The sequence below is a fragment of the Acomys russatus genome, chromosome 29, assembly GCF_903995435.1.
Source record: "Acomys russatus chromosome 29, mAcoRus1.1, whole genome shotgun sequence".
NCBI classification, from domain to species: domain Eukaryota; kingdom Metazoa; phylum Chordata; class Mammalia; order Rodentia; family Muridae; genus Acomys; species Acomys russatus.
The window spans coordinates 23542486-23657993 of NC_067165.1; the positions used below are offsets into that span (position 1 = coordinate 23542486).

Below are 115508 nucleotides of genomic sequence, written 5' to 3' on the forward strand. Positions count from 1 at the left end.
CTCTCCAGCCTCCTCTACATCCTAACCCATCTCTCAGAACCAAAAGAAAGCCAGACACAGTAGAGCCTTGGCCTTTCGATCCAAAGACAAGCCGGGCGTGGTGGCGCACACCTTTAACACCAGCACTTGGGAGGGAGGCAGAGGCAGGCGGATCGCTGTGAGTTCAAAGCCAGCCTGGTCTGCAAAGCAAGTTCAGACCACAGAGGAAAGACTAAAAAAGAAGAGAGAGAGAAAGAGAGAGAGAGAGAGATCCAAAGATAAAATCCAAGCCTGTCTCTTTTGTGTGTCTCCCTCAGAGCCTCCTCATCAGAAACAGAGGAGCCAGGAAGAGGCAGGCATGGGGCGCATGTCTGGAACACAGCACACAGGAGGCTTGGGCAGGAAGAGCTGCAGTTTTGAGACCAGTTCAGACTGTATGAGATGTCTCTGTTTGAAAGAAAGAAAGAAAGAAAGAAAGAAAGAAAGAAAGAAAGAAAGAAAGAAAGAAAAGAAAGAAAGAAAGAAAGAAAGAAAGAAAAGAAAAAAGAAAGAAAAAAAGAAAGAGGCGGGGTAGCACGGCAAAGTAAGGATGAAATGTCTGCTATTCCAGAGGCTGCTGGGAGAAGAAATGGGACAGACAGTGGTGGGCAGAGCAAGTTCCAGCCTTCCTAAGAGGTCCCTGTTTCACACTCCCATACTCCCCCACTGCCCTTCTGTCTCAGGTCCCGGCGTCTGTCTCTATTGCAAAGGGTTCTGCTTTTCTGTTTGTTTGTTTGAGACAGGGTTTCTCTGTGTAGCCCTGGCTGTCCTGGAACCCATTTCTGTAGGCCAGGCCGGCCTCAAACTCAGCCATCCACCTGCCTCCGTACTGTCATTAAAGGAGTGTGCTGTGCTCCCAATCGCTGCCCTGCTAGGGAGGGGTTCTGTTTCAGCATTCAAACTAGGAGGGAACAGAGATCTGTGGACCTGTTGAGCTTCAGACACTTGTGAGCAGCCCGCAGGGTGGTTACCCAAGTCTGGCCTCACTTAGTCACGTTTTCCCCCCCTCCGCTTAAGGGAACAGAGGCCGGGAGCAAGGCTGTGGTTAGGACAAGAGGTTCACATGAGATTGTGTCACTCCAGCACTGGGGACAGCTGCGCGCTGACGGTCGGTGGCGCCCATCCCCAGGTCTATAGTATCTCATCACGTGGTCCTCTTTTCTCTTGGGGACTACAGGCTAGGGGACCAGGGGCCGAGGAGCCCTTAGGAGCACAAGCTCCAGAGACAGAGAGAGGCCCGAGTTCAAATCCTAGTTGGGTCACTCCCCTCGTGACGGAGGTAGGCTGCCTTAACCTGTCTCAGCAAGAGTGGGGCTGGCAAGCAAGGCCCGTAGCTCAGAAGTCAAGAACACACTTAATATTCTAGAAACCCCAGCTCAGCTTCCAGGACTGCTTCACTTCCCTGCACCTCCTTCCAAAAGACTTCCTGACGCGCACCACCACCACCCCCCAAAAAAAGTCTATACACTCTTATAATCCCAGGACTTGGGAGCCTGAGGCAGGAGGATGGAGCCTTTGAGGCCAGTCAGGGCTCATCCAAAGTTATCTCTAAATAGACTAAAGCGGGCTGAAGAGATGGCGCAGTTGGGAAAAGCACCTGCTTGCATTTGATTCCCTAGGTCGAGCTGCTCACGACTGACTATAACCACAGCTTGGCGGGAGTGGAAGCCTTGGGGCCGGGTGGGGGGTGGGGACCTCTGGTCACCATGGGAACCTGCATTCATCACTCACATGCACATACTCACATGTGAACACACACGTACAAATAAAAAGGGTTTGGGTCCAGAGAGATAGTTCAGGGGTTAAGAGCACTAGTTGCTCTTCTGAAGGTCCTGAGTTCAATTCCTAGCAACGACATGGTGACTCACAGCCATCTACAGGAGCTGATGCCCCCTTCTGGTGTGCAGGTGTAAATGAAGACATAACACCCATGTATATAAAATATATAAACAAATCAATTTTTATTTTTATTTTTTGAGGACAGGGTTTCTCTGTGTAACCTTGGCTGTTCTGGACTTGCTTTGTAGACCAGGCTGGGCCTTGAACTCATACTGAACCACCTGCCTTTGCCTCCCAAGTGCTGAGGTTACAGGTGCGCACCACCACACCCGGCTCAAACAAATCAATTTTTTTCCCCAAGACAGGGTCTCTCTGTGTAGCCTTGGCTATCCTGGACTCGCTTTGTAGACCAAGCTGGTCTTGAATTCACAGTGATCTGCCTCACAAGTGCTGGGATTAAAAGAGATATATATATATATATCTTTTTTTAGATTGATTGATTGATTTTTTTGTATATGAGAGCTTTGCCTGCATGTACACTTGCATGCCAGAAGAGGGCATCAGATCACATTGTAGATGGTTGTGAGCCTCCCTGTGGTTGCTGGGAATTGAACTCAGGACCTCTGGAAGAGCAGCTAGTGCTCTTAACAGCTCAGCCATCTCTCCAGCCCAAATAAATATTTCTTAAAGGAGTAGAGTGAATGAATAGCTGGAAATAAAGACTCATAACTGTAGTTGTAGCGCTCTGCTGAGGCAGAAGTATTGTAAGTTAGAGACCTGAGAAAGATTCTTGGGCTGAAGCCAAACCTCAGTGGTGGAGTACTTGTCTACAGTGCCTCATGCCCTAGCTTCCATATCCAGCACATGCACGCACACGCGCGCGCGCGCGCGCACACACACACACACACACACATACCGTGGCCCAGTGGTCACAAACAGCCACCTCCACATGCTCCTACAGACTCCAGAGCATTCACACAGTCAGCCAGACACTCAGAAACTCACTCACCCACACACATGTCTGTCTGTCTGCTTGCTTGTTTGTTTACAGACATGTTCCATGGGCTGTCCTAGAACTCACTCTATGTAGATCAGGCTGGCCTTGAACTCACAGAGATCTGTCTGCCTGTGCCCTCTGAGTCCTGGGAGTAAAGGCCGTGTGCCGCCACTCCCGACCACACGCATTTTCATATTCAGCTCTGTCCACATAAAGGCATACATTGTCACATATTTACACTGTTCTATGCACCCAGACAAGAGAGGGCACACAGGCATATACACGCACATGTGAAAGAACACACACACACACACACACTGCTCCTCCTTTTTCTTGTAGCTTTGAGACTGGAATGCATATGTAGGTGAGGATGACCTTGAACTCCTGATGCTCTTGTGTGCTAGGGTTAAAAGCGTGCACAATCCGCGCACAGAGTAGACCAGGCTGGCCTGACACTTCCCCAGTCCTCCCTGTGTCCCCAGTGCTGGGCTCACAGGTGACATTCACATAGTCACACGCAGGCTTCATGCTTGAATCAGAGTGTAATGTATCCGGCCCCATCAAGACACACATGTATTTTGCACACAGTCCTGTACATCCTGGGACAGTCACAGCCACCCCTAAGAATACAGTGACTTGTTGGGTCATGGACACACACACACACCCACACACACACACCACACACACACACACACCTTCCTCACCCACGCCTGAGGCCATCTCTTCCATAGAGTTCCTGCCAACTACCAACTTGACTGGCTTTCTCCCCACCTATTTCCCACCATCCTCTGGGGCCTCCCCAGAGGAGGGGGAGGGGCGGACAGGGCAGGGTTAGCCCTGCTGATGTGGCAACCGCAGCTCACCTGCAGCCTAGGCCACACCCTCCGCTGGGAGAGTTTTTAAAGGAACAGTACTCTTTGCTCAGTCTGTAGCCTGCGTTTCTCAGACAGGGAAGGTGAGACCAGAAGGGAGCTTAGAGTGTTCATGGGCCTCGAACCCCAGTGCCTAGTGGGGGAGAAGAGATGGCTATACTAGAGCAGGAAGCTGGAGCCCAGGCTCACCTCTTGCCTGGGGTGGGTGTCTGCGCCGGCTCCTCCTCTGTTGCCTTCCCTAGCAGGCACTCCCACCTTCTGGCAGACCTTGTCTAGGGAGCCAGCACCATCTGGGCTCCCTGCCAGAACATGAGTGTCCCTCTCTACAGCTCTCCCCTGCAGAATCTGTCTGATCCTTTTTTTTTTTTTTTTTTTCAGAGCTGGGTGAGGTGTGCCTACACAGTGGGCAGCCCAGCTGGTTACTTCCCAGGCATGTGACAAGGCACTCCTCTTCTCAAGTCCCCCACGGCCTCATCTATAGGAAGGATTGGTGAGTTGAACACAGGTAGGCTACAGCAGGGCCAAGCCCAGGGGCTCGCTTGGCAAGGGAGCCTCAGAGTTGCAGGGACTTACTGAGAGGGTCCCTGGTGGTCCCGTTGGATCCTACCCTTCCACACACCACCTCCTAGTGGTCCCCTAGCTTCTCCCTCGAAAGGTTCCCATTGCTTTCAAAGTGGTGACAGCCCAGCCTGGCCTTGTCCCTGATGACGGCTGTGAGGTGGGCAGGTGGTAGAGCTAGAGACGGGGTCAAGGAGACCCAGCCATATCCGTGGAAGTCACCAGTCTGATGGAGAAGAGCCGGCCTGGTTGCCTCCTGGAGTACTTGGCCCCCTTTCACTCCACGCCCACCCCCACCCCGAGCTAAAGATGGAAGCCACTATCTAGAACCTGGTAGGCGAATGCTCTGCGTTGAACAGCACCTCGCCTATTCCAGGAAAGCCAGTTTGTCCCCTGGAGTTCCAGGACTAGTGAGCTAGAGAGATACGCTGTGTCCCAAGGGCCCCACTTCTGATGTGAGACGCAGGCAGATCCAAGTGTGGGGAGGCACACTTAGTCCCAAGGCCCCCAACGACTTGGGGACATGGAATTACTTCATCTTGAATTTCCTTAGGAGAAATTCACCCTCTCTCGGGGTTACCAGGCTGGAAAAAGAGACACAAATCATTTCTCAGGGATCTGAGTTTCATTTCCAGGCCCTGTATCAGTCAGCTGGCTCACAATCACCTGTAATTCCATCTTCAGGGAATTCAACATCCTCTTCTGGCCTCCACGGGACCACACACACAAATAAAAATTTAACATAAATAAAATTTAAAAATATTTATTTTTATAGCCGGGCGCGGTGGCGCACACCTTTAATCCCAGCACTCGGGAGGCAGAGGCAGGCGGATCGCTGTGAGTTCGAGGCCAGCCTGGTCTACAAAGTGAGTCCAGGACAGCCAAGGCTACACAGAGAACCCTGTCTCGAAAAAACCAAAAAAAAAAAAAAATTTTTTTTTATTTTTATGTATATGAGTATCCTATCTGCATGTGCACTTACAGGCCAGAAGAGGGCACCAGATCACATTACAGATGGTTTTGAGCCACCATGTGGTTGCTGGGAATTGAACTCAGGATCTCTGGAAGTGCAGACAGTGCTCTTAACCTCTGAGCCATCTCTCCAGCCCTTTTTTGTTTTTTAGAAAGGAATAGCATTTCAGGAGCCTAGGAAATTAGAAGGCTGTTGTACAACAGTCTCACACAACAATCTAGGCTGTACACAGTCCACGTTCCCAACACCCCCCCCCGGTGTCCCCCCCTCCCACTTTAGAGGCATTACAGGCTTATGCTCATTCCTGGGCTGGCCACAACTGTGTAACCAGAGGGAATTTATTTATGTTCAGGAAGGAATCTGGAGGCAGTCATGGCAGAGCGAGCAAGAGGATCAGGAGTTCAAGGTCACTCTTGAGTCCCCAATGCGCTCCAGGGTCTGTCTGAACTCATGGCTGGACAGATGGCACCTTGTTAGACTGCTGGTCTAGAGAACCTGGCTTTGATTCCTAGCACCCACGTGGTGGTGGAGGCTCACAGCCACCTGTAACTGCAGGCCCGAGGGCTTCAACAGATTCTGAGGACACTGCTTACATGAAGTGTACATGCTTACATCCTCAGACATAAATTTATCCTCATGCAGGTGAAACAGCCATACAAAATATTTTTTTTTTTTTTTGGTTTTTCGAGACAGGGTTTCTCTGTGTAGACTTGGCCATCCTGGACTCACTTTGTAGACCAGGCTGGCCTCGAACTCACGGCGATCTGCCTGCCTCTGCCTCCCGAGTGCTGGGATTAAAGGCGTGCGCCACCACGCCCAGCTACAAAATAATTTTTAAAAATTTAAAAACTAGGGCCTGGAGAGATGGCTCAGAGGTTAAGAGCACTATATGCTCTTCCAGAGGTCCTGAGTTCAATTCCCAGCAACCACATGGTGGCTCACAACCATCTATAATGTGATCTAATACCCTCTTCTGGCCTGCAGGTGTACATGTAGGCAGAGCACTCTATATGTAATAATAAAATAAATAAATCTTTATAAAAAAAAAAAGAGAGAGAAAAAATTTAAAAACTAGCCGGGCGGTGGTAGCACACACCTTTAATCCCAGCACTTGGAAGGCAGAGGCAGGTGGATCACTGTGAATTCGAGGCCAGCCTGGTCTACAAAGTGAGTCCAGGACAGTCAAGGCTACACAGAGAAACCCTGTCTCAAAAAAAACAAAAACAAAAACAGAAAACATGAGCCGGGCATGGTGGCACACGCCTTTAATCCCAGCACTTGGGAGGCAGAGGCAGGCGGATCGCTGTGAGTTCGAGGCCAGCCTGGTCTACAAAGCATGTCCAGGACAGCTAAGGCTACACAGAGAGACCCTGTCTTGAAAAACAAAACAAAACAGTCTAGAGGCTGTAGATGGGCACTGGCAGGGGTGGAGCGTCCTGTGGAAAGTGTGGTGGCTGGAGAGGGCTGGAGACGGTTACAGATCAAAGCTGCACCCGGGAACAGAGGCACAGTGTCTAAAGGAGCCTAAGAGCCTGGTGGGACACTCCAGAAAAGACAGAAGAAACTGCTGAGTTAGTGGTCTGCCTATGGCTCTACCATAGTAAGTAGCTGGGACTTCCACAGAGGCTGAGAGGAACCCCAGTGACGCTCACACGGAAAAGGATTTAATTGTAGTCTCCCACTCAGGGGCCAGGTAAGAGCTGCAGTGACTGCTGAACTGTTGTGCAGGAATTCCTTTATTCCTCCTGAGACCGGTAGTACAGTCTTTTCCGGTTTAAAGCGGAGGAAACACAGTCCCAAGAGTACAGAGAGACAGGAGGCTGAGGAGGCTGGGTTCGACTCCAGTCTTCTGAGTCTGATGTCTGGCTTGTCCCTTCCTGTCCACAGCCCATAGCTTTCCAAAGTTCCTTTTGGACTGTTGCAGCCGGCGCTGTTATTATATTGTTATTTGCTTGTTTGTGAAGCTGGGGATTGAACACTGGGTCTTGTGCATTCTAAGAACTATACACCTAACCCTTGCTGGTTTCTTTTTTTTTTTTTTTTTTGTTTTTCGAGACAGGGTTTCTCTGTGTAGCCTTGGCCATCCTGGACTCACTTTGTAGACCAGGCTGGCCTCGAACTCACAGTGATCCACCTGCCTCTGCCTCCCGAGTGCTGGGATTAAAGGCGTGCGCCACCACGCCCGGCTCCCCTTGCTGGTTTCTAAGCATTCCTATTTGGGTTGTTTGTTTGTTTTTTCTGAGACAGGGTTTCTCTGTATAGCCTTGACTGTCCTGGATTCACTTTGTAGACCAGGCTGGCATTGAACTCACAGCGATCTGCCTACCTCTGCCTCACGCGTGCTGGGATTTAAAGACATGCACCACAACGCCTGGCTAGCATTCCTATTTCTGTGTGTGTGCGCGCCTAACACAAGGTCTTACGTAACCTAAACTGGCCTCTAGCTCAGCCATGGTGCTGAGGATGACTTTGAACTTTTGATCTTCCTGCCTCAATTGAGTGCTGTTATTACTGGCATGCCTCACACCAGGTTTATGCATCTCTGAGGATTAAGCCTAGGGCTTCTCGCATGCCAAACATTCGGTCTACTGAATGACAGCCCCAGCCCTATTTATTACTAATTATTGCTTTGAGGACTGGGCTCACCTTGGGTTCTAGCCTCCAGGCTATTTGCACAGTAGGTACAGAAAAGGCAGGTCCGGTGCGCCCCCGCGCGGTCATTAAAGGAAACACACGTGCCGCTGTGCTGGGAGTCGGAGTGGGAAAGGTGGTGTTTGTGATGCCCCCTGTAGGCTGCGCTAGACATTGCAGGCAGGTTTAACCTGTGGATGACAGATCTTACTGAGTCTTATCGTCTTGTGTACTACGCAGAGCACAACCCACAGCCCCCACCCTCCCGTTCTTTTCTTTTTTTCGTTGTTTGGTTTGGTTTCGTTTTCCTTTCTTCCGGCCCACCCCCACCCCCCACAGACAGGGTTTCTCTGTATGACAGCCCTGGCTGTTCTACTGTTCTAGAGTTGCTTTGTAGACAACGCTGGCCTTGAACTCACAGAGATCCACCTGCCTCTGCTTCCCTAGTGCTGGGATTAAAGGGCTGTGCCACTACCCAGGGAAGGGCTTAAAGGTTTCTTGTTGTTTTGTTCTTCCAGACAGGGTTTCTCTGTGTTGCCTTGGCTGTCCTGGACTCACTTTGTAGACCAGGCTGGCTTCAAACTCATAGTGATCCACCTGCCTCTGCCTCCCAAGCGCTGGGATTAAAGGTGTGCACCACCACTCCCAGCAGAAGGAGGTTTTTTTTGTTGTTTGTTTGTTTTGTTTTTGTTTTTTTGTTTTTCGAGACAGGGTCTCTCTGTGTATCCTTGGCCATCCTGGACTCACTTTGTAGACTAGGCTGGCCTCGAACTCACAGCGATCCGCCTGCCTCTGCCTCCCGAGTGCTGGGATTAAAGGTGTGTGCCACCACACCCGGCTCAAAGGAGTTTTTAAATAGACAATGATAACTAAAATTCCTGGGCCCTAGTTGAAATACTTTTCAAGTTTATTCTCACACTAAAACTGTGATATAAGGCAGGTTGTCCAGATTTGCAGAGACCAGAGCCTGTGGGTGGAGTCACTTCCCCAGGGGCACCCAGTGAACACAGAGGTAGGTGTGAGGCTCCATGTAGCTCTGAAGCCTGGTTTCTTACCCCAGTTCTAGACAAGGTGAGCAGAGAGTCCTGCAGGGCATTTCCCTCCCACCTCTGGACAGTTTGAGGGTCCCCTCAGCACAAGGAAACCAAGCAGAATGACATCATTTGTGTTAAGTGATGGAGTTTTCCGAGCACCTTCGCCCCCACTAGCCCCTGACTCGGCCTCTCATCCTGTCACAACAGTCCCGTGAAGAGTGTGCTAGCTGGGCGGTGGTGGCGCACGCCTTTAATCCCAGCACTCGGGAGGCAGAGGCAGGCGAATCACTGTGAGTTTGAGGCCAGCCTGGTCTACAAAATTTGACAGCCAAGGTTACACAGAGAAAACTTGTCTCAAAGAACAAAAACCAAACCAACCAAACAAACAAACCTGGGATTTTGTTGAAGATCGGCTTTGACAGACACCACAGGGCAAACTGAGTCAGGGCGTAGCTCGACAGCTGGCTGGTCACCGAGCAGACTTTCTCAGAGGGTATCTTTCTGGGCTGAAATGGTTGTTACAGACAGTGGCTTCCACTGATAGGGTGAACTGAAGGGCCAGAATGGAATTGCTGGCGTCAGGCCAGTGCTGATAGCTTCCTGGCACGGGGCGGATATCTGAGCGTGGCCTAGAGTTGATGGCTATTAGCGTGGGCTTACACACACACACACACACACACACACACACACACACACACTTGATGGTAAAGTAAGACAGACTGCAGTAGGTAGGTTCCAACAAACTCCTTTTATGTCACTCATAGATACACATGCATACATGCATACCTACACATTACATACATACATACGTATACACACACACATTCACTCCAGAGAGCGAGTTCCAACCCAGCCTTACACACAGACATATATACACATACACACATCATTGCGGATGAAAAAGATTCTAACCTCTCCAGCTACTGTACATATAAACATATACACATGTATACATTTGATGGATGGAAGTCCAAAGACCAAATTCCAATAACTTTTTTCCCCCTCCATCCTCTCCTTTTTTCTTTTTGGTTTTGGTTTTATGGAGACAGGGTTTCTCTTGTAGCCCTGGCTATCCTGGATTTAAATTTGTAGAACAGGCTGGCCTCAAACTCACAGAGATCTACCTGCCTCTGCTGCCCAAGTGCTGAGATTACAGTGGCCTTGGCTGTCCTGCACTCACTTTGTGGATCAGGCTGGCCTCGAACTCACAGCAATCCACCTGCCTCTGCCTCCCAAGTGCTGGAATTAAAGGTGTGTGCCACCACTGCCCAACTTTTTTGTTCTGTTTTGTTTTTGTTTTTGTTTGTTTTTTTGAGACAGGTTTTTTCTGTGTAACAGCTCTAGCTGTCCTGGAACTCTCTCTGTAGACCAGGCTGGCCTCAAACTAACAGAGATCCTCCTGCCTCTGCCTCCCAAGTGCTGGGATTGGGGCTGGAAAGATGGCTCAGCGGTTAAGAGCACTGGCTGCTCTTCCAGAGGTCCTGAGTTCAATTCCTGGCACCCACGTGGCAGTTCATAACTGTCTGTTACTCCTGTCCAGGGGCTCCAACACACTCTCACACAGACATGCATGCAGTCAAAACACCAAAGTACTTTAAATAAATAAACTAATAAATTGATTAAAATTTTTTTAAAAATCCAAATGCTGGGATTAAAGGCATGCGCCACCATGCCCAGCTATAAACAGGCACCTTTGAGGCCTTTGCTAGAAGAGGGCGTATGGAAGGGCTATTCCCGGAGGAGTGTGCAGGAACAGGGCAGCAACAGGGAGCTCTGCGGGCCTGCAACAGACACTGCCCTGAACCAGAGGAGTCAGGGGAGGCAGCCTTGCCAGGAAACCTACTGAGAGCTGAATTCATAGGTGGGACACACACACAGTACTTGAAGCCAATCGGAGAGGGCTGTCCTGTCTGCCAACAAGGGAGCTCACTGAGGGAGAGAAGCTTGACAAATAGCCTTATCTCTTCTCTGGCTGTGGTTCAGCGCTGCAGTGCCACCTGGCCCATGTCAGGCCCTGGGTCCAGTCCCCAGAATAGCTGGGAAAGTGTGGGGACTATTCTGGTCACACTCTCCTCTTTCTTTCTTTTTTCCACTCTTCCTTTGTTTTTGGTTTTTCAAGACAGGGTCTCTCTGTGTAGCCTTGGCTATCCTAGAACTCACTGTGTAGACTAGGCTGGCCTCGAACTCACAGAGATCCACCTGCTTCTGCCTCCCAAGTGAGTGCTGGGATTAAAGGTGTGTGCCATCACTGCCCAGCTCTTTCCCCCTTCTTGTTCTGCCATGTCTCCTCCTGGCAATCTCAGCTGAGGGCAGACGGCCAGGGAGGAATGAGGCTGTGGCAGGAATCAGCTCCTGGGTAAGCAGGGCAGCAGAGAAGCAAGAGTGTGGACCAGGCAGAAAAGGGGCAGCCCCTTGCTGTTCTCCAATTCTTGGGCTCGGCTTTGTGGACACACTTGCTTTTGAAAGCATCCCTGTGTCTGGCTCAGAAAATCCTTTAGTTTTGTTTTTGTTTTTCAAGACAGGGTTTCTCTGTGTAGCCTTGAACTCACTTTATAGATCAGGCTAGGCTTGAACTCACAGAGATCTACCTGCCTGCCTCTGCTTCCTGAGTGCTGGGATTAAAGCTTTGCACCACCATACCCAGTTTGAAAATCCTTTTCTTATCCTCCCAGGCCCAGCTTACACTGTCCATGAGGCTGTCCCAGGAGGGACCTCTCCTACCCCTGGGCCCCTGGGTGCCCGTACCTATCAATAGATCACTTAGCCTAGTGATCAGGCACCACTCTCTATGCAAGCTTGCATTCCCAGGTGAAGGTTCTGGCATCTTCTGTACAGTGAGCTTCTTGGAGAGCTGGGCCAAGAAAGCCATTTGCTCTGAGACAGCCCCAGCATAGACCAAATGTTGGTGTGTGCCAAGGGACTGAGTCCTGTGACCTTGCCCACCAAATGCCACCTGGGTGGATGCAATCTGGACATGTGTGTGTGTGTGTGTGTCTGCCAGGGTACACTGGAACTCTTTAATGGAGCCAGTATAGAATGTTGCCTGAATTGGTCTAGATAGCATCATCCATCCTTCTTTTTCTTCTTCTTTTTTTTTTTTTTTTTTAAGACAGGGTTTCTCTGTGTCGCCTTGGCTGTCCTGGACTCACTCTGTAGACCAGGCTGGCCTCAAACTCACAGAGATGCGCCTGCCTCTGCTTCCCTAGTGCTGTGATTAAAGGCATGTGCCACCGTGCCTGACTTATTTGTTATTTTTTATTATCGTGTGTGTGTGTGTGTGTGTGTGTGTGTGTGTGTGTGTGTGTGCGTGTGCGTGTGCGCGCGTGCAAGTGCATGATATGTGAGCATAAGCATGGTAGTGTGTGTGCCACAGATCAACAAACAACTTATTTTCTTCCATCTTTACATGGGTTCTGAGATTAAATTCAGTAGCCGGGGTTGGTCAGCAACGTGTTCTTACCCACCAAGACCATCTAAAAAAATTTTCTATTGCACACAGAGCCCGGTGCTAGTTTCTAAGGGCACAGCACTGAGTTAGCCAAACAGTCCCTTCTCTCATGGGCCTTCCATCCTAGCAGAGGAAGCATAAAAGGGGGTAGTTACAAATGAACACTATGGGGCTGGAGAGATGGCTCAGAGGTTAAGAGCACTGAGGTCCTGAGTTCAATTCTTTAAAAAACAAAAACAAAACAAAGCAAAACAAGCCGGGCGTGGTGGCGCACGCCTTTAATCCCAGCACTCGGGAAGCAGAGGCAGGCGGATCGCTGTGAGTTCGAGACCAGCCCGCTCTACAAAGTGAGTCCAGGATGGCCAAGGCTACACAGAGAAACCCTGTCTCGAAAACCACCCCCCCCAAAAAAAAGCAAAACAAAACAACAACAACAAAACCAAATGAAGCCAGGCATTGGTGGCGCACACCTTTAATCCCAGCACTTGGGAGGCAGAGGGAGGCGGATTGCTGGGAGTTCGAGGTCTACAAAGCAAATCCATGATAGTCAAGACCACACAGAGAAACTCTGTCTCAAAAAAAAAAACAAAAACAAACAAACAAAAAAACCAAATGAACCCTATTGGGTTGTTTGGTTTTTTTTGAGATATCTACTTATTCTTTTTGAGATAGGGTTTCTCTATGTAGCCCTGGCTGTCCTGGAACTCACCCTGTAGACCGGGCTGCCTGCCTCTGCCCCCCCTAGTGCTGAGATTAAAGGCTATGCCACCACGCCTGGCTTGAGATTTATTTTATTTGATTATATGTCTGTATATCTATGTGTGAGTAACTACACATGCCTGAGGAGGCCTGAAGTGCGGGATCTCTCCGGAGCTGTAGTTAGAGGCTGTTGTGAGCTGCCTAAGGTGAGAGCAGGGAGGCCAGCTCCTGTAACCGCTGGACCATCGGCCCAGCCCCAAACAAACCCTAATGTTTTCCTACTGCGCTGCGTGCTGTGTAAGGGAAAAGGCGGCTATGGATACAGTGGATGTGTGGATCCTGTAGGGGGCGCTTCTCTAAGGAGATGACACACGAACTGAGCTCTGAGGGACGACCGCGCGTTCTAGACATAGGCATAGATGGGGCAAGGTCAAACGTACAAGCTCGAAGGAGATTCTGGGACTTAGTAGGGATTCAGTTTTTCACCCGAAGAAGCTTAGTGGGAACTGCTAGGAGTTAAGGATGCAGCCTTGGGGACATGCCTGCCAGCTCCCAGGCAAGAGGGCCGCAAAGGAAGAGGCAACCCCTGTGAACGCCACCCTTGCCGCCTGTTGCCTAGTACCTTGGGTAAACAGCAGGCTGGCAGGCCTTGCCCTTGCTCCCTTCCTTCTGTCTGACTGGCAACAGCTGTCCAGCAGGCAGCCAACGTCCTCCCCTGGAATATTTCAGGGGTAAAGTCAGAAAATGACGAAGCAGTCTCCAAAACTCTTTTTCTCCCATATACCTTACATGGGTATATTGGGTTGCTCTGGGCGTGGCACTTACTCCTCCTTGCATGCTACAAAAAGATACACAGCCACACAGGAGGGACCCCCAGACTGCGCACAGCCACAGTCACACACCTACCCCTCTATCCCTCAGCTGCCACTCCAGCACATGTCAGGCCAGCCAGGCTCACGGTCACACTCACACAAGGTGATACACCCACTCAGGACCCGAATCACACTTGGGGATACACCCCTACGTCCATCTCCTGCTCCTCATATCCTTCGCCAGATGTTCCCAGCTGTGGGCACATGGATCACAACGCACAAGCATCGTTTCTCCCTTCTCCATCCCCATCCAGGCTCTAGGCTCTAGGATCTGATGAACCGGAGTCGGTGTTGATGGTGTCCAGCCTTCTGGCCTGGGCCCGCTGGGTACATGGCATTCTTCTGCAATTGAATCAAAGCCCTCCTCCCTGACACGGGACTAAGTGGAAGAAAAAAAATCCGAGCATGAATGCCTGGGGCCCAGGTCTGGGAAGGGGCCCAGCAACTCTTGCGGGGGCGGGGCGGGGGGGGGCAGAGTTCCTTCAGTGTGGAAGTCTGACCCGGACACTGGAGGGCCGAGGATTTAGGGTGGAATTATGCCTTGGAACAGAAGTAGGAGCGACAAGTGGAATTCTCATAAGACCCCAAGAAACCTCCCAGGGAGAGGGGAGGAGCCCTGAGCTAAATAGACTCAACTTTCCAGGCCTTTCTGCAGTTTTTCCTCACTCTTCCTCTAATCCCAGCTGTGTCCCCCCCCCCGGCCCCCAGCTGTCCCCAGACGCATGGGGTGTGGCGAGTAACAACCCCCCCCCCTCCAGCAGGCTCCCTGCCCCACCCCTTCACGACAGCTGCGTGACACCAAGAGAATGGCGGGGTTCCAAGGCCTTGCGTGGCTGGGGATCAGGGATCGGTGCTAGGCGAGGACACGAGGGGCGCTGGGTCCCAGTGGGTACCCCACCACTAAACCTTCCTCTTGCCTCGATTGGACCCAGGAACTGCTTCCCTAGGACTGCACAGTCCACCTCCTCTCCTCAACATGCAACCCAGGCCAGAAGGAAAGGTTGAGAGAGATGGCAGGAAGGTTCGGGAAGTGCTGCTGGGCGGCCCCCTCATCCCACCCTACTCCCGCCCCCTCCCACCCTCTCCCCGCCCCCAGGGCTGCAGGGCCAGCGCCCTCCTCCCGCGGGCGGTTGTTCGGGCCAAGTGGGCGCGTCCCGCCGGGGCCGCCGGGATCTGGTGTCCGCTGCAGCTGGCAGTGCGGCGGGCGCGGGCACCGGCACAGCCGCCGGCGGGGCCGGCTATTAATAACGCCCCGGGGCGAGCCCGGGGTCGCGCAGCCATGGCCAGCTCGGAACCCCTGCGCGGCGGGGACGACGCCCGGGCCACGAGGTAGGATCCTCCAGGGCCCGAGTCGCCGCCGGGGTAGGACAGGGGGTGCTGGGTGGGTTCCCATGCGCCACCGGCCCCTGTCTCCTGGCTGTGAGTAGTGGTCCAGCCCGGGTGTGGCACGGGGCGGAACCACCAGGGCAAGGGAGATGGGAGGCCCAGGCTTGGGGACCTGACAGGTTCATCATCCGGTGATCTGTGTTACTCCTTCCACTGTGTGAGAATTAATCCTGTCAGGCTAGCAACCTGTCAAAATTTACTTGGCCCAATGGCCAAAGTTAGTATAAGTTTTTTTTTTTTTTTTTTAAAGTCTTATATTTCCCTTTATTTCTCTCTCATTCACTTGTTAGCTGGGCTAGGGAAAAACCATTTGAGAATTCAACTGCATTTGAGCCACTTGGGTGCAGAGTTGGGCACCTGCCAACTTGGAGTTGAGTCTGCTCTCCCTCAGCCTGCTCTCCCCAGTGTGGCTCCGGGTAGAGGCCTTGAGAGGGCCTGTTCTCCTAGTCCAGCGCTGGGCCATGACTGGGCCCAGCAGCTGTCCACAGTGTAACCTTGCTACTGGTAATTGTGGAGCTGTTCTGTCCCAAGTCACATTGTGGCCCAGGGATTTCCCTGTGTATCAAATTGTGGGAATGCTTCCTGGTACCCTGTGCTGTCCCCACACACATGCTTGAAGGCGGAGACGAACTCTTGTTTGCGTGATGTCACACACATGCCTAGTCATGTCTGATGGACAGTGTTAAGGAGTTGTCCAAGTCCTCTGGGGACAGGGACAGAGTGGCAGAAGTGCTGAGGTCAGGGGCCCCAGCTGAGCACTGTCGCTCTCTGTCTGATTTGGTGTAATCTATTTCTTTGCCAGCTCAGTAGAGTGGCAGCTAGCTCAGGACAACATCTGGTACCCAGGGTGGTGTGGCAGCCCGGAAGTCAGTAGACCTGGGTTCGACACCACAGACTTACTGCTTGACCTTGGGCAAATTTCCCCTTGGAGTTCAGTTGGTTTCTTCTTGCCTTCCAAGGGCCCCACACTCAGGTACAGACAAGTAGCCTTGTCCCCGGGATGTCCACTCTCACCCAATGGACACACCTTCTTTCATATTGCAAAGCCAGCACTCCTGAAGATGAGCAGAATTCAAAATGTCTTAAGGACACAAGGAGGTATTGTTTGGGATACGATCCAGAGTAGGTGGAATTGGCGGATGCTTAGACATTTGTTAAGTACACAGATTTTTCAGTTTTGTGTGTGTGTGTTTTGTTTTTTCAGGATGTGGTTTCTCTGTGTAGCCTTGGCTGTCCTGGAATTCACTTTGTAGATCAAGATGGCCTTGAACTCAGAGATCCATCTGCCTCTGCCGCCCAAGTGCTGGGATTAAAGATGTGCCCTACCACTGCTGGGCAACGGGTTTTTATTTTTATCTTTTGTGGCTGGGAAATGAACCCTAGTGTTTCTTGCATGCTAGGCAACTGCTCTGTCTTTCAGCCTTAACCCCGACCCTAGAAAGATGTTATGAGCCAGGTGTGGTGGCACATGCTTGTAATCCCAGCACTCAGGGAGGGAGATGCAGGTGGATGAGCTCAACAAAGTAAGTCCAGGACAGCCAAGGCTACACAGGGAAACTCTGTCTTGGAAAAGAAAGAAAAGGAAGGAAGGAAGGAAGGAAGGAAGGAAGAAAAGAGCCAGGCAGTGGTGGCACATGCCTTTAATCTCAGCACTTGGGAGGCAGAGGCAGGTGGATAGCTGTGAGTTTGAGGCCAGCCTGGTCTACAAAAGTAAGTCCAGGACAGCTAAGGCTACACATAGAAACCCTGTCTCGAAAAACAAAAAAACAAGTTAAACCAAACCAACCAACCAACCAACAACAACAACAAAAAAAAACCCAAAAAATATAAATAAAAGAAAGAGGGGGCTGGAGAGATGGCTCAGAGGTTAAGAGCACTGACTGCTCTTCCAAAGGTCATGAGTTCAATTCCCAGCAACCACATGTTGGCTCACAACCATCTATAATGAGATTTGTATACATAATAAATAAATAAATCTTTAAAAAAAAAAAGAAAGAAAGAAAGAAATAGAAAAGAAAGATGTTCTGACTATGATGTTCCAAAGAGTCTTTTAGGCCTATGCTAAAAGGGCGAGGTGTTGTGGTCTTCTCCAGGCTCCCTCCAGTTATAGCAGTGAGCTTTCCACTCTTTGCGCCTTGGCTTGCTAGTCTCTGCATTGAGAGTGACAGATGAGTGGCCTGCAAGTGAGTATTCATGTGAGTGCTTAGAATAGAGTCTTGAACATGGCTAAGTCGTTCCGAGGTGGAACATGATGCACAGGCCGTCAGCTGGGGGAGCGGGGACTCTGGCAGCACAGGAGAGGTGAGGCTGGCTGCTGGAGCAGGTGCTCCTTCCTGCAGCCAGGAATTTTACCTTCTCTGGTAGCTCAGGTTAGTGATTTTAGGCAGGATGGTATTCAGGGAGTTGCCATTTTCAGCTAGATCCTTCAGATATTGTGGGCTCAGAGTAGGAGGTGTGAAAAGTTACCACATGTTCTGGGTTGTCAGGCACTGGGTGGGTGGCAGGAGTAAAGATGGCTGAGGCTAAAAGCGGTGTGTTAGGGCCACATCTCTAAGCTGGGCATGGTGATATGTGACACATGCCTGGAATCTCTGCACTTGGGAGGCTGAGGCAAGAGGATTGTTAAGTGGTCCAGGCCTGAGACTAGAGAGATGGCTCAGCTGTTTTTTTAGCTTTTTGTTTTTGTTTTTGGGTTTTTTGAGACAGTTTCCTCTGTGTAGCCTTGGCTGTCCTAGACTCGCTTTGTAGACCAGGCTGGCCTTGAACTCACAGCGATCCAACTGCCTCTGCCTCCCGAGTGCTGGGATTAAAGGCATGCGCCACCACATCCAGCTAAGAGATGGCTCAGCTGTTAAGGGCACTTGTTGCTTTTGCAGAGGCCCTAGATTGAGTTTCCAGCACCCACATGGTGGTTCACAACCATTCATAACTCCAGTTCCAGGGGATCTGATGCCTCCTTTTAAAACCTCTGAGGGCACCAGGCATACATGTGGTGCGCATACACGCATGCAGGCAAAACATCTATGCATATAAAATAAATAAATATCTAAAAAGAGCGTTCAGGGCCAGCTTGGGCTACATAGTCAGTACCAGGCCACCCAGAGATTTATAGCAAGATCCCGTCATAAACACTTTGCAACTGTGGCATAGAGCAATCATGTTGTAGCCAGCTGTGTCTAGACTGATCTGCAGAGATGGGAGGAGGCTCATTAGAGCCTGGCGGTGGTTGTGTGGTGCATGCCTTTAATCCCAGAGTTTGGGAGGTAGAGGTAGGGGGACTCTCTGTGAGTTCAAGGCCAACCTCGTCTACAGATTGAGTTCCAGGACACCACGCCTGGTGCTTTTTTTTTTTTTTTTTTTTTTTTTTTTAAATATAAGGTCTCAACGTCTCACTAGGCTGGCTGTCCTGGCTAGCCTGGAACTTGCCGTGTAGATCAGTCTGGTTTCGAACCTACAGAGTGCGCGCTGCTTCTGCGTGGGATTTAAGGCGCACACCACAATGCCCCAGCCGTTCCTGTTTCCTCCGGAGAGGAAGTAGGTTTTGATTATCTTCACCTGGTATTTTTGGTGCCTCAAGCTCAGCTGCCTCCAAATTATAGTTCTCTTGAAGGTGCAGCTATAGCTCTGTCAACACAGTACTGGTTGGACGTGCTGGACCCTGTATAATTTCAGCCCTGGAGGGAGGGGTGGGAACTCCCCAGAGCAAGCTGGCTGGCAAGGTTAGCCATACCAGTGAGCTCTGGGTTTGATTGAGAGAGACTCTCCCCCCCCACACCCCCAATGAATACGGGAGAAAAGCTATTCTACAAGTTTCTCAACATTAGTGTTTGGAGTCTAGGGTCATATATGTGCATGTGTGCACATACATACATATATGAGTGCCCAGGCTGATTCTGAATTCTATGCTGCTGAGGATGACCTTGAACTTCTGAATCTTCTGAGTGCTGGGGTTACAGAAATAGAACTGTATTGCTGTGTTTGGTTTTATGTACTTGCATCAAGCCCAAGCATTCCACATGCTACATGAGCATGCTACCAAAGGAGCTACGCCCTCGGCTATTTCTTGGGTCTGTTCCTGTGACTGCACGCATATATGTGCATGTGTGTGGAGGGCAGATGTCAATTTTGGTTGTCCTCCTAAACTGTTCTTTTTTTTGTTTTGTTTTGTTTTTGTTTTTTTGAGACAGGGTCTCTCTGTGTAGCCTTGGCTGTCCTGGACTCACTATGTAGACCACGCTGGCCTCGAACTCACAGCGATCCGCCTGTCTCTGCCTCCCAAGTGCTGGGATTAAAGGCGTGCGCCACCACGCCCGGCCCTCTGTTCTTTTTTTTGTTTGTTTGTTTGTTTGGGTTTTTGTTGTTGTTGTTTTTTGTTTTTTGTTTTTGAGACAGGGTCTCTCTGTGTTAGCCTTGGCTGTCCTGGACTCGCTTTGTAGACCAGGCTGGCCTTGAACTCACAGCGATCTGAATTCCTTTGCCTCCTGAGTGCTGGGATTACAGATGTGTGCCACAATGCCCAGCCTTGTTTGTTTATTTGTTTTTTTTTGAGACAGGGTTTTTCCGTGTAGCCTTGGCTGTCCTGGATCAACTGTTCTTCACAGGGTCCCTCACTGAATCTGTAGCTCACCCATTAAGCTACCCCAAGTCTCTGCTTGGGGCTCTCAGGTCTCAGCTCACTCAGTGCTAGGCTTACCAGTATTACCACAGTGACTTTCACTTGGGTGCTCAGGACGCGGACTCAGGTACTCATCCTGGTGTGTGGCAAGCAGGCACTGTACTGACTGGTCCAGCATCTCAGCCCCTTCGTTTTGTTTGTTTTGCTTTAAAAAATATTATCCCAACCCTTGTATCCTCCCATTCCTCCCTCCCTCCCATTTCCCCCTTACTCCCCTCCCCCTATGACTGTGACTGAGGGGAACCTCCTCCCCCTCTATATGCTCATAGGGTATCAAGTCTCTTCTTGGTGTTTTGCTTTTATTTGGATTTAGATTTAATTTTTAAAATTTACTTTTGGCATGTATGTGGGGAGGGATCCATGGGACCAGAAGAGGGTATCATCTTGTGAACTGGAGTTGCATGTGGTTTTGAGGCATTATGCTGGTGCTGGGAACTGAACTTTGGTCCTTTGCAAGAGCAGCCGGTGCTCTTTACCACTGAGCCTTCTTTTACACACACACACACACACACACACACACACACACACACACACGTTGCTCACCTCTTGAATATTTACTTACTTATTCGGTGTGTGTCTGCACTCCTGGGACAACTTGTAGAAATCGGTTCTCTCGGTTTAGGTGTCAGGGATTGAACTCCGTTTATCAGACTTGGTAGCAAGTGCCTTTATGTGCTGAGCCATCTCAATGAAGCCCCCTTTTTGTGGGGGAGTGGCGAATTCTCATGAAACCAGGCTGGCCTCAGACTCACTAAGCAGCTGAGGCTGGCCTTGAATTCCTGATCCCCCCCACTACCTCCCAGGTGCTGGGATTACAGGCACGTGCCTTATTTTTCTGTGTAGAGTCCTAATTGCCCTTGAAGGTGGTGTGCAGAACCGTGGAACACCCAGCTGTGCCCCAGAGTCAGTTCCTGCCCTTGAAGTGACAAGTGACTTGGCGTGAGGAGAGACTAGTCAGTGATGCTGTGGTGTCCGGAAATGCAAACAGTGGGCTGTGTGTGGAAGAGGCAGATCAGTGAGGGGGAAGAGAACCTGGCTGCCACTAGCCCTGAGGCAGAGGACAAGTGGACACGCCAACCGGGTCCAGGCTGCTCTCTCACTGTCCATCCTCTCTCTTGCAGGGAAACACACACAGAGGCCAGTTTTTCTCTTCAGGACTCCGAATGCCCAAAGGAGGCCAAGACCCTGAACCCAGAGGCCACTCTGTCCTTGGAGGGGACTGTGAGCCTGGAAGACATCCTTTATCTGGGGGACTCAGGGGACTTTGAAGAGAGTCTCTATGAGGTGGAATCTGAGAAGCCAGAGGAGTCGCTATATATCGAAGAATCAAGGCAGCCAGAGGAGGAGGCCCTGGCCCTGGAAGAGCCTGTGAGGCCAGATGAAGTCCAATTTTCAAAGGAGCCTGTGGAGCCAGCTATGAGCCCAAGCCCAGAGCAGACTGCTTGTGAGGGAGAGACGGAGGCTGCGCAGGAAGAAAGCCCCCCGGCCCAACCGATTGCAGGGCCAGAGGAGAGCCTCAGCGCGGAGGACCTGGAGTTGCTGGAGAGCCGATTCCAGCAGTGTGTGCAAGCGGTGTCCCAGTTGGAGGAGGAGAGGGACCAGCTCGTCCACGAACTTGTGCTGCTCCGGGAACCGGCCCTGCAGGAGGTGCAGCAAGTCCACCGGGACATCCTGGCTGCCTACAAGCTGCACGCTCAGGCCGAGCTGGAGAGGGACGGGCTGAGGGAGGAGATCCGCTTGGTGAAGCAAAGGCTATTCAAGGTGACCAAGGAATGCGTGGCCTTCCAATACCAGCTGGAGTGCCGCCAGCAGGACGTGGCTCAGTTCGCCGATTGCAGGGAAGAACTGACCGCTCGGGCAGCCCAGCTCTCGGGAGAACTGACCCAGCTCCGAGATGCCTACCACAAGCAGAAGGAACAGTTGCAGCAACAGCTAGAAGCACCCCCGACCCAGAGCGACGGACACTTCCTCCAGGAGAGCCGGCGGCTGTCCACACAGTTTGAAAACCTCATGGCAGAAAGCCGGCAGGGCCTGGAGGAAGAGTATGAGCCTCAGCTGCTGAGACTCCTGGAGAGGAAAGAGGCCGGAAATAAAGCTCTGCAGGACACGCAGGCGGAGATCCAGGAAATGAAGGAGGCTCTGAGACCCCTGCAAGCAGAGGCCCGGCAGCTCCACCTTCAGAACAGGAACCTGGAGGACCAGATCACACTCGTGAGGCAAAAACGAGACGAAGAGGTTCAACAGTACAGGGTAGGCCCATTGACTGTGCAAGAAGAGGCAGAGTTTTTACTAGGTAGTTCAGGTTGGCCTGGAGACCTTCAGACCTTCCTGCCTCAGCCTTCTGAGTGCTGGGATTATAGGTGTGTGTCACCACACCGGGTGGAAGTGACATCTTTTAGCTGAAGGAAGTCTGATGTCTTTTTTTTTTTTCCCCCCTCTTTCAGAGATAGGGTTTCTCTGTGTGGCCTTGGCTGTCCTAGAACTTGCTCTATAAATGAGGCCAGCCTCAAATTCACAGATCCACCCACCTCTGCTGTGTGAGTGGTGGGATTAAGGGTGTGCACCACTATGCCCAGATAGGTCTAGTGTCTTTGGAGTTAGTGGTTACCATCCACTATGAGAGAAGAGCCTGTTCTTTAGGCCCACCCACTCATTCTTTTTATTATTATTTTATTTATTCTTCTCTCATGCAATATATCCCAACTGCAGCCTCCCCTCCGTTTCTCCCAGTCCCCCCCCCCCCAGATCTCCCCTCCCAACGCATTCATTTTTTTTATTTTTTATTTTTTCTTCTTTTTTGTTTTTTGAGACAGGGTTTCTCTGTGTAGCCTTGGCTATCCTGGACTCACTTTGTAGACCAGGCTGGCCTCGAACTCACAGTGATCCACCTACTTCCGCCTCCCGAGTGCTGGGATTACAGGTGTGCGCCACCACGCCTGGCTTCAGGGTTAGGATTTGACTGGTATTTTTACTCTTGGTTTACACAGTCATCTCTCTCTCTCTCTCTGCGCATGCATGTGGGTGTGTTAGGGATTGAAGCCAGGGTCTCACGCTAGTTAGGCAAGAACTGTACCACTGAACCATATCCCCAGCCATTTTCTTTTTTTTAAGATTTTAATTTTTTTTTCTCCAGACAGGGTTTCTCTGTGTAGCCTTGGCTGTCCTAGACCAGGCTGGAAGATTTTAATTTTATAGCAAGCCCAGGACAGCCAAGGCTACACAGAGAGACCCGTCTCGGAAAAAAAAAAAAAAAGATTTTAATTTTATTTTATGTGTATGGGTGTTTTGCCTGCACGTACACACAGTTCCCAAGGAAGTCAAAAGAGGGTGTTGGATCCAGGATCCCTTGGAACTGGGGTTACAGGTGATTGTGAGCTACCATGAGGGTGCTAGGAACTAAACTCTTGCAAGAACAGCAAGTGCTCTTAGCCCTGAGCCATCTCCCTAACCCCATACCCCAGACAGTAATTTTCACTCGTGGTTTATACAGGTGTGTGTGTGTGTGCGTGGTGGGGTGGCTGGGGGGTTCTGAGATCTGAACCCAGGGCTTCACACATGTTAGTCAAACTCTCTACCTAGTATTCACAGTCCTTTTGACTTGAGCCTGGGCCTCAGTGGTCTAGTCTTGAACTCACTCAGTAGCTCAGGCAGGCCTTGAACTTGGGATCTTCCTGCTTTGGCCTCCCATATAGCTGGGATTACAGGCCTGTGCTACCAGAGTGAAGTGGCTACCATTCCTGGCTTGGATTCTTATTTCTTTTTATTTTAAAATTTTATTTGTTTATTTTTTGTTTTTCGAGACAGGGCTTCTCTGTGTAGCCCTGGCTGTCCTGGATTCACTTTGTAGACCAGGCTGGCCTCGAACTCAGTAATCCACCTGCCTCTGCCTCCAGGGCGCTGGGACTAAAGGTGAGCGCCACCACCACACCTGTCGGCTTGGATTCTTATTTCTTATAGACATAGATCGAAAATGAGGTTCAGCAGAGTCGTTTGAACCTGGGCCTGGCCAGCCCTAAGTGTCTCAGCATTCCTTCCATGGAAGCCTTTCCTAATTCTAATGGAACAGTGAATCAGACTTGGCTACAGAGGCTGAGTGCCAGGAGCTGGCTCCCTCCTCTACCGGCCACACTCCCCCTTCGAGTACCACCGGTCCATCCAAATGCTACCTTGAAGCTGTGTTTGGATAGACTCTCTCTGCATTTCCCTTTTTTGTACATGTCACCATATCCCTTGTATTTGAGTCATTTCTGATTAAGTGTGAGCCAGTTCTGACCCCTTTTTAGAACCGAGTAGGATATAAATACCGAGTGAATAAACAATGACGTCTGCCGCTGCACAGACTGGCCGTGCAGAAGGTAGGGCCTATCTTTAATTATCTCTTTTTAGTCTCTGCCACGCAGCTTAGGGGACACATCAGGCAAATGATAAGTGTTGCTAAGCACACTGAGAAAACCTTCGTGTGGGGCCTTTTACAGCCGGGGTCTGTTTTATTGCAGACAGGGTCTCAAGCGGCCCAGACTGGCCTCAAACTTAAATGTGACCAGGAAGTCCGGATCCGGGCCTGCCTCCTGTGTGTGAGCCTTTAACTCACTGCTCTCTTGATGCAACCTCCCAAAGCCTGCGAGTATAGCCCTGCGCCATTATGTCTAACTTGGTGTTTTTGCTTCCCCCCCACCCCACCCCCCAGACAGGGTTGCTCTGTGTAGCCTTGGCTGTCCTGGACTTATTTTTAGACCAGGTTGGCCTTGAACTCACAGCGATCCGCCTGCCTCTGCCTCCCAAGTGCTGGGATTAAAGGCCTGTGCCACCACCGCCCGGCCTGGTGTTTTTGCTTTTTGAAACATGTATTTCCTTGGATGAACTTAACATTGAATGTCTTCCCTCAAGAGAACTCTTGAAAATGGTTGCTGGGCATCTTACTATGGCATTTATGATTTTTAAAAAAGGTTTTATTTTTCACATTTTTGTTTTTGTTTTTTTTTTTCGTTTTTCGAGACAGGGTTTCTCTGTGTCTTCTTGGCTGTCCTAGACTCTCTTTGTAGACCAGGCTGGCCTGAAACTCAGGTTGATCTGCCTGCCTCTGCCTCTGGAGTGCTGGGATTAAAGGCGTGCACCACCACCACCCGGCTTTTTTTATTTTTATTTTTTTGAGACAGGGTTTCTCTGTGTAGCCCTGGCTGTCCTGGAACTAGCTCTGTAGATCAGGCTGGCCTGGAACTCCCAGCAATCCACCTGCCTCTGCCTCCCAAGGGCTGGGATTAAAGGCATGTGCTAATATTTGGTTTTTAATTATGTGTACTGTTGGGTAAGTGCACATGAGTGCTCGCGCCCTCAGAGGCTAGAGGCATGGGTTCCCTGGGAGCTGAATTTACAGGCAGTTGAGATCTGCCTGATGTAGCTACTGGGAACGGGCTTCCGATCCTCTGCAGAAGCCATCTGTGTGGCCCTGTGTAAGCTGTTGTTGAGACAGGACCGTGCTGTAGAGTGCACGTTGGCTGGCCTCAAACACTTGATTCTTCTGTCTCTGCTTCCTGTGTGACTATGCCACCATGCCTGGCTCCAAATTCTCCTCGCTGAAAAGGCTCCTAAATGGTGTTTGAAAGCGACACTATTTCACTCTGGTTACTTTTCAAGGGTGCTCGAATTTCCTGGGTTGTACCAGCACTCTTAGAGTCAGTTTGTCGATCTTACCCCCTTTGCTATCCATCCATTCACGGTTTCTAAGTGTCTAGTAGGAATCAGGCTAAGGTGCTGGCAGAACAACAGGAAATAGTCGGGGCATGAGGTGTTGCTGTTCTCAGTTTGCAGTCTGGGCGAGATGCCAGACAAAACGTTTTCATAAAATCCAAACGTTACTGGTGTTAAAGACTCCAAGTTGAGGATGGAGCGCGGGGTAGAGTGCTTGCTCAGCATGCACAACGCCTTGGGTTTGACCTCCATCACTACACACACACACACACACACACACACACACAGGTCTGACTTGGGTTTGACCTCCATCACTACACATACACACACACACACACACACACACACACACACACACACACACACACAGGTCTGACTTGGGTTTGACCTCCAGCACTACACACACACACACACACACACACACACACACACAGGTCTGACTTGGGTTTGACCTCCAGCACTACACACACACACACACACACACACACACACACACACACACACAGTGGCGTACATCTTTAATACCACCATTGAGCGCGCAAAGGCAGGTGGATCTCTGAACTTAAAGTCAGCCTGGCCTATATAGTGAACCCCAAGCCAAAAAAAAAAAAAAGTTGCTTGTTTGAAATGGTTAAATGTAAAAGCCTTTGACTCAATGAAATAGTGACCATGTAAACCAGGCAATGGTGGTGCACGCCTTTAATCCCAGCACTAGGGAGGCAGAGGCAGGTGGATCTCTGTGAGTTCAAGGCCAGCCTGGTCTACAGAGAGAGTCCAGGACAGCCAAGGCTACACAGATAAACCCTGTCTTGAAAAACAAAACAAAATTTGTTTAAGTTTTTTAAAAAAAGATTTATTTATAATTATATATACAGTGCTCTGCCTGCATGACAGAAAAGTTCGTCAGATCACATTACAGATGCTTGTGAGCCACCATGTGGTTGCTGGGAATTGAATTCAGGACCTCTGGAAGAGCAGTCAGTGTAGTGCTCTTAACCTCTGAGCCATCTCTCCAGCCCGTGAGTTTTTTTTTAGGCAGGCCCTCTCCATAGCTGTCTGTCCTGGAGCATGCTAGTCTTGGGTTCAGAAATCTGCTGGGGTTAAAGGTCACCACACCAAGCTGTTTCTTTTTTTTCTTTTTTTTTTTTTGGTTTTTCGAGACAGGGTCTCTCTGTGTAGCCTTGGCCATCCTGGACTCACTTTGTAGACCAGGCTGGCCTCGAACTCACAGCGATCCGCCTGCCTCTGCCTCCCGAGTGCTGGGATTAAAGGCGTGCGCCACTACGCCCGGCTGCCAAGCTGTTTCTTAATTTTATTTTTTTAAAGATTTATTTATTTATTATTTATACATATTCTTCCTGCATGTGTGCCTGCCCACCAGATCTCATTGTAGATGGTTGTGACCCACCATGTGGTTGCTGGGAATTGAACTCAGGACCTTTGTAAAAACAGTGTTAACCTCTGAGCCATCTCTCTAGCCCTTAATTTTATTTTTTTGAGATTAGGGTCTCATAGACTTCAGGCAACCTCTTAACTCAACTGTGGCCAAGGATGACCTGAAGCCTGGGTAGTGTTCTGGGATTACAGGCAAGCAGCATCATGCTGTGTTCATGTACTGTGTGGTATACCCTGCCCACCCGGCTCCCCACTTACCAAAACTGGGGCAGTGAAGCCTCCCTTCAGGTGCCACCACGTGATTGCTGGGAATTGAACTCAGGACCTTTGGAAGAGCAGCCAGTGCTCTTAACCACTGAGCCATCTCTCCAGCTCCTGGGTGTCACATTCTTAGTACGACCACATCTCTTGTGGTCCTCCAGGCAGGGCTGGGCACTATAAAAGATTTTTTGACAATGTTGGTTAGAGGTGAGCTTCAGCGAGTGTCCAGCATCACAGACTGACGTGCCTCAGTACAGTATCAAAGCTGACTCAGATCAGAAAGGCCTCCAATAATAAATAGCACGGACCCGGAACAGAGGCTCAGTACTTCCCAGCTGCCCTTTACAGCCCACCTCCCCATACCAACACCCCATGCTGGTGTCCCCAGTGTCCCAACCCTTTTGAGACAAAGTCACATACAGCCCAGGCTGGCCTGGGACCTCTGATGTTGTTTATATCTCCAAATACATATGCTGCAGTTTATGGGGTGCTGGGGGGGGGTGTCAAACCCAGAGCTTTGCACATGAGCTCCATCCCCAGCTCTCCCACCCCATCCTCAATGATCCAAGCCAGATGTGCGAATGTCTCATTTTATTACCTGAAGACTCAAGGAAGTGCTCAGCTACCTCACTCAGCACCACACATCGGTTGCTACCCATTTTTTTTTTTTAAAGATTTATGTATGCAGTGCTCTACCTACATGTACACCTGCAGGCCAGAAGAGGGCACTAGATCTCATTATAGATGGTTGTGAGCCACCATGTGGTTGCTGGGCTTTTCTTTTTTAAGAGGGCATGGTAGTGCATGCCTTTAATCCCAGCACTTGGGAGGCAGAGGCAGGTGGATCACTGTGAGTTCGAGGCCAGCCTGGTCTACAAAATGAGTCCAGAACAGCCAGGGGTGCATAGAGAAACCTTGTTTCAAAAAACAAAAACAAAAAACAAACACACAAACAAAAGGTGGAGGCCACCACTGCCCGGCTAAGAGAAATCTTGTCTTAAAAAACATCTTTCCCTGGGCATGGTGGCACATGCCTTTAATCCCAGTACTTGGAAGGCAGAGGCAGGTGGATCACTGTGAGTTTAAGGCCAACCTCGTCTACAAAGTGAGTCCAGGACAGCCAAGGACATACAAAAAAACCTTGTCTCGAAAATACAATAAATAAATAAAATAATCTTTCAGCTTGTATAAAGCCAAGAATTCCATGCTATGCTCCTAAAAGAGAAAGTATTGAATTATGAGAAAGGGGAGCAACTGATACAAGTCTATGTTAATATCAGACTAAACCCTTGAATACATATTTTTATTTTAAAGAGTTAACTCATTGTGTGTGTCTTGCCTGCATGTATGTAAGGGCAGTACATGTGTAATTGGTACTCACAGAGGTTAAAGGGCACGAGATCACCCAGAACTGGAGCCTAGAACTAGTTACCAATGGTTGTGAATCATCATTTGGGAGCTGGGAATCGAACCCAGGTCCTCTGCAAGAGCAACAAGAGATGTTAACAGCTGAGGCATCTCTCTCTCTGGCTCACCTTTTCACTCTTCTCTAGATTTAAGTAATCAAATGATTGGTAATGAAGCTTCTTTAAAGTCATCCCCCCATGTCTTTGGGATAGCGCTTCTCTGTGTAGTATCTGCTGTCCTAGAAATCGGTCTGTTGACCAGGCTGGCCTCAAACTCAGAGATCTGCCTACCTCTGCCTCTCGAGTGCTGGGATTAAAAGTATGCACCACCACACCCAGCTGGAATTTGTTTCTTAACCTGTCCTATGAAGGTAATACCAGTCTCTATAGCAATATAAATATTCATTGATACAGGGCGGGCATAGTGGTGTATGTCTTTAATCCTAGATCTGAATTGGAGGCCAGCCTGGTCTACAGAGTGTTCCAGACCAGACAGATACATAGTGAGATCTTGTTTTAAAAAAAGAACAAAAACAAAAACAAAAAACAAACCAAGGCGCTGGAGAGATGGCTCAGGAGTTAAGAGCGCTACCTACTCTTCCAGAGGTCCTGAGTTCAAGTCCCAGCAACCACATGGTGGCTCATGGTGGTTCACTGCCATTTATAATGTGATCTGATGTCCTCTTCTGGCATGCAGGCATACATGCAGATAAGCGCTCGTAATAAATAAATAAATAAAACCAAACCAAGCTAGCACTTGGGGAGGCAGAGGCAGGCAGATCTCTGTGAGCTAGAGGCCAGCCTGGTCTACAAATCGAGTCCAGGACATTCAAGGCTACACAGATAAACCCTGTCTGGGGGTGAGGGGGAAACAAAATGAAACCAAGCAAGCAACCACCCAAAAACCCAAACAATAAGGAAACAATCAAAAACCCAATGTGCAAATGCTGTCTCTATGTAGCCGACGTCCAGGGCTCGTTGCCTGGCTCACCAGTGTCTGGCCACCCTGTGCAGGAGCAGCTGGAGGAGATGGAGGAGAGACAGAGGCAGCTACGAAGCGGGGTGCAAGTTCAGCAGCAGCAGAACAAGGAGATGGAGCGGCTGCGGGCAAGCCTTGCCGAAGAGCTTTCCACATACAAGTCAGTGTTCTCTGCTTCCCAAGTCTCCGCCCCCTCAGGCTGACTGAGCGGGTGGTGGGAGGGCTCAGGGGAACAAGTCATTCAAGGGGGAAATAACTTTCAAACTGTGTGTCCACCCATGAACACATGGAAAACAGCTCTCTTTCTTTAAAGGGCTATGCTACCCCAGAGTCTGGAACAGGCTGGTGCACCTGCTTCTCAGGCAGGTGGAGTGGAGGCCCAGTCCCCAGGTGATCTTTGTGGGGAGATGCCTGTGGTGTCTGCTCTTTACTGCCCTAACAACAGGATACTGCCTTACCCTGGAGGGTCTTCCTGTTACCCTTGCTTGTTATCCTCTCCCCTCAGCGGGCTTCTGTACTGCTTACTTACTACCCGGCCTCCTTAAATGTAGCTTCGCTGTGTGGCAGGGCTGGCTAGGAATTCACGGCAGAACTCCTGGCCTTAGCCTTCCAAGTGCTACCTCTAAATTTATCAAATAACAAATAACTTAAGGATACCTAAGATCAAGCAGAATTGATTTGGAAAGCTTTAATTTTTGCTTGTTTTGTTTTTCTAAGGCAGTTTCCCTGTGTAGTCCTGGCTGTCCTGGAACTCAAGAGATCCCCCTGCCTCTGCCTCCCAGAGTGCTGGGATTAAAGGCACCACCACAACCACCGTGCCTGGTTGAGAACCTTTATATTGCAGGCACACCATCTAGTGGCTGGAGATGACAGTGGCTAGGAACGCTTGCTGAGGACACAGGTGTGCTAGCCTCGAACTTCAGTTCCAGAGGATCTGATGCCTTCTTCTGGCACCCACCAGCCACACACACGATGCACATACATACATACATGCAGGCAAAACAGTCACTTACAGATAAAATAGTTAAAAAAAAACAAAAACAGAAAACCCAGGCTCTAGATACAGCCTTCCCCCAACACTGGCACTTGTTTCTCTCCTACAGCACAAAAGGCAACCCTATTATCAAATTGAGACCGACAAAAGAGGCCAACAGAGCCTGGCCTGGTGGCACAGGCCTATTAATTCCAGCCAGCACTAAGGGAGAGAGAGGCAGGTGGATCACTCGAGTTTGAGTCCAGGACAGCCAAGGCTACACAGAGAAATCCTGTCTCGAAAAAACGAGAGGCTGTAAAAGTAATTTTTATTCTCCTGGCTGAATTGTTGCCTAGGCTCACTTCCTCCTTCTGCTAACCAGGCCTAGTCCTGAAAGTTTCTAGCCTCTGTACAATCTAACCTAAGTCTAGAACATTTTCGGCTTCTGAGACTTACTGCTTAATAATATCGCCTTACTTGTTCTGAGCTCTGGGCTCGCTGGTTCATCTCAGCTCTTTTGGCTCAAACTCTTCTCCCAGCTGACTTACTTATTCTGGTGTTTCAGCCTGGAACTGCTCTGCTTGGCCTCAAACTAACTCAGCAATCTGCTCTAATCTTCTGGCTTCGCGTTTTCTGGCTCGTTTCGTCTTCACCTGAGTTCTCTCTCTGCAACCTATCTCTCTATTACTGTCCTGGTAAAACTGTCTCCTCTCAGTAAGTTTCCTTTTCAATAGCTTTCCTTTCCTCTCTCTCTCCTTGTTGAGAGTTGGGCATATCCTATTCTGTCAATTAGACATCACTTACAAACATGGAAGCTTCCTTCTACAAACTAACTTTACCTTTGGGATTAAAGGCATGTATCACCACACCTGGACCCAAGCTTTTCTTTACCTGAAACTTGCTCTATTCCAGGCTGGCCTTGAACTCAGATCTGTTGGCTCGTCTCCTGGATTATAGGCATGTTTGTATTCACACAGACCTAGATCTTTGAATGTGATCTCCTCCCAGAATAGCCATGTTCTGAAATAACAAGAGGCCAACAACAGGGCTAAATCACTCACTTAAAAACGACTTCCTGCCGGGTGTGGTGGTGGCGCATGCCTTTAATCCCAGCACTCTGGAGGCAGAGGCAGGTGGATTGCTGTGAGTTCGAGGTCAGCCTGGTCTACAAAGTGAGTCCAGGACAGCCAGGGATACAGAGAAAGCCTATCTCGAAAAGGCAAAAAAAAAAAAAAAAAACCCAAACCCCCACCAGAAACCAAGACAAAAAAACCCCCGACTTCCTTCTTAGTCAATGGGTAAAATAACCAACCAACGTGTCCCTTTCTGTGTCGGAGAGTTGGTCTGTGAGAGCAGAGTGGCCATGAGCTGCCCCATGTGGGTGCTGAGAACCAAACTCTGGAAAGCCCTCACCTTACATTATAAAAAACCACAAAGGCTGGGGACTCCTCTAGCAGTTGGCAAGGTTCGGAGCTTAGTATCTCTAAACCAGACTACAGGAAGCTGAAGGAGCATCCCACATTCAAGCCTGCCTGGTTACAAACTTGGATCCTCACTCCGAAAAAATCCAAAAAAACAAAAAACAGCTTAACTATAGGCTGCTTGCCTGGCTTCTAAGGGACCCTCCCTAGTACTGCAAACCACTCCCCATACTTGGATAGGGGTGTGACTCAGTAATTGAGTGTTCCTCCAGCATGCATATGGCAGCAAGTTCTATATCCAGGAAAAAAACCAATAGAAGCCAGTGGAAATCCTATACAACTCAGATGCCCATATACTTTTCTTTCCTAGTTAAATTTGGATATGAACTGGTAATTACTGATTCTTTAAGTTTTTTTTTTAGTTTATTTTAATGGTTGTGCTAATAGCTTGGGAGCTAATACCCTGCAACTGAGGACAGTGATCTGATGAGCACTTTTGTATGAACAGGAAAAAGATAATAGTTAATAGAAGAGGCTCTGAGGCTGGAGAGATGGCTCAGTGGTTTGGAAGACCTGCTCTTCCAAAAGTCCTGAGTTCAATTCCCAGCAACCACATGGTGGCTCACAACCATCTATAATGTAACCTGATGCCCTCTTCTGGTGTGCAGGTGTACAAGCAGACAACACTGTATACATAATAAATAAATCTTTAAAGAAAAAAAAAATAGAAGAGGCTCTGAGGCAAGGCTGCAGCTCAGTTGGAGTGCATGTGTAGCAGGAATGAAGGTCTGGATTCAAGCTCCAGCGCTGAATGTAACTGGGCTTGGTGCATGCCTGTAAGCCCAGTGCCCGTGAGATAGAGGCAGGAGCATCTCTGAGTTCAAGGCCATCCTTGGCCATCAAGTTCCAGGATACCTTGGGCTAAAGAAGACTGTTTCAGAAAAGACTAAAGCTAGATAGCTCAGCAGTTTGTATCACTTGTCCTTTCAGACCACCCAGGTCTGATCCCCAGAACTCACAGGGAAGCTCACAACTGTCCATGATTCTAGTTTTGGGGCATCTGACACCCTTTCAGGTCTCCTCTGGCATCATGCACACACACATACAGGCAAACCGCTCATACATATAAAATTAAAAAGACCATTTGGTGCTTTTGTTTTTTTAAGGTTTCTTGAAACAGGGTATCTCTGTGTAGCCTTGGCTGTCCTGGAGTCACTTTGTAGACCAGGCTGGCCTCGAACTCACAGCGATCCGTCTGCCTCTGTCTCCCGAGTGGTGCTTTTGTAAAGCAGCACACAGCTCGGTTCGGTTTCCATCACCCTCATCAGTTTACAACTCCTGTGACTCCAGTTCCAGAGGACGTGGTGTTTTTTTCTGGCTTCAAAAGACAGACACAGGTGCACACACATAATTTCCCCTACGTGCGTGTGTGTGCGGGCATGTGTGTGCGTGCATGTGTGTATTCCAGACTTTGGAAAGCACAAACTTAACTGTACTTCTTTCATTCTTACAGGAACTGTTTAGAAATGCATGGTCGGACCTGTAACCCAGAGACAACAGAACATTTATCAAAGGATCACTAAGGATGGACTTTTCCCCAAACAGATAAGAGTGCCAGCACCTGGCAAGCAAGTCACCCTGTGAAAATCACAAACATTGGCTAGCTTGCCTGAAAGACTTTAGGGTTGGCTGGAGGCAGACTCTCAGTCAGCTTCTCTGGATTCTTTTCTGCAGGCTGCCAGCACTGACCTCAGTACATGGTGGAGTGGGAAAAGCCTTTTATCTTCCAGCAGAGCCCTGAGGAACAGATGTATTGCCTTGCAGCATTGTGAAGAATGTTACTTATTGTTTTGTGCTGACTCAAACCAAGAACATTTAAGGGAAAATGTTGAGGTCAAAAGACAGCCAATTTTTGCTATAGGGACCCTAAATTCTTGGGTTTTTTGGCCAGGTGTGGTGATGCACACCTTTAATCCCAGCACTTGGGAGGCAGAGGCAGGTGATTTGCTGTGAGTTCAAGGTTAGCCTGATCTAATGTGAGTCTAGGACAGCCAAGGCCACCAAACTCCAAAACAAACCCAAACAACAACAAAATCAAAAACCAAACTTGTTTTTTGAAGACAAGGTTTCTCTGTGTAACCTTGGATGTCCTGGAACTGGAGGGATCCACCTGCCTCTGCCTCCTGAGTGCTGCGATTAAAGGTTTGTACCACCACCACCACCCAATGGGTATTAGCCTGCATGTACACCTGCAGGCCAGAAGAGGGCACCAGATCACATTATAGATGGTTGTGAGCCACCATGTGGTTGCTGGGAATTGAACTCAGGAGCTCTGGGGGAGCCCTTAACCTATGAGCCATCTCTCCAGCCCCAGGTGTTAAGATTTTTAAATGGCTCTATTCACAAAGCCATTTACCCCCTTCAAGTCTACACTAACATACTTTTTTTTTTTTTTTTTTTTTGGTCTGTCCTGGAACTCACTTTGTAGACCAGGCTGGCCTTCAACTCAAGAGATTCACCTGTCTCTGCCTCCCGGGTGCTGGGATTGAAGGCATGCACCACCATGCCTGGCCCATAATTCATTCATTCTCATTCTCTCTTCTCCCTCATCCTCTCTCTCCATAAGACCCCACTTATACGGTCCTGGGTGTCCTAGAACTCACTTTTTAGACAATGCTGGCCCTGAACTGAGATCTGCCTGCTCTTCTACCTCTGGAGTGCTGGAGTAAAGACATGCCTGGCTTACTTTCTGAGACAAGGTCTCAAGTATGCTAGGCTGGTTTCTAACTTATGTAGGTCATTATGATCTACCCCATAACTACTAGGACTACAGGTGTACTTCACCAAACGTGACCCAAGATACCCCCCACCCAGGGTATTACCATCTAACACCCTGGCTGTCCTGGAACTCACTCAAAGGCCTCCAACTCACTAAAATTCACCTGCCTCTGTCCAAGAGCTAGGATTAAAGGTGTACAGGACTATACCCAGCTTGCTAATTTTTACCACACACCAAAGCACCCAAACAGGAATCACTTCAGATGTGGCCAACAGTTCATTACTCACTTTCCCAAAGTCACAAATGTTTCTGGAGGTCAGAGCCAGTCCAATCAAACAGTCATTTCATCTAGTTTTCACATGTGGTAATGAAGGCGCTGACTCTCTGAAAAACAGTTCAAGTCTCTTTCAAATTTAACCTCTGCCTTAAGGTCTCTACCACACTGCCTTTGAGATTCTTGGAAACCTGTGTAGCTCTCTAGGGAAGGCTTAAAAAACATGTCATTTTACCAAGACTGCTTTATGTACAGTTTGGTAAGGTCTTCCCTTTCCCCGGCTGGAGTAAAGCTTTTCTCTTTTCTTTTTTTAAATGGTTCTGGGTCTATTATGTTTATTCTAATCTTGATAGTCAAACCATGGAAAAACCAGCTGTCCAAACTAACTCTTCTAGAAGCCAGAAACTGCTGTTTGATGGATGTTAAATAAAACCCACCAGCATGAGGCTATATAGAAAAGCAATTTATTCCATTATAAGCACTTACACAGTTAGTCATGGAGAGTAACAGGCCTGATGGTGAGACAGGTCAACCAAAATGGAGATGGCATCAAACTATAGTGGTCAAAGACTAACCCCTAAAAAAAGCAACTCTTATCAAGGATTAATTTAATTTTAAAAACAAATACAAACTATCAATTCAATCTTTCTCAACTTGACAGTTCACCAGTGGTACAACTGCCAGGTAAAAACATACATCTTTACAACTTGGTGGTCCCAAGTTAAAACAAAAACAAAAAACCCCCACACACAACAAAAACAAACTTCGTTCAGCTCTCTGACAGGTGCCCACCAACAAGGCTTTGTTGAATTAAGTCCTCAGGTTTTAAGATTTAGAAAATACCCATGGTTTGGGCTAATAGCACTGTTGGTGGCACTTACTGTAGCCAGAGAACTGAATAAAGTCTGTGTCTCAAACCAATGTTAAATCCATCTCAAGGCTTCAGAGGAAAACAAGGGGTCTAAAATCACAAGTGCAGACATGTCTAGGAGCCTTGTCCTTCTGGATCCACACTTCCTTCAGGGTCTTCATCATTATAAATGTTCTCTGCCTGCCAAAAAAAATAGAAGGGTATTTAGCATGAAGACAGGTTACTTCTTAAAGTCCAAGTTTCCATAATATATTATGCCAAGGTGCCTGATAATAACATTTCAAGCGGGGCCATACCTTTCTAACTAATCACCTGCTACTATTGAATAAAAACAGCAATAGACAATATACAAGCAGTAAGAATCATAAATGGGTACAGGGTGTGTTCAGTAAAAACAAGGAGTGGCCACAGTCCCTTGTACAGGGCATTTTCACCTAAGTATGGATGATCATCATTCCTGAACCCTTTGACCTGATAGATTCTTGGTAAATGCTAACATATAAATCATAGAGGTTTCTATGAGATACATAGAAATTAATGCTCATGAGCACAGAATTTCTTCTGGAGATGATAAAAATGCTTAATTATTTGTGATGTGTAACTCTTAAGTATGATAAAACTCAGTGAATAGCAATATTATTACACCAGATGTTGCAGAAAGTGGGACAACCTTATGCGATCTGACCAAAGAGACAATAAGGCTAAAGCCAAACTGGGTGTGGTGGCGCACACCTTTAATCCTAGCACTCAGGAGGCAGAGGCAGGTTGACCCCTGAGTTGGAGGCCAGCATGGTCTACAGAGTGAGTTCCAGGATGGCCAGGGCTACACAGAGAAACCAGGACTTGAAAAACAGAAACAAAGGAGAGGATGTAGCATGGCTGCTGGAAATTCCAATGGTTTACCAGTTCTAGTGGGGGGGGGGGGGGGGAGAAAAAGCCTAAGTCTGTACGACTTATTATATGGACATAACCCACAACAGAACTCTGGAAGGATATAGTTCATCCCCCTAAAACTTTTTCGTCTTTTTTTCCCCCTTTTTATTTTGGTCTGAGACAGGTTTTGGGTGGGTGGGTGGGTGTCTCTCTCTCTATGTCCCTGGCATCCCTGGGACTTAACTCTCTATAGACCAAGCTGGCCTCAAACCCAGAGAGAGATCCCTCTGCCTCCTAGGATTACAGGTGCACATCACCATTGCCCAGTTTTTGGAAACAAGGTCTCTACATAGTCCTGGAACTTAGTGTGTACAACACCAGGCTGGTTTTGAATCACAGAGATATGATTGTGTCTGCCTCCTGGGATTAAAGCTGTGCACCACCATGCCTGGACCCACATTTTCAGAACTACTATTTCATGTAATTTTAGATAGATGCATGACAAGAAATAAAATTGTTTTAAAATATAATGTATCAAGGTTGGAGAGATGGCTCAGTGGTTAAGAATGCTTGCTGCTCTTCCAAAGGACCAGAGTTCAGCTCCCAGCATTCATGTTATACAGCTCACAACTGCCTGTAACTCCAATTCCAAAGTACCAGAGATGCCGCCTTCTGGCCTCGTGTGACACCAACACACTTATAGCAGACACACTACACATAAACACAAATAACACCCCAGGGCTTTCAAAGTTCTTACCAAAACCAACAAAGATCATCTAAAAACCAAGCTGTTATCCCAGAGCTCTGGAGGCAGATTGCTGTGAGTTCAAGGCCAACCTGGTCTACAAAGTCAGTCCAGGACAGCCAAGGCTACACAAAGAAACCCTGTCAGTTAAAACCAAAACCAACCAACCAACCAAACAAACAAACAAAAACAAACAAACAGAAAAAACAAAGAAACAAACAAAAAAACCCCAAGCTGCTGACACGTGCTCAGCCTATTACAAAATCAATAGTTTAGCCATGTGTCTTTGACAAACCATGCCAAGTACAGATCTTCAGGTAAAGACTGCTTACTGTTATGAAAAAATAAGTGATAAAACATTATAAAAATTAAAAAACAAAACAAAAACAAACTATATATGTGCCTTTATACTATTCACACGGCACTAAGGCGTATAAACAAGCACAGAGATTAAAGTTGCTAAATGAGCCCAAACTTCCTTTGGGTTCACAGCATTAACAGTTTTAGAACACAAAAAGCCCCAGGTTCAAGTGCTGTTAAAAAAAAAAGCAGAAGCATGGGCAAGCTCATCCCTGTGAGTTCAAAGTCAGCCTGGTCTACAAAGCGAGTCCAGGACAGCCAAGGCTACACAAAGAAACCCTGTTTCAAAGAACAAAACAATAACAACAAAAAACCCCAACCAACCAGCCCTACCCCCCCACATCAAAATAAAACTTAATACAGTCAGTAACAAGCCCCCTATATTCAGCGGTGTAAAACCTAGTAAAATAAAACCCAGGAAGCACAGCCACTGAGCTTCTCTCTCCAGAGCACCAATAGGCCAGCTTGTCCTTTAGCCCTTTAACACCAGCACTTGGAAAACTGGCACAGGTAGGTTGCCATGAATTAAAGGCCAGTCTGTTATACACAAAACATAGTAACACAACCTTTTACTGGGGCTCTGTAGTAGAGAGTACTAATTATTTTTGCAAAGAACTCTGGTTCATTTAGTACCCACATGGTATCTCACTACCTCCAGTGTCCCCAGTCCCAGGGGATCTGACACCTCTTCTGGCCTCCAGGGGTACTGCATGCACATGATGCTCATAGATAAATGCAGGCAAACATACACATATATGTAAAACAAAACCTTTAAGCCCTCATAGCCTCAAGATTATAATCTACTATTGGATTCCTTCTTTAAACTTTTTGTATTTCACCACATTCTCAGCAGAACACATATATAAGACTTAAATAGCTCAAGCAGTCACAGCCCTACAAGCAAGCTACACAAGGATAGCTCTCCTGAAACAAGCATGGCCAGGCTCTCCTGGCTCTTGTTCTCTCAGGGGTACCATGTTGATATAATCACATTATTCTTGTTAAACATCCCCCACCCCCAACATACAGGGTTTCTATGTGTAGTCCTGGAACTCACTACATAGTCTAGCCTTGAGCTCAAGAGATTTCCCTCTCTGTCGTCGTCTTTTAAAAAAAAAAAAAAGATTTATTTATTAATTATTATGTATACAGTGCTCTGCCTGCATGTACATTTGCAGGCCAGAGGAGGGCACCAGATCATCGCTGAGCCATCTCTCCAGCCCCCTCTGTCTGTCTTCTGAGTGCTAGAATTAAAGCTATGCGTACCCATGCCCTGCCTAAATCTTATAAAATGAATGTTGTCTATACTATGACAACTTCAAAATAAACACGATACAAGAACCCCAATCAACTCTTTAATACTTATTGTAAGAGACTATGATTCAACATAGAATGAAATTATAGAAATCTAATCATCCTTCAGCTCCAATTTCTGGGAACACAGCTTTCAAAAAGGGTTTGGAGCAGTTAAGGACATACACAGCATCAGGGTCAACATATAAGCTGGGTGTGTGGTGTGCTCCTTGACTCTCAGCAGTCAGGAGGCAGAGAGCCAGGTAGACCTCTCTGAGCTTGAGGCCAGAAACTGTCTCAACCAAAGCAAAGGTGGGTACGGTGGTGCACACCTGTAATCCCAGCAGTCAGGGAGGTAGAGGTAGGTGGAATGCTGTGAGTTCGAAGCCAGCATGGTCCAAGACTGCCAAGGTACACAGAAAAACCCTCTCAAAAAACCAACCAAACCAAACACACACACACACACACACACACACACACACAAGCAAGCCAAAAAACCCAAAGAGGGGCAATTGACATAAAGCGGAAATAGAAGGGCCATGAGTTTGATCCCAATAGGGCTACATCAGACACTGCGTCAAAACAAATAAACAACGAAAAAGGAAAAGACATGTAAGTAAGTCACATCTGAAGAAAACAGAACACAGAGGCAGCTGCATCTACAAAGTGTGGGTATATATATCTCTTATCTTCCTTCATGCAAGAGGCTGAGGCAGTAAGGCAGTTGTGAGTATACGGCCAGTTTGGGGTACATACTAAAACCCTGTCTTGGGCCCTAGAAGAAAAACATTTGAGTCAGGGACACAAAAGTGAAAGTGGGTCATTTACATAATAACTCTCTACCAGAGATTCTGGGATTTTTCTTATATGTACTCTTGTTTTGTTATATGGAGAGTGTAGAGGGCTCCAACTGGCTGCTTTTATACAGTTCTTGTTTGTTTTTTGTTTGGGTTTTTGAGACAGGGTTTCTCTGTGTAGCGCTGGCTGTCGTGGCACTGGCTTTGTTGACCATGCTGGCCTCAAACTCAAGAGAGATCTACCTGCCTCTCTGTCATCGAGTGCTACGATTCAAGGAACATACCACCATACACTTAAAAAAAAAAGACAGGATTTCTCTGTGTGTATCCCTGGCTGGCCTTGAACTCACAGGGATCCACATGCCTCTGCCTGTCGAGTGCTGGGATTAAAGGCATGTGCCATGTCTAGCTTAAACATTTATTTATTCATTATGTATATATTGCTCTGCCTACATATTCACCCACAGGCCAGAAGAGGGCATCGATCACATTACAGATGGCTGTGAGGCAGTGTGTTGTTACTGGGAATTGAACTCAGGACCTCTGGAAGAGCAGTCAGTGCTCTTAACTACTGAGCCATCTCTCCAGCCCCCTTATATGTTGATCTTGATGCTTCTTTTTCTATATACTTTGCTGCTCCAAATCCTACTTGAAAGCTGTGTTCCCAGAAATTATATCTTGCAGCTGAAGGATGATTAGATTTCTATAATTTCATTCTGTGTTAATGAGGGCGATAGTCTCAGTATACATATATGTATGTATGAATGAAATGTCTCATTTAGCTTCCCCTAAACAAATGGCTGAACACTTACCATCTGCCACACTTGCATGATATTGTCTTCTGATACAGAACAAATCACCCAAGGTTCATTGGGATTCCAAGAGAAATCAGATATCTTGGCAGTGTGGCCACCATGAATAAACTAAAAGAGAGACCAAAACAAAGACATTAAATCTAGACATTAAACCAGCTCACTATTTAAAACACACCCACACACCCAGGCATAGTGGTGCAAGCCTGTAATCCCACCATTCAGGGAGGCAGAGGTAGGCAGATCTCTGTGAGTTCGAGGCCAGCCTGGTCTACAAATAAGTCTAGGACAGCCAGGACTACAAGAGAAACCCTGTCTTGAAAAACCAAAATAAAATACAGAAGACAGGGGTTGGAGATATGGCTTAGTGGTTAGGAGCATTGTTTCTTCTTCCACAGATCATGAGTTCAATTCCCAGCAACCATATGGTGGCTTACAACCATGTATAATGGGATCTGATGCCCTCTTCTTGAATGCAGATGTACAAGCAGATAGAGCACTCACACATACAAAATACTAAAAACAAACAAAAACCTTGATTTATAAATAAGTAAATAAAGTAAAATAAAATACAGAAGACCCCAAAGTGTCTGAAAGGTTTGTAACATACCAACAACTCTGGTGGGCCATCTTCTGCATCTTCTGGGGACTGTTCTTCTCCAATTTTACTAATAAAAAAGAATTTTAAGTCAGAAAACATTACCCTGAGTACCTATTTTTGAAAAGTGTTAAGACAGTAACTCTGCCAAGCTTTGTGGGACTTGGGAGGCAGAGGCAGACAAATCTCTAAGTTTGGAGCCAGCATGGTCTATAGAGGAAGTTCCAGGACAGCCAGGTCTACACAGGGAAACCCTGTCTCAAAAACACCCCGGACCCAAGTAACTCCATGGATAAAACTCACCTTAGGTCCCAGACATTCAGCCTACGATCAGTACCACTGGAAGCTAAAATAGTCTCATTGTGAGGTGACCACTGAACCTATTATCCAAGAGTGAAGAAAAATACAAATTAGAAAACAGAAGCAAAACATCTCAAATTATATCCTACAAAAGCTAGTAAATAAAAAGGGCAGAGAACCCTGTTAAAACTGACAGATACTTCTTATATGAAAGTAACTCATTATGAGAGAGAGAATATTAGCTTCTGTTGCATTTTACACTCCGTCCCACTGTCCCTCTCAATAGGGCCTCAGAGAATAGAGTTCAAATTGGCTTTACTTTCCTGTGAGGGATCCTCCTGCCTCAGCTCCACCCCTACCCTGACACTGAAGCATAAGTCATCACACATTAGCTTCAACTTACTCGTTTGAAAATCTTATTTTACTTTTCTTCCTGGCAAATTATTCATGCCTAATTCTGGCTTTTAGTCAAAGTTCGATTCTGACACAGAAACTAAAATATTGACAGGTGGCACAAATCTCTATTTTCTCAACTGTTGATTATGTGCCACACAATACACAATAAGCCTGGAGTTCCAGGCACTTCTACCTTTCTCCCCAAAGACTCCTTACAATGATGTTAGGTAAAAGACACACACATCACAAACCCTGCTGCTGTTTATTAAGGAAGTGCTAGTTAATGGCACAAGGAGGGCATTATTGGCCAATGAGTTAGGAAAGAATTTATATACTCTTTCAAGCAAAGCTACCATCATAAACAAATCAAAATGAGCCAAGACAACAAAATATGCTCAATATTTCGGCTATTGAGAGGACGATCTTTTGTTGGGATTAGAGGCATATAACATCACGCCAGGCTTCACCATAAGATTTAGGCTTGAGAGAAAATGCTGTAAAGCAGTCCTCACAATGTCTTAGACCACATGTCTTAAAATAGCAGGCAATCATTTCTTGTTTGAGTCAGAAAGATGTACCTGTTTTTTAAAGAAGTGGCATGTAGGACTCTAAATAGCAATGGTTAGAGGATCTCCACAAGTATCTGGACTGACAGGGCTACAACAGTAAGACTATCTTTAAAAGGCTGGTTGGAGAGCCGGGTGTGGTGGCGCACACCTTTAATCCCAGCACTCGGGAGGCAGAGGCAGGCGGATCGCTGTGAGTTCGAGGCCAGCCTGGTCTACAAAGTGAGTCCAGGACAGCCAAGGCTACATAGAGAAACCCTGTCTTGAAAAGCAAACAAAAAAAAAAAAGGCTGGTTGGAGACATGCTCAGTGGTTAAGAGTACTGGTTCTAGTGGTGCACGCCTTTAATCCCAGCACTTGGGATGCAGAGGCAGATGGATCTCTGTGAGTCTGAGGACAGCCAGAGCTGTTACACTGAGAAACTGTTTTAAAAAACAAAACAAAAAAAACAACAGCAACAACCAAACCAAACAAACAAACCCAAACCTCAGTGCCACCACACCAAAACAAAAGAAAAAGTACCGGTTTTAGAAGAGTATGGCTCAATTCCTAGCATGCACATAGCTCAAAAAGCACCTGTAACTCTAGCCCTAGGGGATCTAATGACCCCAGCTCTGGTCTCTGAGGTGCAAGCAAAACACCTACACACACAAAATAATTTTCCCAAGACAAGAGTTTCTCTGTGTAATAGCCCTGGCTGTTATCACAGAGATCCAGCTGCATCGGCCTCCCTAACTGTTGGGATTAAAGGTATATCCCACCATGCCCAGCACAAATTTAAAAAAAAAAAAAAATTTGTGCATGAGTGCTCTATCTGCATGTGCACCTGCACACTAAAAGAGAGCTCTAGATTCCAGTATAGATGGTTGTGAGCCACCATGTGGTTGCTGGGAATTGAACTCAGGACCTCTGGGAGAACACACAATGCTCTTATCCACTGAGCCATCTCTCTCCAGCCCCCATAAAAGAGCCAGGTTGCGGTGGCAGACTCTTTTAATCCCAGCATTTAGGAGGAAGAGGTAGGTGGACCTCAGATTTTGAGATTAGCCTGTTCTACAACACCAGTTCAAGACATCCAGAGCCACACAGGAACAACCCTGTCTCTAAAAATTAAGCCAGAAAAACAAAGTTTAATGACTAACCCGGAGGCAGAACACATAGATACACACACCTTCTTCCCATAATCTTAAGACTAGGACTCATTTCCCATTTTGGTTGAAGCTGGCCTTGAACTGACTGTATGACATGCATGACCTTGACCCGTTGTTTCCCAGTGCTGGGATTAAAGGTATGTTCTACTATGCTGGTTTATGAGACATTAGGGACGGAATTTAGGGCTTCCTACATGCTAGGCAAGCCAGGCCCTTCCTGATTTATGAGAGGATCTCTCTACCTGGCCACCACATTCCACTGTAGCTTCCCAAGTGCTGGGATTATAAGGTTTGCACCCAGTAATTCAGCACCACTTTCTTAATATCCCAAGAAGCCAACAGAGATATAAAATATTTTCTTCTCTTTTAAAAGCTTTATTTAATGATTATGTATAGTGTTTTTGCCTGCATGTACACCTGCACACCAGAAGAGGGCATCAGACCATATTATAGATGGTTATGAACCACCATGTGGTTGCTGGGACTTGAACTCAGGACCTCTGGAAGAAAAGCCAGTGCTCTTAACCTGAGCCATCTCTCCAGTCCCAAAATTTTCTTATTTAGAACTCTATTCAAAGTATCAAACTTGAGCAGATTTTCTATAGATAAAGGGAGAAGAAAGAAAGGGAAGGGAGGGAAGGGAGAAAGAGGGAGATGGAAGCATTGGTTTCTCTTACTTGGAATATTTCATCCTTATGTGATTCAAAGGAATGCAACTTGAGTTTCAGATTTCTCAGATCCCACAAGGCAACAGTCTATGTACAAAAAGAAATCAATATCAACTTATCAAATAAGAAAACCCTAGAGCCAACAAAATGGTTCAGTGGACAAGGTGATTGCTGTCAAGACTGATAACATGAGTTTGATCCCAGAACCCACAGAGTGGAAGAAGATAACAAACTCTGGCAAGCTGTTCTTTGACCTCCACACAAGTGTCATGGCATATGTGTGTTAAGCAAATAAATAAAGTGTAATTTAAAATTTTTAATTAATTATTAAAATTACTTTACAATTCGATATATCTTACATCCCAATTGTAGATTCCGGCACCCTACATTTTATCTGTTCAGTGTGTGTATGTACATACACATGTACCATCACAACCGTGCAGAAATCAGAGGCCAACTAACAGGAGTGGAGTTGGTAATCTTTAGTCATTTGGGTCTGAACTCAGATCTTCAGGCTTGGCAATCAGTGCCTTTACTCAATGAGCCATCCTGTCAGGCTAATAGGCTCTTAAATTTTTTTTTAAGCAAGGTCAGGCTTAGTGGTGCATGCCTTTAATCCCAGTGCTTGGGAGGTAGAGGCAGGTGGATGAGTTCAAGTCAGCCTGGTCTACAAAGAGAGTTCCAGGGCTGGTACTCAGAGAAACCCTCTCTTGAATCCCACCTCCCCAAATTTGGAAGATAAGACAAAAACCTTTAACGAAAACATTAACCCAGCACCCACCTGGTGGCTCACACACGTTTGTAAATCCTATTCCAGAAGAGCTGGTATTAATGGGCGTTAAATGCACACCATGATGAAGACATGACATAGCTGAACATATCCGTGCCCCTAAGAATTTAAACCTCAACAAACCAACAACAACAACAAAAAATCGAAACATGGGCTGGAGAGATAGATCAGAGGTTAAGAACATTGGCTGCTCTCCCAAAGGTCCTGAGTTCAATTCCCAGCAACCACATCATGGCTCACAACCATCTGGTGTCCTCTTCTGGCACGCAGAAGTACATTTGGGCAAAAAACACTGTGTACATAACAAACAAAAGTTCCTTTTGAGGGGAGGCATTCAAGGCAGGGTTTCTCTGTGTAGCCTTGGCTGTCCTGGATTCACTTTGTAGACCAGGCCGGCCTCAAACTCACAGCGATCCATCTACCTCTGTCTCCTGAGTGCTAGCACTAAAGGTGTGCACCACCATGCTCAGCTATAATAAATAAATCTTTAAAACAAAACAAAAATACCCAAACAAGGCAACTCTACCTTGTCAGCCGATCCTGTGGCCAGAATGAATTCACTGTAAGGATTGAAAGAAAGGCAGTTCACTTCAGCAGTGTGAGCATCAACTGAGTGGCTTGGCTTGGAAGTATTGTTTGAACGAGTATCCCAACTTAATTGAAAAAGAGAACAGGAAAAGAAGCTTGAAATGGTGACTGATACAAAACTCTGAAAATATGTGGTAAAAAATAAACAATTGGTTCCACTCACATCATAAGTTTTTGATCATCAGCAACTGACCCAAACAGAGACTCATGGAGAAGATGCCAGGAAACGTCCTCCACTACCGCCGTGTGCCCTGTGAAGATGGTCTTCGCATCCACCACTTTCCCTTCTTTTGGAACTGCACTGATGTCCCATAGGCAGATGGTCTTGAATGTAAAATGAACCATTATATAAAAGATTCTCACTTCCCCACATATCCCCTCCCCCCCCAAAACCCAATTGGTAACAATCCCAGATTTGCTTCAAAACTGCAAGGATACACACATGGTCATCTGAGGCACTAAGCAAGTGCCCGCTGAGATTCGGATTCCAAGAAAGTCCATAACCTTCCTTCTGATGTCCACGGAGACGTAAGTCTGGGTTGCACTCTCCAGAAGGGTCTGCAAAATAACAGATTATATCAGGAGTATTCAGCCCACTGTGCCTCTGGGTTTATTAAGCAAGACGATGCCATAACCATCCATTGTACAAAATACAGACCCATTATTATCAGATATATAATGCTGAAGTTGTACAGTCATGATTTTCTTCTACGTAAAAGGACTACATCCCTTGAGAAGAATTCCACACATATCAATACAAATCATCAGATGTTAAGTCATAAAACCACAAGGAATTGGAACTGTATTTCTGAGTATATGGAATTTGTTGTATCTGATTAAGAGGGAGGTACCTGGTTTAGAAGGATGCTTTGTATAGTCAAAAACAAGGACATCACTGGAGGGAGTCTTTGTTGCAATGATGCAAGGGTTCTGGGGCATGTACCGAGCCCTGTTGACTTCTCCTTCATGGTTGATCTTGATTTCTATTTCAATTTTCCCACTGACAGAACCAAAACCTCCAAATTCTGTATAGAAACATAAAGTACTTAATCACCAGATTATATACTTGTATTCCTAAAGTGTTCCTAACTGAAGGAAAAAAAATATTTTCAGAGTGCAAAGGTTTACATGAGTTAACACCGTTGGACTATTAGGTAAATGTCAACCTCAAAATAATTCTTACTACATTCATTTATTTTGAGACAGGGTCTCACTGTAGCCCTGGCTAGCCTAAAACATACAGTGACCTAAGCACCTACACCTCTGCCTCTCAAGTACTAGGATTGAAGACCTGAGCCACCATCTTTATTTTGCATGTCATGCACACACCGTGCAATACATCTTCAATTCTAGCTCTAGAGTGGCAGTGACAGAGTTCTGGACTAGCCAACTAGCCAGGGGTACACAGCGACACCTTGTCTTTGGAAAAAAAGGCTCAAAGCTAGGCATGGTGGCGCATACCTTTAATCCTAGCAGACGCCAGCCTGGTCTACAAAGTGAGTCCAGGACACCCAGGGCTACACAGAGAAACCCTGTCTCAGGGTGGGGTGGAGTGTACACTAAACCTTCGCATACACCTCCAACTCTACAACATACAAAAGATGTAACACAGGGTTAGGAAAGAAGGCTCTCGGGCCAGCCTGGAGCATTCACTGCAGCTACACAACAGCCAAGACCCTGCCTCAACAAGGTAGAGGGCAAAGCTGCCCTTTGACCCCCATACACAAACCCCACACACATCCAGGCACACATAATAAATAGCAGAGAAGATGAAGCATGGTAAGTGATAAGCACATGGTGGTAAGCACACAACGCCCACAACTCCGGCCTTCCAAAAAGTTTAACTATCAAAGTAGCAAAATAAAGGTGAAAAGCCAACACTTGGCAGAACCCATAGAAAAAGGGGCAATCAATCATATAACGCATGATTTCAGTTTGGGACAAACACTTAAAATATAGCAGTAGAAACTCACCTTGGAGAATTCAAACATTATTTTGTTTAGAAGACAGGGTCTGTCCATGTCTTAATAGCCCAGCTTATTTCAAACTCAAGATCATCCTGCCTTCCAAGTAGAGACCACAAAGCATGTACTACCCATATGCAGCTCTCAAACCAAGCTTAACACAGGATAGGATGTGTCTCTCTCTATTTTTGCAGACTGAACCGAAGGCCACACATATGCACATTACCACCTCACTACACCTGCTTTAAATTAGATTGCCACTATAGATACACAAAAGGACCATTAAAAATGGGAAAGGTCTGATATATTAACAAAGAAAACTCAGTGTAAGTAAAAAATTCTTCCTAAGTTCGTTTTTTCTAACACACACTCAAAGGCAAAACACCGTTATAACCAACCCAAAGCACAACACAGCAGAACAGAAATGAGCAGATCTCCATGAAGGTTTCCATGTAGACCAGAGTGAAAACATTCTCCTGAGCTGGTGACTGAGCACTGGCTGCTTCCCGAGAGGACCCAGGGTGACTCTCAGCACTCACAAGGTGGCCCCATATCCAACTGTAACTGCAGTCCTAAGGGTCTGACACCCTCTCCTGGCCTCCATAGGCACCCGGAGCACTGACAAGAACGCTGGGAAAACAGCCATGTACATGAAAATAGTAGCACCATTAAAAGCAACCTTCTGTAAACAAGGCTAAGTTAAGAGGATCACTACGAGTTGATGACTACTTAAGGAGTTTCAGGCCAGCCCAGAATACAATGAGATTCTGTCTTTAAAAAAAACTGCAAAGCGCCCTCCCTAAAATCAACCAACCAACCAAAACCAACAAACTCCCAGAGTATTTCCAGCACCCCAGAGGGAACATGCACATTCTTCCTAACCAATACAATCAGCACACAAAGCTCTGTCACTCTGATTTCTAAGAAGAGTCATTGTTCTAGGCCATAAGTCTTGTGGAATCTCAAAGAATATATTTTAACAGCACAAGCCAAATAACTAAATTATTTTACCAGATCAATGATTTATTATATCTCACAAAGAAATTTCTAGAATGTAGCTTATTTTAGGTAGGAAGTGGCTTGCCTTGTGTTTGTGGGGCTGGGTGTGGAGCCCAAGTTCTTGCAAATGCTAGACTGGTAAACTATCACTGAGATACAACCCAGCACCCACAGACAGACATTAACTTAGACACAACTGTACCCATCACTGATGAGATCGACTCAAGTCATGACTCTCCTACATCTCTAAGGACCAAGCCCACCCACGATCTGTAAAGTTATTGGAGAAGGGGCAAAGCACTGGAGAACTGTGATAATTTAAAAATCCGTAGCTGTTAATCACACCACTGCTTTTGTCACTACTTTTGATGGAGCGAAGCCCTTTTGAGACAGTTCAGTCAGGGTCTCAAGTATGCAGCTCATTACGGGCTTGAGTGTGTAATAATCCTCCCCATCTGCTACTGTGGTAATTTTCACGCCCAAGTGGAACTAGGGCTTCAGATATGCTAAAGTATTCCACCACTGAATTACAACCCCAGCACCCAAATACAATTTAAAAAAAATTATTTCATTTAGATCTGAGGATGTAGCTCAGTAAATAAGAGCCATTGGCCTTAAACACACAAACATTAGGTTCAATTGCCCAGGAACTCATTAAAACAAACAAAAAAGACAATTCATTTAACAGATAGGAACTGGACTCAGGGCAAATGTACACAAAACCCACACAGCTGGACAGTGGAAAACAGGATTTCCGCCACCCTCACACTCTTAAAGCCAGTGTTTTCCTCCTACAACCAACCATATATGGTCACCTAGAGAATAACTTTTGAAAAAATTATTCACTTGGGCAAACTACACAGAATCATAATTGACCATTACCCTAACCTAGTTTGCACTCTGTATCACAGATTAAACATAGAATAACCAGAACACAGCACAGCTGCAATCCTGGCTAACAGCTGGATCCCAAACAAACCTACACATAATGAAAGGTTCTTTCTGTTAATCACAATAGACAGTAAGTATTGATTCTCTGGAGCATAACTGTAAATAAGATAGTCCATTATCTACTTTCTGAGTCAGGGTTTATTCAAGGCAACTTCTCTTACTGACTCTGCCCTTTTGATATTTTGGTTTGAGGGCCATAAAAGTGTAGTGGAGCACACCTTTGATTCCTGCACTCAGAAGGCAGAGGGAGGCAGATCACTGAATTGGAGGCCAGCCTGGTCTACAAAGTAAGTCTAGGATAGCCAAGACTACACAGAGAAACTGCCTTGAAAAAAACAAAACAAAACAACAAACAAACAAACAAAACAACAACAAAAGGGCCAAAAACAAGAATCCCAGAACTTGGGTGGCAGAGGCAGGCAGTTCGCTGAGTTTGAGACCAGCTTGGTTTACAGAGTGAGTTCCAGGACAGCCAGGGCTAAACAGAGAAACCCTGTCTCTAAAAATAAAAATAAATCTGGTGTTTTTCACCCCCTCCCCACTCCTCTAAGACGTTTTTTATTAAGACTTTATGGCCTAGGGCTGGAGAGCTGGCTCAGAGGTTAAGAGCACTGGCTGCTCTTCCAGAGCCCGAGTTCAATTCCCAGCAACCACATGGTGGCTCACAACCATCTATAGTGAGATCTGAGTTCCTCTTTTGGTGTGCATGAAGACAGAGCACTCATATACATAAAATAAATTAATCTTTAAAAAAAAAAAGAGGCTACAGCCCCACACCCCCATGAAACTAGTAGCAGAGTCACTGCATGTTTCGGGTACTGTGTAAACCATGCTTTCTATTTTGAGATGGAGAATCACTAGCTCCAAACTAGCTTGCAATTTGTCATCCTCCTACCACCTATGCTTTAAACAGTTAGTTTAAGATGTGGGGCTGGCCGGGCATGGTGGTGCACGCCTTTAATCCTAGCACTCGGGAGGCAGGGCCAGGCCGATCTCTGTGAGTTCAAGGCTAGCCTGGTCTACAAAGTGAGTACAGGACAGCCAAGGCTACACAGGGAAACCCTGTCTCAAAACAAAACAAAACAAAAAAAGAAAAAGATGTGGGGCTAGAGAGATGGCTCAGCAATTAAGAGCACTGGCTGCTCTGCATAGGACCCAGTTTCAATTCCTAGTGGCTCACAAAGGCCAATAACCCCACTTCCAGGGGATCTGACACCTTTCTCTGGCCCTTCATAGGCACCAGGCACACAAACGGTACACAGACATACATGGAAGCAAAACACTCCTTCACTTAAAAAAAGTGTCAAACCAAACCTATGAACTAATAATTTCTGTCTTTGGATCAATTCTTTAGCTGCGGTAAACCCACCGTGACCAATTTAGTGCAGGGCAGTTTACAGCAAATATACAGAACCAAATTATGTATTGATTACTTCTTAGCTGCAAACTAGCTTTTGCTGTTGTTGATGTTTTTGTTTTTTCAAGACAAGAGTTTCTCTGTTTTAGCCTTGGCTGTCCTGGAACTCACTCTGTAGACCAGACCGACCTTGAACTCAGACCTTTAACTTTTGGATTGCAAACTAGTTTTATCCATAACTTAGGTGGTTATCTGACCAAACTGTGTACCTCCTTAAAGATGATATAACCCATGCAACTTGACTTCTTCCATCCTGAAGAGTCCCTCCTACCTCCTTTTTCACTGTCGTAGTGTGATGCATCAAACTGAGCATCATCGTTAGGGAGCTGCACACTGGCTATCACCAGGTGGTTTTGTTCATCCGATGTGTGTGTTCCCAGGACAAGCCGATGAATGCTGAAATCTTTTCCTTCAGGCCTGTAACAGCAAATTATCACTATTCAGGAAATCCTAGTAGTGCACATATGACAAAACAGCAAGAACAAGAACAATAAAAATCCCCAACCAATTCATTTTCTTCCTTAAACAACAAAAAAACCTATGCCCAAGCACATATGCACGAGAAGACCAAAGGACAATTAGGTGTCACTCTTAACATGCTTGTCTTTGAAGACAATGCTTGCTTTATTGGTCTGGAGCTCACCAATTAGGTTAGCCTGGCTGGTGAGCCTCCTGTTTCCTGCTTTCCTAAATCAAGACTTAAAGCACACACCACCCAACATTGGTGCTGGGGACTAACCTCACATCCCTGACGCTTTAAGGCAAGCATTTTACTGAGCCATCACCAAAGCCACTATATTTCCTACTTTTAAAAGAGTGGCAGCACTCAAGAGGCAGCAGCAGGTGGATCACTGTGAGTTCGAGGCCAGCCTGGTCTACAAAGTGAGTTCCAGGACAGCCAGGGCTACACAGAGAAACCCTGTCTGTGTTTGCAGAACTCGACAATGGTCCTCTTCCGCCATCGTTTTCCTCCAGGTAGACTGAAAACAGAATCTCTCTCCTGAACCAAGCTCACTACTTCTGCTGGTCTAGCTAGTTGAATTCCAGGGATCCTATCTGCCTCCTGGAATTACAGGTGTGCTGCTATTTATGCCAGTGCTGGGATTTGACCTGTGATCCTCCTCACATTTCTGTAACAGTCGTCTATCTACTGGGCCACATCCCCAAACTAGTGCTTTATACATTCAGGTAAGCTTTCTACCACTGAGCGACACACACTCCCCTACCTGAAAATACTGAGACCATTACACACAACTCCCTGGGGCTAGAGAGCTGGCTGAGCAGTTAAGAACACTTGCTGCTCTTCCAGAGAACTCTGGTTCAATTCCTAATACCCACATGGAGACACACAACTCTCTGTAATCCAGACCCAGGGGAAATAAATGCCATCTTCTGGCCTCCGTAATTCCGTATACACAAACAGCCAAAATATGCATACGCATAAACTCAAAATAAAAACAAGGCAGACGCTCCTTAAAGAGCTATGCGCAGGAGCTGTTGAGAGGACACTTGCTATTCTTGCAGAGGGCCTGGGTTCAGTTTCCAGCACCCACACGCTGGCTCACAACCATGCCGAACTCCAGCTCCAGCAGATCTGACCCTATTCTCTTCTGGCCTCTCCAGGCACCAGGTACATTAAGTGGTGTACAGACCACACAGACAAAAAAGCAAAACACAAAACCTGTGCTGGTTAGTCAACCAACTCAACAGTCACCTTGCTTGAGTCAACTCGGAAAAGAGAATACCAACTGAAAAATTATCTCCACCAGACTGGCTTGTAGGCAACCCTTGGATTAATGATTTATGTAGGACCTAGCCCACCATGAGCAGTGTCATCCCTGGGCAGGTCAATCTGAGTTATATAAGAAAGCAAACTGAAGCCAGGAAGCAGTGTCCCTCCATGATGGATCATAAACTGTAAACTGGAATAAACTCTTTTCTGCCCAAGCTACTTTTGTTCATGGTGTTGTATCACAGCATAGAAAGCAAACTAAGACAACAACCATAAAAAAAAAATTTTTTTTTTTTTTTTTCCAAGACAAGGTTTCTCTATGTAGCCTTGGCTGTCCTGGACTCTTTGTAGACCAGGCTGGCCTCAAACTTGCAGAGATCCACCTGCCTCTGCCTCCCGAGTGGGGGGATTAAAGGCATGCAACACCACACCTCGCCAAGAATTAGCCCAATCTGAAGTGAAAATATTTGAAATTTGGGGAAATTAAGCAATGTGGCTCAGATCACACAGCTACTAAGTAACAGAACCTGAGACCAAAGTCCAACTCTAGTTTTGAAAGTGGAAAAGCCAAATGAAAAATCTAGAAAGATGATTAAAATCACTGTTCAACTTCTTGACTGTCAGCTTAAGGCAGTCTGGATTTTAGACTGTAGGGAACAAGGAATATTAAGTTTCAAAGAAGAGACACCACTCAGTACCGTCTGTGTTCATCTAGGCTGTAAAGCAGAGCTGGGCCAACAGTACAGTGACATTAGACACCAGTGAGGAATGCAGCCTCTCGGTTCTACAGAATCAGAAGCCCTGGAGGGCAGGAGACACAGCACGACCCACACCACCTCCGGCTGACTGTGCTGTACATTACAACCTGAAACCCTTTGTCTAGATGAGAAAGATGCTACACAAATAGGACTGAATGAAGGCTTAAGAACTGCTTGAGGGGATTAAGTTAAATACCTAGGGTATGCCAAAGAGCCAACTACTTAAAATGTGTCAAAGAAGAGAAGCAGTAAGGCACCCTAGAAAAGATACTGTTAAGGGCCAAACAGGAAGATCCAATTTGTGTCTCAAGATACCAACAGTAATTCCTGTTCAAATTTGACAAAGATGCAAACAGGCCTTTGCTCTGCCCCTCCTCCCCCAATTTAAAAGACTGTGTGGGGGCTGGAGAAACGGCTCAGATGTTAAGAGCACTGGCTGCTCTTGCAGGGGACCCAGGTTCAATTCCTAGCACCCACACAGCAGCTCACAACTGTCTGTAACTCCAGTTCCAGAGGCTCCAACACCCTCACATAGACCTATATGCAGGCAAAACACTAACACACATGAAATTAAAATAAAGATTGTGTGTAGAGGAGTCCCCTCTTAATTATGTACAAGGTATGTAATGGCTAAAATTTGGGACTCTTGTTCTGACAAATACATTTTGGAGAGGGCAAAGTTTTACTATGTAATCCAGGCTAGCCTCAACCTGGTGAGTACTGAATTATAGGCCTGTACCACCATGCAGGTTTCTTCCCCCTTAGACTGTCACAGGCTAGCGCTGAACTCCTGATCTTTCTGCTCTGCCCCGTAAGTGCTGGGATTACAGGTGTGTAGCACCACACATTCCTCTTAACAAGCCCTGAAGAAGAAATGACTCTACTAAGCTTGAGCTCTCAACATTTTGGGCCTGGTTATAATGAAGTCCCAATTCCACAGGCTGGAGAGAGGCTCAGCAGTTAAAAGAGCACTGGCTACTCTTTCGGAGGACCAGGGATTGATTCCCAACACTTTTATGGCAGCTCAACAGCTCCAAGGAGTTCCAGCCGTCTTCTGACCTCTGCAGGAACTGCACACATGATACATACATATGTGCAGGTAAAAGACATTTAAAAAAAGTCCCACCTCCAAACTTCGAGGTGTCTGGCATGGATTTGCTCAGCACTCTTCAGATAAAGGTCTCCATTTCCCTCAACACTGCTTGAAAGGTAGCAACCTCATTCTTTTTTTTTTTTTTTTTTAAAAGATTTATTTATTGTATATGAGTGCTTTATCTGCAGAAGAGGGCATCAGATAACATTACAGATGGTTATGAGCCACCATGTGGTTGCTGGGACTTGAACCCAGGACCTCTGGAAGAGCAGGTGGTGCCCTTAACCACTGAGCCATTTCTTCAGCCCTCATTCTTTTTTTTTTGGTTTTTCGAGACAGGGTTTCTCTGTGTAGCCTTGGCCATCCTGAACTCACTTTGTAGACCAGGCTGGCCTCGAACTCACAGCGATCCGCCTGCCTCTGCCTCCTGAGTGCTGGGATTAAAGGCGTGCGGCACTGCTCCCAATTTCCACTACTTGTTGAACCCAATCACTCTCATAACCAAATTTTGTACATATCTTAACGCTGAGTTTCAAAGGAATTTAGTAGTTTTGCCAAATTTACAACAATAATCTACATTTGCCTTTATCTCTGTGTGGCCACTTCCTTCTGCAAGTTAGTCCTGGTACTTCAAGCTGACAGACAACATTTTGTGTATGTAATTTCATTCTCCATCCCCCAGGGTCCCCCCAACCCCATCCAACCTTTTGTGCTGAGGCTCAAAGTCCCTGCCAGTCTGTGCTCAAGCCCCTAGCCCTGTTCAGGTGTTACCTAACTACTTAGCTAAAGCTGAATACCTGCCCCTCTAACCAGGCAATGTATTTGTTGAAGGCAAGTCCCAGATTTATCTTATTAACCTTGCTATCGTAAAAGACTTAAGAATTTAAGTGTTTCCTTGTGAAAACTGGACACAATACATTCTGGAAACCGTCAAATTTTATATTACATGCATGACCAACTGCAGTTATAAGTAATATTCGACTCAGTGTTGAAGGGGGAAAAAAAACCACGTATTCTCTTGCAAGGTAAATTACAAAATGATCTCTTTTCTACCTTACTTTTTGGTGGAAGGGAAAAAAGCAATACTCATAAGGCTCTGATTATATGCCTTCTTTCAGGGACTGGAGAGAAAAACACGGAAAACCAATGAAAGGAGATGAGCTGGTGAAGTCATATTCAAGAGATTGGCGTCACCTGGTTACATCTGGAAGCCACTGGGCAGTTAAGCTGGGCCACTCCAGGGCATGGGTCATCACCAAGTCATAAAGAAAAGGGGTGTTCTTTTTCCATATTTTGTACTCCTCGTTAATCACACGTTCCTCCACCGCGTCGTCAAAGGCTGCTACAATGTTCAAAACAAAACAAAACAAATCAAGTTAGAGAACACAAACGGAAGGCGAGTAAACCTCTCCAAAGCCACCGGCGCGGCTCCCAGGTTGTGACACCGAAATGGAGATTTCATCTTCATCTCCCCGGGCGCAGGCAACCATCGCGGCTCTCCGCCGCGGCGGGCCCGGAAGTCCTCGGGCCACCCCGAGCCAGCCGCTCCGTTACTCCTCGGAGGCGATGCTGGCCTGGCTCCGAGCACACCGGCGCGCGCGCCAAGTCCACACAACCCCGGAGGGGAAGCCTGCGCATCGGGCCTGGGGGAGGAAAGCGGCGTCCCAAGTCCCGCCAGGCAGAGGGACCGACGCGAGCTTCACTCTCGCCCAGGCCCGAGAGCTGGCGTCGCCCCGCTTCCGCTCCTGAGGAGCCGGGGCGCCGTTAGCCCGCCCCGAGGGGGGGGAGCTCCCTCCCCGCGCCGGAGTTGCTTGGGACTTAGGCTCGCCACCGTCGGGCCTGCTCTCCGCCTTAGGCCGCGTAACAGGCCACGACACAGCCCCGACACCCAGCGTCCTCCCGGGAGGGCCTCGCCACACTCACCTTCCTTGTCAGCCATGGCGGCAGGCGAGCCGGGAGGGGTTGGAGGGGGGGGATATCCCGGGGTCGTGCGTTGCAGGAGGGGCGGGGAGGCGACGGGGCGCTCGCTCCGCGCGCGGCCTCTATTGTTTCCTGCGGCCCGTGCGTAGGGGGCCGGCTCGCGCGCCTTCGCGCCAACCTTGGCCAATGGGGAAGCGCGGTTCCGAGGGGTGGGCGGAGCATCCGCGCCCCACGGCCAATGCAGTCGCACACAGTCGCTTTTCGCGGGGCCGAGGCGCGCGCCCCGCCCCTCCCTCCCCGCCCCCCCTCCCCCGTCGGGAGCTCGATTCCACGGATTGCGCGCGCGCCCCGCCCGCTGGGACTGTTCCCTGCGGGTCACGTGACACGCCCCCCCCCATCTCCCAACACGCTCGTGTGCAGCCATTTTCCTAAGAGTGCCGTTATGATAACGACTCCCTCAGCGTAGCGAAAGAAATTTCCGGATCTAGTTTAGCAACTCCGAGGACCAGACGAGGGGGGAAAAAAAAATGCATCACCGTTTAGACTTACAGGTGCCTAATGCAAGGTGCCTTTTAACTTACTCCTTTAATTTTTAGAAAGATCCAGTAGTAGTAAGTGCAGAAAATAGGGCACTTGGTCTAGAAAAACATGGCTATGAAAGCGGCAGGACCTAGGCTGGAAGTCGCAAGCGATGATATCCTTCCGCGAGCTCCAAGAATGGAGTCCTGGTCCTTTTAGGCTGGCTGTCAAGGGGGTGGGGTGTAGGGCGGAAGTCATGGCGCAGGGCCGAAGTTTAGCTGATGAAGGGCGGAAGTAGAGTCCTCAAGTCTGCGATCATGGCTCAAGAAGAGGAAGATGTTAGAGATTACAATTTGACGGAGGAACAGAAAGCGATCAAGGACAAGTATCCTCCAGTCAATCGGAAGTATGAATGTGAGTAGGTGGCTCAAGGTCTCTTGCACACCGGCAACCTCGGCTGCTTACCTGCAGCTTCCTGCCTCGCCCATTTCTGTGCCCCACAGGTGCTCCTGGCATAATCTCAGTGTGCCCCGTATTGTACCTCATTTAGGAGGAAAGTGAAGAAAACGATCACCTTATTCGAGGATAAAGAAGCTTGAGGCTCGGCGCCCACCCTCAACCCCTCGTTCTCCTAAACGCCCACGTGTGCCTGAATCACGTTTATCTTTCTTTGGGTTAATAGTTCAGTAGTATAGCGCTTTGCCTACATTTATCTTTTTAAGCTATAGTTGTGTGCTAGTTGTATTTGCAAGCGTTTTCTTGGTTGTCGACCTCGAGTTTCTCCTAGTAATGGAATAGTATGACCACTTTAGAGGACTGAAAAATTAATTGAGAAATATCTTGGGTGCGTGCGTGTATATGTGGGTGTGTGGTGTGTGGGTGTGTCCACAGCCCAAGGTTGGATTTTATTATGTACTAAAACTTAATGAATATATTGCATCACGCTAAAAATTTTTTAAATTAAAAAACTAAGGTTTTGACTATAGTTTTTTTTTATAGAACTATAACTTGTTAATTGAATTAGTTGTTTTTTTCTTTTTTTTAATTTTATTGAGTTAATTTATTCAGATTACATCTCAATTGCTGAGTTATTGTTATTTTTTATTTTATTTATGTATTTATTTATTTTGGTTTTTTGAGACAGTGTTTCTCTGTGTAACAGCTCTGGCTGTCCTGGAACTCTCTGTGTAGACCAGCCTGGCCTTGAACTCACAGAGATCCACCTAACTCTACCTCCCAAGTGCTGGGATTAAAGGCATGCGCCCCAACCCTAACCCTGTGCCACCACCACCCGGAAAGTTATTGTTATTTTTAAATGAGTGTTTTGAGGTTGTTTTTGGTTTGTTTGTTTTTTTTTAAGCTCTTGCGTCAGCCTCCACACCTTTGATCCATCACCCAAGTGGTAGAGGCAGTAGGATCTCTGAGTTTGAGGCCAGCCTGGTCTACAGAGTGAGTTCCAGGGGACAGCCAGGGCTACAGAGTAAGATCCTGTCTTAGAAATAGAAAACTCCTGTGTCTTTAGCATGCTAGATCAGTGGAGGGTTCCTGAGGTGAAATACTTTGAGAACCACCCTGTATAGCAATGTATCATCTTTTATTTTTATTTTTATTTTTTACAGTCCAGGTCCTTTATTTCTTTTGCACATTGGGCCATGAATTTGTACAGAACGGGCTCCAGCAGCGCAGGCTCCCTCCTGTTAGTCCTCACGAAGTGCGTTGCTCTCTGGGTGGCGCAGGCTGGCGCTTCAGCTGACCCAGGTGCCCTCCTCCTTGGCTTCCTTCTTTTTCTGGTCCTTCTCCTTCACACGCGTCAGGAAGCCATGCCTGCTCGCAGAGCGCTCGATGTGCTCGATGCGCACGTCGATGCTCTTGGCGAGAATCTTGCCCTTAACCTGCTTGTTCACAGTGATGCCCACAGCGTGCTGGGTGACACTGTAGACTCTCCCGGTTTTGCCGTGGTAACACGTATGGGGCATTCCTCTTTGAACAGCGCCCATTCCCTGATGTCTACAATATCACCCTTCTTGTAGATTCGCATGTATGTGGCCAAATGAACAACTCCATACTTCCTAAAAGGCCTGGAGAACACACAGCAGGCGCCCCTGCTCTTTCCCTTCCTGTTCCTCATTTTGGCCAGTTACTGCAAGATGGCTGCTGCGGCCAAAAGCATGTCATCTTTTTAAAAAAATTTTTCCCCCGAGACAGGGTTTCTCTGTGTATGTAGCCTTAGCTGTCCTGGACTCAACTTTGTTGACCAGGCTGGCCTCGAACTCACAATGCTCCACCTGCCTCTGCCTCCCGAGTGCAGGGATTACAGGCCTGCGCGCCACCATGCCGGGCCTTTAAATTTTTAAAAAAAGAATTGAGTGTAATTTACATATACTGGAGTAAAATGTTAAGTACTTTTCTTTTTTGTTCCTCTCTGACCCCCACTGGCCTGCAACTCACCAGGTGGACTGAACTTAGACCCATCCTCCCTGGTGCTGCAATCACGGACTTGAGCCACCACAGCTGCCCAGTTATTATGCCTACTAACCAGATGTGCTGTGCAAACAGCCCTAGTTCCTGGCGCCTAGGAAGCTCCCTCAGCTCCTTTCCAGCCTGTCACCCCGGAAGCCAGCGGTGCTCTATTCTGTATTTCTGGAGCATGGTTTTTGGGTTAGAGGTTCACGGGAATGGCCTGGTGCTCTGGGTCCTTCACTTCTGGCTCCATCACCCCATCAAAGATAACGCAGGCAGACTCAGCTGAGTGAGCACAGAACTACTGATGCTGAAAGAGCTGAGAGTCAAGCTGGGCAGCGGTGGCGCATGCCTTTAATCCCAGCACTCAGACGGAGATCATCGAGGCAGGAGGATGAGACCCGCAGGTGGATCTCTGTGAGTCTGAGGCCAGCCAGGTCTACAAAGAGAGTTCCAGGACAAACCAGGGCTAAAACAGAAACTATGTCTCAGGGAAGAAGAAGAAAAAAAAAAAGCTGAGATCCATTCCAGTTCACACAGAGATTGAGGAGTTTTTTGTTTTTTAACAAGGAGAAGTGACAAAGTACAAAGGATTAGTCACTGTGATTGCTGTAGCTGCAGCAAGGCCAAGGGCCCCCAGTAGTTTTGGAAGCCGGGTCCTAGCCTCCCACAGACCAGAGACAAGAGGCCCTGGGCTGTGGGCGTGATAACATTTCAAAGAACTAGGGCCTTGAAGATTCTTCAGAGTTGGAGAGGATACATATTTACAATTTTAAAACTTTTTGCTACTTGCTGTAAAATAGGGAGATTAAGAGCCTCCTGGGGCTGGAGAGATGGCTCAGTGGTTAAGAGCACTGCCTGCTCTTCCAAAGGACCCGGGTTCAATTCCCAGTGCCCACATGGCAGCTCACAACTGTCTGTAACTCCAAGATCTGATACCCTTACATCAACACATATAAATTAAAAATAAATAAATAAATAAAAGCAAAATCTTAAAAAAAAAAAAAAAAAAAAAAAAGAGCCTCCTCTAAGTATTGGCTAGAACAAAGAGGGAATTCTATAACCGTTACCAGGCTTTTCTCAGGCTAGCATTTTAACTAAGACTTCTGCTCTATCCTAGGGATGTGGCCTTATGCTATTGGAACCCGTGCTAGAGCTTGTTCAGATGCAGGTGCTCTGAGAAAGCTGTTACATCCTAAAAGTTTTGCAGTTCCCAGCATTATTTTGAGATTTGTGTTAATGCGTATAATAGTTATGATTATTTATTTATTTAATTTGTTGTAGCAGGAATTGAATTCACGGTAAGCACTCCACCACTGACCTCCATTCCCAGCCCCAACTCCTTTTAAAATGAGTTTCATTGGGGTCCATGTTGTTTGGAAACATGGGGTTCTATATACCTCGGTATTTGAGCTCAGTACATATACCAGACTGGCCTCAAACTGGCGATCCTCCTGCCTAAGTCTCGAAAAAGTGTTTAAGTACCTCTCTACTTCTTTTTGTTTGTTGTTTTTTATTTTATTTATTTATTTTTTAAATTTTTTCGAGACAGAGTCTCTGTGTGTGTGACCCTGGCTGTCCTGGACTCCCTTTGTAGACCAGGCTGGCCTCAAACTCACAGCGATCCACCTGCCTCTGCCTCCAGAGCGCTGGGATTAAAGGCGTGCGCCACCACGCCCGGCCGTACCTCTCTACTTCTAAACAATGCTGTAGTCTAAAAATAGCCACACGTTCTCTGTGCACTTCAGGTTTCTCTCCGCTTCTTCATCCTTTCCTTCTCGTTGCTTTGCTTTCTGTTTCCTGCTCAGTATAACATATCAGACAAGTACCCTGCCTGGGCCACACCGCCAGCCCTCAGGTTTTTTCTTGAAAGTCAAGGGATTTCACATTAAGTGACCTCTGAGGATCCCTGCTAGTGGGAAGAACTGCTGGTTGCTGTGGTACGCATCCTTACCCTCACACTCAGGAGACAGAGGCCAGAGGATCTGTCACCTGGTCTACATAGTGAACTGCAAAGGACAGACTGGAAAGGAGGTGATGGCAGTCGTGGTGAGGCATGCAGGAGAGCTGCTGGCGTCTGGTCCTTCCTGTGGGAACAGCAGGGAACACTCATTGTACGTCTTGGAATTGGCCTTCCAAAATAGTTTATTTTGTATTCAGAATTGGACTAGCTAGTCAGGCAAAGCAGCTGCTGTCAGGAAATATTTGCTGAGAGACTAATATATCAGAAGATATCTGATGCACATGCGCTTTGCGGTGTCACACAGTGTAGCCTTGAACTGGGCTCGGGTGATCCTCAAGATTCAAATTCAGAGTAGCTAGGACTGCAGGAACGAACCCATTGCTGCACACCACTTAGATGTTTTTAGGGCGCCTAGAAGAAGCTTGTCCTGGTGGCGCGTGCTTGTAATCCCAGCACTCCAGATAGAGGTTGAGGCAGAAGGATTAGACCAGCCTAAAGTGCACAGGGAGACCATGTCTCTAAAACCAAAGGAAAGTGACTTAAATTATTGTTCATTTAAACATGAGTCTAGCCGCAGCAGTGGCGCATGCCTTTGATCCCAACACTCGGCGGGGGGGGGGGGGGGGGGGGGGGGGCGGGGCAGAGGCAGGCGGATCGCTGTGAGTTCGAGGCCAGCCTGGTCTACAAAGTGAGTGTAGGACAGCCAAGGCTACACAGAGAAACCCTGTCTCGAAACCACCCCCCCAAAAAGTCTAAAGAATAGGTTGTTTTGTTTTTAAAATAATACTAGGAAAGAGTTAACTTTATGGAGTAACAACATAGCAAAACTCTGACTCAGGTTTTCTTATTTTTAAAGGATTTTTTTCTGATTCTAAAGATTTGTTTATTTTTTGTGTGTTTTAGTGTTTTGAGGGATATATACATGTGCACCGGGTGCATGCCTAGTGCCCGTCAGCTCCCCTAGAACTGCAGTTTCAAGTGATTGTGCGCTACTGTTTGGTGCTGGAAACCAAGTCCCTATCCTCTGCAAGAGCAGCAAGTGTCCCTAAGCAGAGAACCATCTCTCCAGCATCATCTTTTTTTGTTTGCTTTAACTTTCTTTCATATGTGTGATGTGTCAGTGTGTATATGCATGCTCATGAGTGTGAGGGCACACGTGCATACAAGTCAGGAGAGCCTTGGATGTCAGTCCTTACTTCTCTGCCTTTTTTTTTAAAGATATTTATTATTTATACATGTACACCTGCAAACCAGAAGAGGGCACCAGATCTCAGTATAGATCGTTGTGAACCACCATGTGGTTGCTGGGAATTGAACTCAGGACCTTTGGAAGAGCAGACGGTGCTCTTAACCTCTTGAGCCAGCTCTCCAGCCCTTCTCTGCCTTCTTTGAGACAAGGGGTTGTGGCCATTGGTAAGACAGGCTAGCTGACCCAGGAACAGCTAGAGCAGGTTCCCGACCTTCCGAGTGCTGTGACACTTTAATACGCTTCCTCATGTTGTGGTGACCCCCAACCATAAAGTTATTTCATAACTGTAATTTTGCCACTGTTATAAGTCATAACGTAAATATCTGTGGTTTCCTATGGTTGTAGGCGACTCACAGGCTGAGAACCTCTAAAAATTCTTGTTTTCTCCTATTTCCTGTAAGCATGTTAGGATAATAGACGCTTGTGCTGCTGTGTCCGACTTTGACATGGTTTCTGACATAGATCAGAACTCTTGTCATATTGCCTTACACAGCATGCACTTTTATCTACTGAGTGTGTGTGTGTGTGTGTGTGTGTGTGTGTGTGTGTGTGTGTGTAAGAAGTGGAGCACTTGCTGCAGAAGCTGTTCCTCTGCGCATGCTCAGTTCAGGACCCAGCTCTGGCCTTGAATCCCAGCATTTCCCTTAGTGCTTTTCCTATCACGGGCACTGCAGAGCTACAGTTAGGGCTGTGCGTGGTGAGCACGCCCTGCCTCTGTCCTTGTACAGTTGCACTCCTCCTTCACGGGAGTTACCTTCCGATGGATGAATCAGACAGAAGTCTTATCGTTTGGTACGACTCTCAGCCTAGAGGCCTAGGAAGGCATGCGGTCTGCATACAGCAGACCTTCCCAGAAAGGACTGGGAAAGAGCCTTGGTTTTTATACCCCAACCTCATATGGAAATCAGTACTCATTGAATTTTATACATGACCATAATGAATGAGCTTCTTGGGGGGGAAATACTCACACCAACTTTACCAAATGATTTACTTTGATCCTTATAAGGAGAAATAAATGAGAACACACACACACACACACACACACACACACACACACACACGCATAAAGAAGCGGGAGGAGGACGCATATGTATGCTGCCACAGTGTAAGTATGGACGCCAAAGGACAGTTTTCTCCTTCCACTATGTGGTCCAGGACAACAAGTGCTTTTAGCCCCTGAGTCATCCCCTTGCCATTCTTTTTCTTTCTTTCTTAAAGATGGAGTGTTGTTGCCAGGCAGTGGTGGCACACCCCTTTAATCCCAGCACTCGGGAGGCAGAGGCAGGTGGATCTCTGTGAGTTCGGGGCCAGCCTGGTTTACTGAGTGAGTTCCAGGCCAGCCAAGGCTACACAGAAAAACCCTGTCTCAAAAATGAATGGGTGGATGGATGGGTTTGAGGTATTGCTGTGTGCCTGGTGACCGGGGCTGGAAGCTGTGATCCCCCGGCCTTAGCCTCTTAGGTACTAAGTTAGAGGTGTGAGCCTGATGTCCAGCTGGGATGAGGCTCTCAGTGAGTAGCACTGGAGTCGTTTCCTGCTGTTTTTGCCTACTGCCTGGCTGTGATTTGAGAATCAAGTCCACTGACTTACACATAATTTTCCCCTTTCTCCCTCAGATTTGGATCATACGGCTGACGTCCAGTGAGTACAAAGAGTGCTGTTCCTTGAAACTATGTCTTTAAATTTTTTAATAAAAAATTTAGCTACATTTGTGTTTTTAACATTGTTCATATTATCTTACGCGTATGGATACTTTGCCTGCATGTATGTGGGTACACCATGTGTGTGCCGGAGCCTGAGGTCAGAAGAGGTTGTCATATGGGACTGGAGTTATAGATGGGTGTGAGTCGCCGTGTGGGTGCTGGGACTAGAACCTGGGTCCTCTGCAAGAACGACAAGTGCACTTAACCACTGAGCCATCTCTCCAGCCTTTACCTTTTTTTTTTTTTTGAGACAGGGTCTCACTGTGTAACCCTTGTTGGCCTGCAATTTATTATATAGACCAGGCTGGCCTCAAACTCATACAGGTCCACCTTCCTCTGCCTCCTCAGTGTTGGGATGGCCCTATTATATAATTACATTTTATTTTGTATGTGAGGGTGTGTGTGTGTGTGTGTGTGTGTGTGTGTAGAAGACCTTTGTGCCACAATGTATGTGTGGAGGTCAGAAGACAAATTGGGGGAGTCGCCTCTTTCCTGTGACCAGTGTCAAGCTTGGTGGCAAGAATCTTTACCCACTGACCCAACTTGCTGGCCCAAGGGTATTTCTCCTCTTATTTAGTTATGTTTTAAATGCAAAATGATGGTTTAAATGCATCCAATTTGGGTGCCTTTAAGTTAGACATTTAGTTTTATATTTATCAAATAGTTTTCTTTTGACTTTGCTGTGGAATTTCTCGTAGTGGCTTATATTGTGAGCACACTATTTTCCCTTGTACTTTTATTTGTTTCAACTTTAACTTTAACATTTAGGTTACATGCATGGGGGGATACCCTGGAGGAAGCCTTTGAGCAGTGTGCCATGGCCATGTTTGGTTACATGACAGACACTGGCACCGTGGAACCCCTCCAAACGGTAGAAGTAGAAACCCAAGGTAACTGATTTATTGGCACAGAGAAATCACTGAATGGGGAGACATTGTTCTGCATGCCCTGGGTACCCAGAACAACAGTGAGCCGAAGAACTTGACTGTACTGCAGCCTTTAGAGCCAGCTGCTAACCACTCGCCGTGCCCTTTGACCCTGTGCAGGAGACGACTTGCAGTCTCTGCTGTTTCACTTTTTGGACGAGTGGCTTTACAAGTTCAGTGCTGACGAGTACTTCATACCGCGGGTAAGCACAGGGCTTTCTCTCTTCTTTTTTCTAAGAAGTAGGCTCTTGGTTCTTACTTTGAAATTGAACAAATAATTAAAGATAAGGTATATGATCCAAAAAGCAGTCCATATAGCTATGAGGTAATATTGATTTGTATAAATTACAGGGTTTTTAAATAAAATGTTTTATTTTTAACGTATGTATGTATGTATGTTTATATTGCCTGCATGCATATCTGTGTACTATGTGCATGCAGTGCCAATGGAGGCCAGAAGGGGGCACCATAGCCCCTGGTACTGTAGTCGCAAACAATTGTGAGCTATCATTGGTGCTTGGAATCAAACCTGGGTCCTTGGCAAGAGCAGCCAGTGCTCTTAACTGCTGAGCGATTTCTCCAGCTCCCTGTAAGTCCTTATTGATTAACCTATTTTGTTAGGTGTATGTTGTTGTTTTTTAACTTAGATCTCCAACTAGTATTTGGTGTCAGAATTGTATAAGAGCATCTTCTAAGGGCTGAAGAAACCTCCCTAGGCCAACACAATGGAACTTACCCTGTCCATCCCAGCGCTGAGGAGGCGGAGCCATGAGGGACCCTGTGAGCTAGGCCAGCCTAGTCTACATGGCCAGTGTTAGGTCAGGCAAGGTTAAGGCTAACATGAGTTATGTAAGACATTGTCTCAAAAAATGTTTAAATAACATCTTTTTCCTCTTTAGGAAGTGAAAGTCCTTAATATTGATCAAAAAAATTTCAAGCTACGATCAATTGGGTAAGTTTTGAAACTAGTTAAGTAGCCAGTCATGAAAGATGATAGAATGTGTTCTTCACTGAACTCAGTGAGCGTTGTGCGGGGCTAGGCTTTGCAGGCCGAGCAGCCAGTGCTCTTAACCCTGAACCATCTCTCCAGCCCTCAATTATTTTTATGATGAAAAAAACTTATATTTACCCCAGCACTCGGGAGGCAGAAGCAGGCGGATTGCTGTGAGTTCAAGGCCAGACTGGTCTACAGTGTGAGTGCAGGACAGCCAAGGCTACACAGAGAGACCCTGTCTTGAAAAGGGAAATTATATTTACAATTAGTATCTGAGCTCAGTTTAGATGATTCCAGTTGTGTTTTTGGGTTTTTCAAGGTTGGGTTTCTCTGTGTAGCACTGGTTCTCATGCAACTTGCTCTGTAGACCAGGCTGGCCTCGAACTCAGGGATCCACCTGCCTCTGCCTCCCAGTGCTGGGACTAAATGTGCTCAGCTTCATGCCAGTCTCCCTAGCAACAATAATTGGAGCCTGTGCCATTTATTCCGGCTCCTGCCATCTCTCTCTCATCCTCCACTTGGAGATGGCATTTAACATGTGAAGAATAAAATAAAAGTAGAAAATTATAGAAATAATAATTATGCTCTTACTTTCCTTCTCAAGGTGGGGAGAAGAATTTTCATTGTCCAAGCACCCTCAGGTATGTTCAAATGTCTAGCCATTGAGAGCATTTTGTCCCTTCTTACGTCACATGTCTGTGTGTGAAAATAAGCTTTAGGTTTTTGGTTGTTTGGGTTTTTGGGGGCGTTGTTTTGTTTTGTTTTGACTTAGGTGGTGACAGCAGAGACGGCCATCATTCATCTGCTGCAGCATCTGGTCTGCGTACAGTAGAGCTAGCAGGTGCCCAGTTCCTATTCCCTGGACGTGGTGTGGCACTCAGAATTATTATAGATTCATGTTAGTTGGAAAGAACTTGAGAGGACATGTAATCCTTTTGTTCTAAACTGGGACAGGGTGTGGGGATATCAGGTGTCAGAATCCTGGGAGAGCACTGACCTGGGAAACCGTGTGCCGATCTCCAGCCAGACCTGCAAAGACAACCCCAAAGAGAAAAGGCTGAGGGCCAGGGCCAAGGTCACGTGATAAAGGAGTAGGCGGGGACGACAGGGGCCTGGGCCAGCCTGGGAAACTTGCGTTCTTTGATCTGACTCACTTTATAACTGAGAAACAACCCCAGCAACTGGGGCCCGCGCCTGCCTTAGCGCCGCCTCCTCCACGGTCTGTGCTCCCTCCGTGTGCTGCGCTCTCACCAGCACATTCTACTGACTGACTTATAACCACCAGTTTCTTGTTCTGTAATTGTTTGACTTTCTGCCAGTTCCCGCTAGAGGTAGAGATTGTAATTGCAGTTTCTTTCTTTTTTCTTTTAACTCCAATTTTAGGGAACAGAGGTGAAAGCAATCACATACTCAGCAATGCAGGTCTATAATGAAGAGAAGCCAGAGGTTTTTGTGATCATCGACATTTAAGGCACCAGAAAAAGAAAAACTCTTATGAAGAACTGATTTGTTTTCTTCCTTCTGAGAAGATGCAATGATTAATTTTCTATGGTGTCTTTGCTAAATGGAAACACAGAACTGAGAATTTAAAGTGTGACTTTCAGAAGTTGAAAACCAGTGTGTGGCCTTGCTTTGTGATAATGAGTTCTTCGATTTCTGAGGAACAGTCTTGGTCATTTGTGGCAGTAGCACCAGGTGCCTCGAACCTTCCCATGGAATGCAAGTGCTCCGTGTGGTCTCAGAAGGGAATACCCACTGCTGTAAGCAGCTGCTGGGACGGAATCCAACTGAAAACAAAACCATTTGAGCTGGTTGTGATACAGCAGTATATGTCAGTGACCCCAACACTCAGGAACCTGAGTGTGACGCAGCTTTGGGTGTAGAGTGAGTTCAAAGCTGGCCTGGACAACTGACCATGGCCCCGTCTCTCTTCTAAAGCAGCAATGATACTTCGTATTTTCTTAGAAGAAATATCTGACACTGTGCCTTACATATAGACCCTTCCATAATATAATTTTATTTATTACTTATTTTCACAATGTTGGGGATTATGCCCCGTCATGGTAGCCAAGTGCTCTACCACTGAAATTATAGTTCTAGCCTGTAGAGTGATATTTTATTTCTTTTTTAGGACTTTTGAGGGGGGTGCCTTGAGTTTTTTCAAGACAAATGTATATAATATACAAAGGTATATAATATATATACAAGGGTATATAATATATATATTGAGACAGAGACAGACAACTCAACAATGGCGAGCAGTGAATGGAAAGTCCAAGAATCTAGTAGTCGCTCAGTGCCATGAGGCTGGGTGTTTCAGTTGGTCTTCTGTATAAATTGGAATCCCAAAGAAGTAGGTGTGGCCCAGATTAAAGGTGTGCCTCAAGATCTGGATTAAAGGCGTGTGTCTTGGTTGGAGAGATGGCTCAGAGGTTAAGAGTTCAGCCTAGTCTTCCATAATTCCATTTCCAACATGGTGGCTCACAACCATCTATAATGAGATCTGGTGCCCTCTTCTGCCCTGCAGGTGTACATGCAAGCAGAAGACTGTATACATAATAATAAATAAATCTTAAACAAACAAACAAAAACATGTGGAGTTCAAGGCCAGCCTGGTCTACAAAGTGAGTCCAGGACAGCCAAGGATACACAGAGAAACCCTGTCTGGCTCCGGGGTGGGGGGTGGGGTGAAACGTGCCATCCCACATCAAGATCCGGGCCAAAGGCTTGTCTTCCTGCCTCAAGATCCAGGTTCCAAGCCAGGCGTGGTGGCACACGCCTTTAATCCCAACACTCAGGAGGCAGAGACTGGTGGATTGCTGTGAGTTTGAGGCCAGCCTGGTCTACAAAGCGAGTCCAGAACAGTCAAGGTTACACAGAGAAACCCTTTCTCGAACCCTCCCCCACACCCCAAAAGATCCAGGTCCAGGTGTGCCCTCCATTTCTGGATTGTGGTTCATTCCAGATCTAGTCAAATTGACAATGAAGAATAACCATCACAACAGAGTCTCTCTGTGTCGCCTTGGCTGGCCTGACTCGCTCTGTAGACCATATTAGCCTCAAACTCAGAGATCCATCTGCTTCTTCCTCCCGTGTGCTGCAATCAAAGGCGTGCATCACCACCACACCCAGCCTGAAATTGTATTTTTTTTTTTTTGAGACAAAGTCTCCCTTGTCTGACCAGGTTGGCTTTGAACTCATAGTCCTTGCCTCTGCCTTCTGAGCACTGAAATTTTATTAAAGCCAGTCTATACATCCAGTTAGAGAATAAAGAAAAAAAAATTTAACCTACTTAGTGGTTAAAGAAATGGTTTAGTGATTAATAGCTCTTGCTGAGGGAGAGCAGGCTCTGCTGCTCAAATCAGCAGGACAGCAGAGCTGACCCCACAGGAGCTGCTGGACTTGCAACTTGTCTGCCCTGTGGCCTTGTGGGCATGGGAGAGATGCACTCCTCATCCCTTGTCATCTATGACAGGTGGGAGGGCTGGCCCTAGGGTCATGAAAATGGGAGAGCTAGCCTTGATGCTGCATCTCCCCTGGGCAGCAGGGTAGAGCTGGCTCAGGTTTGGGTGGTGGGGATGTTGCTGGTGAGCCAGCCTGAGGGTGTGAGAGGAGAGCGGACAGGCTGACTACCTCAGACACCTCTCAAGCCCAGATCCAGGGCTTTGAGTTGGCCCACCTCAACACCCACTCCATCAATGAACTGCTGGAGTGTGCGAAGGGGCCCGTCCAAATTACAGGAGCTCCATGATGCAGGGCATCACCAGGGTATCCAGTGAGGATCCAGTATTGATAGAGGCCAGGGCCCTATTGCCAGACCAACAAGTCATTACAATGAACATTTGCAAGCAAAGAAATGTAGACAAAAGGGTGTAATGTGGGACACACACTACAGTTCCCACAATGAGATTTTTTTCCCCCTCTGTTAGAGGGTGAGGTCCCAGGGGAGGGGGAGATAAGTGGGATAGGGTGCATGATGTGAAATTCACAACCAATACTATGTTTTTTAAAAAATTTTTAAAAAGGAGGGTTTTGGGGTAAACAGGATCAAAATACAGTATATACAGGGATGAATTAAAAAAAAAAAAAAAAAAAAAGCAGGCCTGATAAGGCGGCGCACGCCTTTAATCCCAGCACTTGGGGAGGCAGAGGCAGCCAGATCGCTGTGAGTTCCAGGACAGCCTGGTCTACAAAGTGAGTCCAAGACAACCAGGCCTGTCTCAAAAAACAAAGAAGAAAACGAGTGTCCTGTGCATAGGTAACTCCAGCTCTGAGACAAGGGGAGACAGAAGGATCCTGGGGCGTCGTGCTTTCTAGCTTACTTGAGGGTCAGGGAGAGACCCTGCTTCAAGGTGGAGAGTGATCTGGGGCACTTGACACCACCTTCTGGCTTCCATGTCTGAATAGCACCCATGTGTGAATTCACTCACCAGCTTTAAATGAATAAGTAAACAAATACATCTTTTAAACTATTTAAGTTAAATTTTCTTTAAGGGAACTGGAGCAGAAAAACAACTTAGAAATATCTGGACTGTTGTTCCCACTACACTACTGGAGATTTGTCATGCATGCTAGGCAAACAGTATCACTAAGTTGTATCCCAGCCCATTTTTTACTTTGATTTTGAGACAGGTTCTTACTAAGTTGCCTAGGCAGGCCTTGAACTTTGGATTCTCCTGCCTCAGCTTCCTCAGTAGTTGGGATTTCAGGCCCTGCATCACCATCTCACCTGAGTATATAAAGTAGATTACTTTTTCTTCTGTGAAATACTTCATATGGCTGGTCATGGTGGTGCATGCCTTGAATAAGCCCTGGGAGGCAGAGGTAGGCACATCTCTGAGTTCGAGACCAGCCTGGTCTACAAAGTGAGTTACTGGTCAGCCAGGGCTACTAAGAGAAACCCTGGCTCTAAAAACGAGCAAAACAAACAAACAAATGGGCTGGAGAGAGATGGCTCAGAGGTTAAGAGCACTGACTCCTCTTCCAGAGGTCCTGAGTTTCATTCTGAGCAACCACATGGTGGCTCAGAACCATCTAGAATGTGATCTGATGCCCTCTTCTGGCATGAAGGTGTACATGCAGGGAGAACACTGCATACATAATAAAAAATCTTAAACAAACAACCAAAAATAGAAAATAATACTGGATATTCAAAGTAGATAAGGTTTTTTGGGGCGGGGGTTGAGACAGGGTTTCTCTTTGTAGCCTTGGCTGTCCTGGACTCGCACTGTAGACCAGGCTGGCCTCGAACTCACAGAGATCCACCTGCCTCTGCTTCCCGAATGCTGGGATTAAAGGCATGTGCCACTACTGCCTGGTGATTAAAACTTTTTTTTTTTTTTTTTTTTTCCGGTTTTTCGAGACAGGGTTTCTCTGTGTAGCCTTGGCCATCCTGGACTCACTTTGTAGACCAGGCTGGCCTTGAACTCACAGCGATCCGCCTGCCTCTGCCTCCCAAGTGCTGGGATTAAAGGCGTGCGCCACCACGCCTGGCAGATTAAAGCTTTTTTTCACGGCCCAGGTATTCTATTACAGCACATGTCTTTAATCCCAGCAGAGGCAAATAGATATCTGGGAATTCAAGGACAGCCTGCTCTACATAGTGAGTTCTAGAACAGTCGGTGCTATAGAGAGACCCTGTCTCAAAAAAAAAAAAAAAAAAAAAAAAAAAGCTTTGGGCCTAATTTGCAACAGCTTGAATTAATTTCTTTCTTTCTTTCTTTTTATTTTTCCTGAGACAGGGTTTCTCCATATGACAGTCCAGCCCTGAGAGTCCTGCACTCACTTTGTAGACCAGTCTGGCCTTGAACTCACAGAGATCCACCTGCCACTGGCCCCTGGATGCTAGGATTTAAGGCATGCGCCTCCATGTTCAGCTAGCAGCTTGAATTTCTATTGAGAGGTTCTCTCTGAGAAAATCAAAGCTAGATATATTCACAAGACTGTCAGGGTGCCCCTGGGCGGTGCCAGATTTCAGCACAGACTCTGAAGGCTGCACTGTTCTCAGGGTACTACTTATCAGAAAGTAGTATTAATGACGATGAACCCAAGAGCTTAGGTCTGAAAGCAGCTCCTAAGAAGACTATCACAGGTAGGGCGGTTCCTCCCAGCACTCAGGAGGCAAAGGCAGGTGGATCGCTGTGAGTTTGAGGCCAGCCTGGTCTACAAAGGGACTCTAGGACAGCCAAGGTTACACAGAGAAACCCTGTCTCAAGAAGAAGAAGAAGAAGAAGAAGAAGAAGAAGAAGAAGAAGAAGAAGAAGAAGAAGAAGAAGAAGAAGAAGAAGAAGAAGAAGTCTATCCCAGCAGAGATGACTGAGGGCTTTGCTTCCTTACTCAGGCACATTTGGTCAAGTTCAGGTGCAGATCTCCTGGCACAAATATGCAGAGGAGCCGGAGGGGTTGCTCCGTGGTTAAGAGCGCATGCTGTTCTTCCACAGCACCCGAGTTCTGTTCCCGGTACACAAGAGCCTGAAAAGCCAGCTCCTAGAGAGCCAACACACTCTCTTGTTTTGGTTTGGTTTTTTTAAGACAGATTTTCTCTGTGTAGCCTTGGCTTAGCTATCCTGGACTCGCTTTGTAGACCAGGCTGGTCTCGAACTCACAGCGTGCGCCACCACCGCCCTGGGCCCCAACACACTCTTCTGGTCTCCACAGCATCCACATGCTAGAGTAATAATTTAAAATAAAAGCAAAAAGAAAAACCTCAACAGCATGCAGAAGAACTAGTTACCCTTTACTGCAGCAGACTGGCAAGCTATTTTTTGTAAGGTGTGGACTTTTACTAAACTGGTCTGAGTGTACAGGCAAGCCCTGGCTGCCTCAGGCCTTTGTTTTTGTCCCTCTTTAATGGAACCCTTTGCTTAACAGGAGCTAATTGGGATTTGATTGTGGAAATAAATAATCAATGGAATACCGTGAAAACAGAACCAGATATAGAGGTTGTTTTAAAACCATGTTGGAAGCTGGGCGTGGTGGCACATACCTTTACTCCCAGCACTCAGGAGGCAGAGACAGGCAGATTGATGTGAGTTCTAGGACAGCTTGGTCTACAAAGTGAGTCCAGGACAGCCAAGGCTACACAGAGAAACCCTGTCTCAAAGGGGGGAAAAACATGTTGGGGGCTGGAGAGATGGCTCAAAGGTTCAGGCACTGTCTGCTCTTCCAGAGGTCCTGGATTTAATTCCCAGCAGCCACATGGTGGCTCAAAACCATCTATAATGTGATCTGGTGCCCTCTTCTGTCAGGCAGGCATACAAGCAGGCAGAACGTTGTATAAAAACAAACTAACAGACAACAACAAAAAAACAAACAAAAAAACAGTGGCACATGTCCGTAATCCCAGCACGAGGGAGGTGGAGACAGGAGGATCTCTATGAGTTCAAGGACAGCCTGGTCTACAAAGTGAGTCCAGGACAGCCAAGGCTACACAGAGAAATCCTGTTGAAAACAAACAAACAAAAAACCCAAAACAAAAGGCATGCTGGGCTAATGAGATGGTTCGCTGTGTGGAGGCACCAGGCACTAAGCCTGACTAATTAAGAGTTCAATTTTTGGAATATGTGTTGGAAGAAGAGAACAGGCTCCTGTAGATTGTTCCTTGACTTTCACATGTGTGCCTCCAAACCCCCAAGCAACGGTGGCTGCGGCGGCGGCGGCAGTTTTGGAGTGAGGAAAGGCATAGGAAAGTAAAGTTTGGAACAGAAGGCAAATTGTTCCAGTTAGTGTGACCGGTAGAAGGAGTTCAATAGAAAGGATCTGGGTATGGTGGCGCACGCCTTTAATCGCAGCACTCGGGAGGCAGAGGCAGGCGGGTCTCTGTGAGTTCGAGGCCAGCCTGGTCTACAGAGCGAGTCCAGGACAGCCAGGGCTACACAGAGAGACCCTATCTCGAAAAACCAAAAAGAAAAGAAAAAGGAAAAAAAAGTATTTTGTTTGTTTGAGATGCGGTCTCCATAAGTTCCTGGCCTCACAGAGTGAGTTCCAGAACAGCCACGGCTTACACTGCCATGAAGTACCAAAACCAAAAACCACCACCAACAAAAAACCCAAAACAAACAAACAAAAACAACTGAGGTCACACGTTTGATTCTAATTCTGTTCTCATGAGCTTGGACTTACTTCCCTAAGTATGTATTGTGGGCATTAGTGTGAGCTAGTAGTAATTTATTTTATTCATTCACCTGTAGTCCCAGCACTCGGGAGGCAGAGGCAGGCGGATCGCGGTGAGTTTGAGGCCAGCCTGGTCTACAAAGCCAGTCCAGGACAGCCGGGGTTGTTACAGAGAAACCTTGTCTCAAAAACCCAAAAACCGGGAGCTAGAGAGATGGCTCAGAGATTAAGAGCACTGACTGCTCTTCCAGAGGTCCTGAGTTCAATTCCCAGCAACCACATGGTGGCTCACAACCATCTAGAATGTGATCTGATGCATTCTTTTGACATGCAGGTATGCATGCAGGCACAGCACTGTATACATAATAAACAAATTTTTATTTAAAAAAAAAAAAAGAAAACCCCAAAACCAAACACACAAAAGATTGTCTTAAAGTTTTGTGATAGATTTATTTAAAATATTTTACTCAAAAAAGTTTGCTAAATAGATTTTTCCCATATTTAAAGAAAATGGTATCCCTGTAATAACAGAAAGGGTAAGTGATCATCCTTCATGGCAACGCAAGCAAGGTGTTCCCAGTGCAGCAACCAAGTGCAGAACGGACGGACGCAGTGGCCTCTTCAGAAAGCATGCACGTTACGTCAGGCCGCGTCTACGTCAGCAGGAGAAACCCATGAACCAGGCTCTGCCCACGCAGAGATGTCCGTGTAAACTGCAGGCATGCCAGCTCGGACAGGTCACACACGTCAGGCTACCTAATATTGGGTTTTATTTCTTTTTCTTCCTCTTCCTCGCTATCAACTTGTTGTATGACCAGATCGGCAGACCCATCTTCGACAATCTCCACATAGGACCTATTCTCTTCTTCGCTCAGGCGCCACCGGGCATCCTTTTCTCCGTCTGTGGGGGACATGCGATGGCGCTCAGCTTCCAGGTCCACAGGCAGGCTGTCGATGCCCACTTCCGCAAGGCACTCGTTACACAGTCTGTAGCGCCGGGTTCCTTCCTGCACCACTTGCCCCGTGAGGTCAGTCACGTGGCGTTTGCATTTCCTGCAGATTAGTTTGCACGCCTGATGGATCTGTGTAGAGATGTAAGTAGTGATGAAAATACATTTTCAAAAGTGGGTCAGTTTGTCATTTTAGGGACCCGTTCATACACTTAAGATGGCTTGGAGAATGGCTGGGCGGTGGTGGCTCACGTCTTTAATTCCAGCACTCGGGAGGCAGAGGCAGGTGGATCGCTGTGAGTTCGAGGTCAGCCTGGTCTACAAAGTGAGTCCAGGACAGCCAGTGCTACACAGAGAGACGCTGTCTCGAAAAACAAAAAACAAAAAACAAAAAACAAAAAACACAAAACAAAAAAGAAAGAAAGAAAGAAAAAAAAAAAAAAAAAGGCTTGGAGAGATGGCTCAGAGGTTAAGAGCAATGGTTGCTCTTCCAAAAGTGCTGAGTTCAACTCCCACATGGTGGCTTACAACCATCTATAAGGAGATCTGGTGCCCTCTTCTGGCATGCCATCATACATGCAGGCAGAACACTGTATACATAATAAATAAATGTTTCTTTAAAAAAATATTCAAAGCCATGCATAAACTCAAGGTAACAGCTAATTATCAGAAAAGATCCCAGGTGCCGGTGATAAATGTGCATCATAGCCACATTAGATAACAGCCCTGCAAAAGTGGGGCGTGGTGGCGCACACCTGTAATCCCAGCACTGGGAGGCAGAGGCAGGCGGATATCTGTGAGTTTGAGGCCAGCCTGGTCTACAAAGTCCAGGACAACCAGGGCTGTTATACAGAGACACCCTGTCTCGAAAAACCAAAATCCAAAAACCAAAAACCAACCAACCAAAAGATATCAGCTTTCTCTAAATAACAGCTATAACAGTAGTGATACTGTGGAAAACTTGGTAATTCTACACGTCCATTAACCCAATAGTATTTTGACATAGAAAAGAGGTGACTACTTCCCAGAGTAAAACACTGTGTGCTATATACTGCTCTAGAGACTTTAAAGAAATTATTATTGTTGTTGTTGTGTATAAGGGGGGCATGTGCATGCTGTTGTGAACATATGGAGAGAATAGTTTTGCCATATTGGTTCTCTCCTTCCTCCTATTTATTTATTTATTATGTATGCAGTATTATGCCTGCATGTACTGCATTCCAGAAGAGGGCACCAGCTCTCATTGTGGATGGTTATGAGCCACCATGTGGTTGCTGGGAAATGAACTCATGACCTCTGGAAGAGCAGTCAGTGCTCTTTTTTTTCTTTTTTTAATATTTTATTTAATTTTAGTTTATGTGTGTTGGTGTGGGGGTGTCAGATCTTGGAGTTACAGACAGTTGTGAGCTGCCATGTGGGTGCTGGGAATTGAACCCAGGTCCTTTGGAAGAGCAGGCAGGGCTCTTAACTGCTGAGCCATCTCTCCAGCTCCCCTCTCCTTCCTCCTTGATGGGATCTGGGACTTGAACCTCGGTAGCCAGGGCTTGTAGAGCAAGAGCCTTTAACTGCTGAGCCACCTCACGGCCTTGCTCTAAGGACTCTATATAGCTTAACTTATTTCATGTATTTTTTTTTTTTAACTAGAGAAAGAAAAACATAATCCTGAATATAACTTTATCATTTTTTTTAAACAAAGATTACTGGCTCTTTTTGTTAACAAAAAGATGGGGTGGGAAGTGGAGCACAGTGGGGGCGAGAGGGCTAGTGTCCTGGAACTGGTTCTGTCGGGATCTTTGTCACTTATTCACTGAGTAGCTCAGAGCAAATGTAAAGATGGTAAGCCTGTTTCAAGCTGTCAGTCAAAATACTGAACAGGGGCTGGAGAGATGGCTCAGCGGTTAAGAGCACTGGCTGTTCTCCTGGAGGTCCTGAGTTCAATTCCCAGCTCACAACCATCTATAATGTGATCTGATGCCCTCTTCTGGCCTGCAGGTGTACATGCAGATAGAAGACTCATATACATAAAAGTAAAAAAATATTTAAAACAAACAACAACAACAACAACAAAAACCCCCAAAATACTGAACAGATGACCGGGGTTGTGGCACATGCCTTTAATCCCAGCACTCGGGAGGCAGAGGCAGGCGGATCACTGTGAGTTCGAGGCCAGCCTGGTCTACAAAGAGAGCCCAGGACAGCCAAGGCTAACACGGAGAAACCTTGTCTCTTAAAAAAAAAATCAAACAAACAAACAAAAAATAATGATAATACTGAACAGATAAGGGGATTATGCAGACAGAGGGGAACCCAACTAGCCTGAATGGACACTGCTTTAAAAAAAAACAATACTGTAGTTCGCTCACCCACTGGACTATCCCTGCCTGCTTCTTCACCCCTGATGTGGACGCTACGCACAGGGTGGAAAGTGAGGACCACATGAGCTAAGGGTCATGAGATGCTTTGGTTAGAAAGTTAGATGGAGGCAGGAGAGATGGCTCAGCGGTTAAGAGCACTGGGTTCAATTCCAAGCAACCACGTGGTGGCTCATAACCATCTAAAGCGTCAGTGTCAGGAGACGCGGTACCTTGTCTGGCTTCTGACATGCAGACAAAGCACTCATAACATACATCTTTTTTTAATAGTTTGCTTATTTTTATTTTATGTGCATTGGTGTTTTACCTGCATGTATGTCTGTGAGTGTCAGATCTTGGAGTTACAGACAGTTGTGAGCTGCCATGTGGGTGCTGGGAATTGAACCTGGGTCCTCTGGAAAAGCAGTCAGTGCTCTTAACCACTGAACCATGTCTTCCGCCCCACATAAATCTTTTTAAAGATTTATTTTAAATAAAGAGAAAGGAAGGAAGGAAGGAAGGAAGGAAGGAAGGAAGGAAGGAAGGAAGGAAGGAAGGAAGGAAAGAAAGAAAGAAATGAAGACAGGAGAGATTGGCCCAGTAGTTAGGAACAAATACTGCTCTTCCAAAGGACCTGAGTTCAGTTTCCAGTGCCCACAGTGGGCTGGGGAGTCTGTCTCCCCCTTCTGGCCTCCATGGGTACTGCACTCATGAGAATAAACCCATACACGGACACATGCACACACAGACACACAGACACACAGACACACACACAGAGCAAAGGCGGCACTGTGAGTGTACAGACGTGGGAGCACAGAGCTATCATCCAACCAAGTGTTCAGTGTGTGATCACTAACGACCGGTCTTCCAGTTGTATTTCCTAGCGTGATGGGTAAACTATACAACACTGGCCTTGATTGTGTTCCGGACAAAGCCTTTTACTTAGAACCATAAAGGATTTAGATGAAACTTCAGTGCATAGAAAACGCAGGAGACAAAAAAAAAAAAAAAAAAAAAAAAAAAAAAAAAAAAAGAAAAAAAAAGAAAAGAAAAGAAAAAAAAAGAAAAAGAAAAAGAAAAAGAAAATGCAGGAGACTAAAGGAATGAGCTAAGCAACACCATGTAGAAGCAAGCAATTTCAGAGACAGGAGATTAAATGGCTTAGCATCTTCAGCAATCCAGAGGAAGGGGTGCAGGGTGGGTGGGGTTCTGCTAGACTAAAACCACACCTAGGGGACTTAACGGAGGGACCGACGCTGGCTCAGACAAGCAGCTATAAATGAGGGTTTGGCAGGGATTCTGGGGAAATCAGAACTGAACTGAGTGCTAGGTAAGGCTGTACTGTAGTGGAAAGGCCCAGACTCACACAGGAGCGCAGGCCACAGAACAACAGGATAGCTAAGTCTTATTTTTTCGTTTGTTTTTTTCGAGACAGGGTTTCTCTGTGTAACCTTGGCCGTCCTGGACTCACTTTGTAGACCAGGCTGGCCTCGAACTCACAGCGATCCGCCTGCCTCTGCCTCCCGAGTGCTGGGATTAAAGGCGTGCACCACCACGCCCGGCTGTCTTATTTTTGTAAAAGGTGTGCATAGAAGAAAATCGGGGGCCCTGAGCCTTGAACAGCAAATTCCTTGACACTTTGTTGACAGTCCCTGACTGTGAGTGCCTATGGCCCTTCTTACTCCCTCCCTTAGGGAGACTAGAAAGAGCCTGATATAGACTAGGAAGAAGGTACAGAGGAGACAGGTCAGACTCAGGCCCCATGGAGGTCTCGGCAGGTTGCACCAATCAATGGTAGATGCTAAGTACCTAGATAAATGGTGATTCTGCCCCAACACCTAAGACAACTGAACAGGCTACTCTCCATCTCCTGGCAGAGACATGTATCAAACCAATTGAGATTTGATGTGAACTAAAATGGAAAGATAAAATGATTTAACACTAAAAGAGTATCTCCTGCTTCAAGGCCTCAAAGGAGAATAAAATTGTTTAAATATACAAGAGCCAGGCGTGGTAGCCCACGCCTTTAATCCCAGCACTCGGGAGGCAGAGGCAGGCGGATTGCTGTGAGTTCGAGGCCAGCCTGGTCTACAAAGTGAGTCCAGGATGGCCAAGGCTACACAGAGAAACCCTGTCTCGAAAAACCAAAAAAAAAAAAATAAATAAATATATATATGCAGGTTGCAATGGTGCATGCCTTTAATCCTGGAGGCAGAGACAGGCGGACCTCTGTGAGTTCTAGACCAGTGAATGTTATTTACAGGTTATTTAGCATCTATCTGTGTGTACATGTGTGTTATCATGCACATGTGAAGGTCCCAGGATGACTTTCAAATGGTTCTCTTTCCACTATGTGAGCCACTGGATTGAACTCAGTTGTCAGGTGTGGAAGAAGTGCCTTTACCCGTTGAACCCCAGAATAAAAAATGCCATATAACTGTCTATAAATCTGTGCATCATTTACAAAGTGAAATAGTATTTCTGAAATAAGCCTTCTCAGCTGGGCGGTGGTGGTGCACGCCTTTAATCCCAGCACTCGGGAGGCAGAGGCAGGTGGATCCCTGTGAGTTCGAGACCAGCCTGGTCTACAAAGTGAGTCCAGGACAGCCAAGGCTACACAGAGAAACCCAGTCTTGAAAAAAAAAGAGAAAGAAAGAAGCCTTCTCCCTCTCTTCCCACCCACTCCCGGCCCAGACAGGGTTTCTCTGTGTAGACCAGGCTGGTCTCTCAAACTCACAGAAATTCACCTGCCTCTGCCTCCTGAGTGCTGAGACTAAAGGTGTGCACCACTACACTCAGCTTAATAATTTATGTGTGTGTGTGTGTGTGTGCTCTTGCACGCACGTGTGCTCTATCTGCATGTACACCTGAAGGCCAGAACACAGCATCAGATCACATTATAGATGGTTGTGAGCCACCATGTGTTTGCTTAGGACCGCTGGAAGAGCAGACAGTGCTCTTAATCACTGAGCCATCTTCTCAGCCCCTCTACCTTTTTTTTTTTTTTTTCTTATTTATTATGTATACAGTATTCTGCCTGCATGTATGTTTGCAGGTCAGAAGAGGGCACCAGATCTCATTATAGCCAGTTATGAGCCACCGTGTGGTTGGTTGCTGGGAATTGAACTCAGGACCTTTGGCCAATACTCTTAACCTCAGAACCATCTCTCTAGCCATTTTCTTTTCTTTTCGTTCTTTCTTTTTTCCTTTTTTGGTTTTTCGAGACAGGGTTTCGCTGTGTAGCCTTGGCTGTCCAGGACTCACCTTGTAGACCAGGCTGGCCTCGAACTCACAGCGATCCGCTTGCCTCTGCCTCCCGAGTGCTGGGATTAAAGGCGTGCACCACCACGCCTGGCTGTTTTCTTTCTTTCTTTCTTTGTTTTTTCTTCAAGACAGGGTTTCTCTGTGTAGCCTTGGGTGTCCTAGACTCACTTTCTTTTTTTTTTTTTTTTTCAAGTCTCTCACTAAACTTGAGCTCACTGATCAGCAAGCCTAGCTGACTGGATAATTCCATGGAGCCTCCTGTCTGTGCTGCCCCAGTGCTATAATTCTATGCTCATGCATTTTTTTTTTCCTGTGGGTGCTGGGGATCCACACTCAAGTTCCCATTTTGCCGTGGCAAGCACTTTATTGAATGAGCCCCCTTCCCACCCCCAATTTACATTATTAAAGCAGATAAATGCTGGAAATGTAGAGAGCTTGCTTAGCATGCATGACGCAGTGTTCAATCCCCCATTGCTAGAGGGGAAGCAAACAAACAAACAAACAAAGCGGGAAAAGGAGCGAGAAGAAAAGCAGAAAGACGCACATATTGACCAGAAGCAGAAGGATGGAAACGTGTATACACACCGTTCGGAAATGGCTGCTCAGATGGTCCAGCCTGCTGAACCGCTTCCCGCAAGCTTGGCACGGGTAGGGCCTTTCTCCTGTATGGCAGCGCAGGTGGCGCTTGAGGTCTGCTTTTCGCTTCACCACATGTGTGCAGTATGGGCACTTGAATCGCAGCCTGGGCAGATCATCTGTCACAAGACAGTTGGGTGAAACCACGGTTACGAGTCTGCTAGTGTAAGGAATCCAGAGCGGCTGCTGAGTCCAGTCTTAGGAAGGTAAAGGACAAATGACCTGAACTAACCACGCTGTCAAGTAATCCTGGGCACAGAAGCATAGCGGGTGCAAATACCAAGTAACTTTAGACGACCACCCTTTTATTTCACATTATATTTTAAAATTAAAAAGGCAGAACGAGACTGTAGAACTATACACCCAAGCCAAAAATAAAGCAATTAATTTTGTTTTTCACGACAGGGAGTTCCTCTGTGTAACAGAGCCCTAGCTGTCCTGGACTCGCTTTGTAGACCAGGCTGGCCTCGAACTCACAGAGGTCTCCCTGCCTCTGCCTCCCGAGGGCTCTGATTAAAGGTATGCACCACCACACCCAGCTTAAAGCAATTATAATTTTTTTTCTAAATTTTATTTACATTGGTGTTCTGTCTTCATGTATGTCCGTGTGGACGGGTCAGATCCCCTGGAACTGGAGTTACAGACAGCTGTGGGCTGCTATGTGGCTGCTGGGATTTGAACACAGTCCTTTGGAAGAGCAGCCAGTGATCCTAGCTGCTGAGCCATCTCTCCAGTGCCCCACAAGGAATTTTTTTTTTTTTTTTTTTTTTTTTTTTTTTTTTGGTTTTTCGAGACAGGGTCTCTCTGTGTTAGCCTTGGCTGTCCTGGACTCACTTTGTAGACCAGGCTGGCCTCGAACTCACAGCGATCCGCCCGCCTCTGCCTCCCGAGTGCTGGGATTAAAGGTGTGCGCCACCACGCCCGGCCCCACAAGGAATTTTGAAAAAATAATTTTTGCTTGTTTGTTTGAGACAGGGCCTTACCATGCAGTCCTGGCCGACCTCAAACTCAACAGAGATTCACCTGCCTCTGCCCAAGACTAAAAGTATGTGCCACCATAATGTGCTCAAAGAGATTTTTTTTAAAATTATTTTTATTTATGTATTTTATTTGTGGTGTGTGGGTTACATGTTGGTACACATATGTGCCACACTGGGAGTGTAGGAGTCAGGAAGAGAATTTACAAGAGTCATCATCTGGTCACACCCACCATGTGTGGTGTCCCCAGGATTTGAATTCAGCTCCTCAGACTTGGTGGCAGATGCCTTTAAGTGCTGAGCTTTCTCCCCAGCTGCTTGCTTTGGTTTTCAGGTCAGGGCCTCAATCTACCAATGCTCTGGCTGGCCTTGAGCATCCTGCCTCACCTTTTTTGTTTGTCTGTTTTGTTTTTGAGACAGGGTTTCTCTGTGTAGCCCTGGCTGGCCTGGACTTGTTTTGAAGACCAGGCTGGCCTTGAACTCACAGCAATATGCCTGCCTCTGCCTCCCGATTGCTGGGATTAAAGGTGTGCACCACTGCCACCCGGCTCCCTGCCTCACCCTTAGTAGTGGGCTACCATGCCTAGGTATAAAATAACTTAAATTTGTTCTATTTATATATTCTATACATTTGCCCTCTTTTTATATACTTGTTGATGCTTTTTTGTTGTTGTGGTGGTGCTGGGGTTAATCCAGAGCTAAGTTCTGCAAAAGTGTGTTGCCACAAGACACCCTCAGGTAATTTTTTTCTTTTTCTTCTTTTTAGATGATGATGATGATGTGTGTAATCCGTGTGCATATGTGTATATGTGAGCATGCTATTATTTTTACTGTCATTAAATATACTATTATAGTTTAAATTAAACATTTTTTATGTATATGAGTGCTCTATTTGCATGTACACCTGCACACCAGAAGAGGGCATTACATCACATTTATAGATGGTTGTGAGGTTGCTGGGAATTGAACTCAGGACCTCTGGAAGAGCAGTCAGTGTTCTTAACCTCAGAGCCATCTCTCCAGCCCCTGAATTAAACATTTTAAATTTATGTTCTATGAGATAAATTTAAGGGCTGGAGAGATGGCTCAGAATTTAAAAGCACCGTCTGCTCTTCCAAAGTTGCTGAGTTCAATTCCCAGCAACCACATGGTGGCTCACGACCATCTGTAGTGAGATCTAGTGCCTTCTTGTGGCAGGCAAGTGCACATGCGGGCAGAATACGGTATAAATAATAAATAAATCTTTAAAAAATAGAAATTTGAGTAAAAAGCACAACTTTAAAAAATCATATAAGGGGCTGGAGAGATGGCTCAATGGTTTAAGAGCAACCTCTCCTTTTCTAGTGGATCTGAGTACAATTCCCAGCGCCCATGTCAGGTTGCTTGCTCACAACTATCTGAAATTCCAGGTCCAGGACATCCAACACATGTTTCTGGTCTCTCTAGGTATCAACCATACATACATGCTCAAACACACACACACACACACACACACACACACACACACACACACACACACACAAATATAGAAATAAATCTCTTTAAAAATCACTTGGCACTTAGGTGGCAAAGGCAGGCAGATCACTGTGAGTTCGAAGTCAGCCTGGTCTACAAAGTGAGTCCAGGCCAGCCAAAGCTACACAGAGAAACCCTGTGTCAAAAAACAAAACAACAACAACAAAATAAAATAAAATAAAATAGAAATCACTTGGTTTGGGCTGGAGAGATGGCTCAGATGCTAAGAGCTCTGGCCACTCTTCCAAAGGTTCGGAGTTCAATTCCCAGCAACCACATGGTGGCTCACAACCATCTATAATGAGATCTGGTGCCCTCTTCTGGTATGCAGGTGTACATGTAGTCAGAGCACTGTACACATAATAAATACATAAACAAACAAACAAATAAATATTTTTTAAAAGATCATTTGATTTAACTGCCATGGCACCTAAAAATTAAGGTCCTTTGGGACTTGGGAGTTTTTGGGTTACCTGGAAAGCCCCTGGATGTGACATCAGACCCTTGGCCATACTGGTAGGCAGCAGGAGCAGAGTCCACTTCTGCATCAACTTGTACTTGCTCTTCAGACTGGGACACATGGTTGGCGGAATCGGCTGTCCGTGCCTCTCCTTTGCCGGACTTAAAATGAAGGACCTGAGGTGGCTGCGGCAACCTCACGTGCTTGCTCTTTTTAATGGCGGCGTCCTTCCTTTGCTCGAGCTTGGCCAACGGCTGCTGAGTACTCCTTTGGGGGGCAGCGTGGTAACCGTACTTGCTCCACGGCTTCCCACTTACTATACTTGGTCCTTGGTCTGGGCTCAGGTGAGAACGGGGAGACCCGCTTTCTTCCTGCCAGCTGCTGCTATAAAAGGAGGTACACTCCACGCCGTTCGAGCTGGTGTCCTTATCCGAGAGGCTGAAGTAGCGATCTTTTTCTTTCTCGCTTATGTCCAAGGAGGACTTAATGAAAGTCTTACACACGCTAATGACGTCAGTCATCTGAAGGAAGCTCGCGGCGGACATCACCTCTATAACATTCTGTCCGGTCAGGGAGAGCTTGCCAGAGTAGACGAAGTCCAGGATGACTGTGAAGGTATCGGGGGAGAAAGCCTGGAACGTGGCTGTGGTTGGCTGGCTGGTCTCCTTCGAGTTCTGAGAGAGCAGCATTTTAAAGTAGCCGCTGCTGGCAAACAAGACGTTTCGGTGGGCTTTGAAGACCTTCCCTTCCACGAGAATGCTGCAGTCGCAGAACACATCTTGCCTGCGCTGCTCGTTCAGTTGTTGCAGGAGGTGAGACTGGTGAGAGGAGATCTCCATTCTGCAGGGGGGTGGGGGTGAAGGGGGGGCAAGGAAGACACACACAGTTCAGAGGAACTGAGAGTCAAGCCTAGGACTAGTCGCTGAAGATGCGAACCAGAAGGCTCGCTTGCCCATCTAAAACCTTGTCTTATAAAATATAGTCAAGACACAGAGGTGGCAGGTTCCATATGAACTGCTCCTGCTGGCCTGTAGTCCTTGCTATGGTGAAGGCTGAGACAGGAGGATCACAAACTCAAGGCCTGTAGCTACAGAGAAAGTTCAAGGTCAGCCTGGAAAACTCACAAGACAGTCTCAAAACAAAAACAAACAAATGAAGAAAGGGCTAGGGCTAAATTGTTGTGGCAAAGTACCTGCCTAGCTTATGGGGAAAGGCCCCATGTTGATTTCTAGCATTGCAAAAACCAAACCAAACAACAAAAGCAAAAAAAAGCTGCCAGGAGAGAATTCCAGGCTACCCTGGGTTACACAGCAAGACCACATCTCCAAACGACAAACACAAGAAAACAGCAACCACATGGTGGCTCACAACCATCCACAACGTGATCTGCTGCCCTCTTCTGTTGTGCAGGCAGAGCACTGTGTACATAATGAATAAATAAATCTAAAAAAAAAAAAAGTAAAGCAGGAAATTATCTTCTTGGACACTGCCTCTGACAAGTGGGAGGAGCGACAGAGGCTGAGGGGAAGGACCCAGCCTCAGCACTTTTCCCTAATGCAAAGCCTTCAATAGACAACTCAGTTCCTTGTAAAAGAGGTAAAACTTCAAGGCAGCACTGAATGAGTTTAGGGGCTGCACACACATTTGTTAAGTACCTGCAGTAAGTCGGGCAGCAGCATTTCAAGATAAAATTAATAGTGAACTGACGGGTTACACACTCTCTTATGTCCCTGCCGTAAATTATCTGTCTGGAATATACAGAATAGCATCTGTTTTCTGCATAGGATTTGTAGTATATCGTCTTGGTTGACAGACAAGAGCGCAGGAGATAAGCCCTCCACAGTAGAATCCCGGGGGTTCATTTGCCAGCTGTTTGAGCTGGGATAGATCTGTGTTTTCGGTGCCAATGAAAAAGTGAACTATGGGGGCTGGAGAGATGGCTCAGCAGTTAAGAACACTGACTGCTTCTCCAGAGGTTCTGAGTTCAATTCCCAGCAACCACATGGTGGTTCACAACCATCTATAATGTAACCTAATGTGCACTGTATACTAAATAAATAAATCTTAAAAAAAAAAAAAAAAAAGCGAACTATGGAGACGTGTGTCAGGTGGTGGGCCACCGTGGCTCCTGACCACGCTTCTTGTTGGCAGAATGTGGACTTTGGGTTAGGAAAGGAGCTGAAGGCTTTAAGCCTGGTCTACACAGAGAAACCCTGTCTGAGCCGGGAGTGGGTGGGAAGACAGGGAGAAGGCTTCTTTCTTTCTCTCTTTCTTTTCTGCATGATGCCACAAGCCAATGGGGGCCATGGAGCAGAATGTGGTGTTTTGAGTAAGAATGGACCCCACAGGCTAAGACAAGGGGCGGGCTGCCATTCCTAAGTCACCTTTGTAAAAACAGCTCTGGTTCCTGATCTGAGACACTCACCTGCAAGGCGGCACCTAGCAAGCTTCTGAAACAGAACCTCCTTTCTCTGAACTCCAGCACCACTGGGTGGACCATAATCACAGCCACAGAACATTGTCCAATGGGATAAATTCTTTTCTTTTTTGGTTTTTTGGTTTTCGAGACAGGGTTTTTCTCTGTGTAGCCTTGACTGTCCTGGATTCGCTTTGTAGACCAGGCCTCTAACTCACAGTGATCCACCTGCCTCTGCTGGGATTAAAGGCGTGCACCACCACCGCACAGCCCAATGGGATAAAGTCTAAGCCGGCACGCTGAAGTCACTGACCCAGATGCAGCCGCCAGATCCCGGATTTGAAAGTGTTAGCACAAGCATCTGGGAGTAAAATGTATTTCCCTGCCTGACTGCCACTTGGACTTGGGAGTAGATTATTTCCAAATAAGTTAAAATGCCAGCACATCTGATAGAGCGTGGAAGACGCCCTAATGAGATAGCCGCCATTACGACTCCATCAGAGCGGAGATAGCCTGGAAAGCTGGGCGATAGCCAACAGGATGTGGGATGCATTGAAAGCACTGCAGAGAGAGAGAGAAGAGAAGAGAAGAGAAGAGAAGAGAAGGGCAGGGGAAGGGAGGGGAGGGGAGGTGGGGAGGGGAGGGAAGGGCAGGGGAGACCACTGAGCAATATATGACCCCATCTTTTTCGGAGAACTGTGACACTCAGGTCTTGATATCAAGGGTAGAGCCCTTGTCTACGGGCTGTTGTCCGTCTCACACACTAAGTACAAAAGAAGAAGGGAGAGATGGAAGGAGGGAACGCTGGCTGCAGCACGATGTGCCTCACCTAGTGGGGTGTACATGCAGCTCAATGCAGGGTGAAAGTCCCTGTTACCAGGAACGTCGTTAGAGGAGAGGCGTGCAGGTATGCGCATAGCCCGAAGCAAGTGGAGTCCCGGGGCCATAAAATCACTCCTACGGCCTGCCCCAACTCCATTGATAATGTTCAAATGTTTAGCTCCAGCCTAAAATCCTAAGTATAGGTCTAAACATCCTTAAAATGCGTTAGCGGTCTTTGTAATGGTCTGATTATTGACTTTCCGTATGACTTAAACCGGAAGATCACAGGGCTGGAGAGGCAGCTCACCCGCTGAGTGTCTGTATTGGAGTTCTCTCACAGAGGACACTCACTCAGTGGCCAGGCAGCTCATAGCCAACCAGCTGTAAGCCCATCTCAGGAGACCCAGGGCCTCCCTCCAGCCTCTGAAAGCACTGTGCTCACACGAACAGACTGCCACCTACACACACACACACACACACACACACACACACACACACATGCACAATTTAAAACAAAGGTTTTTGGTTTTGGTTTTTCAAGACAGGGTTTCTCAGCCAGGCGGGGTGGCACACGCCTTTAATCCCAACATTCGGGAGGCAGAGGCAGGTGGATTGTCGTGAGTTCAAGGCCAGCCTGGTCTACAAATCGAGTCCAGAACAGCTAGGGCTACACAGAGAAACCCTGTCTGGAAAAATAATAATAATAATAATATAAAAAAAATAAAAATGGCGCTATCGTCATATTGAGGCCCACTCGGGAAAAACTGAGTGGGATCTGTGCGCGCGGCCGTCGGGGAAACAGGAGCATTCCCATCTGCTCTGAAGACCGGAAGGCTGTATACACTCTTGTCCTTGCCCCGAGTTAACCCAGCGGGACACCTCTCTACCTGTGTGGGAGACAGTCTCCTCAGGAAAGCAGAGTCACCTGAAGACATGCTAAGCAGACAGAAGGCATGATGATCCCTTCATGAGATCATGGGCTTGTCCTTCCCAGAAGCCACTCTCGATAGAGCGGATGGCAAAGCTTCCGGCACACAGAACTGCTAGGCCTACCCGCTTAATGCCCATTATCTATTTTCTATGGCCTTCCTATCTTTCCATCCATCTGTGTATGTATATACCTACTGTCATCTATTGTCTGTCTATCCACCTGCCTCCCTGCCTACCTACCTACCCACCTACCTACCTACCTGCCTGCCTACCTACCTACCTGCCTACCTACCTACCTACCTGCCTACCTACCTACCTACCTACCTGCCTGCCTACCTACCTACCTACCCACCTACCTACCTACCTGCCTGCCTACCTACCTACCTACCTGCCTGCCTGCCTGCCTACCTACCTGCCTACCTACCTACCTGCCTGCCTGCCTGCTTACCTACCTACCTGCCTGCCTACCTACCTGCCTACCTACCTACCTGCCTACCTGCCTACCTACCTGCCTACCTACCTACCTACCTACCTGCCTGCCTACCTACCTGCCTACCTACCTACCTACCCACCTACCTACCTACCTGCCTGCCTACCTACCTACCTACCTACCTGCCTGCCTGCCTGCCTACCTACCTGCCTACCTACCTACCTGCCTGCCTGCCTGCTTACCTACCTACCTGCCTGCCTACCTACCTGCCTACCTACCTACCTGCCTACCTGCCTGCCTACCTACCTGCCTACCTACCTACCTGCCTGCCTGCCTGCCTACCTACCTACCTACCTGCCTGCCTGCCTGCCTACCTACCTACCTGCCTGCCTGCCTGCCTACCTACCTACCTACCTGCCTGCCTACCTACCTACCTACCTGCCTGCCTGCCTGCCTACCTACCTACCTGCCTGCCTGCCTACCTACCTGCCTGCCTGCCTACCTACCTACCTGCCTGCCTGCCTGCCTACCTACCTGCCTACCTGCCTGCCTACCTACCTGCCTGCCTACCTACCTGCCTACCTACCTACCTGCCTGCCTACCTACCTGCCTGCCTGCCTACCTACCTACCTACCTGCCTACCTACCTACCTGCCTGCCTGCCTACCTACCTGCCTGCCTGCCTACCTACCTACCTACCTGCTTGCCTTCCTGCCTACCTACCTACCTGCCTACCTACCTACCTACCTGCCTGCCTGCCTACCTACCTACCTGCCTACCTACCTACCTGCCTGCCTACCTACCTACCTGCCTACCTACCTGCCTGCCTGCCTGCCTGCCTGCCTACCTACCTGCCTACCTACCTACCTACCTACCTGCCTACCTGCCTGCCTACCTACCTACCTGCCTACCTACCTACCTACCTACCTGCCTACCTACCTACCTACCTGCCTACCTGCCTGCCTACCTACCTACCTGCCTACCTACCTACCTGCCTGCCTACCTACCTGCCTGCCTGCCTACCTACCTACTTACCTACCTGCCTATCTTTTCCATTTGAACACTGGCCCCCAATCTTTCCCTGCGGGTCTGGGATTTCTCATCCTTTCTCTGAAGCACTCTGCACCCCTCCACCATGTAGCTCAACATGCCAGCTATCTTGGACCCCAGCTCAAAAAGGCATGTCTCTCTACTCTCTGTCTCTGTCTCTCCCTCTCTTCCTCCCCCTCCTCCTCCTTCCCCTTCTCCCCTTCCTCCTCCTCCTCTTCTCCTCCTCCATTTTCCTCCCTCCTGGCAACTGCCAAGATTTATAGCTTGCTTGTCCTATTGTTTCCTTTCCAGACCTCAAGCTTTTTTCTAATTTTTTTTTCCGAGACAGGGTCTCTCTGTGTGGCCTTGGCTGTCCTGGACTCACTTTGTAGACCAAGCTGGCCTTGAACTCACAGGAGATCCGCCTGCCTCTGCCTCTCTGATTGCTGGGATTACCGGTATGCGCCACCACCGTCCGGCCTAAAATTCTACTTTTTAAAAATTATTATTATTAAAGATTTATTTATTACGTATACAGTGCTCTGCCTGCATGTACACCTGCAGGCCAGAAAAGGGCATCAGATCACATTAGAGATGGTTGTGAGCCACCATGTGGTTGCTGGGAATTGAACTCAGGACCTTTGGGAAAGCAGTCAGTGCCCTTAACCTCTGAGCCATCTCTCCAGCCCACAAAATTCTACTTTTTATATGAGCTTTTTTGTTGTTGTTGATGTTGATGTTGTTTTGTTTTGAGACAGGTTTCTCTGTGTAGCTCTGGCTGTCCTAGAACTCACTTTGTAGACCAGGCTGTGGGGAGCCGTGTTAAATTCTGCCACGTCAGAAATCCCAGGTTAAGGCTGCACACTGTGACCTTCCGGCTGCAGAGCTCTGCCGGAGAAGATCTTTGTGTTCCAGGCCATCCTTGGACTATTTATCTTTGAAAGAAGTAGGGAAGTCCCTACTGAGAGACACCTGGAGGGTTAAGGAAATCCTTTCAGAGAGCTACTCAGTAATAGGAAGTTCTTACAGATAGATATTCAGGCTATTATGTTCTTCTTGCCTTGGGAGCTAGGGAGAGAGGGATCAGAATAGATCCTATTGACCTTACTATATAAAGTCTTACTCGTCCGTATTAAAGGGAATCTTGATCAGAAATTTCCTGATCTGATTCGTTATTTCTCGCGTCTCTGTATCCTACTTTCAATCCTCACTCCCTCTTTCAGGGGAACCCTGATTCGGTTTTCCCGCGGACCGGGACACGATACCAGGCTGGTCTCGAACTCAAAGAGCTCTCCCTGCCTCTGCCTCCTAGGTGCTGGGATTAAATGACGGTGCCACCACCCAGCTTTTTATGTAGATTTTTTAAATGAGGTATACTATCAATTAAAACTTTAGGGTGCTGGAAAGATGTCTCAGAGGTTAAGAGCACTGGCTGCTCTTCCAAAGGTCCTGAGTTCAATTCCCAGCAACCACATGGTGGCTCATAACCATCTATAATGAGATCTGGTGCCCTCTCCTGACGGGCAGGCACACATGCAGGCAGGACATTGTATACATAATAAATAAATAACTCTTAAAAAAAAAAAAAAAAAACTTTAGGGGCTGGAGACATGACTCAGCTGTTAAGAGCACTGGCTGCTTTTCCAGAAGACCCCAGTTCAATTCCCAGCACCTACATAGTGGCTCACAACTATCTGTAACTCTAGTTCTAGGGGAGCCTTTTCTGGCCTCTGCATGCATGCAGTGCACAGACACACATGTAGGCAAAACACCTACACACATAAAAATAATAGAAATTTAATTTTGTCAGGCATGGTGGTGCACATCTTTAATCCCAGCCCTGGGGGAGGCAGAGGCAGAGGCAGGCAGATCAACGTGAGTTCAAGGCCAGCCTGGTCTACAAAGGGAGTCTAGCACAGCCAGGGCTGTCACACAGAGAAAGCCTGTCTCAAAAAGAAGTAAATAAATACATAAATTTAATCTATTAAAATATGGAATTAATATTTATGTTAATAAAGTAAAAGAATTTAAAATGTTCACATGAGGCTGAGGTAGAGCTCAGTGACAGAACACCTAAGGCCCTGAGTTCAGTCTCCAGCACCAAGGAAATTATTTCCTCATACCTGGAAGTGTACAGATGCTACGCTTGAAACCTTAAACCTGATGGAGGGCAAAGAGGAAGGACTCCTAGTCAGTGAGTTCACAGAGGGATGTCTGTGGAGAGAAAAGATAAATACACAGGGTGAACGTTGGTAATGAGAGCAGCATCTGCTAGAAGACCTAATTATTTATTTATATAAAAGGCATCAGTGCTCAGCATGTAAAAATTTTGGGTCAATCGCCAAGTTGCACCCTCGAGATTACTCAGACACCTTTAGAACTTCCTCCTTTTGGAAAACTAAAAAGTATACTTCCCAGACTCCTTTGCAGTTAAGTTGCTGTCGTGTGAAATACCAATGAGATATTCTTTTATGACAAGGTGGGCTGTTAGTGATGACATATATATTTATGGAAACTTCTCGGCTGTCAAGACAGCACATTTATACAGGTAGGCAGATGTCACAAATCTCATTAATGTATACATTATGTTAACAACTGTAATTCATTTTTTTAGTTTTTTTTTTTTTTTTTTAAGATTTATTTATTTATCATGTACACAGTGTTCTGCCTGCATGGCCAGGAGAGGGCACCAGATCTCAATTTAGATGGCTATGAACAACATGTGGTTGCTGAGAATTGAACTCAGGACCTCTGGGAGAATACCCAGTGTTCTTAACCTCTGAGCCATCTCCCCAGTCCCCACAACTGTAATTCTTAAACACTATTTGGTGAGGTTGAGGGCAGCAGTTTCTGGATTCCCAAACTTCAGCCTAGGAGTATCACTTGTAGCCTCCATTCAGAATCCCTTCCTGAGGCTGGGCGTGGTGGCGCACACCTTTAATCCCAGCACTCGGGAGGCAGAGGCAAGCAGATCGCTATGAGTTCTAGGCCAGCCTGGTCTACAATGTGAGTCCAGGACAGTCAAGGCTACACGGAGAGACCCTGTCTCAAACAAAACAAAACACAACCAAACAAACAAACAAAACAGAATCTCTTCCAGACAGTCCTTGGTTAGTATTATTCTAGGAATCCTAAGCCACAAGCCCCTTATGATGACTTTGTATGGACCCAAATGCTTTATTAAATCTTTCTCTGCTTAAAATAATCCCAGCACTCGGGAAGCAGAGGCAGGTGGATTGCTGTGAGTTTGAGGCCAGCCTGGTCTACAAAGTGAGGACAGCCAAAGCTATACAGAGAAACCCTGTCTCCAAAAACTAAGAAAAAAAGAATCAAACTGTTTTGCTTTCCTGCAGCAAGATGCAGACAACACACTGGTTCACTGCTGTCCTCTGTGCTAGAGCACAGGGGTAAAGCAGTCTGTGAACTACATGCCTTAGCAACGCCATCTGAAAATGGCGACAGCCACAGTAAAACCCAGTGATCTGGAGTTACACGACAGAGTCTATGAGAAGTAACCCACGTGAAATGCTCACAGCAGTGCCTTCGAGACAAACGTCAGGGCTGGAGACCCTGGCTCAGTGGTTAAGAGGACTGGCTGAGCCGGGTATGGTGTTTGCACATCTTTAATCCCAGCACTGAGGAGGCAGAGGCAGGTGGATCTCTGTGAGTTCAAGGCAAGCCTGGATTACAAAGCGAGGTTCACAACAGTCAGGGCTACACAGAGAGACCCTGTCTCGAAAACAACAACAACAACAGAAAAAGAGCATTTGCTGCCCTAACAAATGATTTGTGTTGGCTTCCCCAGCATCAACATACTGGCTCATAGAGAGAGAGGCTCCAGTGTCCTGTCTGGCTTCCACAGGCACCAGGCACAGGCATAAACGTAGGGATGGTATCCACACACATAAAACAAAATAAATATTTTTTTAAATAAACAAGTGTCATGGCTTGGCGCACACCTTTAATCCCAGCACTCGGGAGGCAGTGGCAGGCAGATCGCTGTGAGTTCGAGGCCAGCCTGGTCTACAAAGTGAGTCTAGGACAGCCAAGGCTACACAGAGAAGCTCCGTCTCAAACAAACAAACAAACAAAAAGAATGTTACTGCTGATCCTTTTTTGGTTCATAAGCGTGATGATTGGGTATTCATGCCTCTGCGTGACATGTGCCGCCCACTAAACCTTGTTCCGACGTGGGCACATTACCCGTCTGACGTTTTAAAAAAAAAAAAAAGAATGTTATTGCTTCTGCTCAGAAAACCGAAGTTTGGTTCCCAGCACCAATCAGGCAGCTCCGTCACAACCATTGTAACCCCTGGGGATCCAACGCCTGGAGCCTCTTCAGGCACCTGTGCTTATAATTATAGCACAACCATACCCTCTTTCCTCATTTCAAATGTTACCACAGCGGGCTGGAGAGATGGCTCAGCGGTTAAGAGCACCGTCTGCTCTTCCAGAGGTCCTGAGTTCAATTCCCAGCAACCACATGGTGGCTCACAACCATCCATAAGGAGATCTGCTTCCCTCTTCTGGTGTGCAGGTGTACATGCAGGCAGAACACTGTATATGTAATAAATAAATAAATCTTAAAAAAAAAAAAAAGTTACCGTATTCCTTATATCTCAATATGTTGACATGGCCGGCTTTGAACTCACAGAGCCTCTGTTAGCGGTGCTCTGGAGATTAACCAGGATTAACACAGCTGGTGGCGCTCACCTGTAATCCTGGCACTCCAGAGGTGCGACCAGAATATGATCAGGGCTCCGGTTTATCGTGAGATCCTGATTGGGGGGGTGGGGGGGGGGGAAGCAATGTTACCATAGCAAATCTCCCTTGGGTGCATACTACTGTCCTTCCTCTAAACAGATGCCAACTTCGCCTCACAGTGACTCATAGTCCAAGTTTTCTGTGGCCTACATCAAGATCCCAGCTTCCTCTGCGTGGAGGATCCTGGGAGGAAATCTGCACGCTGTGATCCGCAGCCAGACCTACAGCTCCTACCACTGCGAGTCCTTCTCCGGAGACTTGACCAGGGTCCTCTGAGGTGCTGCCTTGGCAGCTTTCCTCTTAGTATCCTGAGCCCTTTTTCCTTTTCCTTTGCATGACTTCTGCTTCTTTGCTGTCGTTTCCTGGCTTGAGGTTCACCTAGTGCTCAGGGAGTTGCACCAGAATTGAAGGTGAATCTTTACAGTTTGTTCCTTCCTTCCTTCCTTGCTGTTTCATTTATTTATTGAGGTTAAAAGACAATCTGTAGGAATTTGGTTCCCTCCTTCCATCTTCCTGGGTTCCTGGGATTGAACTCAGGCTGTCAGGCGTGGCCCTTTTAACCCACTGAGCTATCTCACTGTCCCCCTGTGCAGATGCTTGGGTCAGGAACAGCCTTAAACAAACATCCTAAGTGACTCTCCATGTATGCCTGTGCACTACGTTTGTGTGGTATCTGAGGAAAGGGAGTTGAATTTTTTTTTCAGTAACAGAGTAATTTTACTATGTAGGCCAAGCTAGCTTCCAGCAGTGATCTGCCATACCCAGCTATAATTTTGTCTGTTTTTTGTGGGAAAGATTAAGCTTATGTATACGGTGTATCTAACTGCATGTAACGTTTGCACACCAGAAGAGGGCACCAGATCTCATTATAGATGGTTGTGAATCATCATGTGCTTGCTGGGAATTGAACTCATGACCCTGGGAAGAGCAGCCAGTAGCTCTTAACCTCTGAGCCACCTCTCCAGCCCCCTGTATTTGTTTTTCAAGACAGGGTTTCTCTGTGTAACAGCCCTGGCTGTCCTGGACTCACTTTGTAAAGCAGGCTGGCCTCGAACTCAGAGAGATCCGCCTGCCTCTACCTCCCGAGTGCTGGGATTAAAGGCGTGCACCACCATGCCTGGCTGTAATTTTATTTTTCAATAAATTTTTTCAAATATGACAATTACAAGTCAAGGCTGGAGAGGTGTCTCAGATGATGGGGAGCGTCTGCTGCTCTTCAGGAGGACCTGAGCTCAGTTCCCAGCCTCTTCATCAGGAACTTCAGCGATGCATAAGTAAAAAACTAAGGCACAAGAGAAATTACTAGAACATTGGGGTCTGGCGTGATGATGGGTCAGCAGTTAACACACTGGCTGCTCTTCCAGAGGACCCACATGGTGGCTCCTGACTGTCCATAACTCCAGTTCCAGGGGACTGTGACATCCTCACAACAGACAAAACACCAATGCACGTTTAAAAAAAAAAATCTCCAAAATTATACACAAAACCAACGGACCAAGAGCTAAGTGAGCCTGGAATCAATTTACAAGTCTTTTGCTCCTCTGAGCCCCACCCCCCAGGATGTGTTCAAATGTCCCGTGCAATGAATGCCTCACGGGCAACTGTGTACATTCCCAAAAGAAAACTGAAACAATACAAGGAAAGACGATGTCTGAGAAGGAAGGACCAGAAAAACCCACTTAAAGCTTAAGCCGTGTGTGGCGCTCAGGCGGTAATCCCAGCACTCAGGAGCACATCTGGCATTAGAGAGCAACCTGGATTTACAGAATGTTCTAGGTAAAAATGGCCTCAAAAACCAAAATGAACCAAAAGAGAGCCAGGGACAAAATAGTAGTCTGTTGGCAAAGAGCTGTTTAGCATGCGCAAAGCCGAGGGTTAATAATAAAACTTGGAGCGGCTGTGCACACTTAGAATCCCAGTATTGGGGGCTGGAGAGATGGCTCAGAGGTTAAGAGCACTGACTGTTCATCCAAAGGTCCTGAGTTCAATTCCCAGCAACCACATGGTGGCTCACAACCATCTGTAATGAGATCTGGTAGGGACAGACAGAACACTGTATACATAATAAAAAAAGTAAAAGAAATACAAAAATAAAAGAATTCCAGTGTTGAGGAATGAAGGCAGGAAGATTTGGACTTCAAGGCCTTCCTTGCCAGCGTAGCAAGTTAGAGGCAAACCTGGGCTACATAAGACCCTGTCTCCCAGAACTACATAGCAACAGGAAGTCAAAGGCTCTACAGGCCCGAGCATGGCAAGCATGGCGCCGGCAGCCCTGCCCCTTCTCTTTCCCTCTCCTTTGTAAACCATAGATTGTATCCCTAAAGCTAGCTAGCGAGGTCTGTTTCCAAGTGTCCCTTATTTGGACACTTCCTTATGCCAGACTCATTCCTAAGGCTGATGACCAAGGTCCAGCTACCAAAGTATAGGAGTCCAGCAATCAGAAGTCTCCTTTTGGTTCACCCTAATTAACTAATTAACACACCCAATCAAAACATACCATCGAATCCTAACTGCCCCTTTTCCTTCTTTGTGTGTGTGTGTGTGTGTGTGTGTGTGTGTGTGTGTGTGTGTCCCTGATTGTCCTGGAATTCTCTCTGCAGACCAGACAAGGCTGGCCTTGAACTCCCAAAGATTCACCTCCGTATTCCCTTTTTCCTCTTAAAAATCACACCTGCAAGGTCATTTGCTGCTGTCCTGCCCCACCCCTACCCCTCACTCCCACTCCCCACCCCCACCCCCCAGTTACAAAGCTGCCACTTTACCTTCAGACTTATTAAAGAATCTCTCTGTGAAAACAGGTGTTTGGGTGTGGCTTGTGCCTAATCCAGTGGTCCTGGAGGAAGGACACTGCTGTGTACAGGTCCTTTCAGGAAGTGCTCAGTAACCTGGGTACCTTACAATTTGATAACTGTTTAGTATAATTTACAGTAACAAATAGTATCCTACATCAAAAAAAAAAAAAAAAAAAAAAAAAAAAAAAGACTTATTTTCTGCATACAAGCATGAAATGCTCTAGATTTTCTTTTTCCAGTAGACTGATCTTGCAGGTTGTGTTAGCAAGTCAGACTAAATCAAGTGAGTCCTCCAAAAAGTCAAGTGGAAACATTTACAGTCTCTCTTATGAGTTAAAATATCTATAGTAGTTTCTACAAAGACTACAGAATTCAAAATTCCCATTAAGGTCAATGGACTTTTTGTTTGTTTGTTGGTTGGTTTTTTTTAAGACAGGGTTTCTCTGTGTGTATCCCTGGCTGTCCTTGAACTCACAGAGATCCACTGGCCTCTGCGTCCCAAGTGCTGGGATTAAAGGCGTGCGCCACCTGAAAGGTAGCTGGAAAAGACAATCACGTATTTTAGGAACCATTAAGTTTGAAGGTCAGTGGAATAGAAAGAAAAGTCGCTTCAACTTAAGTTTGTGGGCTAGAAAATCATCTTTTCATACTGAACACATTGACCTAGTATGTTGGTCTTAGCAAAAGCCCCACCTCCTAACTTTGCGCTGTCTGGAACAGTGATTGTGCTCCTTGAATGGTGATTGTATTCTTTGGAGGATGAACAAATTGCAATTCTGGGAAGATTTAGAATGAAGTCCAGAAACAACTTAAGAGCTGTGCTGTAGAAAGCTGTCTCCTCCAAAGTTCATGCTCAAAGTTCATTCGCAAAGGAAGAGTATTAAGAGGAGCTTTTAGGGGTTATTGGGCCATGGAGGGGTGGGGCTGCCCTCATGGATGGGATTAGCATCCTTGTAAAGGGACTTGGAGAAGTCCCACTCCATCCTTTCTTTCCATTTTACGAATGAGGGCACAGCATCATCCTCATTATGAACCTGGCAACGAGGTGCTATCATGGAAGCAGAGAGTAGGCTTCACCTGTAAGGGTACCATCAATAGGCTACTGTTGGACCTCCCAGCATCTACAAATGTGAGAAATAAGTATCTGCTCTTGTTTCATTTTCTGAGCCAGGGTTTTCTCTATGGTGCTCTGGCTGTCCTAGAACTCGCTTTGTAGACCAGACTGGCCTCCTCGGACTAACAGAGACCCGCCTGCCTCTGCCTCCCGAGTACAGGGACTGAAGATGTGCAACACCACAGTCCACCAATATCTGTTCTTTATACGTTACCCAGTCTGGATAACCTTAGCAGCACATGTGGGCTACAGACTCTAAGATAGGCAAGCTTTAGAATTAACTGCTAGAATATTCGAGAGGGGCTAGAGAGATGGCTCGCTCAGTGGTTAAGAGAAGAACACTGGCTGCTTCTCCAGAGGACCTGGGTTGGATACCTGGCACCAATATGGTGGCTCACAACCATCTGTAACTCCCACCCAAGGGGATCCTTGCTTGTCACAAACAATGTACTTGGTACACTGGCACACATTCAGACAAAACACCCGTGTGTGTGTGTGTGTGTGTGTGTGTGTGTGTGTGTGTGTTTAAAAGAGAGAGACTTGAGTTTTGAAACTATAGTTAGAAAAGCCTCGGTGAGATGACATTTGCATCATGACTAAAGCAGGGAAGAGTCATGTGTATCTTTGAAGGAAGAGCAGGCCAGACAAACCAAACAGCAGGTGCAAAGGCCCTGAGGTGGATCAGGAAAAAGGGAGGGTGGGAAGAACTGGCCACTGTGTAGGATGCCTGTAATGCCGGTTAGCCCCAGAGACTTGGGAGGCTGAGGCAGGAAGAAGCAAGATCAAGGCAGCCTTAGGTCACTCGGCAAAACCCTCATCTCATGATAAAACAAAAAAATGTAAATGTAAGGGACTTGGGGACATATCTCAAGGGTAACTCTTGCTTAGCATGTACAAGGCCCTGGGTTCAGCAAAACAACACACACATACACACACACACACATACACACACACACAGAGGCACTATGGGGCCTTTAGGGTTTTTTTTTTTTATTAGATGTGGAGGAGCCATTTAAGGTTTGGAGAGGACTGGGCATATGGTTCATTGGAGACTAACTGCCCTGGGTTCAAATCTAGCACAGAATAATACCAGGTGTGGTGAGCCATACCTATAAACCCCAGCACTTGGCAGGTGGCTGCAAGAGAATTCCAAGTCCAAGGTCATCATAAACTACATAGATTTCAGGCTAGCCTGGGCTACATAGGACCCTGTCTCCGAAAGAAAGGAAGGAAGGAAGGAAGGAAGGAAGAAAGAAAGAAAGAAAGAAAGAAAGAAAATAGTTTTTTTTAACTCTGAAGAAAAAAAATTTTTAAACTTATATTAGCCTCTTTGAACATTTTAAAAAAAATAATTATGCCATTGAAGACAGAAATTCGCCTAGTGCATCGCAGAACTCCCAAGGTGGAGGTAGGAAGGTCAAAATTTCAAGGCTAGTCTGAGCCCAATTTAAAACGAAAAATAAATAGGTAAATCGAAGTGAGATTTAAGTGATAAAGACCAGTTAAGATTTTTGGTACCTGGAGACTGTTCCTGGGAGCTGCAAGAGCAGGGGGGCTTTGGAAGGTTGCCACCACTCAGGTTCCTGCCTATGGGTGAAACTCCATGCTTATCCTGTGCCAGGCAGAATAAACAGCCTGAATCGGCAGCCGTCTTATAGGAAATTAAGTGAACTATTTAATGAAAACGAAACCACTCCATTTACTAAAGTTCTGCAAATAGAAAGACTTCCAGGTGTTAGCGGCGTGTGCGGTTGGGTGCCCGCTAGGTGTGAATCCTATTCCAAACACGTCTCGGAGAGACGCGGAATACAGCTAATCGCGCGGTCAAGGGCGAGTAAGCGCGCCAGAGCGCGAAGCCACCAAACCAGACAGTGTTGCCAGGTGGGAGATGCCAGGGACATTCTGCCTGGAGCCAGCTGGGGCTCCATACTTCTGCCCTCGATTCTAAGCCCGGAACTGTCGCGTCGTGATGGAAAAGCCAGCGGATGGAGGGCGGAGCGAGAAAGCCGGGCTTCAGGGCACCTTCGCCCCGCGCCCCGCGCCCCGCGCCCCGCGCCCCGCGCCCCGCGCCCCGCGCCCCGCGCCCCGCGCCCCGCGCCCCGCGCCCCGCGCCCCGCGCCCCGCGCCCCTCCCCCGCCGCGGCGCCCGACGGCTGCAGACACGCCCGGCTCCGTGGCGCCGCCTCCCCGCCGCGGCTGCCTGCTGGAGGCTCCGGCGCCTTCCCGCCTTTCCCGGGGCCCGGTTCGGGCGAGCGGCGGGGTAGATGTGGATGTGGATATGGGCGGCGAGGGCGCAGCCATTGTCCCGCAGCCGCGCCCCGGGCCGCCGCCGCCTGCGCCTCCTTTGTGACCGTCGCCGGCCCTCGGAGCCACCGCTCTTAGCCCCCGGCTGCAAATGGCGCCCGGCCGCCCCTGCACCACCACCCCACGTACCGGCCAGGGTTGCATCCCCGGGGCGCACCCCTGTGGCCCCGCCGCCCTCCGCCAGGCTCTCGGCCGGGCCCGCAGCCCCGACGCCCCGGCCGCCCTCCTCCCGCCCGCCCGCGCCCGCGCCCGCGCCCGCGGAGCCACTTACCGCGGAGCTCTGGCGGCTCGCGCACGCTGCGGAGCGATTCCTGGTACCCGGTGGGGCAAGCACCCCCGCCGAAGCCGAGGCTTTGCGCCCTAAAACAAGTAGCCCCAACGTGGGAGAAACAAAAGGTATTTGCTGACGTGGGCGTTGGACAGAAACGCCCGAGGGCTGAGGACACAATTAAAGGGGCAACGCACAGATTTCAGGCACCAACCAGCAGCTTCGCCCACTCCCCCTGTCCGTGCCCACACCCGACTGCACCCTCCGCAGGCACTGGGGCGCCCAGGTTCGCCAGCAGCTGACTGCGAATCATTCTTTTTAGTCGGGAGCTTAAATTTTTAAATTGTGCTTTACGTTGGGAAAAGCGCCTCCGGAGGGCGGAAGGGCTGGGATTTCTAAGATGTGGGGAATATTGGCTTAAGGAGAGAGGGAGGGACTTAGGCGTGCCCACAATTACTGTATAAGTACATGTAACATTATTGTGTTTAAGTTTAGCAACGTCAAATGGGAGCGAGTTCCACAAAATCTCCCTTTGTCGAAGCACTTATTCCAGTCAGGCCATTTGAAGAGGCGAGCCCAGCGAGGCTGAGATAAGAGAACACGATTCTTGATATAAAACTTATAAGACCAGACGGTTTTGTGTTTTCAAATACAAAAAAATTGATCATATATCAAGTTTCTTTTCTGACAAGTCCCTAATATTTAGTGCCCAAACACCAGACTACACATTTCCTAAAATAGTAAACTGCTGAATTTTCAGTCGACACAAGCATAAATTCTATAAACTAAATTGTTCTCCACTTTGTACTGGTTGTCAAGCGCTGAGAAACTGTATTATGGTGAAGTGGGGGGAAGAATCAAAATTTCAAAGCATGTATCTAATATTTTGAGGGGTTCCTCTCCTACATCGTGCCCGTCGGTGGGGGTCTTGTTTCTTTGATTTCCTCACTAGCGCTATACATCCAGGCATTTCTGAATGAAAAGAGGAGGAGGAGGAGGAGGAGGAGAAGAAGAAGAAGAAAAGAGGCAGAGAACATGACCGCTCCTATGTATAGTGGAGGGAAAGGTTTATTATAGATCTGTGGGAGAGCATAGCCAGAGGCAGGGACATCTGAGAGAGTATAGAGTGGACAGGACCAGGCTGAGGAGAGTGGGGGAGGGGAAAGGAGGGGAGCAAGCTGGGGAACCAGGTGCAACAGCCAGGGAGCCCAAAATTGCAAAGAGAGCAGGTAGTCAAAACGCCTAGGTTGTATAGGGATGAGCGGGGCAGGCCCCTGGGGTAGAGAGTTCAAGCTAGTGGGCAGGGTAAACCAGCCAGGAGGGCCCTGTGACAGCTGGTGGCCAGGTCCGAGTGGATATTTTAAATAAGCACCTCGGCCATTTGTCCCGTTTTGGTTTTTTTACTTTTTTGTTGTTGTTTTGTTTTGTTTTGAGACAGCGTTTCTCTGTGTAACTTTGGTTGGTCTGGACTCTTTGTAGACCAGGCTGGCCTCCAATTCACTGAGATCCACCTGCCTCTGAGTGCTGGGATTAAAGGCATGCACCACCACGCCTAGCCTCCTATTTCTTAATGTCACACCTGTTTCCTTCAGAGGCACTTTGTGCTTTAGATGTGTTTCCTCACCTTTTGAGGTAATGGAAGGCAAAGGTAGCTTGAAGACCTTTAGGTGTGGTGGCATGTGCCTTTAATCTCTTGAGTTGGAGGCCACCCTGGTCTGTATAGTTCCAGGACAGCCAGAGCTACATAGTGAGACCCTGTCTCAAAAAAAAAAAAAAAAAAGAAAGAAAGAAAAAGAAAGAAAAAGAAAAAAAAGAGGGGACTGGAGAGATGGCTCAGCGGTTAAGAGCACTGTCTGTTCTTCCAGAGGTCCTGAGTTCAATTCCCAGCAACCACATGGTGGCTCACGACCATCTATAATGTGATCTAATGTGCACTGTATACGTAATAAATAAATAAATCTTTAAAAAAAAAAAAAGTAAAGTAAAGAAAAAAAGAAAGAAAGAAAAGAAAAAAAAAAAAAAAACCATTAGCACTGATCCGAATTGCTGAATATGCCCAGCCTGTTGAAGACTTACCCAGAAAGATCTAGCCATTATAATAGCAAAAGTTTACTGTCGCACTGGGGAGGCAGTGGCAGGTGGATTTCCTTGTGTTGTTCAGCCAGCCAGGGATAAGCTCAAAACAAAACATTTTCCAGCCAATGAAGCCAACCAGGAAGGTGCCTTTCTGCATGGGGGCCTGGTGTGCAGTTGCAGATAACAGCCGTTTGCCTGTATGGTTGTCCTATGGGAAGTTGGATACAATTCTCTAGCAGCTATTTATGCCTGTTCTCCAGCAGCTACTCATGTCTGACATCAAAGCTGTCCCCAGTCTAGGCTCCAGACAGGTATGCAGGTGGGCACCCACCGTGGCCAGGGCTCACTTTGGCCAGGTCAACCTGTTCATCTAACCAAGCTGAGCACATAGGGAACATGTGGCCTAGACCCTACCTGAGCCAAGTTCAAGTTCCTGCCTGCCGGAAGATCCACATCTCCAAGAAGTGGGACTTCATCAAACGTAACGCCAAGGAATTTGAAGACGGGGGTACCTGTGAAGGGGCTTATCGCTGATTGGCTGTCGGGTCAAATGTACCCTCAGTCATGGTCCCCTGGACAAGTTGGCGCGCCCTGCAATCCGGAGGGCTTCCACTGCGCCCCGCCAAATCGTGTGCTGTAGTAAATCCAGGGCGGGGGCAGTCTGTTTATGTAATGGGGTTTTACTGTCCCTGTGATGGAACACCCGGCTCAGTCTATCCTTGTGTTTTCAGCCACCCAAGCAGCTGGGAAGGGAGTGTGCGCCCCAGCGCCTGGCCAGAGGTTTGATTGGAGTGTTAGTGAACTAACCCTGCCCACAGAGCAAAGCCAGGCCTGGTGTGGAAGGCCAGCCACCGGCAACGGTAAAGCTGGAAGACCAGACAGTCTCAGCTAGCCTGGGCTATAAGCCTGGCCCTTCCTCAAAAATAAATGATTATGGGCTGGAGAGATGGCTCAGAGGTTAAGGGCACTGACTGCTCCTCAAGAGACCCTGAGTTCAATTCCCAGCAAACACATGGTGGCTCACATCCATCTAGAATGTGATCTGGTGCCCTCTCCTGGCCGGCAGGTGTATGTGCAGTCAGAGCACTGTATACATAATAATAAATAAATAAATCTTAAAAAAAAATTAATCCCAGCACTCAGGAGGCAGAGGCAGGCGGATCATTGTGAGTTCGAGGCTAGCCTGCCTGGTCTACAAAGTTAGTCCAGGATAGGCAAAGCTACACAGAGAGACCCTGTCTCAAAAAAAACAAAAAAGAAAAAGAGTTCTGTAAGCATATTTCCGGAGAGAACGTGAGGCTGATGGTAAACTTTATTGCAAGGGAAAAGAACTAGGAGTTTCTTTCTTTCTTTCTTTCTTTCTTTCTTTCTTTCTTTCTTTCTTTCTTTCTTTCTTTCTTTCTTTCTTTCTTTCTAAGATTTATTTATTATTATGTATACATTGCTTTGCCCGCATGCCAGAAGAGGGCATCAGATCACATCATAGATGGTTGTGAGCCACCATGTGGTTGCTGGGAATTGAACTCAGAACCTCTTGAGGTGCAGTCAGTGCTCTTAACCTCTGAGCCATCTCTCCAGCCCTGGGAGTTTCTTCTTTTATCTTCATCCTCTGAACTTGAGTAGTTCCCACTTCTCCATGCTAGTGTGCCACTTCCTTTTACCAGTCATTATTTATTCTTTCTAGCTGTTGTAGATTTCTTTCTTTGTTTCTTTGCTTTTCTTGTCTTTCTTCTTCTTCTTCTTCTTCTTCTTCTTCTTCTTCTTCTTCTTCTTTTGTTTGTTTGTTTGTTTTTCGAGACAGGGTCTCTCTGTGTAGCCTTGGCTGTCCTGGACTCACTTTGTAGACCAGGCTGGCCTTGAACTCATCGATCCACCTGCCTCTGCCTCCCGAGTGCTGGGACTAAAGGCATGCACCACCATGCCCGGCTTGTCTTTCTTCTTAAACTCTCTCTAGTTTAGAATCCCAATTAAAATTTTTTTTTTTACTTTCTGTTTATGAATGTTTTGCCAGCCCGTATGCCTGTGTACTTTGTGTGTGCCTGGTGCTGGTGGTAGAAGTAAGCAGAGGGTGTTGGATGCCCTGGAACTGGAGTTAGGATGCCTGTGAGCCACCAGGTAGGTCCCAGGACTCAAACCAGGTCCTCAGTGAAAGCAGCCAGGGCTCTTAACTGCTGAGCCATCTCTCCCCCATCTCTTTCCAATTTTATAGGAATTTATTCAACACCCACTATAGGCAAGATGTTTTCTGCTGACTCTTGAACTACAATAGCAAATCAAACTCTTGGTTCAGCACATCGATGGTGGTGGCACACCCTTTTAATCCCAGCACTCGGGAGGCAGAGGCAGGAGGATCCCTGAGTTCAAGGCTAGCCTGGTCTACAAAGAGAGTCCAGGAGAGCCAGGACTACACAGAGAAACCCTGTCTCAAAAAACAAAAAGAAGGAGGAGAGAAGGAAGAAGAGGAGGAGGAAGGCTTGTCAAGCATGATGGCTCTTGTGTAACTGTCCCTCCGAGAGTAAAACATTCCATCCTTCGGGGAGTCGATCAACAGGAAAATACCCCCCAGAACTCCCTGAAATTGGACAGATTCACTAGACGCCCCCTCCCCTGCTGGAGGAAGCCGAGCCCAGCTTCAAATAGGACTCAGACAAGAACTCCTACCAGGAAGTTTAGACCAACAGAGGTTCCTGGAAAGGATGCTTTCCTGGAAAGGATGCTTTCCGACCTGTTGAGCTGCCCGCAGGCTGGGCAGTGTGCTCCAGCTTTTGTGAGCTGTCCCCCAAGCTGGGGTGAGCCTTGGTGATGCTCCTGTAAGTAACCGCTCACCCATATTCCTGTAAGAAACCCCAATAAAACTCCTTGTTCACCAAGCTGGACTTTGGCGGTGTCTGTACTTTAGTCTGTGCTGGGCTCCCTATCTGGGTGAGTGGACGAAGGTGTTTCGTCTCCGCCGGAAAAGTATTGTCACACAACAATGGCACACACCTTTAATCCCAGCCCCTGGGAGGCGGAGGCAGCCGGATCACTGTGAGTTCAAGGCCAGCCTGGTCTACATAGATAGTACCAGCCCATCCAGGGCTATCAAAAAAGGAAGGAAAAGAAGGAGCCTAGAAGAGACTTTTGTTTTTTGTTTGTTTGTTTTTGGGGGGGGCGGTGTTTGGTTTGGTTTGGTTTTCCGAGACAGGGTTTCTCTGTGTAGCCTTGCCTGTCATGGACTCACTTTGCAGACCAGGCTGGCCTCGAACTCACAGAGATCCGCCTGCCTCTGCCTCCCGAGTGCTGGGATTAAATGTATGGCTTACCAGGGCCTAGTTGGAGGCTATTTTTGGTTGTCTGTTTGTTTAGCTTTAGTTTAGTGGAATAAGAGAGTTACAAAGATAATAAATCCAGCTTGGACACGCTGAAAATGCGGCATCTCTCACTGTGATCCAGGTGGACATCTTCACCCTCCCTCTGTGCATGTCATCTGAAATCCAAAACAGAGCGAACTCGTTACCTTCCGGTTAATTGGTGGGCAGGAGAAGCTACCTTCTGCAACACACTATGAAAACACCAAGGGCTTGCTTTCCCAGAAGTCCTTGCAGATACAATGGCCATTGCTTATACTTTGACATTCAGATGTAGCAGTTTGAAGAGGGAGCTACAACACCAGTACACAAGAACCACAAAGGATCTTTTTGGCAGTGGTGACAGTTGCCACAGGGCCAGGGCTTGTGATGGCAGCACCCGTTGCCTCACTCCAGGGCTCTGGTGACAGCTGAGAACAGTGTTGCTGTCCTCACCAGGTCAGTTCTATGATACAACTTTGGCTATTGTTTCTGGCTGCCTTCCCGTCCCCCCCCCCCATGTTCCAACTCTTCCTGTAATTCTGTGACCTTCTAATATAAATTCATTTCTGCTTAAATGAGAAACTTAATAGATAAATAGTTTGACATAAATACTAGTCATCACCAGCTGTGTGTACAATCCCACTACTTGGGATGTCTCCCAGAAGCAACTTGGGAGGACAGGATTCATTTGGCTTATGAGTCCCAGTCCATCTTTGAAGGAAGCCAGGGCAGGAACTCTAACAAGGCAGGAACCTGGAGGCAGGAGCTGAGGCAGAACCCCAGGGGAACATTACTCATCGCCTTGTTCCCCATGGCTTGCTTAGCTCTCCTTCTTTTTCAACCTGGGTCCACCTGCCCAGGGATGGCACCGCCCACAGTGGGCTGGGTCCTCCCTCATGTATCATCAATCAAGAAAAATGCCCCCGCAGACATGCTTACAGGCTAGTCAGGTGGAGGTACCCTTTGAGTTGAAATTCCCTCTTTCTACAAGAACCTGGTTTGTGTCAAGATGATTAAAAAAAAACAAAAAACAAAAAACAACTCAGCTTGGTAGCCGGGCATGGTGGCACACGCCTTTAATCCCAGCACTTGAGAGGCAGAGGCAGGCAGAACGCTGTGAGTTTGAGGCCAACCTGGTCTACAAAGGGAGTCCAGGGCAGCCAAGGCTACACAGAGAAACCCTGTCTTGAAAAAACAAACAAACAAAAAACCCAAAAACAAACAAACAAAAACCAGAACTCAGGTTGGCCCCTGCAAAGGGCAAAAAGTGCTTGTGCAACAGATAAGCACTGGAGAAGCCAGGAGAGTTAAACCCACAGGCATCCATCAAAGGAAAGAGATGTTTCCACATCCTCCACCCGGGATGCTGGGAATGGATGTAGTTCACAACACGGTGATCCTTGGCTTCTGATGAGCCAGGCTGTGCCTGTCGTATCTCCCAGGGGTTATATTTTACTTGTCCCAGACCTCTTACCCCTGAGCATTTCTTCTAAGCTATAAAACTCATCCTTGTGAGAGATGTCAGTTTTACTTTGTAACAGCCAAAGTGACTTGTATGTGATCTTAGGGTCAGGACAAATCTGAATCCACAGGGGTTGTGTCTGCCTCAGCCATAGACCCCTTATCTCAAGCATCGTTTCTGAGTCAACAGAATGCATCTTTGTAAAGAGCTTCAGTGTAAACATGCCCCAAGCTTTCCCCCACCCCCAGACAGGGTCTCTCTGTGTAGCCTTGGCTGTCCTGGAGTAGCTTTGTAGACCAGGTTGGCCTTGAACTCACAGTAATCTGCCTGCCTCTGCCTCCCGAGTGCTGGGATTAAAGGCGTGCGCCACCACCAAGCTTTTTGGACTCACAGGAATGAGTTAATTGTTACCTGAAAGCTTTCCCCCAAATTGCTCTGTAATTAAATATGACTATAAAGGAAGTGGCGGTCAGACTCTCTATAAGTCTTGGCCCAGTACTGGTTACCTAAATCGGCTGAACCCAGTTTCATTCTCCCTCACCTGGCTCACAGGCTACAGGGGCCCTCCACAGATCCAGGCTCTCGCCTCTCCCTTTGTATTCTCTCTACCCATATGCACGATTTTCACTACTATCTACATGACACTGATGACAAATTGTGTTTCGTGAGACAGGGTCTCATATCACCCAGGCTGGCCTTGAACTCCTTGTAGGAACAAGGCAGTAACTAGTGTCCCTCTGGGGTTCTGCCTCAGTTCCTGCCTCCAGGTTCCTGCCTTGTTTCAGTTCCTTTCCTGGCCTCCTTCAAAGATGGACTGGAACTGAACCCTTTCCTCCCCGGGTTGCTTTTAGTCACAGGTGTTTACCACAGCCACAGGAAGCAAACTGAGGTAGGAGGAGGTTTTGTTTTGTAGTGGATCTCCATATGTAGCCACATTGGCCTTGAATTCACTTTCTGCTTCCACTACTTAAGTGCTAGGATTATAGACTTGTGCCACCACTCCTGCTTAGGACAAAATTTTAAGCAATTCTTCATCATCTGGACAGAAGATGAAATTGCAACTGAGTGAGAAGTGGCTAGAGACGGGATGGAAGAGACCTGGGATGATAAGATGTCATTGACGCTATAGAAAACTTTAATTCAAGCAGATGGAACAGGGCCGCGGCATTGCCAAGACGTCAGGTCTCGGGATGGAAAGTGTCTGCTGGTGCTAACAAGCTGAGATCTTTGATCTCAGGGAGCGTTATTGAGCTTGAAAGTTAAGAGTGATGGTCTGAGTATACAGGAGAAAAAGCTCCGTTTCTGTCCTTGCAGCCACCGACTGACACAGACAACCTCTAGGAACCAGACCGCTCTGTAAGGAAGCAGTTGTGTTGCAGCTAGCTCCCAGGTGTCAAGGCATCTCTGACACTAGCTTCCGGGGAGATGGTTATCAGATCCCCCAGGTTGAGGGATTAGTTCCAAGATGCCAACTGCAAGCACCAAGTTGTTTTACTTTTGCTTCTGGCCTGGCTGTAAAACAGGCTTCCCACAAGCCACTGCGGGAAACACCTAAGTTCTCTGGTTTATTATAAAAGCTTTACAAGTGATATGAATGAGAAGAGATAAGGAGATGACACACAGAGAAACCCTGTCTCGAAGAAAGAAAAAGAAAGAAACTAGGAGGGAGCCGGGCAGTGATGGCGCACGCCTTTAATCCCAGCACTCGGGAGGCAGAGGCAGGCGGATCGCTGTGAGTTCAAGGCCAGCCTGGTCTACAAAGCGAGTCCAGGATGGCCAAGGCTACACAGAGAAACCCTGTCTTGAAAAAACAAAAACCACCACCACCAACAACAACAACAAAAAACCCAAAGAAACTAGGAGGGAGGGGAGAAAGCTGTTAAATGGGCTTACAGTTTTAGAGGGTTAGAGTTTACCAGGTTGAGCAAAGGCGTGACAGAGCAGCTGAGAGCTCACGTTTCCTCAAGCTGGAGGCAGAGAGGAAAAACACACACTGGGAACGGTGGGAGTCTTTGGAAACCTCAAAGCCCACCCACAGCGATAGCCTCCTCTGAGAAGGCCACACCCCCAGTCTTCTTCCTCCTCACCTCCACCCCCCTAAACCGGAGTGATCCTTATCGAGCTTAAAGCTGTGGCAATGTCCAAATTTATAGTCTCGAGTGGGCCCGATCGGGTGGGTGAATGTGGTAGAAATGGGACCAATCGGGCTGGAGCGACGGCTCAGAGGTTAAGAGTACTGGCTGTTCTTCTAAAGGCCCTGAGTTCAATTCCCAGCAACCACATGGTGGCTCACGATCATCTATAATGAGATCTGGTGCCCTCTCCTGGTGTGTAGGCACACACGCAGGCAGAATATTGTATAAATATTAAATAAATAAATAAATAAATATTTTAAAAAAAAATTCGTGCTGGTAGAAAAGGGACCAATCAGAGATTGTCAAAAAGTTACCTTCCTTTAATCCCAGCACTCAGAAGGCAGAGGCAGGCGGATCACTGTGAGTTCGAGGCCAGCCTGGTTTACATAGTGAGTCCCAGGACAGCCAAGGGTCTGTATAAAGACCCTGTCTCAAAGTGAAATAAAATGACAAATAAAGATGACACTGATCATTTGGGGCTGGGCTCAGCTGAGAATGTCGCCCAGATTCACTGTACTTAGGCTCCCCATGGGGCGGGGACTTTCCGTGAGTTGAGAGGGCTGTTTCTTCAGAAGCTGGTGTCATCTGCATAATCGTTCACACCAGCTTGAGGTGTGTTACCCAGCTGTGCCACACTCTGGTAAAGCAAATGGAGGCCAAGGGTGCTGGGCCTTAATGGGAAGGAGGTGGGAATTAGGGACTGCGTTTTACCATGATCACAGGTGAGGAGGAAGACTGGTTCCTACACAGGGATGTGGATAAAAAGAATTTTAAAAACACGTTTAAGGGGATGAAGAGATGACCCAGCAGTTAAGAGCCCTGGCTGCTCTTCGGTGGACTTGGTTCAATTCCCAGCACCCACATGGCAGCTCACAACGGTCTGCAACTTCATCTCAGAAGATTCAACCCCCCTTCTGGCTTCCTTGGGCACCAGGCTCACATGGAGTCCACTTACATACACATAGGCAAAGCATCCACTCACACAGTTTTTGGGGTTTTTTGTTTTTTTAATATTTATTATGTATATAGTGTTTGCCTGCATATACACCTACATGCCAAAAGAGGGCACCATGATGTTTGTGAGACACCATGTGGTTGCTGGGAGTTGAACTGGGGACCTTTGGAGGAGCAGCCAGTGCTCTTAACTTCTGAGCCACCTCTCCAGCCCTTTTGTTTGTTTATTTGTTTTTAATTTATTGTGTATACAATGTTCTGCCTGCATGTATGCCTGCCCACCAGAAGAGGGCACCCGATCTCATTGTAGATGGTTGTGAGCCCCATGTGGTTGCTGGGAATTGAACTCAGGACCTCTGGAAGAGCAGTCAGTGCTCTTAACCTCTGAGCCATCTCTCCAGCCCTTGTTTTGTTTTGTGATTTTTGGGTATCCTGGAATTTACTCTAGACCAGGCTGGCCAGATCTGCCTACCTCTGCTTCCTGAGTGCTAGAATTATGGGAGTGCACCACCATGACCCAGCAGGAAATTAAAAATTTAAACTTTTAAAAAAATTTATAGAAGCCATGAGGATGAAAAGGACATCTTTAGTACACAGAAGAAATAGTTCATAGTAGCTAGATTTCTAAGAATTTCTAAGACTGGCTCTGGAAAAAAAAATGTTGACTCCACTACTCCTAGCCCCAATCTGGAGGGCCATGCAAGAGCAGGGATAGGTGTGATGGCGTCTAAATGCCTATAAATAGTTTGACATGCTCCCCTGAAGGGGAAGATGAGAGCGAGTGAAGACTGCTGACAGGAGTGTGGGCTAGACCTAGTGACTTGCTTCTTAAAATAGAGTAAAGTAGAAATAATGACGTGTGGTTTTAAAGACTTGGTCACCGAGGTACAGCAGCCTCCGGTTTGTTCTTTTCTGTCTTCAATAAGTTACTCTGGGAGAATCCTGAAGAGATGAACCAAGGTCTCTGCGGACAGCGTGTGAGCCAGCTGTTATGCGGCCCGCGGCCCAGATAATAGCTTGGTTCACTAAATCCACAGGTTCCTGAGCAACCCTAGCTAAGTTCTCCTGGACACTTGGTTCTTAACAGTCTTTTTTGTGTGTGTGAGTGTGTGGTTTTTCGAGACAGGGTTTCTCTGTGTGTCGTTAGCTGTCCTAGACTCACTTTTTAGAGCAGGCTGGCCTTGAACTCACAGCTTAGGACCCCTCATGGTAGGTGGATCACTGCCACACAGAGAAACCCTGTCTTGAAAACAAAACAAAACAAAACAAACAAACAAACAAACAAAAACCCAAACCCAAACCAAACCAACAAAACAAAACAAAAGCAGGACTGGAGGGATGGCTCAGAGGTTAAGAGCACTGTCTGCTCTTCCAGAGGTCCTGAGTTCAATTCCCAGCAACCACATGGTGGCTCACAGTCATCAATACTGGTATCTGATGCCCTCTTCTGGCAGGCAGGCACACACACACAGGCAGGCTATTATATACATAATAAGTAAATAAACATTTAAAACAAAACGAAAACGAAATGTTTTGTTTTTCAGAACTAAGTATTAAGCCTGAGGCCTCACACATTCGAAGCAAGTGTTCTCCACTGAGCTTTGCCCCAGCCGAATGCATGGTGTTTGTACCATTAGGTTGGGTTTGCCAGGCAAAGTAAGGTAATCCCAGCAAAATCAGGAAGATTACCACAAGTTCAAGGCTGGCCTACTCTGCTGAGTGAGTTCCAGGCTAGCCAGGAGTACATAGTGAGCCCCTGTTTCAAATCAAAATACAGACTTGTTCCCTAGTTAGGTTTCTGCTGTGATAAAGACCAGGATGGAAAGTAACCTGTGAAAGGAGGGGCTTTCAGCTTATAGTCCAATATGAAGGGAAGTCAGGGCAGGAACCTGGAGGCAGGCACTGAAGGAGACAACATCAAGGTCGCTGCCTCTGGCTATGTCCTCCTCACTGCTTTCTTTCTTTCTTTTCATTTCTTTCTTCCTTTCTTTCTTTTTTTTTTTTTTCCTGTTTTGTTTTTTGACACAGAGTCTCTCTGTGTACCCTTGGCTGTCCTAGATTCAGTTTGTAGACCAGGCTGGCCTCGAACTCACAGCGATACACCTGCCTCTGCCTCCCGAGTGCTAGGATTAAAGGCGTGCGCCACTAAGCCTGGCCTTTTCTTCTCTTTTTAAAAATTTATTTATTTATTATGTACATAGTGTTTTGCCTGCATGTACACCTGCATGCCAGAAGAGGGCACCAGATCTCATTATAGATGGTTGTGAACCACCATGTGGTTGCTGGGAATTGAACTCAGGACCTTTGGAAGAACAGCCAGTGCTCTTAACCTCTGAGCCATCTCTCCAGCCCCTTTTATGGTTTTTCAAGACATGGTTTCTCTGTGTAGCCTTGGCTGTCCTGGACCAGGCTGGCCTCAAACTCACAGCGATCCACCTGCCTCTGCCTCCCTGTGTGCTGGGATTACAGCCATGTGCCACTGTATCCGGCTCCTGACTGCTTTCCTACACACCCTAGGACCACCTGCCTGTGGATAGCGATGCCCACAGTAAGCTGGGCCCTACCACGTTAGTCATTGATCAAGAAAATGCCTTACCAGCTTGCCTAACAGGCCAATCTGAGAAGGGCATTTTCTCAGTTGAGGTTCCTCTCTCAGATGATGCTAGCTTGTGTCAAGTTAACAAAGAACTAGCCAACTCAACTTGGGTGGGCGGAGATTTGTTAAACAACAATAGAGAATTTTGGGTTGTGGTCCTGGCGTTTATCTTCCTTGTCTACTTGGCAGAACTTGGGCTTAATTTAGGAAATCGAGACATGCTTCTTAGAGGGCATAAGGGGGCCTGTAAGGATCCTTCCAGAGAGTTGACTGAGGAAGGACTCACCCTGAAAGCAGATGAGGAGACAGCAGGTTCCCCCAGTTCTTACCATGTGCTTCCTTTAAGAATGAAGCGGGCAGAGAGGAAAGGAAAGCAAACGGGACTCTTAATTGCCCGCCACACAGGAATCATTTCAATGGGAGAATAAAGTTGAAACAAGCCCAGCGGAGTAATACAATTTGAAATCAAGCCTTAGAATACTCCTAATTGGGGAAACAAACAACTTTTATATAAAAATCTTCAAAACATTCAGGGGAAACACTGGAGAAGATGAGAAGACGGAGTGATCTGAGAAGATGGAGTGATCTTCTATGCTTTGGTACTGGAGGAGTCATCGTTGTGAAAATGGCCATCTCACCAAAACAGAGTTAACAGCATCCTTATCAATGTTCCAACACCAGGTGCTGGAGAAAGTGATTGAGCACGCCAGGCAGTGACGCATGCCTTTAATCCCAGCACTCGGGAGGCAGAGGCTCCCAAGAGGCCAGCCTGGTCTACACAGTGAGTCCAGAATAGTCAAGGCTACGCAGAGAAACTCTGTCTCGAAAAACCACAACAACAGCAACAACTGTTTTGCAAAAGCAAAAACAAACAATAAAATTGGAGCCAGCAGGTGGATCAGTGGATATAGACACCTAACACTAATTCTGAAGCCCTGAGGCCAGCCTGGTCTACAAAGCGAGTGCAGGACAGCCAAGGCTACACAGAGAGACCCTGTCTTGAAAAGCCAACAACAAAAAGCACATGTCTCTAAACCACTAACAGGCACAATGAGGGTTTCTGAGGCTAGCTAGGAAAAAGAAAACAAGCAAGCAAGATTGAGAGAGTGAGGAAAGCAGAGACACAGAGCACTGACCCAATCCCCTGACGCCCACAATACGTCCACACCAACCACAAACACGCACACACATACACACACACACCCGAGCATCACCACACACAAATCACCATTACACCATACACATGCTTA

At 47.1% G+C, this 115508-nt stretch overlaps 4 protein-coding genes, 1 non-coding gene and 1 pseudogene across 7 annotated transcripts; 4 read left to right on the forward strand and 2 right to left on the reverse strand.

Annotated features, from left to right (window-relative positions):
• Positions 1-15087: 15087 nt before the first annotated feature.
• On the forward strand, positions 15088-33841 carry Sync (syncoilin, intermediate filament protein). Of its 2 annotated transcripts, XM_051171646.1 has the most exons (5): positions 15088-15210; positions 21064-22192; positions 29707-29831; positions 29985-30061; positions 33579-33841. In XM_051171646.1, the coding sequence occupies exons 1-5, from the start codon at positions 15161-15163 to the stop codon at positions 33587-33589; spliced, it is 1392 nt and encodes a 463-aa protein (XP_051027603.1). In that variant the 5' UTR covers positions 15088-15160; the 3' UTR covers positions 33590-33841. The 2 variants fall into 2 exon arrangements, with proteins under 2 accessions (XP_051027603.1, XP_051027604.1); XM_051171647.1 differs by lacking the exon at positions 29985-30061.
• A 1725-nt stretch (positions 33842-35566) lies between these two features.
• On the reverse strand, positions 35567-56922 carry Rbbp4 (RB binding protein 4, chromatin remodeling factor). Its single transcript, XM_051170956.1, has 12 exons — positions 56764-56922; positions 56035-56182; positions 51529-51674; positions 46778-46951; positions 46369-46484; positions 46090-46250; positions 45865-45991; positions 44558-44635; positions 41771-41847; positions 41480-41537; positions 40870-40980; positions 35567-36169 (listed from the first exon to the last, which is right to left on the reverse strand). The coding sequence occupies exons 1-12, from the start codon at positions 56777-56779 to the stop codon at positions 36104-36106; spliced, it is 1278 nt and encodes a 425-aa protein (XP_051026913.1). The 5' UTR covers positions 56780-56922; the 3' UTR covers positions 35567-36103.
• Positions 56923-57280: 358 nt separating this feature from the next.
• Zbtb8os (zinc finger and BTB domain containing 8 opposite strand) lies at positions 57281-68238 on the forward strand. 2 transcript variants are annotated; one of them, XM_051171743.1, is made up of 7 exons: positions 57290-57693; positions 64568-64592; positions 65423-65544; positions 65701-65783; positions 66480-66532; positions 67179-67215; positions 67958-68238. In XM_051171743.1, the coding sequence occupies exons 1-7, from the start codon at positions 57561-57563 to the stop codon at positions 68042-68044; spliced, it is 540 nt and encodes a 179-aa protein (XP_051027700.1). In that variant the 5' UTR covers positions 57290-57560; the 3' UTR covers positions 68045-68238. The 2 variants fall into 2 exon arrangements, with proteins under 2 accessions (XP_051027701.1, XP_051027700.1); XM_051171744.1 differs by lacking the exon at positions 66480-66532 and having other exon boundaries at positions 57281-57693.
• Positions 68239-75095: 6857 nt separating this feature from the next.
• Positions 75096-85682, reverse strand: Zbtb8a (zinc finger and BTB domain containing 8A). The gene is made up of 3 exons (XM_051170925.1): positions 84853-85682; positions 81837-82006; positions 75096-75768 (listed from the first exon to the last, which is right to left on the reverse strand). Exons 1-3 carry the CDS (start codon positions 85676-85678, stop codon positions 75439-75441), a joined length of 1326 nt encoding a protein of 441 aa, XP_051026882.1. The 5' UTR covers positions 85679-85682; the 3' UTR covers positions 75096-75438.
• Positions 85683-94573: 8891 nt separating this feature from the next.
• LOC127212109 (small nucleolar RNA U13) lies at positions 94574-94678 on the forward strand. Its single transcript, XR_007833492.1, has one exon. It is a non-coding gene; the product is annotated as a small nucleolar RNA U13 (small nucleolar RNA).
• Positions 94679-103898: 9220 nt separating this feature from the next.
• LOC127212157 (uncharacterized) lies at positions 103899-104012 on the forward strand (annotated as a pseudogene).
• Positions 104013-115508: the final 11496 nt, after the last annotated feature.

Excerpts from the sequence above, each read along its gene's own strand:
- Zbtb8a (XM_051170925.1), bottom strand. The coding sequence starts at position 85,678 with ATGGAGATCTCCTCTCACCAGTCTCACCTCCTGCAACAACTGAACGAG. Across the intron at positions 82,007-84,852 it reads CACATCCAGGGGCTTTCCAG|ATGATCTGCCCAGGCTGCGA; the intron begins GTAACCCAAAAA and ends GTCTTGTGACAG. Across the intron at positions 75,769-81,836 it reads TGAGCAGCCATTTCCGAACG|ATCCATCAGGCGTGCAAACT; the intron begins GTGTGTATACAC and ends ATCTCTACACAG.
- Rbbp4 (XM_051170956.1), bottom strand. Across the intron at positions 46,485-46,777 it reads AAAGCATCCTTCTAAACCAG|ACCCTTCTGGAGAGTGCAAC; the intron begins GTACCTCCCTCT and ends GTTATTTTGCAG. Across the intron at positions 41,538-41,770 it reads CTGAATGTCTGGGACCTAAG|TAAAATTGGAGAAGAACAGT; the intron begins GTGAGTTTTATC and ends CTTTTTTATTAG.
- Sync (XM_051171646.1), top strand. The coding sequence starts at position 15,161 with ATGGCCAGCTCGGAACCCCTGCGCGGCGGGGACGACGCCCGGGCCACG. Across the intron at positions 15,211-21,063 it reads GACGACGCCCGGGCCACGAG|GGAAACACACACAGAGGCCA; the intron begins GTAGGATCCTCC and ends TCTCTCTTGCAG. Across the intron at positions 22,193-29,706 it reads AAGAGGTTCAACAGTACAGG|GAGCAGCTGGAGGAGATGGA; the intron begins GTAGGCCCATTG and ends CACCCTGTGCAG.
- Zbtb8os (XM_051171743.1), top strand. The coding sequence starts at position 57,561 with ATGAAGGGCGGAAGTAGAGTCCTCAAGTCTGCGATCATGGCTCAAGAA. Across the intron at positions 64,593-65,422 it reads GATCATACGGCTGACGTCCA|GTTACATGCATGGGGGGATA; the intron begins GTGAGTACAAAG and ends TTTAACATTTAG. Across the intron at positions 65,784-66,479 it reads ACGAGTACTTCATACCGCGG|GAAGTGAAAGTCCTTAATAT; the intron begins GTAAGCACAGGG and ends TTTCCTCTTTAG.